Source organism: Anomaloglossus baeobatrachus, chromosome 2 (genome assembly GCF_048569485.1).
Source record: "Anomaloglossus baeobatrachus isolate aAnoBae1 chromosome 2, aAnoBae1.hap1, whole genome shotgun sequence".
In the NCBI taxonomy this organism is placed as follows: domain Eukaryota; kingdom Metazoa; phylum Chordata; class Amphibia; order Anura; family Aromobatidae; genus Anomaloglossus; species Anomaloglossus baeobatrachus.
This window is the reverse complement of record NC_134354.1, coordinates 151,059,807-151,203,985: the sequence shown is the minus strand read 5'-3', so window position 1 is coordinate 151,203,985 and position 144,179 is coordinate 151,059,807. Positions and strand designations below refer to the sequence as shown.

Genomic DNA, 144,179 nt, shown 5'->3' with positions numbered 1-144,179 from the left:
GCTGCGATACAGACGGAGCCACAGGATGACAATGAAGTCGGGTGAAGTTCATCTGAGTTCATTCTCATCGACTGTCTGTGTCTGCTGTCAGTGGGCATGGAGCCGAGCTGAATGGCAGAGCAAGCATCCAGCGTGCATACATTCTGCATCAATTCTGCAGTCACAATACATTCACATGTGCTGCCAAATCGCTGCAGAATTATACGCATGGACACTACGCAATGTGCGCAATGTTAATAATAGTATCCAAATTCAGTGTATAGTGTGCAGGGGGTGGCGGGGTTTTCTGAAATAATGGCAATCTCCATTTTTTTTCCCTCCTAACCGTGCATATGTGTCGCCCTGGGCAAGCCAGGGGACACAGGTCACACACCACCACACCCTACATCCCAGGTAGGAACATCTAAGCTAACCAAAAATCATTGTTGCCTTCCTCCAGAGACTGATGATTCACACCAGGGGGTGGGCCAGGCGGTTGACTCCGCCCACCGAGGAGATCACAGCTCTGGAGGCGGGAGAAACCAGTGAGTCAGCTCAGGGACGAGCTTGAGTAAACAACAGAGTCCAGTGAGGGACATGAAAGAGTGAACAGCAGGAGAGTCCAGACAGGGCTAAAGAAAAGAGCTAAGTGAAAGTGAAGAGAGAAAAGTGGTAAAGGAGGAAAGCAAGAGTGGTGACAGAACAGAAGGAGTGTGCAAAGCCTGAAGAGTCCAGCTAAGTGCAGGGCAGGTCAGCAAGGTCAGCAACGGCGGTGACTGTCTGAAGGGGGACCGTTTGGAAGTTCCTGGAAGGACCCCGTAGGCTGTGTGCCCGGTGGTCTGGAGCAGTGTTCCGAAGGACAGTCAGCACCAGGGCAGAGGCCTCTCGGACCCCGGCAAGGCTTGGAGTCGCCGTAATTTGCCGAATCCGTCAGTGAAGGGGACGTAGATCCCCCAACAACCAAGTCCCGATTGAAGGCAACAGCCCAGCCAGTGTAAGAGAGACACCGCCACCGCCAAGGCACCAGTTTCTTAGGGCCAGCGCCTGCGGGCAAAGAGTAGAGCTCCCCCGGTCCAGCTTGAAGCCGGGGAGCGGGTTACCGGTGGGGACCCATCGCAACCAACAAGTACACAAAGGTGCCAGGAAGAGGGACATCACCGTCACCTACTGGGAGAGCAGGTGCAGCCGTCCGTGGGACCGTCTTACCAGCCGTTTGGTTTACCGTAAAAACTGTGTCAACATCTCAGGCTGAGTGAGTACCACAGTGCCGCAAGGCACAGAGCTGCCTCCGCGTCCCTGCGCCCACCAGGCCCTGCACCTCCCAAGCCATCACCGGGCCCCGGGATCACCTACCCCTACCCACGGAGGGGCAACACAACACCTGGCTGCTCCGCATCACCATCCCCGGGATCCCCGTATAGAGCAGCGGTGGTGCAATCACCACAACCGTGGGTGGCGTCACGGACAATAAACAATCCCCACACCCAACCAACCCCTTTCACTCACGGGCGAGGAGTGCCGCTCGAGAAACCCCCGGGATCCGGCCCACAGCTCGAGCCACCACTGAGCAGCAACCGCCGGACCCGAGCAGAAGGGGTGAGCGTAGTGTGCTGACACCCTCCTCCCCGCCCGCGACAACTTGGCGTCACGAACAGGATCTTACCGCTCTGCCGTCAGGTAGAGGTGCGCCTTGTTACCGCCGGAGGTATCCGGCAGAAAAATTTCAGAAGCCGCCATCTTTGGCGCGAAAAGTTCCCGCTCGAGCGTCTTCTCGAGTAGTAGAGGCGCGAAGGCCAAAACCCCGCCCAGAGAGAGGAGGGGCCGAAAAGAGCTAAGGGGGACGAAATGGCGGCTGGCCGCATGTGAGCGCGGCTGTGGAAGCAGGGACGCCAGGACCCTGCGGCCATTTATTGGTTCCTGGAAGAGGCCGCTGCTAAAGATGCTGAGTCCGACCAACAACACCGTGGTCCCCGCGCCCGGCATGGCGGCGTGGGTGGAAGTTCGGACCGCCCAACTAAGCAGCCGTCTGCAGGTCCGCATGCAGCTCCTCCTGGAGGAGTGGGAGGCCAACATGGTGGAAGTGGTGGCTGCTATGTGGAGATGCAAGGTGGAGGAAGATTTGGAGGAACGGGTAAGAGACCCACGTCCCTGTATTCCCGAGGGATCGGCCGCTGCGGCTGAGGGGCCCGGCCTACACCCGTTCACCCTGCTGCCTCTCCCGCTACCCGCGTTAGCTGCTGCTGCCCCGCCACTAGGCCCGCTACCACCACCACCGGTAGCGGTACCCTGCCAATCCGCCCCGGCGGACCGACCTGCAGCAGAAACTCATGACCACCCTGAACCGTTTCTATGGAAGAAGCCAAAGGCTGAGCCCGTCAGCAAAGATGCACCGGAGGCACGGCGGGGATGCAGCAGCCAGGAGGCAGAGGAGGCCATGTCACAGCGGGGTCCCTCATTACTGAAGGTGCCGGTCGTAGCCGACACGGAGGGACTCTGGCTGGGTCCGTCCCCCGCACACGCTGAACCGGAGCAAACAGAAAGTACTCCCGGCTGGGAGCGGCGGTAACATCAGCTGTGCAGGGAGATCGATGCCCGAGAGGGGTGTAGAGCGGATGTGCATGCCCGCATGAATATGGAAGAAGATCGCCTGCAGCGAGCTACCATTGGGGTCCAGAGCGGTGCACCATGTGAAGGTGGCACTAGAGCCCCATGAGTAAGAATGGACTGTTGAGCCGCAAAAGGCAGCGGAGTGCCGCTGCACAGTCCCCGTTGGGACCACCAGTCAGCATGTTTACAAGTTTGTTTGAAAGTTTAAAGTGATGATAAGAAAAATGATGATTACCGAGTACCTCACCTGATTTGCTTTGTGATTGAACCGGCTGGAGCCGACACCGTTGTCCCCGTAGGGACCGTTTAAAAAGTTTTGCATGGAGAACTATCCATGGACAAGCCCGTGAACTTGCAGGGCACCCACAAACGTTAAGTGGCTTGTAAATATGTTGTTTGCAGTTACCGTTTTCCGCAATGCCGCCTCCGGAGAGGCAGGTTGGAGGGAGGGCCCTCAGCAGAGCAGGCTGGGGCCCAGCCACCAAAGGAACCGGTGGCTACCCTCTGGAGGGAAGGACAGATCCCGCTCGGGTACCGTGTGCTGGACTGTGGGTCAAGGGGTGCTGCCTGGGCTTTAGGGGCAGCATCAGGGCCAGGTTGCTTGGGTGGGAGAGAGCGGAAACCGTAACCGTAAACCGTTTGCAACGTTAAAGAAATGTGCCTCCCGTTTTGGGAAGAGTTATTAAAAATGTACATATGTTATTTCACCATGTTATCTTTTACAGAAAAATAAAACCGGTGTTGGACGGCAGCCCGCGGACAGTCTGCATTTTGCTAAGGGGGAATGTGTCGCCCTGGGCAAGCCAGGGGACACAGGTCACACACCACCACACCCTACATCCCAGGTAGGAACATCTAAGCTAACCAAAAATCCTTGTTGCCTTCCTCCAGAGACTGATGATTCACACCAGGGGGTGGGCCAGGCGGTTGGCTCCGCCCACCGAGGAGATCACAGCTCTGGAGGCGGGAGAAACCAGTGAGTCAGCTCAGGGACGAGCTTGAGTAAACAACAGAGTCCAGTGAGGGACATGAAAGAGTGAACAGCAGGAGAGTCCAGACAGGGCTAAAGAAAAGAGCTAAGTGAAAGTGAAGAGAGAAAAGTGGTAAAGGAGGAAAGCAAGAGTGGTGACAGAACAGAAGGAGTGTGCAAAGCCTGAAGAGTCCAGCTAAGTGCAGGGCAGGTCAGCAAGGTCAGCAACGGCGGTGACTGTCCGAAGGGGGACCGTTTGGAAGTTCCTGGAAGGACCCCGTAGGCTGTGTGCCCGGTGGTCTGGAGCAGTGTTCCTAAGGACAGTCAGCACCAGGGCAGGAGCCTCTCGGACCCCGGCAAGGCTTGGAGTCACCGTAATTTGCTGAATCCATCAGTGAAGGGGACGTAGATCCCCCAACAACCAAGTCCCGATTGAAGGCAACAGCCCAGCCAGTGTAAGAGAGACACCGCCACCGCCAAGGCACCAGTTTCTTAGGGCCAGCGCCTGCGGGCAAAGAGTAGAGCTCCCCCGGTCCAGCTTGAAGCCGGGGAGCGGGTTACCGGTGGGGACCCATCGCAACCAACAAGTACACCAAGGTGCTAGGAAAAGGGACATCACCGTCACCTACCGGGAGAGCAAGTGCAGCCGTCCGTGGGACCGTCTTACCAGCCGTCTGGTTTACCGTAAAAACTGTGTCAACGTCTCAGGCTGAGTGAGTACCACAGTGCCGCAAGGCACAGCGCTGCCCCCGCGTCCCTGCGCCCACCAGGCCCTGCACCCCCCAAGCCATCACCGGGCCCCGGGATCACCAACCCCTACCCACGGAGGGGCAACACAACACCTGGCTGCTCCGCATCACCATCCCCGGGATCCCCGTATAGAGCAGCGGTGGTGCAATCACCACAACCGTGGGTGGCGTCACGGACAATAAACAATCCCCACACCCAACCAATCCCTTTCACTCACGGGTGAGGAGTGCCGCTCGAGAAACCCCCGGGATCCGGCCTACAGCTCGAGCCACCACTGAGCAGCGGCCGCCGGACCCGAGCAGAAGGGGGTGAGCGTAGTGTGCTGACACCCTCCTCCCCGCCCGCGACACATACAGTGGGGCGGTGCAGATTGTCAGCCAATCACACACACACACACACAGCAAAGTGCATTTTTTGCACACAAGCAAGGGCATGTGTCATTGGCTGTGTATGTCACATGTCCTTGCCCTATAAGGACTTCTGAGTAGTTTCACTTTTGGACACCGTAGGAGTTTACTCTATGTATATATGTACTTCATACCAGAACTGGCTCATCTGGATCGATCCGTGCACCTCCTGATTTGTCCTGTGGCTTCTATGCTGGTAAGCTGAACCTTTTTTGTGTGTTTTCTATGTGTTTGTATGTGTTTGTGTTTGCCTGCCATTGTTTTCAATGGGGTTCGAAGGTGTTCCGCCGTTCGACGAACCGAACCAAACTCGAACACTAGGGAGGTAGCTCATCTCCAATGGCTATATTAATAGAAAAATAAAAACATTCTTTGAAGAAGGGGAAGAAAAACAAAAATGAAAAACAGAAAATCACCCGGGGGTGGAAGGGTTAATGGTTGGCCATAAGTTCTTTTCCTGAAATTCTGTGCTCTTTTTTTCTCCACTTATACCTTTGATCATTGTGGCCAAAATGTTCTATTTTAACCTCATCGATCCACAGGACTTGTTTTCAAATTCATCAGGGCTTGTTTAGATGTTCTTTTGCATACTTCCTGAAGGTCTTCTCCAGATCTTTCAGGTTTTGGGGCTGTCGTGTTTCAGCTCCCTCCAAAGGTTTTCTATTGGGTTCAGGTCTGGAGACTGGCTATTCCACTCCAGTACCTAAAATGCTTCTTAGGGAGCCATTCCTTAGTTGCCCTGGCTGTGTGCTTTGGGTGCATTGTTATGTTGGAATACCCAGCCATAACCCATCTTCAGTGCTCTTAATGATAGAAGGAGGTTGTTATCCAAAATCTTGCCTTACATGACCACATCCATTTTCCCTTCAATGCGATGTAGTCATCCTGTCCGCTTTGTAAAAAGCACTCTCAAAGCATGATATTTCTATCCCTATGCTTCACGGTTGGGACGGAGTTCTTGAGTTTGTACTCATCCTTCTTCTTCCTCCAAACACGGCAAGCGGAGTTGATACCAAAAAGATCTATTTTGGTCTCATCTGACCAAGTGACCTCCTCACATGCCTTCTCTGGATCATTCAGATGGTCATTGGTGAACTTCACTTGGGCCTGGACATTTGCTGGCGTAAGCAGGGGCTTGAGTGCCCTGCACTATTTTAATCCAAGACGGCGTAGTGTGTTGTGTTACTAACGGTAATCCTTGAGACTGTTTTCAGCTCTCTTCAGGTAATTGATCAGGTCCTCTTGTGTAGTTCTGGGTTGATTCCTGACCTTTCTCACAATCATCCTTACCCCACAAGGCAAGATTTTCCCTCCTACAAAGAATGGAGAGGTCTGTAATTGTTAATTTTTATTGTAGGTACACTTCATCTATGACAGAAAAAAAATAAAACCAAGAAAATCACATTGTATGACTTTTAAATAATTAATTTGCACTTTATTGCATGAAATAAGTGGCGCCCATCTCGCGTTTCTTCCATTGTCTAATAATTGCTCAAACAATTGTTGCCTTTTGACCAAGCTGTTTGCCTAATGTCCTGCAGCCTATCCCAGCCTTGTGCAGGTCTACAATTTTGTCCCTGATGTCCTTAGACAGCACTTTAGTCTTGGAAATTGTGGAGAGGTTGCATGTGATTGATTGAGTGTGTGGACAGGTGTGTTTTATAGAGGTAACGAGTTCTAACAGGTGCAGTTAATACAGGTAATGAGTGCAGAGGAGGAGGAGGGCTTCTTAAAGGAAAAATGCCAGGTCTGTAAAAGACAGAATTCTGGGTGGCTGGTTGGGAATCAAATATTTATTTCATGCAATAAAGTGCAAATTTATTATTTAAAAGTCATACAATGTGATTTTCTTTGTTTTATTTTTTTACTGTCTGTCACATTTGAAGTGTACTGTACCTACAATTAAAATTACAGACCTCTCCATTCTTTGTAGGAGGGAAAACTTGCAAAATCAACAATGTATCAAATACTTATTTTCCCCACTGTATATATGTAAGATAGATTTTGAGGTAGGCCTCTAAAAATTATGAAGGAGGGCATCATACACACCCATTAAAAATTAAAAACGATGGTCACATGATCACCTTGTTGATATGGTGGAGGAGGAGGAGGACACAAAAAAAGAAGAAATCATGAACCGTATACCCTTGTTTGGGTGGTAATTGGTGCATGGGAATAACCCAGAAAAAAAGGAACATTTTTATTGCCGTTATATTCCGCTGCGGTCATCCAGTGGGGTTAAGTACTTTGGCCCAATTCACCCATTATTAATCTTGAAAAGTCAGCCTGTCAGCATTTTCAGTTGATAGGCAGATGTGCTTATCAATTAATTTGCCCACAATGGCATTGAAAACCTTCTCAGATAAAATGCTAATGGCTTAGACAAGTCAACACCTCCAAGGCTTATTGAGATAGTTCATTCCACCTGTCAAGTTGGATACCCAATAGTTGTATGGCACAGAGAAATCAAGGAGGACGCTGGTACAGGGGCTCCTTCACCATTTTCCACTGTGAAGGTCTAGTGCATAGGCATGTCGCACACCCGTTGGTGAGATGGCACTAGCAAGTGCTGCTGCAGCACTGCCAGACCAGCGGCAGCTGCAGCTTACTTGTTGAAATGAAAGACATATGGTGTACCTTGACAAGTTGCCCAGGCAAATCTGGATAGCTTTTCAACAGATCTGTCTTGCCTGTTATACCCCAACAATTTTCACATATTATTTTTTCGGAACAATGTTCCTTGCAGACATTTTGTCCACAAGTAGTACAGAAATGCTCAGATTTCCTTTCCTTCTTTGCTGATTAATATTTTGTTACATAACGATGCTTTGTTAGTCTCTGTGATACATAAAGTTCCAAATTTGGGGTGTTCTGGGCCTTCTCATCCGTTTTATGCCCGGGTGGGAGGCGCCATCGATGCCCCATAGTTTGTGTACTAGTCCCGGGGGCGGGGTCTTCCAGCCTGTTGCTGGAGGCTTCTCTCACCTCTCTTAGGGTTGCAGCTTTTTGCTGTTCTTGACAAGAGTCATTATAGTTGTATAGGAATCTTTCCTGAAGTACCCTGCAGGTTAGCATTTCTCTTCCTTTATTAACCCCTACTGTACTCATATTCTCTTCTTTCATCCTTCCTACCTTTCTTCTCTACCTTGTCACCTAATATCCCTTTTATCATGGTGTCGCATATAACCTTCTGCACGTATAACGCTAAGGGCTTAAATAAGCCAGAAAAAAAGGAGACAGATCTTATATCGTTTACATAAAAAGAATGTTAAAATTGTTCTGTTACAGAAGACACACTTCGTAGCAGGCGGTGTTCCCAGCTGTAAAATGAAAAACTATCCAACATGGTTCCATTGCCCCCATCCGAGTCGCAAGGCATGCGGGGTCTCGGTGGCTTTACATCTGTCCTTTCAACCTGAAGTAGTTGATACTTGCTTCGGCTCGGATGGACGCTATCTCTTTCTTAAGATATCCTTCTTAGGCAGTATTTATACCATTGCTAACGTTTATTTTCAAAACTAGGGACAGGTGGCGTTTGGAATGGAGGTACTTGGGAAACTCTCAGAATTCACTGGTGGTTCTCGTATCATATTAGGAGGGGACTTCAACATGATTTTGGACCCAGCTGTGGACTCGTCTTCGGGTAAGTCAGCTGTCCCCCACTCTGCGATACGTAGACTAAAAAAAGAGTTGGTATCTCTTAGACTGGTAGACCTCTGGAGGATCTTGCATCCCGCAGTTAGGGACTATAGCTTCCACTCACTAGCAAATAATAGCTACACAAGAATAGACTATTTATGTGTTTCTCACGATCTCCTGGACAACACCCCAAAATGCTCACTTGATACCTTTTTGTGGTCGGCCCATGCGCCAGTATATGGAGAGGTGGGAATGATAGAGGCGGTTCGGAATATACTTGGAGGCTTAATGGTAACCTATTGAATACCGACATGTGTCTAGAGGAGATCCACTCAGCAATTGCAAATTTTAGGGCTGGCCATGCGATGGATCCAACACCTGACCCAATAAAGTGGGAAGCCCTGAAGTGTGTAATTAGAGGCATCTGTATCTCCCACGGATTCCGACTCAAGTGGGAAAGATCGATAGAGCTAAAGGAACTATTACTACAATTGGGTTTCAAAGAAGCAACAAATAAAAACACACCTAATGATGTCCTTGAAGCAGAGACATCTACCTTAAGTCACCAAATTATATCCATTCTGGACCAGAAATCCTTGTGTTCCAGAGATAGAGCTCAGAAGAATTTTTTTTTTAATTTGAAGACAAAAGTGGGAGACTGCTCGCCTGGACCCTACATCCCAGACAGGCACAGCCTCCGATCCTTACACTCAACACAAAGACAGGGACCCAGATCCATTCCACATCTGACATCCTGGAAGAATTTAAGAAATATTATGCATCACTATATAACATATCATTATTATTATTATTATTATTATTTATTTATAGAGCACCATTGATTCCATGGTGCTGTACATGAGAAGGGGGTTACATACAATATACATATACAAGTTACAGTAGACAGACTAGTACAGAGGGAAGAGGGCCCTGCCCTTGCGGGCTTACATTCTATAGGGCGGGCTTACATTCTATATTCTATATTTGTCACGGCCGGGCGGTCGGGCAGACCCAGGAGGTGGATCCACTGGACCGAACTCTCTGAGATGGTGGTAGGGAGTCCGGCAGCTGAAGCACTGATGGGCAGTAGAACAGTCCGTGCAAGTGAAGGCAGCGGAGGAGTCCCAGGGACCACGGAGTCACAGAAGGTGGTCTTGGTGACGTAGCTCAGGTTCGGAGGCCGAGGTGATATCAGGCGGGGTCCGGAACCTCTGGAGCAAGATGACGGGTCACCGCAGGGATCCGGGATGGTACGGACTGTCAGATGGCAGACGGACAGCGTGCGGGGATCAGGACACGGCAGACTGGATGGCGAGGCAGGTACGGCTCTACAAAGACAGATAGGTGAGTACAGGCACATAAACACCAAGAGACCTGACTCCTAGCTCAGGGAACACGAAGATCAGGCCCCGCCCCCTTGGACAATGACCCCCTATATACCCTGTACCTGTGCAACCTCATTTCCTGTTAATGGACGCTGGCCCTTTAAGAAAGGGTCAGTGACCGCGCGCGCGCCCTAATGCGCATGCGCGCCGCCCGGGTGCCAGAAGCCAGGGAAGGAGGCTGCGAGGAGGACGCAGGGGAGCCGGCCAGGTCCAGGGAAGCTGTCGGGCGCCGGGATCGGGGGCCCGGGGCCCTGGGACGGACGGAATCCGGTGACTGGGGAGCGGAGAGCGTGGCAGGTGAGCCGGGGAACGGGGGTGAGGACCCGGGGAGCGTGACAGTACCCCCCCCCACGCCCCCCTCCCCGCAACCGGGACATGAAGGCACGGATAAGAGGAGTGCCCACGTTCTCCCTGGGCTCCCAAGACCTATCCTCAGGACCATACCCTTCCCAGTCCACCAGGAAGAACTGTCGACCTCGTACGGTCTTCATGGCCACGATATCCCTTACCGCATAGATGTCATCATCGGCAATAGGAGGAGGGGCCGGACTGGCAGCAGCGGAGAAGGGACCAAGGACAACCGGCTTGAGCAGAGAGACGTGGAAGGAGTTTGGTATCCTCATCGTGGCCGGGAGCTGTAGCTTGTAGGATACCTCATTGATCTTGCTGAGGACCTTAAACGGCCCGATGTAGCGAGGACCCAGCTTGTAGGAAGGTATCTTCAATCGGATGTACTGGGAAGCAAGCCAGACCAGGTCACCAGGAGAGAAACACGGAGGATCCAGACGTCTCTTGTCAGCGTGTTTCTTCATCCGCTGGGAAGCGCGCCCAAGGGACGCCTTGACAGAGTCCCAAATGGTAGCAAAGTCACGAACTGCAGTATCAGCAGCCGGGACATCCGATGAAGGGGATATAGGCAATGGGACGGCGGGCTGGAGTCCGTAAACAACATGGAAGGGAGATTCGGAGGATGACTCACTGACGTGGTGGTTATGGGAGAATTCAGCCCAAGGCAGAAGCGAGGACCAGTCGTCGTGATGGGCGTTGACATAGTGACGTAGGTATGAGGTCACGATTTGATTGACCCTCTCCACTTGGCCGTTAGACTGAGGATGGTAAGAAGAAGAAAAGTCCAGAGTCACTCCCAGATGTTTGCATAGAGCCCTCCAGAAGCGGGAGGTGAACTGAGTTCCTCTGTCGGACACTATGTGGGATGGAAAGCCATGCAAGCGGAAGATGTGATGTATATAGGCTTCCGCGAGTTCCTGAGCAGAGGGCAGTCCGGCCATAGGAACGAAGTGGGCCATTTTGGAGAATCGATCAACCACGACCCATATGACTGTGTGCCCGGAGGATAATGGCAAGTCCGTAATAAAGTCCATTGCTATGTGTTGCCACGGGACTGAGGGTATCGGTAAAGGCAGAAGACGGCCATGGGGCAAGTGTTTGGGCGTCTTGTTCCTGGCACAGGAGGAGCAGGCAGAGACAAAAGCAGCGACGTCCGTGCGAAGGGATGGCCACCAGTAATGGCGTACAATCGCACCCCATGTTCTCTTCTGACCAGCATGCCCGGCTGTTTTTGAGGCATGACCCCAGTGTAACACTTTTTGCCTGTCGGTATCGGAGACATAGGTCTTCCCGGGCGGTATCTGGGCTAGGGTGACAGGGGCCACCGGAATGATGTTGCTAGGACAGATGATGGGTTGGGTAGTCTCTTCCTCCTGCTCCATGGGCATGAAAGACCTGGACAAGGCATCAGCGCGTACATTCTTGTCCGCGGGTCGGAAGTGAAGCTGAAAGTCGAACCTGGCAAAGAATAAGGACCACCTGGCTTGCCGTGGGTTCAGTCGCTGAGCGGACCGCAGGTATTCTAGGTTCTTGTGGTCCGTGTAGATGATTACGGGATACACTGCACCTTCCAGGAGGTAGCGCCATTCCTCCAGTGCCAGTTTGACTGCCAAGAGCTCTCGGTCCCCGATGGTATAGTTGCGTTCAGGCGCTGAGAAGCCCTTGGAGAAGAATCCGCAAGTCACCATCTTCCCGGAGGAGGACTTCTGCATGAGCACTGCTCCGGCTCCTGAGGAGGAGGCATCCACCTCCAAGGTGAACTGGCGGTTTAACTCCGGACGGTGAAGTACAGGCGAGGAAGCAAAAGCCCGCTTCAAAGAGCCAAACGCGGCGTCGGCCGCAGGCGACCAGTCCTTTGGATTTGCCTCTTTCTTAGTCAAAGCGGAAAGTGGAGCAGTCAGAGCAGAGAAGTGAGGGACGAATTGGCGGTAGTAGTTGGCGAATCCCAGGAAGCGTTGGATTGCCTTCAGTCCAGAAGGGGGAGGCCAGTTGAGAATGGCGGAGACCTTCTTGGGATCCATCTGCAGTCCAGTATCGGAGATGATGTACCCCAGAAAGGGGAGAGAAGACTGCTCAAAGACACACTTCTCATACTTTGCGTACAGACGGTTCTCTCTTAGTCGTCGTAGAACCAGCTGTACGTGCTCTCTGTGGGTTGGGAGGTCCGGAGAGAAGACAAGGATGTCATCTAGATATACTACCACACAGGTGTAGAGGAGGTCTCGGAACACGTCGTTCACCAGTTCTTGGAAGACGGCAGGAGCGTTACACAGGCCGAAGGGCATCACGCAGTACTCATAATGTCCATCGCGCGTATTAAACGCGGTCTTCCATTCGTCACCAGAGCGGATGCGCACCAGATTGTAAGCACCCCGAAGATCCAGCTTGGTGAACAGACGAGCTCCTCTAAGCCGGTCAAACAATTCGGGGATGAGCGGCAGAGGGTACTTGTTCTTAACAGTGATCTGATTCAGACCCCGGTAGTCGATGCAGGGACGTAAATCGCCCTCTTTTTTCTTGACAAAGAAGAAACCTGCTCCAGCAGGAGAGGAGGATCTCCGAATGAATCCCCTAGCCAGGCTCTCTGAGATGTAAGTAGACATAGCCCTTGTTTCGGCTGGAGATAAAGGATATATCCGTCCTCGTGGTGGCGTTGTTCCAGGGAGCAGGTCGATGGCACAATCGTAGGGGCGATGTGGCGGCAGTACCTCGGATTCTTTTTTATCAAAGACATCAGCAAAGGACCAATAAGCCGAGGGCAGCCCCGGTAGGTTCTCAGGAACCGGAGGTCGTCGGATGGGTTGTGTGGATTTTAGGCATCTCTCATGACACGAAGCACCCCAGCGGGTGATTTCGCCAGTGCCCCAGCTGACTGATGGTTCGTGAGTCCGTAACCATGGAAGGCCCAGCAGGATCTGATGGGACATGTGCGGAAGGACGTAGAAGGCGATGGTCTCGGTGTGAAGAGCACCGATGCGCAGTTCAACCGGCCTGGTGGTCCAGGAGATGGTGTCAGAAAGGGGTCTCCCATCCACAGAGGCAATCACCAGGGGCTTGTTGAGTGGGATAACAGGCACCTGGTATTTGTCCACGGTGGCTTGCTGGATGAAATTGCCTGCTGCCCCGGAATCAAGATAGGCCTCAGCCGTGAACCGCGTCTCTCCCGTTGTCACTTGCACGGTCCATGTGACCGGATCAGAGAGAGTCCCAGCACCTAGGGTGGCCTCTCCTACCAACCCTAGGCTTTGGAGTTTCCCGGCCTTTCCGGACAGGAACGGAGGAGGTGTGTGCCCTCACCGCAGTAAAAGCAGAGACCCTTGGCAAGCCGCTCTGCTCTACGTTGTGCAGACTGACGCACTCGGTCAATCTGCATGGGCTCGTGGACGGGACTCCCAGCTGTTGATGACTGAGGTACGGAGGGCTTCTGAGGAGGAGATGAATGCCGTAACGGGCGTCTCTCACGAGATAGCTCTTTGGAGCGCTCCTGAAAACGTATGTCCACACGAGTTGCTAGGGCAATCAGGGCATCTAGGGTGGAGGGCACGTCCCGACCCGCCAACTCATCCTTGATGCGACTCGAGAGTCCCTCCCAGAAGGCGGCTGTTAGGGCCTCATTATTCCACCCGAGTTCTGAAGCCAAAGTGCGAAAACGGATGGCGTATTGGCCCACCGTCAGTGTTCCTTGACGTAGGCGGAGGAGTGATGAAGCAGAGGCAGAAGCGCGTCCCGGCTCGTCAAAGGTGCTGCGGAATGCCTGCAGGAACTGTTGAAGATCCTTGGTCATGGGGTCCTCCTTCTCCCACAAGGGGTTCATCCACGCCAGCGCCTCGCCCTCTAGGTGGGACATTATAAAGGCGACCTTGGCTTGGTCGGAGGCGAACAGATGTGGCAGCTGCGTGAAATGAAGGGAACATTGATTTATGAAGCCCCTGCAGGTCTTGGGATCTCCAGCATAACGAGGAGGTGACGCCAAACGGAGTCGGGAAGCATCTGACGAGGTTGCCACTGGTGCGGGGGCCATGGCTTGCCTGGCGGGGGACCTGGGTGCCGCAGGCGTCATTGATGCTTGTAATGTGTACAGGCGGGTGTCCACGGAGGTCATGAATTGCAGCATGCGGGTCTGGACTTCATGCTGACGCTGGAGTTCCTCTTGCAGGACCGATAGTGCTGCAGCGGGATCCATGGCCTGATCTTACTGTCACGGCCGGGCGGTCGGGCAGACCCAGGAGGTGGATCCACTGGACCGAACTCTCTGAGATGGTGGTAGGGAGTCCGGCAGCTGAAGCACTGATGGGCAGTAGAACAGTCCGTGCAAGTGAAGGCAGCGGAGGAGTCCCAGGGACCACGGAGTCACAGAAGGTGGTCTTGGTGACGTAGCTCAGGTTCGGAGGCCGAGGTGATATCAGGCGGGGTCCGGAACCTCTGGAGCAAGATGACGGGTCACCGCAGGGATCCGGGATGGTACGGACTGTCAGATGGCAGACGGACAGCGTGCGGGGATCAGGACACGGCAGACTGGATGGCGAGGCAGGTACGGCTCTACAAAGACAGATAGGTGAGTACAGGCACATAAACACCAAGAGACCTGACTCCTAGCTCAGGGAACACGAAGATCAGGCCCCGCCCCCTTGGACAATGACCCCCTATATACCCTGTACCTGTGCAACCTCATTTCCTGTTAATGGACGCTGGCCCTTTAAGAAAGGGTCAGTGACCGCGCGCGCGCCCTAATGCGCATGCGCGCCGCCCGGGTGCCAGAAGCCAGGGAAGGAGGCTGCGAGGAGGACGCAGGGGAGCCGGCCAGGTCCAGGGAAGCTGTCGGGCGCCGGGATCGGGGGCCCGGGGCCCTGGGACGGACGGAATCCGGTGACTGGGGAGCGGAGAGCGTGGCAGGTGAGCCGGGGAACGGGGGTGAGGACCCGGGGAGCGTGACAATATTCTACATATCATCACATCATCCACCAGACACCACAACTTCTGACCAAGATATGCAAGGTTACATTCGGGAAAATAATCCGGGGATGTTGGGAGTGGAGGAAGCTGAGGAGTTGGAGGTTGACTTAACTTCTTTAACCCCTTAAGGACGGAGCCAGTTTTGTCCTTAATGCCCAGGCCATTTTTTGCAATTCTGACCAGTGTCACTTTATGAGGTTATAACTCTGGAACGCTTCAACGGATACCGGTGATTCTGACATTGTTTTTTTGTGACATATTGTACTTCATGATAGTTATAAATTTAGAACGATATTTTTTGCTTTTATTTGTGAAAAAATCGGAAATTTGATGAAAATTTTGAAAATTTTGCAATTTTCAAACTTTTAATTTTTATGCCCTTAACCCAGAGAGTTATGTCACACAAAACAGTTAATAAATAACATTTCCCACATGTCTACTTTACATTAGCGCAATTTCTGAAACAAAATGTTTTGGGGTTAGGAAGTTAGAAGGGGTCAAAGTTCATCTGCAATTTCCCATTTTTTCAACAAAATTCACAAAACCATTTTTTTAGGGACCACATCACATTTGAAGTGACTTTGAGAGGCCTAAGTGACAGAAAATACCTAAAAGTGACACCATTCTCAAAACAGCACCCCTCAAAGTACTCAAAACCACATCCAAGAAGTTTATTAACCCTTCAGGTGCTTCACAGGAACTAAAGCAAAGTGGAATGAAAAAAAGCAAAAAATAAAATTTTACCTAAAATGTTGCTCTACCCCAAATTTATTCACTTTTAGAAGAAATAACACAACAAAATGAACCCCAAAACTTGTTACCCACTTTCTTATGAACGCGCCAACACCCCACATGTGGTCAGAAACCTTTGTTTGGACAAATGGGAGGGCTCGGAACAGGAGCAGCAATATTTGAATTTTGGAAAGCAAATTTGGCTGAAATAGATTGCGGGCACCATGTTGCATTTACAGGTCCGCTAAGGTACCTAAACAGAAGAAACCCCTCACAAGTGATGCCATTTTGGAAAGTGGACCCCTCAAGGCTTCTATCTAGGGGTATAGTGAGCATTTTGGATCCACAGGTACTTCACAGATTTTGATAATGTTACATTGTCACATTGAAAATTTTCATTTTTTTCTCAAAAATGTTGCTTTAGCATCAATTTTGTCACTTTTTCAAGAGGTAATTCCAAAAATTTCACCCCAATGTTTGTTACCCACTTTTTTATGAGCGCGGTGATACCTCACTTGTGGTCTGAAACCTTTGTTTGGAGAATTGGGAGGGCTTGGAACGGAAGGAGCAATATTTGAATTTTGGAAAGGAAATATGGCTGAAAAAGATTGCAGGCACCATGTCGCATTTGGAGGACCCCTAAGGTATGTAAACAGCAAAAAACCACCACAAGTGACCCCATATTGGAAACTAGGCCCCTCAAGGAATTTATCTAGATGTTTGGTGAGTACCCTGAACCTCCAGGTGCTTTACAGAAGTTTATAATGTTGAGCCATGAAAATAAAAAAATAAAATTTTACCACAAAATTGTTACTTCAACCAGGTAGTTTTTTTTTTCACAAGGGTAACAGGAAAAAAAATCACCATGAAATTTATTGCGCAATTTCTCCTGAGTTTGGTGATATCTTGTACGTGGTGGAAATCAACTGTTTGGGCACACTGCAGGGCTCGGAAGAGAAGGAGTGCAACTTGACTGCAAAATTGGCTGGAATCAATAGCGGACGCCATGTTGCATTAGGAGAGCCCCTGAGGTGCCTAAGCAGTGGAGGTCCCCCACAAGTGACCCCATTCTGGAAAATAGACCCCACAAGGAATTTATCTAGATGTTTGGCGAGTACCCTGAACCCCCAGGTGCTTCACAGAAGTTTATAATGTTGAGCTGTGAAAATAAAAAAAATATATTTTTACCACAAAATTGTTACTTCAACCAGATAGTTTTCCGTGTACTCTTGTTAAAAAAAAGCTATCAGCATAAAATTTATTGTGCAATTTCTCCTGAGTATGCTGATACCTTATGTGTGGTGGAAATCAACTGTTTGGGTGCACAGCAGGGCTCGGAAGGGAAAAAGTGCCATTTGACTGAACAATTGGCTGGAATAATTAGCGGACGCTATGTCACATTTGGAAAGCCCCTAAGGTGCCTAAACAGTGGAGGTCCCCCACAAGTGACCCCATTCTGGAAACAAGACACCTCAAGGCTTTTATCGAGGTGTATATTGAGCATTTTGAATCCACGAATACTTCACAGAATTTGATAAGCTTAGGTTGCCATATTGAAATTTTCATTTTTTTCACAAAAATGTTGATTTAGCGACACATTTCTCACTTTTTCAAGAGGCAACAACAAAACGTGTACTCCACAGGTTGTTATCTAATTTCTTGTGAGCGCAGGGATACCCCACATGTGGCCAAAAACCTTTGTTTGGATAAATGGGAGGGCTTGGAATGGAAGGAGCACCATTTGAATTTTGGAAAAGTTGAAGTAAATTGCGCGCACCATGTCACATTAGCAGGGTCCCTTGGGTACCTACAGTTAGGTGCAGAAATATTTGGACAGTGACACAAGTTTTGTTATTTTAGCTGTTTACAAAAACATGTTCAGAAATACAATTATATATATAATATGGGCTGAAAGTGCACACTCCCAGCTGCAATATGAGAGTTTTCACATCCAAATTGGAGAAAGGGTTTAGGAATCATAGCTCTGTAATGCATAGCCTCCTCTTTTTCAAGGGACCAAAAGTAATTGGACAAGGGACTCTAAGGGCTGCAATTAACTCTGAAGGCGTCTCCCTCGTTAACCTGTAATCAATGAAGTAGTTAAAAGGTCTGGGGTTGATTACAGGTGTGTGGTTTTGCATTTGGAAGCTGTTGCTGTGACCAGACAACATGCGGTCTAAGGAACTCTCAATTGAGGTGAAGCAGAACATCCTGAGGCTGAAAAAAAAGAAAAAATCCATCAGAGAGATAGCAGACATGCTTGGAGTAGCAAAATCAACAGTCGGGTACATTCTGAGAAAAAAGGAATTGACTGGTGAGCTTGGGAACTCAAAAATGCCTGGGCGTCTACGGATGACAACAGTGGTGGATGATCGCTGCATACTTTCTTTGGTGAAGAAAAACCCGTTCACAACATCAACTGAAGTCCAGAACACTCTCAGTGAAGTAGGTGTATCTGTCTCTAAGTCAACAGTAAAGAGAAGACTCCATGAAAGTAAATACAAAGGGTTCACATCTAGATGCAAACCATTCATCAATTCCAAAAATAGACAGGCCAGAGTTAAATTTGCTGAAAAACACCTCATGAAGCCAGCTCAGTTCTGGAAAAGTATTGTATGGACAGATGATACAAAGATCAACCTGTACCAGAATGATGGGAAGAAAAAAGTTTGGAGAAGAAAGGGAACAGCACATGATCCAAGGCACACCACATCCTCTGTAAAACATGGTGGAGGCAACGTGATGGCATGGGCATGCATGGCTTTCAATGGCACTGGGTCACTTGTGTTTATTGATGACATAACAGCAGACAAGAGTAGCCGGATGAATTCTGAAGTGTACCGGGATATACTTTCAGCCCAGATTCAGCCAAATGCCGCAAAGTTGATCGGACAGCGCTTCATAGTACAGATGGACAATGACCCCAAGCATACAGCCAAAGCTACCCAGGAGTTCATGAGTGCAAAAAAGTGGAACATTCTGCAATGGCCAAGTCAATCACCAGATCTTAACCCAATTGAGCATGCATTTCACTTGCTCAAATCCAGACTTAAGACGGAAAGACCCACATACAAGCAAGACCTGAAGGCTGCGGCTGTAAAGGCCTGGCAAATCATTAAGAAGGAGGAAACCCAGCGTTTGGTGATGTTCATGGGTTCCAGACTTAAGGCAGTGATTGCCTCCAAAGGATTCGCAACAAAATATTGAAAATAAAAATATTTTGTTTGGGTTTGGTTTATTTGTCCAATTACTTTTGACCTCCTAAAATGTGGAGTGTTTGTAAAGAAATGTGTACAATTCCTACAATTTTTATCAGATATTTTTGTTCAAACCTTCAAATTAAACGTTACAATCTGCACTTGAATTCTGTTGTAGAGGTTTCATTTCAAATCCAATGTGGTGGCATGCAGAGCCCAACTCGCGAAAATTGTGTCACTGTCCAAATATTTCTGGACCTAACTGTATACATCAGAAACCCCCCACAAGTGACCTCATTTTGGAAACTAGACCCCTCAAGGATTTTATTCAGGAGTATAGTAAGCATTTTGAATCCACAGGTACTTCACAAAAATGTTGCTAGTACACAGTGTCAGCCTTCCTGCAGAGATGTGAGTGTTGTCCACGGGAGAACGCAGCTGCCCATGCCCACGATTTGGGTTCAGGCTGCTGTGGACTTTGGCTCTATTCTACCTGCAGAAAACACTCATCTCCGCAGCATAAATTGACATGCTGAGGCTCGGGAAGCTGCGCCACAGGTCAGTTTATGCTGCAGAGAAAAGAAACACAGTGGGCACGGGATTTCTAAAAATCCTTCCACTGTGCTTCTACTGCACAACGCAGCGTTATGGACGCAGGGAAAACACTCTGCGCCCAAAACGCTGCAAACCCTGATTGTGGGCACACAGCGTAAAATGCTACAATGGATGAATGGATAGATGTCAAACATATATATAATGTCCACCCCCCTCTGCAGATTCTAAGCTGGCGCCCTTTAGTGCCTTTCATGTGACACTAAAGGGTGCCTAGCCTTGTATTTAGCCCAAAAGAAAAAAAAATAATTAAAATAAATGACGTGGGGTCCCCCCTATTTTTGATAGCCAGCTAGTGTAAAGCAGACAGCTGTAGCCTGCAAACCACAGCTGACAGCTTCATCTTGTCTGGTGATCAATTTGGAGGGCTCCCCAAGCTGTTTTTTTTTTTAAATTATTTATAAATAAATAATTAAAAAAAAACAAAACAAACGTGGGGTCCCCCCAAATTAGATCACCAGCCAAGGTGAAGCTGACAGCTGGGGTCTGGTATTCTCAGGATGGGAAGAGCCATGGTTATTGGACTCTTCCCAGCCTAAAAATAGCAGGCCGCAGCCGCCCCAGAAATGGCGCATCCATTAGATGCGCCAATTCTGGCGCTTCGCCCCAGCTCATCCCGCGCCCTGGTGCGTTGGCAAACGGGGTAATAAATGGGGTTGATACCAGATGTGTAATGTCACCTGGCATCAAGCCCAGCAATTAGTTATGTCACAGCGTCTATCAGATACCCGACATAACTAATTGACAGTAATAAAAAAAAAAATTGACAACAAAAAAAAATTTATTTGAAAAAACACTCCCCAAAACATTCCCTGATTAGCCAATTTATTGAAAAGAAAAAAAAATCCGCTGTAATCCATTTGGACGTCCCACGTCGACTCTGGACCTTCTAGAATATGGGGGGACACGTTCAGGGAACGTATCCCCCATTTTCTAGGTGTGAGGACCCTCCATTTGAGGAGAGTGGGTGCAAAGAATCTGCACCCACCCTCCCTGGGTCACAGCTGCAGTGTGCCGAGCAGCAGCAGCAGCCAGCGTCCTGAACACAGGAAGCTGTCAGCTGCTCGGCACATGTGACCGGCGTCTGCTGGGAAGGAGCCGGAGGAGGGGGCCGCGGGGGATCAGCGCTCCGACAGGTATGTAGGACACCGGGGAACACCGGGGTGGGGATAGGGGGTGACTTGGCAGGGCCTGGGGAGCAGGTTTCTGTCGCATGTGTTATGGCACATACGACAGAAACCATAGGAACAGTGTGAATGTGGCCGGCGCGCTGCTGTGCTCGCCGGTGCGCGCGGCGATCTTGGATTTTCGGGAGAGGGTTGGGGGTCGGGGGGGCACTTTGGGGACACCGGGGGACCGGAGGCAACCGAGAAAGAGATTTATCTCCCATCTGACATGTTTGATCATGCCAGATGGGAGATAAATCATTTTTTACCGGCGCGGTCATTTACTATAACTTGATGATCGGGGATTTTCTGACGCTGGGGGGCGCTATACACTTTTTTCTGCCCGCCGTTTTAAAACGGCAGAAAGGAATAAGTACCCTTTTTTGGTGCCGTTTTAAAACGTAACGCGGTCGTAATGGGGTTAAGTTCCAATTCTGTAATCAGCAACCTTAAAGTAGGAAAAAGCCCTGGCCCAGATGGCTTCACTTCTCGGTTTTATAAAATATGTGGTGAGGCGTGTGGCCCTCTGATGCTGAAAGCTTATAATTCCATATCTAAAACATGTGGTTCCCTAAACAATCTTACCAAGCACGGATTACGGTTATCCCAAAACCAGGGAGGGATCCTACAGACCCATATCGCTTATTAACATTGATGTTAAATTATACTCTAAGGTGATTGCACTACGCCACATTTCAAAACTGAGGATCAGGTGAGATTTGTTCCTGGGAGGGAGGCGCGGGACAACACCATTAGAACCATATCTTTGACCTCTTGGGTCAGACAACAAAAAATCCCTGCTTGCCTTTTGATGGTAGATGCTGAAAAATCATTTGATAGGGTTCATTGGGGTTTCCTTGATGCCTCTCTCCAGGAGATAGAAGTCCGTCCACGGTTGAGAAATTAGATAATGGCGCTATATCAAACTCCAACAGCACAGGTGGGCATAAATGGGCGCCTGTCCAACCCATTTGACATTAGGAACGGCACCAGGCAGGGGTGCCCATTATCCCCCTACTTATACATCATAGTGATGGAGTTTTTAGCAAACGTTATTAGGAGAAACCCTTCAATCAGGGGAATACAGGTGGGTCCCAGTTCCCACAAGATGGCCATGTTTGCGGTCGATTTACTTCTTTACCTTACTCAAACAAGGATAAGTCTGCCGGCCGTCCTGGTGGAATTCGAGAAATTTGGTAAATTTTCAATTTTCAAGGTCAACCTTCAGAAAACGGGGATATTAAATGTTTCACTCTCACCTGAGGAAGAGAGAGCTCTTAAATCTTCCTTCCCATTTAGATGGAGTAGCAGTTTTATTAAATATCTAGGGATTAAACTGCGAGCAAACCCCCAAACCATATACAACTTAAACTTTCCAGACCTCTTGCAATCCATCCAGAAAGATCTCACAAATTGGTACAGTTTTCCAATTTCTTGGTTTGGTAGAACTTATACTATAAAAATGAGTATTTTACCCAGAGTTCTATACTTTTTCCAAACCATCCCATGTAATATAGGAGAGCCCTTTTTTCTTAAATTAAGAAGAATGATATGTCTCATTTTATCTGGCACGATACTAAATCCTGTTTGAAACATTCTCTATTACCACGCTCACTGTGGGAGGGGGGGACGGGGTTACCTGACTTTAAGGCTTATCATGCAGCTGCAGTGGGCAACTGTATTCTAGACTTATTACATAACAAAGAGAATAAATTATGGGTAGAAATGGAACATATTCTGGCTCCAACTGGCGCACTGGGAATTTTTTGGTGAAAACTTAATGAACATAGAGATGACTAAGCTCCTCCATTTATTAATAGGTACATACCTGTCAGGACCGGGAGGACTGGTAGACCCAGGAGGTGGATCCACTGGACCATGCACCCCACCGGAGGGCAGGGTACACAGCAGCTGGAGCACTGGCGTGGCAGGGACAGGTATAAGCAGGTCACCAGAGTCACAAAGTTCTTTAGGACAGTAAAGTAAACAGGCACAGGTACCAGGGAGCAAGGACAATAAGTCAGCAGGACACGGCACCAGGGGACCTGAGCACCTAGCTCATAAGACTATGCTACAAGACACGTTGATCAGGCCCCACCCACATGGAAAGGCAGGTCTTATATACCCAGCACAGCCCTATGTCATTTCCTGCTTCAGGTGTGCTGGGCCTATAAGACCAGGAGAGTGGGCGCGGCCTGGTCCTATACAGAACCATGTGGCTAAGACTCAGAGTCAGACTCCTGAGACCAGGAACAGGACTCAGGGGAGCAAGAGCGGGAGCGGCAGCCATGACTGGCGGACACATGGACTGGATCAGTGGGTAAGGAGTGGTGCTGGGACACGGGGAGCGTGACAATACCGTACCATCAATCGGAGATACGGCTTGACAAAAAAAGTCCTGGACCCCTGACGCCTCTTGTGGGTAATCCCCAGTTCCCTTGTTGGTTACACGAACACCACCCCAGTTTTATTTCGGTATACACAAAGGGAATCCCCCGTGTTAGCGATGTAGTGTCGTCCTCAGTCTGCAGATCCCTGAATTCTTTATTAGGAGACAGAAGAACAGAATCGGGGCACTGTTTCTATATCTCCAGCTCCGAAGTTACGTGGAATCTTTGGTTCTGGGGTCCAGGTCGGATAAGGAAATGACCCATTTTGAAAGGCTATGTATAGCTCAGGAGACACCAATTCATACAGTAAGTACAATTTATAAAATTGTGTTGCTCCAGGGTGGGAGAGGGGGCCTGCCCGGATATGTGGACCATTGGCATAGAGAATGGGGCCGTGTTTTCCCCGAAAAGATGTGGAACAAAACATTCACTTTGACACACAAAACAACAGTAACCAGTAGGATACAAGAACTAAACTATAAAATATTATCTAGGTGGTACAGAACACCCGACAAACTCCACAGGATCTTTCCAGAGGTTGTGGACGAGGGTTGGAGGTGTCAGGGATCCCCGGGGCAATGTTACACGTTTAGTGGTCATGCCCAGTGGTTAAAAAACTTTGGGACGAAATTTTCTCCCTATATAACCATCTTACACACTTGGATGTGATTTCCGCACCAGAAATAGCATTACGCTCTATGTTTACCAGATCGGTTTCCAAAATAAGTAAAGAGCTATTGTCCTACTTCATAGTCTCAATGAGACAGATTATTCCCAGGCACTGGAGAACATCATATGAGTTGAAAAGAGTAGATTGGGTTGAAGCACTAGATATATTACGACGCTTAGAGGAGTTGAGGGCGTCTGACACCAACACAACTCTGGCTTGGTTTACTACTTGGTACCCTTGGATTGACTTTAGAGAGTCACAATAGTTTCATATCTAGCTAGCTCAGGGCGTTCTGGCTTAGGAGGGACCCATGACGGTTGGGTCACGCAACCGGGGTGGGTTGCGGTGCGACATCATTGTACTATTTTCCCCCTTTCTTCCTCTTCTCTTTTCCCCTTCTTGCCTATTCCTTATCTTCTCTCTTTTGGTCTGTCTTTTCTTTCTTCTCCCCCTTAGACTCATGTCTTCTCTCTTTTTATTTAATTTTTTCTCGTATTCTACCTTAGATAAAATCCTGGAATGGGAGTTCCTGGAACCCTTCTTCCATTCCGTTAGCTTAGGATAAGTACATATGTTGCAGTTTATAAATGATAATTTGTAAGAGGGTTTTTGGACAGTAAGTGACGTCCACATAGGTTTCCGGTGATCATTATACCACCAGCTGGATCCCGTCCGGAATCCGGAAACCCCATTCCTTATATACGGAGGATGTCATAAGTGTTGAAAATAAATGTTTCATTGTCTCATTAACCTAAATCTAATCAATTAGAATTGTAACTGTTAGCTGAAAATTGTACCTTTTGTACCCTTGTTTTGATATAATAATAACAATAAAGATATATTAAACAGAAAAAATAATTTTAAACATTTTAAAATGGAATTTTTTTTGTATTTATATTTCTAAATAATGCTCCATTTCAAACTAGTTCATGTAAAGATTAAATTAGAAAAGGAGTGATGCAAATAAAAAACAAAATATGAAAATTCTGCAGCAAAACTGCAATATATGAAGGTGACTATATTTAACAATCATTTAGAATTGCTGTCCTTGTGCTGCTCATTATTAATATATGACATTCGGGGAATGCCTGCGGTCACACTCCACCCCAGACAAGCTCCCTGACTTCCCCTCTTCTCAAGATGCATAAGGAATAAGGATTGATTTCAAACTGGACTGGGATGACACTATCCAACCAAAAAGCAAGATGTAAATGAGGCCAGTGCATTCTGTGCCTGTGCTTTACTGCTGCCTGGTTGTTATAGTGATAAGCCCAAGGCCTGTGCATCACCGCCTCTACTTATAAGATTTAAACAACAGTCTTCTCTTCCTCTCGGGAATAAGGCAAGAAACTCGGAAAAATATCCACTGCACTGAATTCCCCAGAGAAGTTGCACATTGTGGAAGGAGCTGCGGAAAGCCTCATCTGGCCATGCCAGTTCTCAGCATTGATGCTGAGTCAGAAACAGGTATCCCAAAATCCCTTTGTGGTGAGCTTCCCCTAGAAACCATGGAAGAATTGGAGCACACTTGTCCCCAGCCTCGCTCGGTAAGTAATATGCTGCACTACATGTAGGATGTCTGGGAAATAATAGGATTTAGGAGCGAAAGCTTGATGTAAACAACTTGGCTGCAGACGAATCCATCGTGAGCATCTCGTGCAGGGTCTGCAGTAGGGGAAGTTGCATTACAAAGCAACATTTCTGTGCGGTGCTGAGACAAGGATTCTTCTCTGCCTGTGTCATCTTCCCAGGCCGACTCGCTCATCAGTCCTCAGTGGTAACAATTCAGCCCTGAACTGTGGATAGAAGAGTCCTAAATCCCATACAAAATATCGAGTTTGTAATCCGAGCGGCTATTATGATCCCGAAATGTATGAAAATATTACGGAGTTGTTAGATAAAGTAGTGACATCGGGCAGAGATTTTAGTAGGCTTTATAATATAATATAATATTCATTAATTTATATAGAGTCATTAATTCCACAGTGCTTTACATACATCAGCAACACTGTCCCCATTGGGGCTAACAATCTAAAGTCCCTATCAGTACGTCTTTGGAGTGTGGGAGGAAACCGGAGTACCCGGAGGAATCCCACGCAAACACGGGAAGAACATACAAACTCCTTGCAGATGTTGTCCTTGGTGGGATTTCAGCCCAAAACGTGATTGCACCTGTTATTTTTTGAGTTTTGTTATCCCGATTCATCATTTGCGTTTTTGTTTTTTTTTGTTGCATTTGTTTTTTTTCCTCCAAAATATTCAAATCGCGTACATTGTTCAATAATTTTGCACAAAGTTATCATTGTTCTTAAAAGTATGTATTCTTGTCTTGTAACTTTTATTTTTACGACTTTTTAGCACATTTCACAAAATGGTGCAAAAATGGCGAAATGATTTTCTGGTGTGTGTAAAATTACTCCAGGACATTCACAACAAATTATGTGAAAGTTTTCTCAAATGATAACTTAGGCAAAGACATTTGGAAATCCGAAATGCTGACCAAAATGGCGAACCTGAAAAAAAAAAGCTAAATGAACATGTATAAAATAGTGATAAAACAAGATGCAAATGGAATGATGAATGTGGCACAAATGAAAAACCAGTATAAATACCAAAAAACTAGACAACAAAAACAGATGAAAATGCAAGTTATTATTATTATTTATTATTATAGTGCCATTTATTCCATGGCGCTTTGCTTGTGAAAAGGGGTATACATAATATGGTCAAGTATAATAATCATGAACAAATACAAGGCACAGACAGGTACAGGAGGAGAATGGACCCAATAATGACTTAGATCCTTTATATTTTGCAACTTTTTCTTGTTTGCACCATATTCATCTGTTTGCGCCTTTTTATGTTTATTTTCTGTGTTCATTTGTTTATTTTTTTAGATTGTCACTGTGGGAGGAGTTTAGGGTTTCTAGATTTTTTTCACCTTATTCATCATTGCAAACATTTTGAAAAGTCACAAAATTTGTTGCAAATGTACCCCAGTCCTCCCTGGAGTGATTTTATGCACACCAGAATTTTTTGTATCTTTTTTTTACCATCTTGCTAAATGTGTGACTTTTGGCACTAATAAGTTACAAAAATGTGAATGACCAAAAAAAAAGAAAGAAGAAAAGCATACAAAAACCAGGGGATCAATCTTGGGAATCTATTGAATATGAATAAGATGAAAATTAATGGATTTAACACATATGCCAGACACATAACTATATACTGTAAAAACGTTTCAATAGGCCATGATAAACGTACAAACCTAAAGTTAAGGATAAAACTTTAGGCCACCCTGTCAGCCTGAGCAGAGTACCTCTTATGAGTAAATTCATTAGGGAACCTGTCACCAGCTGCAGCCACCACCACTCAGCTCTTATATACAATATTCTAGTATATTGTATATAAGTGCCCAGGCCGCTCTGTATAACGTAAAAACAGCTTTTTATTATACTCACCTGTGGGTTGGTCCGGTCTGATGGGCATTGCAGGTCTTGGTCCGGCGCCTCCTATCTTCTTGCTATCACCGTCCTCCTTCCCTACTCAATGTGCTCCTGCACACCTCTCTCTGCTCTGCTGAAGGCAGATCAAAGTACTGTAGTGCACATGTGCAGGTGGTCTTTGACCTTTCCCGGAGCCTGTGCATTACAGTACTTTACTCTGACCTCAGCAGGGCAAGGGAGGACTTTGTGTGGATGACGTAGGATGCATCATCCACACGAAACAGGGAAGAAGGACGGCTATCACAAGCAGAAAGAAGGCGCTGGACCTAGACTAGTGCTGCCCATCGGACTGGACCGCACCATAGGTGAGTATAGTAAAAGTTCTTTTTTATGTTATACAGATCGGTTTGGGGACTTATATACAGCATTCTAGGGCTTACAGGTGGTAGCTGAAGTTTATAGGAGACAAATCTGGTGACAGACTCCCTTTAAGAACAAAACATAGGCAAGCCTGCAAAAGAAACCCCTCACAGAGACAAACCCCATATAATTGATACATATCATAAGGTACAAATACAGGGTGGGCCATTACTATGGATACACCCTGATAAAACGGAAGTGGTTTTTGATATCACCTTACCGTTTGTGGCATATTAGTAAAAGGGAGGGGCCAAATATTTGAGGCTGGGTGACACCCATGGTGGCCATCTGCAACGCCCCATTTTGAATTCAACTTTACTTTTTTCAATGGGAAAGGGGTTATGTGACACATCAAACACATAGAGAATTGCACAAGAAAAACAATGGTGTGCTCATTTTTAACATCGCTTTCTTCATTATCGAGTTATTGACACGTTTGTGACATGGAACAACGACAGTAAGTAACCCACTAAAGGATGTGCTGCTCAAAGTGCTGCCCATTGTGTTGAACTATCAACGCGATTCCCTTCTCCCACTCTTGACACAATAAGAGCAATACCGGAGATCCAGGATCCAGGATGTGGGGCACCTGAAACAACGGATACAGGAGGCCTGTGGTAGCATTTCTTCTGTGGTATTGCTCTCGGTGTGTCAAGAGTGGGAGTAGAGAATCGCCCCTCCCATGTACTAATATGCCACAAACAGTAAGGTGATATCAGCAACCACTTCGATTTTATCAGGGTGTATCCATACTTATGGCCCACCCTGTAGTATACAAAACAATGTAACAGCAATACTATCAGCCACTAAAAACTCCCCTGTTATGGGCAGAAGCAAAGGCTTATATAATCATAGAACAATGCAAGCAAAGATTATAAAGACCATAGTACCAACACAACAAGATGGTGCGAAAAAATCAGATATGGAGCAAGAGGACACTCATGAAAGCACTAAAACAACCCTTCAATATATTGTATTTGTATTTCGCTTTGTCAAAAAATGTAAAACTGCCAAGTACTTGAAATGCAAGAATTAAACTTTCTACAGTTAAGGCATCAGAAGATTGTTATTGTGTCGCCCAGAGAATGGGGTACTCGATCCCCGGCAGTGTATCACTGGGCAATGTGACTTTGGTGGCCGTTGCCCGGTCCCGTGCCCTGTGTGCTTTTTTAATGGGGAGTATTTACAGGGGAGATTAAAGTAATTTGTGCGGGTTACGGTTAAGATGGTGGAACCGCTGCTGCTGAGTTGATTATCTCTAGGGCTGGTGGTAATGGCAGCTGTAGTGGTAGGCCCTCCGCAGGTAGGGCTGAGCCCAGGAGATGTATGATGGAGTAATAAGGGAGGCCACACTGTGGGTTGTGGTTATCAATCTCTACTCACTCTTGACCCTCCGACGGCTGTTTCAGGTCCCTGTACTTCCAGTGCCAGTTGATGACTCGGTTTCTTTGTCCTCGGCATCCTTAGTGTGGTTGGGTCCCCGTACCATGGAGCAGTTTGGGGCGCGACTGTCCCTTTTTGTGGCAGTCTCCTTGTCCGTACGGCAGGCAGTGTGGACCCTGTAGGGCTGGTCTATGTCCCGAACCCTGATCCTTGCTTTACTGTTGGTGCCCCCAGATCTGTGGGTCAGTGAGGTCTGTGAAGGTCCCCTCACTGTGCAGGTATTTGCCAGTCCGTATGAAACTGACGTCTTACTGCTCCGTTGGTGCTCTGTTCCCAACGGTACTCAGATGTACCTGCCCTGGCGACCACTCTCCTGTGCCCCCGGGTCACCGTTACATGACCCAGCTCTAGGTACGTCTCTCCACTTTCACTTCCTACTCTAAACTGACTGGTGTTCCCTCCCACCAGCCTGTCTAGTCCCTCTGGTCTGGCTCCGCCCTCTAGGTGGTCATCCCCTTGTGTCCGACTAGCCAATTACCCCTGGTGTGGAGTGGTAACTAGCATTTTGGTGTGTCTAGGTGTTGCTGGCACTGGTGTTCCAGGTCCCAGGGGGTAGACCCTGCATTCTGGTGAGGATGCAGTTCCTAGTAGTGCCCTGAGTGGCTCAGGGGTGCTACATTATTACAGCAGTAAGTTTTTCTTTGCACTGTGATGGAAATTGGCACTGAGGGTTGGTTAGGCCATGTTCACACGTTGCAAATTTGGTTGCAGACAATCTGCAACCAAATCTGCATGTTCTGGCAGGAAAAACGCTGCAGGGAAAAAAACTTGCATTTTTGCGGCAATTTGCTGCATTTTTTGCCTTGATTTCCTGCGTTTTTGCTGTGTTTTTTTATTCATCGGTTTCAATGGTGAAAATGCAGGAAAAAACACTGAAATAATTGACATGCTGCAGATTATTTTCTGCAGCAAAATCTGCAGGGAAAAAATTCTAAACATGTGCACAGCACTTCAGAATTTTCTTAGCCTTTGCTGGCATCAGGATATCTTGCAGATTTTTGAAAATCTGCAAGATAAAACGCAGCAAAAATGCACTGAAGTATTCTATGAAAGCATGACTCGATACAATGGGTATAATGATAGTTGGAATCACACTAGTGAACTGCTTTTAACAGGCACTGAAAAATATCTCTATGGCCAAAAAAGTGAAAAATCTGCTGTCTCCAGGACCTCTGCTACCTTTCATCAGTTTCCAGAATCTCTCCTGTCTGCTTGAGGCTTCCAATTAGGCTGCTTTCACACATCCAGTTTTTCCTGTGTGGCACAATCCGGCGCTTTGCAGAAAAACCGCAACCGTTTTTTTTTGCCGCCGGTTGTGTTTTTTTTGCATAGACTTTCATTAGTGCCGGATTGTGCCGCATGGGCTTGCGTTCGGTCCGATTTTTGCCACATGCGGCCGATTTAGCCGATGCAGCGGCCAGATGGAACGTTGCCTGGCACGTTTTCTTGTCCGGCAAAAAAAAATGCATTGCGCTGCATCCGGCCAATGCGGCACGATTTGCAATGCATGCCTATGGACGCCGCATGCGGCATCCTGTGGCAAACACCGCATCCGGCCACCGCATGCGTTTTTTTCCACTGCGCATGCTCAGTAGCGTGCCGCAAGCGACAAAAACCGGACGGGCCGCATGTCAAAACTTATGCAAAGGATGCGGTTTTGTCGTCTCATCCGTTGCATAGGTTTTAGAGCCGGATTTGCCGGCTTTGCTAAAACCGGAGGTGTGAAAGCAGCCTTACCTATTTTCCCTTTTTCCTGTGTGCCTCACCTGGTTGCTGCACTGAAAGGAGTGGCTTGTGGGCCCACCCAGACTTTGAGTATTAAGGCCCAGTCACACTAAACAACTTACCAGCGATCCCAACAATGATACAACCTGATAGGGATCGCTAGTAAGTTGCTAGGAGGTCGCTGGTGAGATGTCACACTAAGCGACGCTCCAGCGATCCCACCAGCAAACCTGACCTGGCAGGGATTGCTGGAGCGTCGCTACACGTGGAAGCATGCTGCGCTTGGTAACTAAGGTAAATATCGGGTAACCAACCCGATATTTACCTTGGTTACCAGCGCACACCGCTTAGCGCTGGCTCCCTACACTCCTAGCCAGAGTACACATCGGGTTAATAACCCGATGTGTACTCTGCTACGTGTGCAAGCAGCAGGGAGCCGGCTTCTGCGGACGCTGGTAACCATGGTAAACATCGGGTAACCAAGAAGCCCTTTCCTTGGTTACCCGATATTTACCTTCGTTACCAGCGTCCGCCGCTCTCACACTACCAGTGCCGGCTCCCTGTTCCCTAAACTCCTAGCCAGAGTACACATCGGGTTAATTACCCGATGTGTACTCCAGCTACGTGTGCAGGGAGCAGGGAGCCGGCACTGACAGCTGAGAGCGGCGGACGCTGGTAACAAAGGTAAATATTGGGTAACCAAGGAAAGGGCTTCTTGGTTACCCGATATTTACATTGGTTACCAGCGTCCGCAGAAGCCGGCTCCTGGTGCCTGCACATTTAGTTGTTGCTCTCTCACTGTCACACACAGCGATCTGTGCTTCACAGCGGGAGAGCAACAACTAAAAAATGGTCCAGGACATTCAGCAACAACCAACGACCTCACAGCAGGGGCCAGGTTGTTTCTGGATGTCAAACACAGCAACATCGCTAGCAAGTTGTGCCTCAGCAGCGATGTTGCTAGCAATGTTGCTTAGTGTGACCGTACCTTTAGGCTCACTTGGTGAATTAGTTCAATTAGAATGTTTACCCTTTTTAAAATAATAACACTTAAAGGGAATTTGTCAGGTGATTTTGTAGTACAATACTAATGTTATCTTTACAAAGGGATTAAGGGTGGCTTTACATGCTGCGATATCCGGCCCGATATCGCTAGCATGAGAACCACCCCCATCGTTTGTGCGTGACGGGCATATCGCTGCCTGTCGCACACAAAATCGCGCACCCCCGTCACACGTACTTACCTGCCCTTTGACATCGCTGTGACCGGCGAACCGCCTCCTTTCTAAGGGGGCGGTCCGTTCTGCATCACAGCAACGTCACAAATCGGCCGCCCAATGAAAGCGGAGGGGCGGAGATGAGTGGGACATAACATCCCGCCCACCTCCTTCCTTCCGCATTGTGGCCGGAGGCAGGTTAGGAGATGATCCTCGTTCCTGCGGCGTCACACGTAGCGATGCGTGCTGCCGCAGGGACGAGGATCAACTTTGCCCCAGCGACAGCAGCGATAACTGGCAGCGGACCCCCATGTCAGCGAGGAGCGATTTTGGACGTTTTTCCAATGATCCAAAATCGCTCCTAGAAATCACATGCTACGACATCGCTACAGCGGCCGGATGTGCGTCACAAAATCCGTGACCCCAACGAGATCGCTGTAGCGAAATCGTAGCGTGTAAAGACGGCTTAAGGAGACCTTTCAAGATTGGTAATGATTATAGCTGTACGTTATCTTGTTATCTTATTTTAAGCTCCCTAGAATTCAGTATGACCTGGTGTAGCTAGTCAAGCATATGTAAATACAAACTGGATATTCACTGCCCTACCTCCCACCTCCCAGTGCTGTCATCAGTGATAGTAAATCTGAACTGAATTTGCACTACTGCCCCATCCATACTCCCTCCCACCTCTCAGCAGTGTTAGTGAATGCACTGAGAGGTGGGAAAAGGAAGCAGTGAATATGCAACTTGTGTTTACATATGCTTGACTAGCTACTCACACTGAATTCTATGCTTAAAATAAGATAACAAGATAATGTACAGCTATAAAAGTTATGGATACTGAAAGGTATAAGGTTAAGCCCTATTTAAAGATACCTAACATTAGTATTGTACTACAAAATCACTTGATAGGTTTCCTTTAAACTCACCTCAGGTGCCGACACCTTTCCAGTTATGTTGGCACTGTCTTTCCCAGAATCAAATAGCAGTGTTATGTCACATGATGCTAGGGGTCAATCAGCAACTGCTTTACTGCTCCCACCTTCGGACGTACTGTATCATATATCACATACTACTTTCAGTAGTTTAGAAATTCTTCTGTAACCAATGCCATCAGTATGTTTTGCAACAATAAAGTGGAAAAGGTCTTGAGACATCTCACTGGTTTAACCCATCATGAGATGTTTCTTGTTTGGCACCTTGGTAATGAGACACTTTTTTTTAGGTCATCAGTTGAATCAGCCGATATCATATTTCACTAAGTGCCAGGGTTGCTTTCTAATTACTGATATATTTCTGCTGGTGTCATGACTTTCCATGGCTTTTTGCACCTCTCTTTCTTTATATGTTCATTACTTTTTTCCTGTTTCATTTCTCATTATTACACATAACTTAATTTATGGACATCTATGGTTTGATTTCCTTTCCTGTGTAGATTGGATGGGTTGTTACTGACATCTAGTGAGAAATTCATGTCAATAGTACCTTTAGAAATATATTTACCTTGAAAATTGGTGACATGTTCAATACATATTTCACTTGATGTACATTAACAGTAAGTGAGGGAACAGCAGCACTCACCTTCTCTAAATGTAAGCAATTTGTCTCAAGGCAAGGAGAGTGAAGTGGCCGCTGGGATCGTGTGACGTAACACTGTTACAAGATCCTGGAAGAGACAGTGCCGACACAACTGGAATCAAAGGCAAAGATAACCTATTATTTAGAAAGGGGAAAATATACGGATTGAGAAGGGATTGACTGAGTAGTGGACTTCCCCTTTAATGTGGCTTTACAGATGACGTCTGCATTTTCAATACATTCTTTTTTTTCTCATTTTTTTTAGAAAGAGTATAAACTGATTGAAAAACTAATTTCAATTTCTTAGAACTGCCAACTATCCTTGATCTTGATAGATTTTGTTGACAAAAATCACAAAACTGATGAAGATTAATCCACTTTAGTGTCTATTTCATTCCAATAAAACAATCTAACAATAACCTAATGTGCTCTCAAATGGCTAGCCGCTATCTGCTTTGTGAGTGTTTGCTGGCAAAGATCCATCAGCAGCCAAACCACTTGCTCAATATATCCAAATGGCTCAGAAGAGTTTTCATACAGTATAAAAGACATGAAGAAACTATAAGACAACACAAGAGCCCACAAATAGTAAGAATAATATGATAATAAATTTGTGATACTATCAGTTATAAAGGAATAAGCATAATCAGCATATCATAATCTCCTACACTCCACTTGTAGGTATAAATGTTATTTTTTTCACACTGACTATGTCTACTCAAGCAAAATGGAAATTGCAACTTTGCATCTAAAGTCTAAACCACACGGCGAGAAAATCTGTGCGAGTGGAGTGTGATAAAACATCGCATTCCACTCGGACCAATATTACTCTGTGTGTCAGTGCACATGAGCGATTATTTTCTCAGCCCTAATCGGACCGAGAAAACAATCGCAGCATGCTGCTATTGTAATGCGAGACTCTTTTCTCTCGCACCCATTCAAGTGTATGGGGCGAGAGAAAAATCGCACTGCACTCGCGGTACACCCGTGTACCGCGCATTCAGAGCGAGAATGGCAATAGCCGGCTACGGAGGAGAGAGGGAAAGAAATCCCTCCCTCCCCTCCACAGCACCGGCCCGCCCCTCCGCAGCACCGGCCCGCCCCCCGTAGCTGAGGTCCGTACGCACAGTCGGACCGCAGTCGTAGGGATACTAGCATGACACTCGGCTCCTGCTGTGCTGCCAGCGCGAGCCGAGTGTCATGCGAGCATCGCACTAGTGTCCGTCTGGCCCGGGCCTAAAGATTGTACACATGGTCACGTTCTGACTCACACCTAACGCAACTACAGCACAAATATTACCAAAAACTGACTAAAATTTTGATTTCAAGTCAATTGTGACATTGCTTCCACAGACTTCAGTATAAGTCACGTCTAACTGCAATTCACACGCTTCAGCCTCAGTAAGTCCCTGTCACATGGGGCTTTACACAAAACTCACCAACTGTCATGGCGGCATCAGACGCTGTTCACATTGCAGATTCTGACACTCTGCCCGATGGTTTCCCTGGTGTTTCTTATCTACACAAGCATACTCGGGCTTCAACAGGAGTGTGCTCAATCATAGACAGGCTAGCAAGAGTTAACCTCTGCTAGCCTTCTTCTTAGACTTCTGGGATCACATGTGGTAAGGAAGTGTGTCGCCTTGGACAAGCCAGGGGACACAGGTAACAACACACACACACCCCCACCCCCAGCAGTTCACAGCAGACATCCCCAAAGTGACCTGTTTTCTGCCTCGGGCTGACACACCAGGTGGGCGGAGGGAGGAGATGGAGACGCCCACCCAGGAGTGAGCTGGCTTGAGGCAGGAAACAAGCCGAGTCTAGTCCTAGGAGAGGAAGAGTGAAGGTCTGTAGAGAGGCAGACGGAGCCAGGGGCCTAGGTTGGAGCCTAGGGCCTCGTAGAGAAAGTCCGGCAGACGCTAAGTGCCGTCTGCAGGAAGCCGGGGAGACAGCTGGTGGAACTGCAGGTAGCCGGGGTTGGGCAGTGGCCCCCCGGTACGGAGTCGGGGAGCCAGCTGGAAGCCGGAGTGCAGGAGAAGGGTGCACGGAAGTAGAAGAAAGGACTTACACCATCAAACTGGGTCAGGGGAGAGACAGCAACCGCAGCCGTCTGGGGGTACCTGTCCATCCACCCGAGTGTTTTGCTGAGAACTGTGTCGGTGTCTCAGGCTGAGTGAGTACCACGGTGCCGCAAGGCACAGCGCTGTCCCCGCGTCCCTGCACCCACCAGGCCCTGCATCTAACCCCATCACCGGGCCCCGGGATCACCAGCCCCTACCCACGGAGGGGCAACCCAACATCTCGCTGCTACATACCATCGTTCCCGGGCCTATAGAGCAGCGGTGGTGAAATCACCACAACCGTGGGTGGCGTCACGGACAATAAACTATTCCCACACCCAACAACCCCCTTTCACTCACGGGCGAGGAGTGCCGCTCGAGAAACCCCCGGGATCCGGCCCACCGCTCGAGCCACCACTGAGCAGCAGCCGCCGGACCCGAGCAGAAGGGGTGAGCGTAGTGTGCCGACACCCTCCTCCCCGCCCGCGACAACTTGGCGTCACGAACAGGATCTTACCGCTCTGCCGTTTGGTAGAGGTGCGCCTGGTTACCGCCGGAGATATCCGGCAGGAAAATTTCAGAAGCCGCCATCTTTGGCGCGAAAAGTTCCCGCTCGAGCGTCTTCCCCGAGCAGGAAAGGCGCGAAAGTGGAGCCCCGCCCCCCCCGAAGAAGGAAGTGCTAAAAAGAAGCTAAGGGGGACGGGATGGCGTCCGGCCGCATGTGAACCGCGGCTGTGGAAGCAGGGACGCCAGGACTCTGCCAACATTCGGTTCCTGGAAGAGGCCGCCGCAGCGATGCACCGAGCCGTTACCCCTGTTACCGGTAGCGGAGCCCGCAGCATCTGTGGGGGAGGACCCAGACCTGGGGTCCCCAGGCCTCACCTTTGTCACCGCCCTGCCACCGGCCCCAGCAGTCCGCCCGGCCGCGACGGAGATGACGACGGCTCCGGCAGTCCGCCCGGCCGCAACGGCAGCGAAGTACCGGTCCCGTTGACCAATTTGGAGCCGTTCCTGGACTGGGGTCAAGGGGTGCTGCCTGGGTTTTAGGGGCAGCATCAAGGCTAGGTTGTTTGGGTGGGTGACTGAAGGACCCGTTACACAGTTATTATTAAAAGTGTTTGACTGTTATTGCAACGTTAAAGTAATGTGCATCCCGTTGTGGGAGGATTAAGAATGCTTGTGTTTGATGTTTTGATTTTTTTGCAGTTTAAAAGAAAAATAAAACCGGTGATGGACGGGCAGCCCGAGGATGGTCTGCATTTTGCTAAGGGGGAATGTGTCGCCTTGGACAAGCCAGGGGACACAGGTAACAACACACACACACCCCCACCCCCAGCAGTTCACAGCAGACATCCCCAAAGTGACCTGTTTTCTGCCTCGGGCTGACACACCAGGTGGGCGGAGGGAGGAGATGGAGACGCCCACCCAGGAGTGAGCTGGCTTGAGGCAGGAAACAAGCCGAGTCTAGTCCTAGGAGAGGAAGAGTGAAGGTCTGCAGAGAGGCAGACGGAGCCAGGGGCCTAGGTTGGAGCCTAGGGCCTCGTAGAGAAATTCCGGCAGACGCTAAGTGCCGTCTGCAGGAAGCCGGGGAGACAGCTGGTGGAACTGCAGGTAGCCGGGGTTGGGCAGTGGCCCCCCGGTACGGAGTCGGGGAGCCAGCTGGAAGCCGGAGTGCAGGAGAAGGGTGCACGGAAGTAGAAGAAAGGACTTACACCATCAAACTGGGTCAGGGGAGAGACAGCAACCGCAGCCGTCTGGGGGTACCCGTCCATCCAGCCGAGTGTTTTGCTGAGAACTGTGTCGGTGTCTCAGGCTGAGTGAGTACCACGGTGCCGCAAGGCACAGCGCTGTCCCCGCGTCCCTGCACCCACCAGGCCCTGCATCTAACCCCATCACCGGGCCCCGGGATCACCAGCCCCTACCCACGGAGGGGCAACCCAACATCTTGCTGCTACATACCATCGTTCCCGGACCTATAGAGCAGCGGTGGTGAAATCACCACAACCGTGGGTGGCGTCACGGACAATAAACTATTCCCACACCCAACAACCCCCTTTCACTCACGGGCGAGGAGTGCCGCTCGAGAAACCCCCGGGATCCGGCCCACCGCTCGAGCCACCACTGAGCAGCAGCCGCCGGACCCGAGCAGAAGGGGTGAGCGTAGTGTGCCGACACCCTCCTCCCCGCCCGCGACAGAAGCCAATCACATCTGCTCCTCTCATAAATAGCTTGAAGGAGATCTTCCACCGACGCTGACTATAGTTTCTGCTGTGTTGGTCTATGTGCTGTGGTGTCCCAGATTTGCTTGTGAAAGAGTTGCTTTATGCTTGATGTTCTTATGGAGTTACCCGTCATGTTGTTGTTTCCATCCTGCTCTTGTTTTCTCTCCTAATCTCTTGATGTCTTATACCTCTGTGTGTGCATGCTGTGTGACAGAGTTTTTGTTTCCCCTGTTTGTCTATTTCTTTGGGTAAATACTTTGGGTATACAGGGTATACTCCTGTCGCAGTCCCCATCTGGGGGAAGGGGTATAAGATCAGGGCTGGTCAGGAGCAGGGTCAGGAAGGAGACTCCGACATCCTCACCATTAAGGGCATCTCTGAGAATTGGGATAGCACAGGACCCTCTAGTCTGAGGGTCGGATTAGGAAATCCAGCTTACTGCTATTCCCATAGTCCCTTGTGACAGTCACAAGTGTCGCGGGCGGAGAAGGGGACGCTGCGCTCACCCACTGCTCGGGTCTGGCTGCTGCTGCTTGGTCGGTGGCTCAAGCGGTGGGCCGGATCCCGGGGACTCGAGCGGCGCTCCTCGCCCGTGAGTGAAAGGGGGTGGTTTGGTTTAGGGATATTGTCCGTGACGCCACCCACGGTTGTTGTGAGATTGGTGACACCACCGGTGCTCTGAACGGGGATCCCGGGAGCGATGACAGGGAGCAGCTTGGATGTTGGTTCTCCCCTCCGTGGGTAGGAGGGTTGGTTATCCCGGGGCCCGATGAGGGTTAGGGAGGACAGGCGGGTTACGGGGCCTGGTGAGGTGCAGGGTCGCGGGGGCAGCGCTGTGCCACACGGCACGGTGGTACTCACTCAGACAGTAATTCACACGGAGTCTCTGGTCAAACAAATGGCTGGATGGATGGGTCCCACAGGCGGCTGCGGTTGTTCTCCTCCCGGTAGGTTGATGGTGACTGCCTTTCCCTGCACCTGTGTTGTGTTACGGTTCCAATGGCTTCCCACCGGTAACCCGCTCCCCAGCTTGGATGGATGCTGAAGGAGCCCCTTTTGCCCGCAGGCTCTGGCCCTGGGAACTGTAGCCTTGGCGGTGACTGTGTTTCCCTCTACGGTGTGAGCTGTTGCCTTCAATCGGGTCTTGACTGCTGGGAAACCCCGGAGGTTCCCTTCGCTAACGGATTTGACCAGTTTTACGGTGACTCCTAGCCTGGTCGGGGTCCATAAGCCCTGCCAGATGGTGCTGGCTTCTCTTTGCTCTCCGATCCGGTACCGTCGGGCCACCACCCGTCCACGGTCCGTATGGTTCGCTCCCTTCCTTTTCCCGCCTCCAGGACTGTGAACTCCTCGGTGGGCGGGGCCAACCGCCTGGCCCACCCCCTGGTGTGGACATCAGCCCCTGGAGGGAGGCAAGAAGGATTTTGTGTTTGGCTTCGGTGTGCCTAGCCGGGGTGTGGGGTGTGTTGGTGTAGTTCTGTGACGACCTGGCTTGTCCAGGGCGCCACACAAGCATGTTGTAGAAATGTTTTGGTTGCACAGCTCGTGAGAGATTTGATTTTGCACAGTATATGTTGGCATGTAGTCCAACTCCAAGCTTTATGGATGTTAGTAAACCAGTCTTCTCATCTGATAAAGTGATTACATAACGCTGATCAGTTATGCTCTGAGTGGTGGAAAGTGCACTAATCCGGTACTGTCTTTACCTGCCCAATGTAGTTTTGGGCAGGGGCGGCAGATATATCATTGCTGCAATCTGTGCGGCCGCACAGGGGCCCAAGAGGTAAGGGGGCCCATTTCTACCACTAATAAAGGTGGAATTGTGCATTATAATGAGCTATGGGACTACAAAGGGCTCAAATATTGCTCTTGCACAGGGGCCCTCTTGTGTCAGTGTGCACCAGTGGTTTTAGGACACCGGCTGTAAATGTGAATTGATTTGTTCTGTAGTTCATTGCCCAGTAACTGGACTGAAACATCATTGTGCAGGGAAAGCTTTCATGAGGACTCAGCACTAAAGTAACATGGATGCGGCTACATTTTCAGACTTGGTGTCAATCTTGGCCATTGGTAGTATGATATCAAAATATGTGATGGAAACTGCCTTTACTGCAAAACTCCTTTCCTTTTTTTTTTTTTAATTAAGATTTTACCCTTAAACAAATCTTGCTAACCAAAGAAAAGATGATGTGACTCATAACTACTAGGGAAACATGGCAATGGGACAGCTACTAGATGTTTGGGATGTGAAGACTGCTAGATGGCTTATGTCCATGGAAAATTACTTTATTGCTCTGCCTACAATCTGGTATAGAATTATCTTTTTGTACTAAATGCTGTTGTAACAGTATGTGAATGGGATTTAAATCACACTACTGCGCTTAGAGCTAGAAACCTTAAAAACTAACATGAGGTGTGCACGAGCTAAAAGCGATGACAAGCGCTGACATGACATGATGTCACAGCTGTAGTCAAAACACCAGGACCGGAGCAGGCGGCAGGGAGACGACACTGGAACAAGGGAGGGCGAGTACCTTCAGAGATTTTTATTTTATGTAATTTACTTTTTTGGAGCCAACTTTACTGAACGTGAATTACACCTTTAAAAGTTCTTTTCATCTGCTGCTCTGCAGGAATCTGAACACTGTAGTCCAACAGTCTGTTTTCAGGACTATTCTTGCCTGAGCCCTTGTGCTCCCAACTTCCATACTCAGATATGGAATTTCCTATACACAGGCTGCACATAGCTTACAAATTATTTCTGTAAAGCAGTTGAAAAGAGCTTCTAAAGACACTTCAAATTGGCAATAAAATAGTACTAAAGCATAGTGTTTGAGAGGGAAGGAAAATATAATTAATGAAGTATGTTACAATAAAAACCATAACTTTGCAATGTCTGGCAAAATCATAAAGGGGTTGTTGTCACCTTTCACAAAAGTTTTTCCAATAAGCTCCGTTAGTAGTAAAATAAAACCTGTGCTTTACTTGCTCTACCCGGGTTCAGTGCTGAGTCTCCACCACTGCTTCCAGTGTTTGTTATTATCTGCAGTGCTGATATCATGTCAACAGTTCTGCAGACAATCACAGAGCCAGGGCAGTGGCGCAGGCTTAGACAATGTAGATGACACGAGCAGGCAGAGGCACTGAGATTAGTTATTGGATGCAGCACTGTCAACATGACATTAGCGCTGCAGACAATAACAGAGCCATAGCAGCAGTGACACTCAGTGATGGACCTGGGAAGGATGAGTAAAACACAGCTTGGTTTTATACAGCTAAGGCCCATTTCACATGTCAGTGAAAAACACTGACGTTCTTCACTGACATGTAAAACACGCACATGTCCCTCCGTGTTCCGTGATTCACGGCACACGTGGGTTGTCCATGTGCAATCCGTGATCCGTGATCCATGATTGCATATGGACATTACTCACCTGCCTTCACTGCTGCTGTCCATGGTGCTGAAGTCTCTAGCTCTGCAGCGTCATCCCACCGCTCTCTGCACCTACTTCCTGTTCGGGTTTTCCTGCTCTCATGAATATTCATGAGCCAGGCAGGAGCTGCCGAAAGCAGAGGCTGCACAGCGAAACGCAAGCAAGTTAAGTTGAAAATTTTTAATATTTAATATGTCCGTGATTTTCTTGTACGTGTTTCACTGATCACACACGGATCACACCATAGTGTGGTCCGTGGGTCATCAGTGATGCCAGAAAAAAACTGACTTGTCTCCGTGCAGAAACATGGCCACAGGTGTACGCTGCACGGAGAAACGTTCAGTGAAAAATCACTGATGTGTGAGCAGACCCATTAATTATAATGGGTCTGCGTATGTCAGTGATTCTGGTATGTATAAAAAAAAGCACAAACGTACCAGAATCACTGACGTGTGAAAGGGGCCTAACTGAACATATAGGAAAAACCTTTCTGGAAAGGACAATCCTCTAAGTAAATAGAAGAATGTTTAGTTACTTTAATTATAAGCAACTGAGGGCAATGAGCAAGTGTCCAGTCATCTAAGAAGATACAGGCATTGATGGCCTGGACCCTTCAAACAATTGTTTTATACATTTTTATCAGGCAGATCACATTGGTTGATGCCAACTTATGACCCACCTGTTGCAAGGCAAGTTCCTGACAACCCTGCAACAATAATATTGGTTAGCAGCGAGATGCCATCACTGGTTGTTTCTTATGTTTCTAAGACCCCTTTCACACATCTGTTTTTTGCCATCAGTCACAATCCGTCGAATTTTGAAAAAAAGCGGATCCGGCGACTGATGCCGCTGGATCAGTTTTTTTCCTCATAGACTTGTATTAACAACGGATTGCGACGGATGGCCTCACGTTTCATCCGTCGAAAATTGTTTGTCCGTCGGACGGAGACAACGGACAAAGTAACGTTTTTTGTCTACGTTTAAAAAACGGACGTCGACTGATCCGTCGCCGTCCGTTTTTTATTAGAATGGAAGCCTATGGGCGCAGGATCCATCGTAATCCGTCAAATGATGGAATCCGTCACCGGATTCCATTTTTTTAACTGAGCATGCTCAGATGGGATGTAAAAACACTGTGTATATGATGCGACGGATCCGTTTTTTCAACGGATCCGTCGCATCAGTTTTTCCACAATCTGCGACGGATCCATCGATCCGTCAAACCAACAGATTCTGACTGATTGCAAAAAACTGATGTGCCATAGGGGCCTAAGCTGATTCAATTTAAATAGGAAACATCAATATTTTACTTGGAGAATTCCTGCCTAAAAATGATGAGGATCCCTACTTTTACTTTTTATTTATGATCCCTTCTAGGATGTCAAGTATCTATGAGGCCGATTGAAGTAGCATTTCTGGCACAGTACACGGAGGCGCACGTCACAGAGGAGATGTGCTGACATCCTAATGTGGTGTGTGCCTCTTAATGAATTTGACACTATGATTCCAGCAAGACTGGTATAGTATGAGCATGTTGGAGCATGATGTACCTTTCTAGAACAAGTAACACCACCTTAACTAAATTTCTTATGTTGAATTTGATGGGTGGGCGTGAATCAAAGATATGACTAACAGGGTTAAACCAGATACTAAAATCCCCCAGTCATTACACATAGGGTACAAAGGGGTCACGATACAACGGAGGTCCCTGACATTAGGGAGAGAGGAGCAGGGTCACCACCTGCACTCACCTGCGGCTGAACCTCACACTGCCTGACGTCCCTATACTCGTTCTTTCCCCCCCGTCACCGCCACGTTCCTAAGCCCTCGTTTGCCCTAAACTTACCCTTGCTAGTGAGCAGGCCAACAAGACCACTAGTCTCACCTTTACAATGCAGAAATACAAGAGTAGCAAAACAGACAGGGGAAATGGACATGAAAGGGGAAAACACTCCAGGCAGCTTTAGTGCAACAAACACCTCCGCTGCAGACAATGCAACAAACTTCTTCCAGAGCAGGCTCCTTCCAAAGTTGACCACATAGAAATGAGGAAACAGTTTCTATCACTGGCTTTGGGTGAAGAAACCAGAGGACATAGAGTTAATGCTGAATCAAGAAGTGTTTATTGAAAATTGCAATCGTGCCTGAGAAGTCAGAACAAGAGGAGGGATATGGCATTAACAGAAAAGGTCCTAAATCCCCCTGCAGAGTGCATGTACAAATGTATAAATACAAGGGAGAGTGATATAATGATATATGCAGGACAATGAGAAACACTACACGGAAAGACTCTGGGCAAGACACAAAATCGTTTTAGACTGAGCTGCATGTATGAAGAGATCAAAGTATTTACTGTACCTAAGTAGGAGTGAGGCCCAGGTTCTAGAGTGGTGTACCCCATGACCTTAAATAGTGAAGGGGAGTGAGCTCAAAGAGTTGCACCTGAGATTGAAAACTACAGCCAGCAGCCAGGCAGGAAAGGGTGCTTAACCCTTACAGCACTACTTGGAAAAAGATGTTATCCAAGTAACAGCAGTGGATCTGCCAGCAGCAAGGCACTGTGACCTTCTGATACCAGACTCACCTGAGATCTCCCCCAGGCGGAACACACTCATGACAGTGTGACTATGCACCGCCATGCTCATGCGCTGCTCATGCTATGTCAGATATTGGCATAGCTGGCTGGGTCTGGTGTGTAAATGTTAACGGGAACCTGTCACCACTTTTTTTTGGCTATAAGGTGCGGCCACCACCACAGGGCTCTTATATACTGCATTCTAATATGCTGTATATAAGAGCCCAGGCCGCTGTGAGAACATAAAAAACACTTTATAATACTTACCTAACGGTCGCACTGCGGTGGAATTGGGTCACGGAGGCGTCTCCCGTCTTCGGTGCCGGCGCCGCCTCTTTCGGCCATCTTCATCCTCTTTGTGAAGCCTGTGTGCATGACGCGTCTACGTCACACACACTCACCGGTCCTGCGCAGGCGCACTACAGTACTTTGATCTGCAGTGCTCAGGACCTGAATGCTGGTGAGTGTGGATGACGTCGGACGCATCATGCACCGCGGCTTCAGAAGAAGGAGGACGAAGATGGCCAAAAGAGGCGGCGCCGCCACCGGACAACAGAGACGCCTCTGTGACCCAATTCCACCGCAGCGCGACCGTTAGGTAAGTATTATAAAGTGTTTTTTATGTTGTCACAGCGGCCTGGGCTCTTATATACAGCATGTTAGAATGCAGTATATAAGAGCCCAGTGGTGGTGGCTGCAGCTTACAGCCAAAAAAGTGGTGACAGGTTCCCTTTAAAAATTGCAATATTTTTGCGTAACTTTAGAGTTGGACAAAAATATAGTGAAATCGTGTTTACTCCAGATTTATGGCTTGTACAACTTAATGAATCACCTCCTTAGTCTTTAAAATCAATACTTCAAACTCATCTCACCTTTGCAACTGTAAAAACAAAAGCAACTTGTCAGCAAATTTTCTAAACTACAGTATGTCCCATTGCTGTATGGACTACTGTGTCAAACTGTGCAGAAACATGGTCTGATCATAGCACATCTCCTGGAGAAGAGAGGAAGATAAAGAGAGAATACAGAGAAGACAGGACAGGATCGCAGTTGCTACTTATTGTGAGGTAAAATATTTAAAAACAGGCAGGAAAATGTTTTACCTTGCAGAGTAGTCAGCTGCGATGCCATACTGCCCTGTCTGTCTATACTCTTATGTTCTCCTCAACCCAGGAGCTGTGGTATGATCAGACCATTTCTCTATATGGTCAATGATTGATTGCTCTCAGTGAGAGAAACAAAATTAAAATTTTGTAGTTGTGATACCTTTTAATGGCTAACTAAAATAAAATATGATGTTATAAAGCAAGCTTTCGAGACATCTCAGGTCTCTTCCTCAGGCATGGTATGACAAAATATCTGAAGAAACACAAATATATACACAAAACAGGGCAGAGCGATGGATAGTAAAAGGACATTTAAATAAACAAACACTGAGCTTGGAAAGTGAATCCTTAATTAGCTTTGATTAGTGGTGTGAGTTTTATTGTCCCAATATCCATGTGGGATCAGAGGTCTGGTGAGTCTCTGGAGCTGACCTCTCAGATTTTATAATGAGTCATAAATCTTTCTGAGAGATTTAAGGTCCAGTCAGACTAAGCAACTTACCAGCGATCCCAACAACGATAGGGATCGCTGGTAAGTTGCTAGGAGGTTGCTGGTGAGATGTCACACTGCGACGCTCCAGCGATCCCACCAGCAACCTGACCTGGCAGGGATCGCTGGAGCGTCGCTACACAAGCTGCTGGTGAGCTCACAAGCAACCAGTGACAAGCCCCCAGCGCAGCGTGGAAGATGCTGCGCTTGGTAACTAAGGTAAATATCGGGTAACCAACCCGATATTTACCTTGGTTACCACCGCACGGAGCTACACGTGCAGAGAGCAGGGAGCAGCGCACACTGAGCGCTGGCTCCGTGCTCTCCTAGTTACAGCACACATCGGGTTAATTACCCGATGTGTGCTGCAGCTAAATGTGCACAGAGCAGGGAGCAGCGCACAATGCTTAGCGCTGGCTCCTTGTTCTCCTAGTTACACCACACATCGGGTTAATTAACCCGATGTGTGCTGCAGCTACATGTGCACAGAGCAGGAGCCGGCACTGACAGTGAGAGCGGTGGAGGCTGGTAACAAAGGTAAATATCGGGTAACCAAGGACAGGGCTTCTTGGTTACCCGATGTTTACATTGGTTACCAGCCTCCGCAGAAGCCGGCTCCTGCTGCCTGCACATTTAGTTGTTGCTGTCTCACTGTCACACACAGCGATCTGTGCTTCACAGCGGGACAGCAACAACTAAAAAATGGCCCAGGACATTCAGCAACAACCAACGACCTCACAGCAGGGGCCAGGTTGTTGCTGGCTGTCACACACAGCAACATCGCTAGCAACGTCACAAAAGTTGTTCGTTAGCAGCGATGTTGCTAGCGATGTTGCTTAGTGTGACGGGGCCTTTAGTCCTGTGTCCACAGAGTTAAACATTGTGATGAATTTGTATTCCCAGACCCTGCGATGGCTCTGTGATCTGAAGTTGCCTTTTAATATGACAACTTTCATGTGGTTTATGTTGTGTCCTGGAGCACAGAAATGTTTGGCCACAGGTAAATGGATTTTTTTGTCCGTAATTGTGTGGCGGTGAGATCTCATCCTTGCTCTTAGTCTCTGTCCTGTCCAGATCACAGAGCCATCGCAGGGTCACAGGACAGAGACTAAGAGCAAGGATGAGATCTCACCGCCACACAATTACGGACAAAAAAATCCATTTACCTGTGGCCAAACATTTCTGTGCTCCAGGACACAACATAAACCACATGAAAGTTGTCATATTAAAAGGCAACTTCAGATCACAGAGCCATCGCAGGGTCTGGGAATACAAATTCATCACAATGTTTAACTCTGTGGACACAGGACTAAATCTCTCAGAAGGATTTATGACTCATTATAAAATCTGAGAGGTCAGCTCCAGAGACTCACCAGACCTCTGATCCCACATGGATATTGGGACAATAAAACTCACACCACTAATCAAAGCTAATTAAGGATTCACTTTCCAAGCTCAGTGTTTGTTTATTTAAATGTCCTTTTGCTATGCATCGCTCTGCCCTGTTTTGTGTATATATTTGCGTTTCTTCAGATATTTTGTCATACCATGCCTGAGGAAGAGACCTGAGATGTCTCGAAAGCTTGCTTTATAACATTATATTTTATTCTAGTTAGCCATTAAAAGGTATCACAACTACAAAATTTTAATTTTGTTTCTCTCACTGAGAGCAAGCAATCATTTTTCAACTGGCTAACACGGTACTAAAACCTTTTTCTTTTATCTATATGGTCAGACACGGCTATTACACAGTACATAGCAGAGACACATATACACCGTGTGCAAAATTATTAGGCAAATGAGTATTTTGATCACATGATACTTTTTATGTTTAATCTTTCTTTATTAGGCTATGTGCCCACGCTGCGGATTTACCTCGGATTTTGCCGCGGATTTGCCGCGGATTTGCCGCGGATTTCCCGAAAATCTGCAGCAGCGGCACTTCCAAGCCATTTCAATGGCATTTTGGAAATGCTGTGTCCATGCTGCGGATTTTTCCGCTGCGGATTTGCCGCGGATTTTGATCCGGAAAAATCTGCAGCATGTCAATTGTTTGGTGCAGATTTGGTGCGGATTTTTGGTTTTGAATGGGGAAAAAAAAAAAAAATCCGCATCAAAATCCGCGGTAAATCCGCGGGTGCGGATTTGCCGCGAAAGTCGCGGATTTTCAGGCAGAAAAATCCGCAGGTACATTCTACTGTGGACACATAGCCTAAAAGTAAACAAGAGAATTTACAGGAAGAAAAAAAAGATTCAAATACGTGATTACTTCATGTCAACTCACAGAGAAGAGTATAAGCCACATCCTAACTAACACCCCTTCTTTTACTAACTATCATAAGGCACGCGTATGACATGTAACCACCTTTTATAATACAGACAATCTCCTTCCATAGAAGAACTACGCCTCAAACAAAGCGAGGCTACTGCCAAAAAAAAAGGAAAAGAAAAGGAAAAAATTTGAAGATTTAACGAGAACCAGAGAGAAAGGAAAGTAACAAGGGGGAAAGATAAGGAAAAGAAGAGAAGGAAAAGGGGGAGAGAAGAGCAACAGAAAGAGAGGGAGGGAAGGCATGGTAGAGGTTACTTCCCCAGTACTCGGGCCGCTACATGGACTAACGTAACACACGACATGATACTTTTTATACATGTCCTACTCCAAGTTGTATAGGCTTGAGAGCCAACTACCAATTAAGTAAATCAGGTGATGTGCATCTCTGTAATGAGGAGGATTGTGGTGTAATGACATCAACACCCTATATAAGGTGTGCTTACTTATTAGGCAACTTCCTTTCCTTTGGCAAAATGGGTCAGAAGAGAGATTTGACGGGCTCTGAAAAGTCCAAAATTGTGAGATGTCTTGCAGAGGGATGCCGCAGTCTTGAAATTGCCAAACTTTTGAAGCGTGATCACCGAACAATCAAGTGTTTCATAGCAAATAGCCAACAGGGTAGCAAGAGGCGTGTTGGCAAAAAAGGCACAAAGTAACTGCCCATGAATTGAGTAAAATCAAGCGTGAAGCTGCCAAGATGCCATTTGCCACCAGTTTGGCCATATTTCAGAGCTGCAACGTTACTAGAGTATCAAAAAGCACAAGGTGTGCCACACCCAGGGACATGGCCAAGTTAAGAAAGGCTGAAAAACGACCACCTTTGAACAAGAAACATAAGATAAAACGTCAAGACTGGGCCATGAAATATCTTAAAAGCCTGAAAAAAGTGAAAACAGGGAGCGCATGTGAAGAGTCTCAGGACAGGAGTAACGGTGAGACCGGTAATTAAACCGCTCACCTGGAGTGGTTGTGCAGCCCTCGCACAACCACGGTAATAGACGGGAGTGTAATGTTCCGCTGTCAGGAGAATTATCCGGATTCCTGTATGCCTGATCCAGCCGCGGGTTAGTGGAGGGAATAGGCGTCCAAAAGGTCCTGGTTTTGATGAAGCCTCCGTTTAAGCAGCTCTTGCCATGGACCCCCGAAGGGAGAAATAGGTATCAATAAAAGTGAATCATGGTCTAATAGAGCGCTATGGAGGCCACAAAATCGTTTAGTAAGTTTTATTTGTTTTATCAAAGCCACAACGCGTTTCGATATACACAATATCTTCGCCATATATCCACCTGACGAAGATATTGTGTATATTAAAACGCATTGTGGCTTTGATAAAACAAATAAAACTTACTAAACGATTTTGTGGCCTCCATAGCGCTCTATCAGACCATGATTCACTTTTATTGATGAAATATCTTAAGACTGATTTTTCAAAGGTTTTATGGACTGATGAAATGAGAGTGACTTGATGGGCCAGATGGATGGGCCAGAGGCTGGATCAGTAAAGGGCAGAGAGCTCCACTCCGACTCAGACGCCAGCAAGGTGGAGGTGGGGTACTGGTATGGGCTGGTATCATCAAAGATTAACTTGTGGGAGCTTTTCGGGTTGAGGATGGAGAGAAGCTCAACTCCCAGACCTACTGCCAGTTTCTGGAAGACAACTTTTTCAAGCAGTGGTACAGGAAGAAGTCGGTATCGTTCGAGAAAAACATGATTTTCATGCAGGACAATGCTCCATCACATGCATCCAACTACTCCACAGCATGGCTGGCCAAAAAAGGTCTAAAAGATGAAAAAATAATGACATGGCCCCCTTGTTCACCTGATCTGAACCCCATAGAGAACCTGTGGTCCCTCATAAAATGTGAGATTTACAGGGAGGGAAAACAGTACACCTCTCAGAACAGTGTCTGGAGCCTGTGGTGGCTGCTGCACGCAATGTTGATCGTAAACAGATCAAGCAACTGACAGAATCTATGGATGGTAGGCTGTTGAGTGTCATCATAAAGAAAGGTGGCTATATTGGTCACTAATTTTTTGGGGTTTTGTTTTTGCATAGCAGAAATGTTTATTTCTAAATTTTGTGCAGTTATATTGGTTTACCTGTGAAAATAAACAAGTGAGATGGGAATATATTTGGTTTTTATTAAGTTGCCTAATAATTCTGCACTGTAATAGTTACCTGCACAAACAGAAATCCTCCTAAGGCCCGTTTCACACGTCCGTGAAAAACACTGACGTTTTTCACTGGCATGTAAAACACGCACATGTCCCTGCGTGTGCCGTGAATCACGGCACACGTGGGTTGTCTAAGTGCAATCCGGGCTCCGTTCTCCGTGGCCCGTGATTGCACTTAGTAATCAACTCACCTGCGCCCACTCCCGCTCTCCATGGTGCTGATCGCTCCCGCGGTGCAGCATCCGGCCGGCGCTGACCCCCGCAGCAGCTGCTTCCGGGTCGGCTGTGTCGCGCATCATGAATATGCGCGACAATAATGAGCCGGCTCTGAAGCAGCAAGCTGCACGGGCTGCAGAGGACATCGCTGGACGCCGGGTGAGTTAAAATGTTTTTTATTTTAAAAGCACGTTTTTTTCTGGCACATGTTTCACGGACCACACCACTGCGTGGTCCGTGGAACATCAGTGATGCCAGAAAAAAATGGACATGTCTCCATGCGGCAATCACGCACACGCGGGTACGCTGCACGGAGACACGTGCAGTGAAAAATCACTGACGCGTGAGCAGACCCATTCATTATAATGGGTCTGCGTATGTCAGTGATTCTGGTACGTTTAAAAAACAGCACAAACGTACCAGAATCACTGACGTGTGAAAGAGGCCTAAGATAGCCAAATCTAAAAAAACCCACTCCAACTTCCAAACATATTAAGCTTTGATATTTATGAGTCTTTTGGGCTGATTGAGAACATAGTTGTTAATCAATAATAAAAAAAATCCTCTAAAATACAACTTGCCTAATAATTCTGCACACGGTATATAAGATTATCTCAGCACAGGGACATTTTTTTTAATCACATTCAATTGTGGAACTAATTTATATTCCAAGATCTATTGATTAAAATGTATTTTATTCATGGGACAATCCCTTTAAAGATTTACCATTTTTTATGTTAGAAATCAATAGTACACATTAAAAAAGCAATCTCATATTATGTTGCATCAAACAAATCTGCTTCTTTCTCAGCAAGGACTGATCTTTCAGTAAAATGTGTTCATGGTAAAATCTGTGAAGGCAGATTTTTTCATTACTGAGATAGGAGATGACAGTTGGTGCTTTTCAAATTCTATGGGGGTAGGAGGAAGGAAAAGCTATAGGCAGACGCAGAGAAACCAGTTCTGAAGCAACAGCTACAATTCTCCATAGAACTTTATGAGCACCAACTGTCAGTAATGTGAAAATCTGTCTTAATTAACAAGATTAAGAAATTTGAGAATGAATGATCAGTCAAGGAGAAACAGAATTTCTCTAATAAGACATATTATAAAGCTTCTTATTTCCATCTATACTTTTAATTTTGGAAAGAGGAAAAGAAAACAATGGTTACTTCTTTGCATTTGTATATTCTTATGCAATTGCTATCTCCCTACTCACTTTTTAACAAAAAAACAATAAAAACTGCAGGAAAATACAATGGGACCTAGTCAGGCAGAAAATAAAAGCTACATTTAAGAAAAAAATGTATGCACCTTGACATTCTGTTTTTCCCAAATGGTAAACCTGCAAACATTTGCCAGACCGCCCGTTTACACATTGAGCTGCATTGTTGTTGCAATCATTTTTTTTTTACAATGGTTTTACAAAATTGCAGCAAAACGCAGCACTTTCAATGAATTATATATATATAAAAAAAAAATTAAATAGTTTGTAATTTTCTGTAACTGCTGCAAAAACACTTTATTTTTCCAAAATTCTCACCAATATGGCCTCAAAGTGTGAACACATACTGGCTGATTGGTATTGTATGTTTTTTTATAAATAGGAGGCGCAAACTATAGTGACCAGAAAAAAAAATTAGATGAAACAGCAACTACATATAAAAATGTAAACTTTTATGTAATTTTAAACTTAAATTGCTAGGGCTTACCTTAAAGAGAACCTGTCAGGGGCAGTATCCACCCAGAACCACGAGCAGTTCTGGGTGCATATGTCTAATCCCTGCCTAACTGTCCCTGTATCTAGTAGCGTAGATAAAGAGATCTTTAGAAAAAGTATTTCTAAAGATCCTTTATGATATGCTAATGAGCTCAGGGACTAGTTGCAAGGGTGTTAGTTCCTGCACTCATACTGCCCTCTTAGCACGCCCACAGGGGGACTAGCCAAGGGAAGTAAAGTCTTTGCAACTAGTCCCTGTGCTCATTAGCATATCATGAAGGATCTTTAGATATTCTTTTTCTAAAGATCCCTTTATCTATGCCACTATAGGCTGGGACTGCCAGGCAGGGATTAAAAATATGCACGCAGAAGCGCTCTGGGTTCAGGGTGTATAGAGGATCTGACAGGTTCACTTTAATGAGACACGCCAGGTTTTTTTTAAAAAATCTTTGTTATAATTAATATAATATATCGGGGTGAAAAAAGTAGTATAGGTAATTTTCATACTGCGCACTTTATTGGTGAAATAGTCCTGTTCCGCACATGGACTATCCAAGTTTTACAGCATCTTCTTCTGTGTAGACCGTAAGTCAACTTGTCTATATATGGAAAAAGAAGAGAAAGAGAAGAAAAATTTGAAACACACCAATAGATTGTGGAAGGAATTATGAAAGTTAAAATAGAATATGATATGAGCAGGTGAATGACCCACCACCTGCTGTGCAATGTGATATACTGTCTAATGATCGGCACATCGCAGCGCTTGTCACATGAAAACACCACACTGTAAAGCAGGCAGAGAGGAGAGTGAAATGTGATCTGGGCATGCGTGCCCACACTGCTGTCACTCACTGAGAGGCAGCCCCACCTGTGACGTTCCCTGCTCAGTTTGTCCAATTACGATCTCCAGATCGGAAAGATCAAATCCAGAACATCAACATAGGAAAATAAGCACCGCAGAGAGATCAGCTTACAGGAGCAAGATAGGTAGCAGAAGTACATTAGGAAAGTGTTAGTTAGGAATAGTTAGGACAAATAACAGGGCTCACATTAGTAGTCGAAAACTCCTTTAATCGCCTCTTCTGATTGGACAGAATAATATGTTATCCATCTCTGGAATCTGTGTTGTTGTACTTAGTGGAGAGCAGCATTCTCTCTCAACAGTTACCAAACCCAGTGACCACCGACAAAATGTCCAAATTAGCAAGAAAAAAACAAGGGGTGGGGGGTGCTCAGATGGAAAATATATAAACATGGGGTGTCATTTTGACAGTAAAATAATGGAAATATCTCACAAGGTTCCTAGGGAAAGGGAACTCCAATAACGCGGCAATGCAGGTCCAGGACAATTTACACAAATGTTGAAAGGCATTGAGTATATTAAATTTCTAATTATTTATTTTGATACATACTATTTTTCATGTGTATACAGTGGAACCTTTGATTACGAGCATAATTGGTTCCGGGAGTGAGCTCTTAAACCAAGTTACTCTTATATCAAAGTTAATGTTCCCGTAGGAAATAATTGAAATGCAGACAATTCGTTCCACAACCCAAAAATATTTACTGTATTTATACAAATGTGACGCCCCAGGGCTGTGGGGAACTCTGTCCCTGGCGCACGGTGCGCAGGGGGCATAAGTCGTGGTCGCGACCGATGCCCGGTTCCATGACCCTGGGGGTCGGTCCGATAAAAATGGGATGAAAAATGGGAGAAAAATGAAAGAAAATAAAATAAGAGTTTTTCGACAATGCAACTTGCGGTGTGCGGCCAGGTTATTGAAGCCGCCGCTACAGGGTCCTGCTGGGGTTGGTGGAGTAGTGCAGCTTAGGTGTTTTGGGCCCTCCTCAAGCAGGGCTAGGCCCCAGCAGTGTATGATGGGGGTTGTAGTGGGGAACCATCTGTGTATGTGTACAGAGGCGATAAGGAATCAGTCCACACCAGTATTGCAGTTTTAACTTGCCTTGCTTTACTTAGTGGCAGTGCTGGTCCCACGGGTGCCGGTCTCAGGTGTTTCTGCTCCCCTTGTTCTCCGTGCCAGTTGTGACCTGGGGTAGCTGTCCTCCATGCACTCTCGTTTGTGGTGGGCTCCTTTGGCCTAGAGCTTTTTGGGAACCCATCCGTTTCTGTCTGGGTCCTATTGCAGGCAGCCTGGACTATTTAAGGGGGTCAATCCCCGGTCCCCTCTTTGCTGCTGATGCTTCAGACTCTTTGGTTGGCGATGGAACTTGGAGATCTTCTCGCCTGGCAGATTTAACAGTTAACCATAAGGTGTCCCGCTGTCCTAGGGTCTGCACCCCACCTCGTGCTGAGTAGAGATGAGCGATGTTCGAGGTTCAAGGTTCGCCAATTTCATGTTCGAGTGATTTTGGGGGGTGTTCGAGCTCGAACTCGAGCTTTTTGCTAAAAGCTCGACAGTTCGAGGTAGGTTCGAGAATGGTTCGATCAACAAAAATGTGGCTTTTCACAGAAAGGCTATGTGCACACGTTGCTATCTGCATGCGTCCTTCGTCCCCAGCACAATCCCTCTCTCTTTCCTACTCACCGATCATGGGTGTCTCGCTGCACGGCTGTCAGAAATCTGCCGGGTCTTTTCCTCTTTAGATAATGGCTGCCGCTTCATTATTCAATCAGGTATTCCGTGTTTTCCCCGCCCACCGGCGCCCATGATTGGTTGCAGTCAGACACACCCCCACGATGAGTGACAGCTGTCTCACTGCAACCAATCACAGCCGCCGGCAGGCAGGTCTATATCGTGCAGTAAAATAAATTATAAAAAAAAAAAAATGCGGTTCCCCCATATTTGATACCAGCCAGGATAAAGCCACACGGCTGGAGGCTGGTATTGTCAGGATGGGGAGCGCCACATTATGGGGAGCCCACCACCCTAACAATATCACCCAGCAGCTGCCCGGAATTGCCGCATCCATTAGATACGACAGTCCCGGGACTCCACCCAGCTCATCCCGAATTGCCCTGGTGCGGTGGCAATCGGGGTAATTATGAGTTTAATCATGCCAGGCGTGTCCCTGAGATACCTTCCATGATTAAACTGGATGTAGAAGTAAAGAAACCTCCACAGCGAAAAATCCTTTATTTGGAATAAAAGACAAAAAAACACCCTGTTTCACCATTTTATTAAAACCCCCAAATACACATCCAGGTCCGACGTAATCCACATGACACTGTCAGCTCTGCTACAGAACATGAGTGCTGTGTATCAGCTCCACGTAGCAATGAAGTGAATCGCGCGGTCAGCAGAGACTTCAGCAATGCAGACTGCAAGATTACCAAATCTGCATATCCTTATCATTACAGGCAGTAGCTCAGTGGATAGTGTGCTCACCTAAGAAGCATAACTTCACGAGTTCTAGTCCTGGTAAAGAATTTAATTTATTTTTTTTTATTTTTAATTTTAAATTATAATTATTATATATTTATAATTATAATTTAATTTAATTATGCACTGAGGGGAGGAGCCGGACATCAGCTGTGAGCCGCGGGACACACCTCTAAAATCGGAGCAGGATGAGGCTGCATTGATCTCTCCTCTCTCTCTTCTCTCTCTCTCTTATCTCTCTCTCTCTCTCTTTTTCTCTCTCTTTCTCTCTCTTTCTCTCTCTTTCTGTCTCTCTCTTTTTCTCTCTTTCTCTCTCTCTCTCTCCCTCTCTCCCTTCTCTCTTTCTCTCTCTCTCTTTTTCTCTCTCTCTTTCTCTCTCTCCTCTCTCTTTTTCTCTCTTTCTCTCTCTCTCTTTTTCTCTTTTTCCCTCTTTCTCCTCTTTCCTCTCTCTCTTCTCTCTCTCTTGTCCCTCTCTCTTTTTCTCTCTCGCTCTCCCTTCCTCTCTCTGCTCTCTCTCTTTTTCTCACTCTTTTTCTCAGTCTCTCTTTTTCTCTTTTTCCCTCTCTCTCGCTCTCTCTCCTCTCTTCTCTCTCTTCTCTCTCTCTCTCTTCTCGCTCTCTCTTCTCTCTCTCTCCTCTCTCTCTCTTGTCTCGGAAGCAGAAAATTGGAGCAGTTCACGGAATGAGGCTGCATTGATCTCTCTTCTCTCTCTTCTCTCTCTCTCTTCTCTCTCTCTCCCTCTCTCTTTTTCTCTCTCGCTCTCCCTTCCTCTCTCTGCTCTCTCTCTTTTTCTCTCTTTTTCTCTCTTTTTCTCAGTCTCTCTTTTTCTCTTTTTCCCTCTCTCTCTCGCTCTCTCTCCTCTCTTCTCTCTCTTCTCTCTCTCTCTTCTCTCCTCTTCTGTCTCTCTTCTCTCTCTTCTCACTCTCTCTTCTCTATCTCTCTCTCCCTCTCTCTTCTTTTTCCTCTCTCTTCTCTCTCTCTTCTCTCTCTCCTCTCTCTTCTCTCTCTTCTCTCCTCTTCTCGCTCTCTTCTCTCTCCTCTCTCCCTCTTCTCTCCTCTCTCTTCTCTTCTCTCTCTCTCTTCTCTCTCTCCTCTCTCTCCTCTCTCTCTTTTCTCTATCTTCTCTCTCTCTTCTTTCTCTCTCTCTCTTTCTAAGACCTGGCGATTATCAGCTGATGCAGTCACATGACGGAATCAGCTGACACTATAAGTCGAGTGGTGTGGCCGGCTCTTTACCGCCCGGCCGGCTAAACTATCAGCTGATGCTGTCGGACAGGAGTCTGCACTGAAGTGTGTAGTTTGTTTTTTTTTGCACTGATGCATCAGCTGATTGTATAAAAGCCGTTTATACAATCAACTGCTGTGTCATGTGATTCAGGCCCTTGAACCTGACACATCATCTGATCGCATTGCCTTCCAGCAAACCGATCAGATGATATTGGATCCGGATTGGACGGCACGGACCCTTGACCCAGGATTACTGCGGGGGGTGGGGTTTCTTTATTTCAATAAAGATGGAGTCACTAATTATGTTGTGTTTTATTTGCCCGGCTGGACACAAAAAATGGGCGAAGCCCACGTCATTTTTTTTAATTATTTCATGAAATTCATGACATAATTAAAAAAAGGGGGCTTCCCTATATTTTTGGTTCCCAGCTGGGTACAAATAGGCAGCTGGGGGTTGGGGGCAGCCCGAAGCTGCCTGCTGTACCTGGCTAGCATACAAAAACATGGCAAAGCCCACATAATTTTTTTGGGGGGCAAAATACTCCTGCATACAGTCCTGGATGGAGTATGCTGAGCCTTGTAGTTCTGCAGCTGCTGTCTGTCTGTATGGAGGAGAGCAGACAGCAGCTGCAGAACGACAAAGCTCAGCATGCTCCATTCACTAGTGTATGCAGGAGAGCAGACAGCAGCTGCAGAACTACAAGGCTCAGCATACTCCATCCAGGACTGTATGCAGGAGTTTTTTGCCCACCAAAAAATGACGTGGGCTTCGCCATACTAACTAAAAAAAATAGGGAAGCCCTTTTTTTAATTATTTTATGAAATAATTAAAAAAAAGTCGACATGAGCTTCGCTCCATTTTTATGTCCAGCCAGGTACATCTAGGCAGCTGGGGATTGGAATCCACAGCACAGGTTAGCCCAAGCTTTCTGGGCCCCTCTGCTGCGAATTGCAGTCAGCAGCCGCCCCAGAAAATGGCGCTTTCATAGAAGCACCATCTTCTGGCGCTGTATCCAACTCTTCCAGCTGCCCTGAAGCCGGGTGGCTCGCTGGGCAATAATGAGTTAATACTAGCTTTATTTTACTAGCTAGTATTAAGTCAGATTCTTAATGTCAGGCAAGTTTGACCCGGCCATTAAGAATCTCCAATAAAGGGTTAAAAAAAAAGACACCACACAGAAAAAATACTTTAATAGAAATAAATACACAGACACACTTAGAGACTCCATGTTTATTACTCCCTCGCATCCCTCCACGATCCTGCTCTTCTGTCTTCTTTCTCCTTCAACCCATGCAGCTCTGCTACATCAGCCAGCACTGCATGGGAGGAAGACACTGCTTCCCGTGTAGTCTATATCACTCAGTGAGTAGCAGAGGCAGCAGGCTGTAAGCGGTGACGTCACTGTTGACAGGCGCGTTGCTATAGCAATGGTGATCTCCGTTATTGCCCGGCTGTGGCAGCCGGTGAATAATGGAATGGGGAAGCAGAACGGGAAGCCGACCATGTGCCAGAGCATCTCGCCGGTACACGGGGATGCACAAATGAGCACCGCGTACCGGAGAGATGCACTGACAGGACCTAGCAATGACGTCTAGCCATGTGACCAGTCTATAGCCAATGAGATAATAGACACGTGACTGGTCACATGGCTATTTTGATGTCACGATAGGTCCTATCATCAGTGCTGGTTACCGGGAGGACGCAGCGATTATCGGAAGGAAAAGCGGTGGGAGACAGAGTGCAGGACGCATTGCAGGTACCTGTAATTGTTATGGCAATGTTTATTAACTGTATGTGTACATTTATAATGTGTTTTTATGTGTTTGTGTTTGCCTCCCTTTGTTCTCCATGGGGTTCGAGAGGTTCGTCGAGCCGAACTCGAACGCGGCCTCCGTTCGACAAACCGAACCAAACTCAAGCCTCTAGAGGCTTGCTCATCTCTAGTGCTGAGTCCTGTGAGCCTAGGTTCCAGACTTCCACAGGTGCCCCGCAGTCCCTGGAGTACTCCACTTCCATAGGTAACTCACAGTCCCTGGAGTCCTGGTTCCTTACTCCCCTCACTGGGTCTCTCCCTACAGGTTGAGTGGTACTATCCAATCAGTGCCCATTCCCTTTTTGCTGTTACTAGGCAGTCTCCCAGTGTGGTTTTGGGGTATGTGTGTGTAGCCTGAAGGTGCTGGTGTTTTAACTAGCATGGATATTCTGGGGTTTGGGTTTCCACCTACATTTTGTGGCACCTGATACCGCAGGGGTGCTACACAAACATATTACAGTAATACAAAATAATGTACTGTATTCATATAAAATTATTACAGTACATTAATACAAGATACTGTACAGTACAGTAAAAACATATAAAGCAAATTAAACTGCACTTTAGCTTACAATAAAATTGTTGGTGTGCGAGAGGTACAGTATAAGCAATGTGATGTACTGGTTAGCAGAAAGAAAGTACAATACTGTATCCACAAATGTAAATTGATAGACATGCTATATAGTATATACTGTACTGTACAATGCGGGGTGGGTTGAGGTCTGCCATGACCCTCGCCCACAACTTCCCCTTTCCGGCACCTTACATATGTACATTGAGTTACCTCCAGAGCGGATCACAGCGTAGTGAAAGGACAGAACCAAAAGTGTGCACAGTGAATATTTGCTCTTCTTGCAAAGGATTGCTCTTAAACCAAGTTACAAATTTTTAAAAAGCTTTGCTTGTCTTGCAAAATGCTCCTCAAACCATGCTACTCTTAATCCAAGGTTCCACTGTATTTAGTTTTACTAAGTACTATTAAGTATTAACTATTAACTACTAAGTTCTATCAATCATTATGAGCAACAAGGTACAAAATAATCCTGTGTTGTGGTAGGTACTGGTGTTCCCTACCCTGGCGGACTATATCAGTTATTTCCATAATTTTACTGTGACTAATGCCATTTGTCTATCTTTATTATCCATACAAGAGTCCTCCAGCCTTTGTTTTATTTTCTCTGCCCGCTGTACAGTCCCTGACAGTTCTGTCGCTTATCCATGTTATGTAAATAAAAGCTTATAATCTGACTTTAAATTCATCCATTGATTTCATAAATTACTCTTCTTTTGAAAGCTGAAACCCTCCCAAATTTGGTTTAGGTTAGGTAAATAAAGTTCCAGCAAAGCTGAAATATTGCTCATTTAATGCACATAGAAAGGTTAGATTTTGGCAAGACAAAAGTTGTGTCACCTTGTCATATAATTCACCCAATCCTAGTTTACATCCTCATCTGTGCTCAGTAAATGATCGGTTAATTAGTGGGTGTCTATAAAAAGAAACCCAGCACCCCAGAATTCAGTTGAACTGCAACTTGACCTTTGACAACATGCCAAAAATCTACCCTGCGACCAAAGCCTTGATTATCAAGAGGCTGAAGACCAGATCCACTGCTGAGGTGGCTGGCCCCTTTAATGTGTCTCAGCGTCAAGTACAAAGAATTAAAAAAAGATTTGAAAAGACTGGAGATATTTTTGACAAGCCCAGGTCCGGCAGACCCCGCAAGACAACTGCTCAGGAGGAACGTTTGTTGGTTAGAAAATCCAAAGCCAGCCCCTCTTACACTGCAGCAGAGCTCCAAAAGGCCTGGTCACCTCAGGTCCCTTTGTCAACTAGAACAGTTTGTAGGATTCTGTCTCGAAATGACCTCCATGGTCGAATCTGTGCCCAGAAGCCAACACTAAACAAAAGGCAATTAAAAACCAATGTGACATTTGCCAAGTCCCACAGCCTGCTAAAAAGATGGACACTGGAAAAGTTGCAGAAGGTGGATTTCTCTTGTGAGTCTTCAGTTGAATTACACCACAGCCACCGCAAATACTGCAGGAGACCTACTGGGGCCCATATGGATCCAGAAAACAGTTAAGTTTGGTGGTGGAAAGATCATGGTCTGGGGTTACATTTAGTATGGGGATGTTCGAAACATTTGCAAGGTGGAAGGTAATATCAATAGCCTAAAATATCAAGAAGTATTAGCTACCTCTTACATTCCCAATCATAAAAGGGGTCAAATTCTGCAGTAGGATGGTGCTCCATCTCATACATCCATCTCTACAACAAAGTTCCTCCTGGCAAAGGAGATCAAGGTGCTCAAGGACTGGCCAGCCCAGTCACCAGACATGAACATCATTGAGCATGTTTGGGGTAGGATAAAAGAGGAAGCTTGGAAGACAAAACCATAGAATCTGGATGAACTCTGGGAGGCATGTAAGACTGCATTCTTTGCTATTCCTGATGATTTCATCAATAAATTGTATGAATCATTGTTGAACTGCATGGATGCAGTCCTTCAAGCTCATGGAAGTCACACAAAATATTAAATATGGCTCTAATAGCACCACAACTGCATTCACCAATGTTATGCAACATATCTTTGTATTAGAAGTTAATTATTTGTTTAAATTTCACATTAGTTTCTGTGGGCGACAAAACTTTTGTCTTGCCAAAATCTGACCTTTCTGTGTTCATTAAATGATCAATATTTCAGCTTTGCAGCAACTTTATTTTCATAACCTAAACCAAATTTGGGAGGGTTTCAGCTTTCAAAAGAGTAATTTATGAAACCAATGGATGAATTTAAAGTCAGAATATAAGCTTTTATTTACATAACATGGATAAGCAACAGAACTTCTGTCAGGGACTGTATATTAGGCTCCCAAAACACTGCATAGAGAGGCAGAGGAGGTTGTAGGATACGTAGCTTACTTGGAATTTTCTTTGATGCTATTAGGAAGTGTGACTACCACAGTCGAGCATACGCAAAAGACCCCTTATAAGCTGCAGTAACCAATAATAAAAATATAACTAAACAGAAACACATTAGTAAATATTGTTGGGACACTAGAATACACATGTGATATATCTATGTCTAGAATGTTCTGATCTGTCTAAGTATAAATTTAATTACCCCAAGTGGTAATTGCCATAATGGAAAAAAAGATCAAGTCAAGAGACAAATCAGTTTGCATGAAACATAAAGGTGCAATAATTAAAGCTGCACACTTTTTCAATTTGCAACATTTTTATGATTCTTTTATGCAAGATTTTTGTCAGAGCAGGAAGAATTAAAAGAAAAAAAACACACTACTTAAACTAAACTTGTTTTGCTACCCAAAAAAATAGCAACTAGAATTTTTGGATCAGTAAACTCATTTCAGTATGGATGAAAGTAACGGGTCTGCATACATGCGGTCATGTGCTGACTAGACATGTGTGGCATCTCTCAATTCAAGTCAAGTCCGTTTCATCAGAATGTGTCAGGAGCTATAAACTGTATATCACATGACCATTCAATCTCATCGCCAGCACCAGAGAATCCTGATAGCGCTCCTTGTGCGTGCTGTGAGGATTGACAAGTCTACAGTCACATAGAATGACTGCAGACTTGAACCATAAGCCCTGAAAACCACTTTAAAGGAGTTGTCCGGTATAAATAGATATGGCTGTAGTCACTCTATGTGACAACTACTTTAAAGAGGTTGTCCAATTTAAATTGAATCCTCACATCGCACACACTGTACACTGAGGATTCTTCGGTGTCAGAGCCAGAAATAGCTGTCACATAGACACGAGTACAGATTCCCAGTCAAAATCCGTCGAGAAGGCAGCATCCTTGCTCAGTACATTTGCATTGGTTGACTGCAGACTTATCGATTAGACTGGGCAACCCATTTTAGGCCACACTAGAAGCCAGTTTAAATGTTTTAATCACTTATTCCTAAGTAGTTTCATAAAAGTCAAACTAAGGTGAAAAAAAAGTAAGGATATGTTCATAACTGAGTTTTTATTGCTGTTTCATTATGAGAATGGAAATCTGTTATGGCAATGCTGGTCGTCTGCATGACTGTGACAGGCGGGTATCATTACTATAATAGGATCTGTTTAGCTTCCATTCTGGTTTCTGACGTCTTACTGGATGAAATAGCTAAGCTTGCTGCACTTTTATGGATGGCATTTCACATGTTTTGAAGGTTCGAATGCAGAAGTGGACAGTCTTTAAACTCCAGTAGCAAATTTTTAAGTACCGTATATTATCTATATTATCCACCTATTAACCTGCTCCTGTGATTTACTGTGATTAATTATGCTTCACATTGTTCTGTTTTCATAATTGTTCTGCATTTTTAGAGCAAACTAAGGCCTCATTTAGACTTCTGTAAGTCACTCACATATTCCGTGTATCGATCACGTAGCTAATTCAGTCATGACGGCTGTTCACATGTCTGTGTTTTTTGCAGATCAATTGGTCTGCAAATAATTAATGCAGACGTAATTTTTTATAATAATGAACCAAAATGATCTATACTGATCTATGAGTGTGTGAAAATCAGGGACCGCACGTGGACGGCATCGATGTCCTTACTGTGATTAACATTGTGAATGATAGAAGATGGTTGGCTTTTTTCGTTTATTATAATATGTGAAAAACATTGATGAAACACTGATGGTAAAAACTGACCAAACACTGAAGAAAATCTTATACAAACCGCTGATGAACAATGGTTCATGTTTTGTGTATGAGAAAAATGATGTCTCTCTGAATGAGGCCATATTAGATTGTGTTTTTGTAATTATGTCCATTTTAAGCATTCCCCTATGTGTCGGAGCCATAGAAATGTCTTCTACTATTGATAATAATGGAACGTGATAAAGCTTATACTTATAAATGGGCCAACAGCTATAAGAGATCGGGTCGTCAGCAAGGAAGTCTCCTTAGCATGCCGCCCCACCTAGGAAATGTTACTGGGTGGACAGTTGGCAAATTATTTATACTTAGCTCCACAGATAAATCTTCTGTTAGAATAGTAAAATGGTCGAAAATAATGCTGTGACAATTTGCTCTGTTTGAAAACAAACGGTGGAACCCAGGCCTATTTTCTTTCAATAATCCCCTAGGGCGCATCCTCCGCCTGTCTACAAACTGATTACCAGCTGCAGGCCCCCAAACCATACTTATTATTAGTTTAAGTTTCCAACCTTCTTCTTTATCCCAGCATGAACTGGAAGTGGACTACATGATACATAGCACAACTTGACCTTGCTTGGAGATAAAGACACGGTGTGAGGTCTATTCAAAAGGAATACAGTCATTATGTAATAAAACAATTGTAGCCACAACATCATGCGTTCCGGTAAAGGCTCTAGATAACAGACCTCCGAAGAGTACAATTCAGACTGGATGTCCTGTATGGTTTTATTTGTTGCTTCCACCTTATATTGTTGCTTATTGTGCGTAATATAAAAGACTTGTATTATCTGCTTACTCTTCGTTCTCCAGTTACTGGAAAGTAACATTGCGGAAACTCAATCTTACGGATATCTCAGTCCACCACTGCATTACAGAGATGACTAATTCTGCTGCACTTATAACAGAATATACCATATATTTCGTTTTATAAGATGCACTGGATTATAAGACGCACCCCAGATTTTGAGATAAAAAGAGGTAAAAAAAAATGGAGTCCATCTTATACTCCGGTGTTGTCTTTCCAGAGGGGGGGCGGCAGCAGTGGTGGAGTGGAGACGCAGGATCTGTGCTGTCAGTGGTGGGATCTGTGCTGTCAATGGTGGGCTCTGTTCTGTCAGAAGGGTCTGTGCTGGCAGCGGTGGGTCTGTGCTGGCAGCGAAAGCTGTGCTGGCAGCAGAAGCTGTGGTGGCTGTGTGGAGCAGGCTGGTGTGGCAGGTGTCCCAGATGCTCTGTCAGCAGTCCAGGCTTCAAATAAATGGCTCCCTGCACAGAGAGGCAGCCAACCTGCTACCCCACACAGAGAGACAGCCATCCTGCCATCCGACACAGAGAGGCAGCCAGCCTGCTGCCTGCACAGAGAGGCAGGAAGCCTGCCGCCCCGCACAGTGAGGCAACCAACCCGCCACCCGCACAGAGAGGCAGCCTCCCGCACAGATAGCCCCCCCATGTCATTTCTCCACCTCCCGGTCAGCTATATTCAGATTTTAAGACACACCCCTCATTTTTCTCAGAAAACTCTTGGGAGGAAAAGTGCATCTTATAATCCGAAAAATACAGTATATAATTATTATGATCTGGATATTACATTTATACATTGCTAAATGTGAGTACTACTAAGATAATTTGAATATACACACTAGTATAGATATATAATAGCCAAAAAATACTTTATTAAATTACATTTAAAATACATCAAGCAAAAATCTCATAAGTCATAACACATATTTAACCCTAGAACGCATACCTGGGGCCTCGCAGGTCTGCTAGGTTACTTGTTTTCCATTGTAGATTTCTATGGTTGCACGTTCTAGGGTTAAAAAACAGTGCACTGCTGACAATTGCAGGGATCTAGAAACCACATAATAGTATGATACTGTTATGGTAAATATTTTATGTCTGGTATTGATTATCATTTAGACAAATTATATATCTTTGATAGAGTTGATCGAACTCGCCATTATCTGGGACCAGCAGATCACTGCTGGATTGAAAAAAAAGTCCGGATCCGCTCTGGATTCCAGTGCCCATATAAGTCTATGGGGACCAGAATCCGGAGATTACAAACGTTTGTGGAGGGGATAGGGGGGTAGGAAATCGGTATACTCACCCGAGGCTGTGTCATGGCAGCAAACTCCTTCCAGGTCACGCTTTTCCTTTCCGGAGCCGACAATTCAATATTCATTGTTTTGCTCGCCCGCGTGTAGTTGGTTGCAGTTAGACGCGCCCCCACCCTGAGTGGCAGCGTCAGCTAACTGCAACCAATCACAGGCAGCAGGACGGCCGGGAAAAGCAGTGCAAGTGTCTGCGGGTCAGTATGGTGACCGTGCATGTGTTTCAGAAACACATGCACGTTCCTGTCAGATGTGTGCGGCTGTGTCGGTGATGCGATGTCAGACTCGTGCAAGTCTGACATCACAGCACCCGGCACGGTTTGCTGCTCTCTGAACATGAGCGTGCATGTACCTAGAAACACATTCACACTCATGTCAGAAGTGTGCCTGGCTGTGCTGCGATGTCAGACTCACGGGAGTCCCTCACATGTGTGACTCCGGCCTAAAAGAAATCACATGCGGCTTTTTTTTTTATTATTTAAATAAATAATTAAAAAAAAAAAGACTTGCGGGGTCCCCCCTAATTTTGATACCCAGCCAAGATAAAGCCGGCTGGGGGCTGGTATTGTCAGCCCGCAGCCGCCTGGTATTGCCACATCTATGTGACAATTCCGGTGCAATACCAGCTCTTCCCGTTGCCCTGGTGCGGTCGCAATCGGGGTAATAACAGGGGTTAATAACAGCGCACAGCTGCTACTAAGCCCTAGGTTAATGATGGCCAAGGTGTCTATGAGACACCCCCATTATTAACCTGTACATGAAAGTAAATATGCGCAGACACAGAGAAAAATCCTTTATTTGGAATAAAATACAAACACACACCTTCCTTCACTACTTTATTAACCCGCAATACCCTGCAGGTCCGGCGTAATCCACACGAGGTCCCATGCCGCATCCAGCTCTGCTACATCTGAATATCACAGCGTGTGGCCGTGAAGCACGACCACTCGCTGAGAGCTCCAGAGAATGAATGAGCTGTGCAATGAGCGGTGACCTCACTCAGGTCATTTGCGGTCACAGCTGGAGGTTCCCACTGTCCTTCACCTGTGATCGCAGGTAACCTGACCTCAGATCTAGGTCACTGAGTTGATCGACCTGCATCTCCTAGCAGAAAATCATATTTTTTTTGGCCAAGAGATGCAGATTTGGTGCTGAAATTTTTACACCATATTCCTGCATGCAAGCTACACCTCCTGGCAAAAAAACCACGGGGTTTTTACGCATTTTTTTTGCAGTGGTTTTTGCTGCAGTTTTTTTTGCCAGGAGGTGCACATTTGGTGCTGAAATCGTCTGCACCAGATTTCAGCACCAAATTTTGCCCTCCTGGCAAAAAAAATAAATAAAAAAATTGCATTTTTGGGCCAAGGGATGCAAATTTGATGCTGAAAGTTTTACACCATATTCCTGCATCCAATCTACACCTCCTGGCAAAAAAAAAACAACTAGTTTTTTTTACCCTTTTTTTGCTGCGGTTTTTGCCACTTTTTTTGCCAGGAGGTGCACATTTGTTGCTGAAATTGTCTGCACCAGATTTCAGAACCAAATTTCCACCTCCTGGCAAAAAAAAATAAATATTTTTTTTTTTCATTTTTGAGCCAAGGGATGCAAATTTGATGCTGAAATTTTTACATCTTATTTCTGTATCCACTTTACACCTCCTAGCAAAAAAACCCCCGTTTTCCTTTTACGCATTTTTTGCCGCAATTTTTGCCGCGTTGTTTTGCCAGGAGGTACACATTTTGTGCTGAAATCGTCTGCACCAGATTTCAGCACCAAATTTCCACCTCATAGCAAAAAAAGGCCCCCCCCCCCAGTATTCTGACACCCAGCACAGATAAGCAGGCTGCAGCCCCAGCCCTGTGCTTATTTTGACTGTGTAGCAAAAGAAAAGGAACCGCATGCGGCTTTTCTTTTGTTAAATGATTTAAAAAAAAAACAAACGACGTGCGGTCCCCCCCAATTTTCATACCCATCCAAGATAAAGCAGGCTGGGGGCTGGTATTCTCAGCCCGCAGCTGCCAGGTATTGCCATATCTATTAGATGTGACAATCCCAGTGCTTTACCGGGTCTTCCCATTGGACTGGAGCGGTGCCAATCACTGTAATAAGGGGTTAATAGCAGCACACAGCTGCTACTAAACACTAAGTTAGTGATAGCACAGGCATCTATGAGATACCTGCATCACACTAACCTGTAAATGAAAGTAAATAAACACAGACCTAGAGAAAAATCCTTTATTTGAAATAAAGTACAAAACATACACCCTCCTTCACCATTTTATTAACCCCCAACATCCTACAGGTCCGGCGTAATCCACATGTGGTCCCACGCCACTTCAGGTCTGCTACATAACACACCCAGTGGCCATAGAACACGACCGCTGGCTGTGCAGACAATGACTGAGCCGCGATGACTGCACAGCAGGTAGATACTGTCACAGGCTGGGGTCCGTCTGCCTGCAACCAATCACAGATGAGAGGACGGCTGGTGGGCGGGGAAAACATGGCCAGCTGTGTGTATACGATGCACATTACAGGGAGTGAATGCGCGACCCGGAAGCATTGTGCCGCCATGACACCGAGTCTCGGTAAGTATGAAACGCTGTTTTATTTCTGTTTTTCTTTATTTTTCAATTATTTTCCCCAGTGCCGGATCTGGATCGTGCCCCCCGAATCCCGGATCTGGGTCCAGCACCCGGGCATCTTTGAAACTGTGCGGATCCAGACTTTTACAGTCCGGATCCGCTCCGCCATAATCTTTGATAATTTTGTGTCTTGCATATGGTTTTGTAAGTGTTATTCAGAAACCTCTTTTACACAGTGTATTATTTTTACCTATTTGTATTGCTTCATGTTACGGCTTCTCAGGCAGACTTAATCCTTGTTTAAACCTTTTCCAGGAGAGACTATGGTTCATGGACTTTGTGTTGTCAAACCTGTATGCTTTTGGATTAGCTCAGAGCCATCCCATTCTTCTGTGGTTGTAATAAATATGTGTCCTTTGCCAAGTAAAGTTAGATAAGGCTGCTGATACACTGCCACATACTGGCTGTCTATGTTCTTGTCTTTGATGCATCGCTATTAATTGGACCAACATTGGCAGATATGGAGATCCCTTGTATTTCACTCCAAATTAGCTCTCCCAGGAAAGGGGTTTCCATGACAGAACATAATAGAGTGAAATAGGGTAAAGGATTTATCTTATTATATCAGGTAAACTCCTTATCCCCATATTAAATATCCAATCCAATAACATGAGTTCATAATACAACACTTACATGTTTGGTATAAGGCTTCCCTGCCTCCTCAAAACATTTCGCTAAACTTCCTTAGGGGTTCATTTATGTATCATACTATTATGTGGTGTTTAGGTCCCTGCAATAGCCAGCAGGCCATGACTTTTTTAAACATGTGTTATGAGATTTTGTTCTTGATGTATTTTAAATGTAATTTAGTAAAGTATTTTTTTGCTGTTATATACTCTTATCTGGACTAGTGTTTATGTCCAAATTCTCTTAGTGTTGCTTTATAGTTGAGTTATAGCTCAGTATATTTTTTTCTAATGTGCATCTGTGTTGGGCTTTATAGCGAACCCTAGGAAATTCTGTTTGCAGGGCACATTCGAACCTTAGATAAAGATTGGATTATTACCCCAACTTGACCTGAACCTCAATGAAAGTCAGTAATTCGGCAGTTTGTGTCTCCGCAGCCATCCATAAGCAGATCACTTCCAGGGGAGGGTGGGCAGAGTTTTTCAATTTTTTTTTTCTTGTGTGCACACTGCATCTGATCACACTAATTTTACCTCCAGTACAAGCCGATCAAACACCGCATGCGGCTCGCACTCGGCTGAGCATCCCTCATACCCAAGCACAGCACTGTTCCCTTGAGTGGTTTGCACTCGTAACTCACTCGAACTTCAAACTCTGTTTTTTTTTAAGTCGGTTTTCGAACCCGAACTCCAAACCTTGAACATCAGATTCACTCATCTCTAATTGTGAGCAGAAGTAGGAAACACTAACAAGCGACAGATCCATTGAAGTTATTGTGAATTTTACATGAATGAGGCTTGCAGAAGAGTCATTCCCAGATGAGGAAATCCCAATCAGAAGAGTTAAAACTTTGGAGTAACAGAAATTTCTGCAACAAATCTGACGTTTGTGGTTTAACCTAAATGATTCTCTTTATATATGAACTAGGATTTGTGTTGGTTTATGGCAGGATGTAAGAGGTTATGTTCTCACAGAGCGTATTTGCTGTTGGCTATTGGCTAAGAAGGTCTCACAGTGATACTTGCAGTGGTATATATCATTGTGAAAAAGGAGCAGGATTTCTGTAAACTTTTCTAGCACTGGTAGGCTATGTGCGCACGTTGCGTTTTTTCATGCATTTATGCAGCGTTTTAAACTGCAGTGTAAACGCATACGTTCTGCGTCCCCAGCAAAGTCTATGAGAATTTAGCAAATACTATGCGCACATTGCGTTTTTTAAGCAGCGGTTTGCATGCCAAATTTTTTACAAAATCGATGTGTTCAAAAAAGCAACATGTCACTTCTTTTGTGCATTTTGGATGCTTTTCCCACTCTGTCTATGGCATCTTTTTGGCTGCGTTTTGAAACACACATGCAGTGACAAAATGCTGCAGAATATTTGTCACGGCAGAATGAAATGTGCGCACATACCCTTAAACGTTTTTAAGCTTGCGAATTTGCAATAATAAGCTTAAAATAAAAATGCATCTGATAAAATCATAGTACAGTGGAACCTCGCTTAACGAGTAACCCAGTTAACGAGAATTTCGCTTAACAAGCAAAGCTTTCTGTAAATTTGTAACTCTGTTTACGAGAAAGCTTTGCTGTACGAGCAAAATCCTCACCGCACACACTTCCGGTTCCGTACATCCACCGTGCTCTGACCCGCACTTGCAGTCCACACAAGCACACACAAGCATGCACAAACACACACAAACACGCACGCATACACATACAGTATTATGCTCACCTTACCTTCCGTTCCACCGCCGGCCTCATGGTTCTTGTAGTTCCCAGGTACATCGCAACGTCCTCACGGTGAACTACAAGACCCAGGAGGCTGGCGATGGAACGGAAGGTAAGGTAAGCATAATATGTGTACCTTCAGTTCCATCGCCGGCCTCCTGGGTCCTGCAGTTCGCCGCTCCACTCCAGGCTGTGCCTTGGCAACCATAGCGACGAAGCAGGAACTTCCTGTCACCGCTACTCAAAGGCAGCGCGCTGGCCAATCAGAGGCAAGCGTCTCCTGCCTTTGACGTCAGCGCTCTGGCAGCGGAAGTTCCTCCATCGTCATTCTGGTAACCCGATACACAGCCCATACCGGAGAACAGCAAGTCCCAGGAGACTGACGATGGAACGGAAGGTAAGGTGAGCATAATATGTGTACCTTCCGTTCCGTCGCTGGCTTCCTGTGTCCTGTAGTTTGCCGCTCCAGGATGTGTATCGGTAATCATTGGCGACGAGGCAGGAACTTCTGCTGTCAGGCGCTACGTAAAGGCAGCGCGCTGACCAATCAGAGGCTCCTGCCTTTGACGTCAGCGCTCTGGGTGCAGAAGTTCCTCCCTCGTCGTCATGGTTACCCGATACACAGCCCGTGCTACTGAACAGCAAGTCCTAGCAGGACGGCGATAGAACGGAAGGTAAGGTGAGCATAATATGTGTGTGTGAGTTTGTCTGTGTTTGTACTTGTTTGTGCATGTTTGTGTGAGTTTGTGTGAGTTTGTACGTGTGTGGAATGGCACAACATGGGACAAGGATGGGACATTTAACAAGTTGTGGAACGAATTGTTTGCATTGCAATGATTTCCTATGGGAAATCTTGCTTTGCCTAACGAGTAACTTGGTTTACAAGCACACTCCCAGAACGGATTGTTCTCGTTAACCAAGGTTCCACTGTATTTATTAGATGTGGCTTAAAAGGGACCACTTTAATATGGTTCAACCATATGAAAAGGAGTAAAAAAGACCAGGATAAGTATCATAGACATATCACAAGTTCCTTACAATAGGGATCAGAAGGAGGTTAGGAACATAATGGGGTGTCTTATGGCATCGTCAGAGCTTATTAAACATACAGTATATGCAATTATCAGCATTCCCTGAGTCGAAATGTGCCAGTATCAGAAATGTCACATGGGGCGTCAAAGACTCTAAAAGGCTAAAAAGAGTCATCATCAATCTGCATCTATCTTGGCCTTTTTCCTTTTAAGTCATATCTAATACTATGATTTTCTAAGTTAGGTTTTTGCTTAATTTTTATATATATTTCTGTAGATACCTCTGTCAAATATGTTTAATTGTAATTGATTTACATATTACATTTAAGTTAATCTTATACATACCAGTTTAAGATATATACTGGGCTGCCAACTGTCTGTAAAAAAAAAAAAAAGTTAAGTGTGATTCTTTTGAAGATAAAGAAACGTACAGATAATTTTGACTGTAATTATCATCATTTTACAATTTACAGTGAATGCAGCTGATGTCTTCATATCAGAATTATAGGCTATAGACATGGATCACTTAGAATCATAATGATTTATTATGGTTTTCCAATGTGTCCGTAAAAAACAGTGTCTGTCCATGATTTTTTGATAAGCTGTCCAGAAAAAATAAAAAGTCAAGTTGGCAACCCTGAATATATATTGTTTGTGCCATATAATAACTACTGATTTCAATGTGGAAATGCTGAGTTTTTGTTGCAGATTTGGTGCCCAAATCTGCATGTCTATCCTTATGCCAGCAAAGTCAATGAGAATTCAGAAGTGCTGTGTGCATGTTGCTTCTTATTTCCTTCCGATTTAGGTGCAAAAAAAAATAATGAAACATCTGAATTGTTGGTGAATTTTTTTCCTGCGTTTGCAGCCCTTCCATGCATTGATTTCACACAAAAATGGCAAAAAACACACCAATAAACAGACCAAAAACACATGCGGTTTTTAGTGTGTTTTTCTGCCACAAGATGCATTTTTTGGTGCAGAAAATGTCCGCACCCAATCTGCAGTGTGCGCACATAACCTCAATGGTATGTTAGTTTGGTACAACGTATGTTAGTTTGGACCCTGAGTCAGATCAAACTTGGACATGTCCCCATTTATTTCCAATTGAGCCCATGGAATTTAACGGCTATATGTTCTATTTGTGAAAAACATAGGTAGAACATGTATGTGAAACATGGGTATTTGAATGGAGCCTTACTGACAGCTGTGTTGAACTGCTGGAGGCCTACAAATGTAAGCTAGAAATGCTATACGATTATACACACAGTTAATGCTTTGACAAGTGCTGATCTGGAAACTGTATTTAATAATTGACAATTCTATGACCATTAACTCCCATTAACTAAAGGGAACCATAAGGAACGTAATACAGAGAATGCCGGAAGGATGTGTGTGTTATTTCTCTATCACAGATAGATTCACATTTAACCAATGACACTAAAATTAAATACATGAGACTGAGAGATAACAATTAATATAGCTTTAAAGTTCTATTGTAGGATGAGTACATCAAAGATAGCGGCTTGCGATGTATGCAAAGTTAATCAGCTGCTTCTAAGGTCAGCCAAATATTGTCATAGACTAAAAGTGGTGTGGACTCGTGTGACAAGTATTTTGCAAATATCTTTTTTTTTCCGTAACCGGTTCATTTAAAAAAAAAAAAAAAAGAAAATGACCATAACAGCTGGGGGAGAGGAGAAAGAAAGAGGGCTGAGCTGACCATAAGAGCAGGGGGAGAGGAGAGAAAGAGAGGACTCAGCTGACAATATCATCTGGGGGAGAGGAGAGAGAGAAAGGGCTGAGCTGACCATAAGAACTGGGGGAGAGGAGAAAGAGAGAGGTCTCAGCTGACCATAACAGCTGGGGGAGAAGAGAGAGAGAAAGGGCTCAGCTGACCATAAGAGCTGGGGGAGAAGAGAGAGAGAAAGGGCTCAGCTGACCATAAGAGCTGGGGGAGAGGAGAGAGAGAGAGAGGTCTCAGCTGACCATAAGAGCTGGGGGAGAAGAGAGAGAGAAAGGGCTCAGCTGACCATAAGAGCTTGGGGAGAAGAGAGAGAGAAAGGGCTGAGCTGACCATAACAGCTGGGGGAGAAGAGAGAGAGAAAGGGCTCAGCTGACCATAAGAGCTGGGGGAGAGGAGAGAGAGAGAGGTCTCAGCTGACCATAAGAGCTGGCGGAGAAGAGAGAGAGAAAGGGCTCAGCTGACCATAAGAGCTGGGGGAGAGGAGAAAGAGAGAGGTCTCAGCTGACCATAACAGCTGGGGGAGAGGAGAGAGAAAGGGCTCAGCTGACCATAAGAGCTGGGGGAGAGGAGAGAGAGAGAGAGGTCTCAGCTGACCATAAGAGCTGGGGGAGAAGAGAGAGAGAAAGGGCTCAGCTGACCATAAGAGCTTGGGGAGAAGAGAGAGAGAAAGGGCTGAGCTGACCATAACAGCTGGGGGAGAAGAGAGAGAGAAAGGGATCAGCTGACCATAAGAGCTGGGGGAGAGGAGAGAGAGAGAAAGGGCTCAGCTGACCATAAGAGCTGGCGGAGAAGAGAGAGAGAAAGGGCTCAGCTGACCATAAGAGCTGGGGGAGAAGAGAGAGAGAAAGGGCTCAGCTGACCATAAGAGCTGGGGGAGAGGAGAAAGAGAGAGGACTGAGCTGACCATAACAGCTTAGACTTTATAGGTAAAAGAGAGGACCACACTCATCATAAGAGCTTACACTCTACAGGAGAGAGCCTTTCCCAGTGACTCTGGGGATGGATATCGACTCCAAACTGACTACTGACCACCACTGTACAATTTATGATAATCTGTAATATGTCATAGCTGTAGGGCATTATGGAGGCCTGCACAGCATCACAAAATGAAGTTAGCCTGTTACCCCTGGAAATAGGGCCAGACAAGTTTTTTATTACAAACCACGAATCAAATCTCAAAATGTATGAATTTGCGTGAAACCATGAATTTCAGCAAACCTGACTCTAACTTGCTCCTCCATAGATCAATACGCTCATCTCTAGACACAAGAAGTCATTTTTGATATTTGCAAAATGAAAAAAACTTAAAAAACAAACCCCCAAAAATATGAATTGCACTTCCTCTGGTCTTTGTTCTTTTAACATAAGCCATATCAACAATATGTCAACTCAGTCTCTCACATAGACCCTTCTCTGCTTTATAATCCCAGACCCTGTTCTAAATCTTCCTATCCCTGTTCCCTGCACCTCATTGACTTCCGCTCTCATGTACTTTCTTAGCTATCTCCAGGAGGTAGTCTCACTATAAGGGTACGCTCACATGAGCGTATGACTCGGACGAGTGCAATGTGAGAACATCTCGCATTGCACTCGGACTAGTGTTAGTCAATGAGGCAGAGCAGATGGTCAGCTTTTTTCTCATCCAGATTCTGGATGAGCGAAAAGTTGCAGCATGCTACATTTGTTAGCAAGAGCCGTGTCACTCGTACCCATACAAGTCTATGGGTGCGAGTGAAACATCGGACTGCACTCAGATGACATCTGAGTGCAGTGTGATATACGTACAGGCTGACAATGGAGGAGATAGGGAGATTAATTGCTCCCTCTCCTCCGTAGCGGGGATCCGATCGCAGGATCAGATCACCGTTGCAGGACACTAGGCTCTCGCTGGCAGCACAGTGGGAGCCAATGGTGATTAGCATATCGCATCCAATGCACTCGCATTGGATGCCATATCATCATGTAGATCCAGCCTAAGACACACAGATTGTGTTTTCAATCCTCTTCACACTCACTTTCTTTGGCAGTAGGGAAGTCATCCACTTTTATCTAGAGTCTGCTGGGCTCCCACCAACTGTCCTTCTCTATGTTTTATTATCTTCAGCTCTACACAAGCCTCCCTGTTACTTCTCTTGAACTTTAATTCCCTATGTATTGATGTGGCTAGCTGGTTCGTACTCAGCAGTCTGGCATGCCCCCTATGTTCGGCATGCCCCCTGCTGTGAGTGACACCGCACAGCTAATATACAATCTCTATAGAGAGCCTGGTGTTGACGGGACAGCTCTCTCAGCTCTACTACATGAGTAAGGCTAAAAATGCACATGTCAATGTAATAAACAGAAACGGTTCCACACTAAACCATGCAATACCTTACACCGAAGACCTTAGAACAGCCTCAGTCCTCCTTTTAGAAGAAATGGTAATGGGTGCACGTGGACGAAAAGAGGAGATATCCAGAACAGAAGTCCATAAAGTAGAAAACCACGGCATACACCATCCAAGATCCAATTGGACCCGTAGAAGCACACAAGGTGCGAAACGGCCATCGTCCTTGGGGGGCCTGCACGCGGCTCTCTCTTCCTTGCTATTTTACCTGCACGCTATATGAAATAAAAGCACTTTCTGGATCTTGGATGGTGTATGTCGTGGTTTTTTACTTTATGGATTTTCCTCTCTAAAAATGCACATGTGCTGTTGCATGTGTGTATATGTATCTGATCAACATGATAGCACAAGGCCCACACATAAATAAATAATTAGGCAAGACAAATCGGTTAAAATGAAATAGCAGTAAATGGCCGTAATATTTATTAAAAATTACATAAAATAATTTAATATCAATAAATATAGTAAATAACGCAAACCATTCTCATAAATTACTCGTATAAAAATCAGACCATTGACCAATTCTTACGGACCTTGTTGCCCCTCCCACCACAACAAACATCATAACCATTTCGCCACACATTTCTGTAAGCCCAAGTTAAAAATGTCAAGGTAGATATCGGAAAGATAGACTAAATCATTTCTATACAGACCATCCACAAAACCTTCTGAATCAAAATGTCTGTAGGATGACCCATTCCAAATCGGTAAAACTTTCTCCATGGCTCGAATAATTCTTTTACGGATTTTATCCTTAAATCTCAATTGTTCACACTTCCACAACAACTAAGGAATAATTTCAGAAAAGATCAAGGCTAAGGGGTGCTTCACACATAGCGAGCTCACTGCCGAGATCGCTGCTGAGTCACGCTTTTTGTGACGCAGCAGTGACCTCATTAGCGATCTCGCTGTGTGTGACACTGAGCAGCGATCTAGCCCCTGCTGCGAGATCGCTGCTCGTTACACACAGCCCTGGTTCGTTTTCTTCAAAGCCGCTCTCCTGCTGTGACACACAGATCGCTGTGTGTGACAGCAAGAGAGCGACAAATGAAGCGAGCAGGGAGCAGGAGCCGGCGTCTGGCAGCTGAGGTAAGCTGTATCCAAGATAAACATCGGGTAACCAAGGTGGTTACCCGATATTTACCTTAGTTACCAGCCTCTGCAGCTCTCACGCTGCCTGTGCTGCCGGCTCCGGCTCTCTGCACATGTAGCTGCTGTACACATCGGGTTAATTAACCCGATGTGTACAGCAGCTAGGAGAGCAAGGAGCCAGCGCTAAGCAGTGTGCGCGGCTCCCTGCTCTCTGCACATGTAGCTGCATTACACATCGGGTTAATTAACCCGATGTGTACTGTAGCTAGGAGAGCAAGGAGCCAGCGCTCAGTGTGCGCGGCTCCCTGCTCACACTGGTAACTAATGTAAACATCGGGTAACCATACCCGATGTTTACCTTAGTTACCAGTCTCCGCAGCTTCCAGACGGCGGCTCCGTGCAAGCGCAGCGTCGCTTGCACGTCGCTGCTGGCTGGGGGCTGTTCACTGGTCGCTGGTGAGATCTGCCTGTTTGACAGCTCACCAGCGACCATGTAGCGATGCAGCAGCGATCCTGACCAGGTCAGATCGCTGGTCGGATCGCTGCTGCATCGCTAAGTGTGAAGGTACCCTAAGTCTGGAAACCAAGATCTTATTAATGATAAGTCCCGGCGCATAGCTGAGATCAAATCTTTTTACTTTGCCTATATCATTACCTCCCAGGTGTAATATAATCAAATTGGGAGAGGGCCATAATGACTTAAGACAACTGATTTCTTTGAGGAGCCCATCCCATTTTAAACCTCTATTGTTGTACCACAGAATGTTAAAATGTTCGATGTTAATAGATACATTTTCACCATAAATCCATCCAAAAGCTCTTCTCTTAGCCCAATAAATACAGTATATGAATGGCCAAATAGTTATTGGACCTGAAACAAAAAATGTTGAAAATTCAAATTAAAAGATCAGGTTGGAAATAGATCTAAAGGCCCTGTCACACTCAGAGATAAATCTGCGGCAGATCTGTGGTTGCAGTGAAATTGTGGACAATCAGTGCCAGGTTTGTGGCTGTGTACAAATGCAACAATATGTCCATGATTTCACTGCAACCACAAATCTGCCAAAGATTTATCTCTGTGTGTGACACGGCCTTTATAGCGGCTGGATATAAATCCCCATAATTTTATTCGATGTTAAACTCCTCCTAGCCATTTCCGCAGCTGCCCCTTTACGAAATGAGATTGATGATAATCTTAAATGACCTAAATTATAGTTTATTTAAACATTTTTTAAAAATTGTATTAAACTGAAAAATCGTTACCAGATCACCATTCTGATGGAGGTGAAAAGCCCCATTCTGTCGGGGTCTTATTTGCAGCCAAGCTCTAACATTATTAATCAGGCAGATAACCGAATCTTTCATCCTAAATAATCTAATCTAAGATCCCACTGTATTACATTGAAAGCAGTCAAAACTAAATAAGCTACAACATTTCGCCCATTCTAATCGAATAGCTGGCCTATGTTTCATCATCTGAAGAATTCCTAATATATGATGGGATTAATCCATTACCATAGTCCATAAACTGCTCGGGCACAGGTATTAAAGCAAATTTGTTTTCGGGGCTAGCTGGCGAAGCTCGTTCTGATCCTGCCGTGAAAAAATGTTAGGTAACTCATTACTTATACCCATCTCATACCATGTTTTAAGCAGGTTAAGAATAACTGTCTCAAAATTCTGATGCCCCAACTGCATTTAGATAACATCATATTAATTGAAAACAAATACATTTTTATTGCGTGATAGCAATAAAATTCTATTATTAATCATTTTTTCTCCCCAAATGTTCATTAATACTAAAATTGGAAATATTGAGAGCACAGTAAAACTACCTGTAATCCCATTAACCCTCCATAAATCATGCCATTTTTCAATTAAACAGTCTCCTTAAACAAATACACCGAAACCAACTTGATTATTTCCAAGAAATATCCATAAAACATCGGACAATCTGAATTCCTGTTGCCAAACGGCTCTACCATTAAAATTCTCACAAAAATTGAGCCACATTATTAAGTCCTCTTTTAGATGTTGGTTCAGACAGATATGAGCACCTGGTAGAGTTAGCCCTCTGTTAGCTTCATATAATCTTCTAGAAAAAACTCTTCCCATTGGGAAAATACGCAAACTAAAGTGTTTAAAGCATAGGTTTCTTCCTGCCAATCATAGATAATAACTCAAATTCCAATTTAGCTACTTTATCTTGAGGAAACCTATACTCCATTCTCTCAGGATCAATAGTAATTCCCAAAAATTCCAAGCAATGACAAGGCAAGGTTGTTTTTTCTTCTGCTATTGGAACCCCTAAAAATTCCATTATCTCTCGGAATTTATTGAACAACCGTAAAGAAGCCCTTGACTCTGCTTCATCTAAATAGTGTAACAACTTGCCTTCTTTAAACTCTACCTCAACCACCCAATGTAAAAATGATGCAAATGATTGGAAATAAAACACGAAAGCACCTGTCAAAAAAATGATTGATCTTTGAATTGAAATCCTAGTGAACCGCTAAGGGTGACAGGCAGCAATCTAAATGTGGATTCAATGTCTGATTTAGCCATTAAAGCTCCTTTACCAGACTTGCTTAATAAATCCACTGCCTGATCAAAAGATGAATACTTAATATAAACTTTATCTGAATCAATATCATCGTTTAATGAAAATAATTTGGGAAATTATAAATGGTGAATCAGCCTAAAACTACCAGGTTCTTTTTTTGGGACTAAACCAAGTGGAGAAAACCTAAAATTAATGAATGGAGGGGTGAAAAAAGGCCCAGCTATTCTATCCAACTGACTTTCTATGACTATTTTTTCTGCAATAATGCTTTCAAAATCTGACACAGAAGGTAAATAATCTACCCAAACACATCTTGAACCTACTCGGGTACATAAAAACCATATAAAAAACCTAAATTAGCTCAGCCTTCTGTCTGCTTGGATACCGCTCTAGCCAACCCAACATGTTTTGCAGAATCACCGGTGTCGTTGCTCTTGAAAAGCAAATCTTTGGAGCTGGGATACTGCTGATTATTCTGAATTTGTTTTTTAAAGCATTTGACCATGGCATGAGAGCCCCCGCAAAAGGAGCACTCATGCCGAAATCTGCAATTTGTTGCCCATTTACGTGTAGACATGTTAAAGGCAAAACATAGACCTCTTTTAACATTGGAACTATTCAATGGTAATTTACTAAAGGTGCTCCTCTGAGGGAGCATAACATTTAACCAAATGCCTATGTCTTTCTGACCCTAGTGCATGTTAGAGAGTATAGCTAACTTCTGTTGGAAACCTTCATCATAACTTAGCCATTCCAGACCTCCAAAGTTATGGTAGGCCTCCAATATACTATCCAAATGTTGAAATAACCCTGAGAAATCTGAAGAATTCTTCTCTCGTACAACAGCGGAGAAAATACAAAGGCCTAAAGCCAATTGTGAAACGATTTAGGAATGTTCTTTCTCCTATCGTCCATATCAGATTTCTCAATGCTTTCAATATTCTTTTTATTGAAAGGCAAAAGAAAAAATAAATCAATAAACTCCCCTTTGCAAATTTTTTCCTTAACTGAATGTGACAAATGAAATCCCAGGGGGGATAATTCACATGATAGTGCCTCCTTATACCGGCGACCAGGTAAAGGAAGGGATCCTTGTTTTAAATGAACTGTCCCAGCACTATTTTTCTTCTCAACCGACTCCCCTGCTAACATATTTCCCAAAACTCTCTTCACTGTCAACTCAATATTGCTGGACAGAGGGCTGGCACAGGAAATAGACAACGGCACATTTAACATCTCACCCCTTCCTTTGCTCTGTGATTTGATGCCTTTATCCGGTTTTCTTGTTTCTTCAGCTGGTGCATGTATGTGCCACAGATCTGTTTCCCGGGTTCCACCCAGCACCTCTTCATCTTCAGACAGTGACTCAGACCAAGGAGTCACCATCGCTCTGCTATCAGCTACTTTGTCCACTCTCCTTAGCGATTCCCTGCTCCTGCCAGGCCTCATGGTTTCCTAGGTTGGCGCTGTGCTTTTATGGCAACACCGACTAGATGATGATCCCTTCCTCTTCCTGGTCACATCACTGGTCGCTGAACACGACCTCCGACCTCATAGTGAGTGGTGATTCTTCGGCATAGGCACTTGCTCTCGTTGCTCACGATGATTCCGGGCGGAAGCTGCGTCGCTGGGACCTCCTTCTTCTCTGCATCTCCACCGCTGACGATTCCACTTCCTCTGGTGAGATGCACAGTAATTCATCAACGTCTTCATCTGCCATTCTTCCTTCTTCTGCCAACAGCCTGGGCACCACCAAGCATTGCCAGAGCCAGTCTTCTCCTCTGCTTTCTTCCGCCTTCTTTAGGATATCCTTGAGCAAACTCTCCATCAGCTGTTCTTCCTTGATCTTCTGAAGAATTTGACAGCCAGCTAATGGAGAGCCGTTTCTTATATATACAAACTTCCCGCACTTTTTTGACAGCAGGCAGAAACAAAACCACACAAAAAAAAGATACAAACCAGTATTAACCGGCTGATGTATCACCACAAAAACAAACCTATTAACTCTTTATTGCCTGCACTCGGAAAATTCCAATCTATCAAAATATAAAAATACTTAACCCAATTGTTAAACACTGTAAACCAAAAAAATCAGGTATGCTAAAACTTCCTTTTTTTAGCTACTGTAATACCACAAAAAATGTTGTAACAAGCGATCAAAATGTCTTATTTATTTCAACACAGAAACAATAAAAATGTTGATTCACTCCCCAAAAATTAAGCCACACATGGCTCCATCGACTGAAAAATGAGAATGTTACCGATCTTGCAAAATGGCAACACAACCCCTCATCACAATGACCTCATCACGCTGCTGCACTTTGGGCCAAGGATGATGCATACTGCTCTGCCCCACTGCTGGTAGTCATGTATTTAAATATGTTCTAATCTCAAACATGTGAATACATTTTGGATACAAGATGAAGAGAACTGCAGTGTCCTGGCCGCAAGGGAAGCTTTGGCGTCTGCATTCAAGGTGCAGTTCCGCTCCTCCGTCGGCACTGAACAGCTGCCTGGGAACCAGCCCAGCCTGCCCCTGGTGCAACCGCATGCCATTAGCTATGTGGTGGCGCATAGTCATTCCACATTAATTGGTCAAAGCAACAGAGGGCGGGCCTGCAGCATCTGACATCACTGGTGATATCAGACACGGCCAACTCCCTCTGCTGTGGCTATATTTTTAAATATCTGAAGGCTGCGGCTGTGACTGAGGACCTGATGGCAGCCCTTCCTCCCACACTCCAATGGCATACTAATAGGGAATTTAGATTGTGAACCCCAATTGGGACAGTGATGATCATGTCTGTAAAGCGCTGTGGAATTAATAGCACTATTTAAGTGAGAAAAATAAATATTGATGATCGTACTTGTTTAATGGTCTGAGCGCAACGTAACCTAAATGTTTGAGTGTTGATGGTGCAGTATGTGAGCATTTAGGTCCCCACTTTAATCTGTTGCCCAGGGCCCCACTTTGTCTAAAACCATCCCTGCAAATAGACTTAAGCGGGCTTTACACGCTACGAGATCGCTACAGCGATCTCATTGGGGTCATGGATTTTGTGACGCACATCTGGCCGCTGTAGCGATCTCGTTGTGTGTGACTCCTAGGAGCGATTTTGGATCATTGCAAAAACGTCCAAAATCGCTCCTTGTTGACATGGGGGTCCGCTCCCAATTATCGCTTCTGTTGGTTGGGCGAAGTTGTTCCTCATCCCTGCGGCAGCACACATCGCTACGTGTGACGCCGCAGGAGCGAGGAACCTCTCCTTACCTGCCACACGCCAGCAATGAGGAAGGAAGAAGGTGGGCGGGATGTTTGTTCCGCTCATCTCCGCCCCTCCGCTTTGATTGGCCGGCCGCTTAGTGACGTCGCGGTGACGTCGCTGTGATGCCAAACGTCCCTCCCCCTTGAGGGAGGGATTGTTCGGCAGTAACAGCGACGCCGCCGACCAGGTAAGTGTGTGTGACGCTGCTGTAGCGATAATGTTCGCTGCGGCAGCGATCACCAAATATCGGCATAACGATAGGGGCGGGTGCTATCACGCTCGCCATCGCTAGCTGGCGATGTCGCAGCGTGTAAAGCCACCCTTAGGATGGGTTGATCCAACTGACAGATTCCCTTTAACATTTTACTCAATAAGGTTATTTATAAATATGCTTAAAAGTACAGGGCCTACTATTGAGCCATGTTGGTACTATATTACTTGGAAAATATATAGTTTGATTAACCAAATAATGATAGGGATCTATAACATAAGGTAAAATATGACTACAGTATCCGCAGTATAAATATTATGTTTTTGTAATATTTTGTGGGGAACATGGAGTCGCGTTGGTATATAGGACACACTTCATTTCTCACCCCCTACAGTCCAGCATTTAAAGGGGCGTTCAAGTCTGTAGACTAAATGTACAAAAACCTCAGCAGTTATATCTGTAGTGAGTTTTCTTTCTTTTCTTCTTACTTTCCTCCTGATTGCTAGTATGACCTTCAAAAGACAATAATTCCCTGCTGTGAGCCTGTTCCAGGAACTCCAGTTACTCAGATTTTTTTTCAGAGTTTCTGTTTTCAAGTGATCGATTTTACCATGGCCTCTGATTGAGCTATAGTGTGTCTGCTTCCAAGTTAAATGCCCTGAGTCATGATGTAAAGAACACATGAGCAATTTCTTTAGGTCATCAAAAGAAATAAAACAAATCTTTATATTGTATGAGTCAGAAGTGGAATAGTAGTAAAGATAGAGAAATAGAAATTTAACTGATGGAGGCTATTTTGCTTGCCTGGCTTTAGTAAAGATCATGGACGGTCTGTGAATGTTACAAAGTCAAAGATGATATTCTGAAAAATAAAGAAAAATGTGTACATTGCTTTTTATGTATCTTTTATCTAATTTCTTCTACTATCATGGCATTAAAATTTGTTATGTATTATGTTATTTATTTATAAGAACAAATTGTACTACACATTAGAAATCACTAGTACTTTATGATGAGAAGGTAAAAATCCAGCTCCAAAAATGTAATAAAATTGTTTAATCTTTATTAGAAATTTTACAATCCATCTCCATGATAAATTGACATGCTGACCGCAAATTGTCTTGAGTCGCACAAAACTTATGACCACATAGGCAAAAACTACACATTTAAGGCACTCAAATGCATCCTTTGTCCAAGCTAATATGCCCCTAAATCAAATATCTGTATAAGTGAGTGAAGGGCAAATATGGTGTGTGTGAAGATTCGTATGATCTTCAAATATCCCATACACTGAATGACATACAAATTTAAAATCAAAGGATATTAATGACAAAAGAAGTAAACCAATACAGGGGCATACAAAAGTTTGGACACCAGAGACGTAATGACAGCGGCCGCAGGTATCGCAACTGGGCCTGGAGGTACAAAGGGCCCTTTGACCCCAGCACCTGTTTCAGCTGGCTATTCGTCGGAGGGGGCGCATCTAGCTGAAATGCATTGCAGCACAGAGACCCATCAGGTCCCTGCACTGCAATGTGTTGGCCGCTGTTTAAGAATATGAATATTCAATGCTCCCTACACCCATAATCCCGCCTACTTCTTTGCAGTGAAGCTGATGCTTAGAGGTGGGCGGGATTATGGGCCTGGCAAGCAGTGAATATTCATGTTCTTTAATAGCAGCACACGTGACCGCCCAGCAGCCGGCTTCCTGCAGCTGGCTGGGCAGTCACTTATGCCGCTATGAAAGAATGTGGATATTTATTGCTCCCCACACCCATAATCTTGGGCATATAGAGCAGGGAATATGCCGGAAGGTGACGGCGATATAAGTATATGAACCAAAAAATAGGGTGCAAACAATTCTTGAAAATGTAAAAGGAGGGGGTGCTCCTAATGCAGAGAGGGAACATGTAGCCCAAGAAAAGAAACTGCATATACAAAAAAAGCATGACAATAAATAGTGAAAACATTTGTTAATGAAACACAACACAATTAAAAACATTAAATTGCCTGAAAATCATGGCAATTGATAATCCCTAGAATAGGCCTGCACACTCCAAAATACAGGTAAGAAAGCATGTGGGAAGACCACATGGGATCATATCTTTTTGTATAGAATGTTGTAAAGTAGTGTGGTCCCACCAGATTTTCATTTCTTGAGTCATATGATTTTCAAGGTTCCTCATGCTGTAATATTGAACTGTGAATGTCCCAGGTCTGTAAATCATGAAAAATCTCTTTTTTTTGTGATCTATCTTTTGGGAAATCAGACATATAAGGGCTGGGACACACGGCAAGTAAAACGGTCCGAGTGGAATGTGATAAAAAAATCGCATTCTACCTGCGCCAATGTTACTCTATAGCAGGGGTGGGGAACCTTTTTTCTGTCGGGGGCCATTTGGAAATTTCTACCAACCTTCGGGGGCCGCAAAAAATTATCAGCTTGAAAATTACCCTAATATATTTGGTCAAACAATTAATTAATTCACCCTTACTGTGGTGACTGGAGTTTCTCTCTGGTGCAGCTGTGATGTTCGATGATATTGATCATGTGGCTTCTCACAACTGCTTTTCCAGGTTTGTCTTGGTTTGGAGCACAGCCAACTGATTGGTAAATCATACACATCCCGTAGGACACGCTGGAGGCACATACATCACAGGAGGGGCTGTGGACATATATATATATATATATATATATATATATATATATATATATATATATATATATTTATATATATATATATATATATATATATATAAATATATATATATACATCACAGGAGGGGCTGGGGACATACAGTACAGACCAAAAGTTTGGACACACCTTCACATTCAAAGAGTTTTCTTTATTTTCATGACTCTGAAAATTGTAGATTCACATTGAAGGCATCAAAACTATGAATTAACACATGTGGAATGAAATAGTTAACAAAAAAGTGTGAAACAACTGAAAATATGTCTTATATTCTAGGTTCTTCAAAGTAGCCACCTTTTGCTTTGATTACTGCTTTATACACTCTTGCCATTCTCTTGATGAGCTTCAAGAGGAAGTCACTGGAAATGGTGTTCCAACAGTCTTGAAGGAGTTCCCAGAGATGCTTAGCACTTGTTGGCCCTTTTGCCTTCACTCTGCGGTCCAGCTCACCCCCAAACCATCTCGATTAGGTTCAGGTCTGGTGACTGTGGAGTCCAGGTCATCTGGCGTAGCACCCCATCACTCTCCTTCTTAGTCAAATAGCCCTTACGCAGCCTGGAGGTGTGTTTGGGGTCATTGTCCTGTTGAAAAATAAATGATGGTCCAACTAAACGCAAACCGGATGGAATAGCATGCCGCTGCAAGATACTGTGGTAGCCATGCTGGTTCAGTATGCCTTCAGTTTTGAATAAATCCCCAACAGTGTCACCAGCAAAGCACCCCCACACCATCACACCTCCTCATCCATGCTTCACGGTGAGAACCAGGCATGTAGAGTCCATCCGTTCACCTTTTCTGCGTCGCACAAAGACATGGTGGTTGGATCCAAAGATCTCAAATTTGGACTCATCAGACCAAAGCACAGATTTCCACTGGTCTAATGTCCATTCCTTGTGTTCTTTAGCCCAAACAAGTCTCTTCTACTTGTTACCTGTCCTTAGCAGTGGTTTCCTAGCAGCTATTTTACCATGAAGGCCTGCATGCTTAAAGTCTCTTCTTAACAGTTGTTCTAGAGATGTGACTGCTGCTAGAACTCTGTGGGGCATTGACCTAGTCTCTAATCTGAGCTGCTGTTAACATGCAATTTCTGAGGCTGGTGGCTCGGATACACGTATCCTCTGCAGCAAAGGTGACTCTTGGTCTTCCTTTCCTGGGGTGGTCCTCATGTGAGCCAGTTTCTTTGAGCGTTTGATGGTTTTTGCCACTGCACTTGGGGACATTTTCAAAGTTTTCCCAATTTTTCGGACTGACTGACCTTAATTTCTTAAAGTAATGATGGCCACTCGTTTTCTTTACTTAGCTGCTTTTTTCTTGCCATAATACAAATTCTAACAGTCTATTCAGTAGGACTATCAGCTGTGTATCCACCAGACTTCTGCACAACACAACTGATGGTCCCAACCCCATTTATAAGGCAAGAAATCCCACTTATTAAACCTGACAGGGCACACCTGTGAAGTGAAAACCATTTCCAGTGACTACCTCTTGAAGCTCATCAAGAGAATGCCAAGAGTGTGCAAAGCAGTAATCAAAGCAAAAGGTGGCTACTTTGAAGAACCTAGAATATAAGACATATTTTCAGCTGTTTCACACTGTTTTGTTAGGTATTTCATTCCACATGTGTTAATTCATAGTTTTGATGCCTTCAATGTGAATCTACAAGTCATGAAAATAAAGAAAACTCTTTGAATGAGAAGGTGTCTCCAAACTTTTGGTCTGTACTGTATATACTGCATATATGTACATCACAGGAGGGGCTGGGGACGTGTGTGTATATATATATATATATATATATATATATATATACACATCAAAGGAGGGGCTGCGCACATATATACATCACAGAAGGGGCTGGGGGCATATACATCAAAGGAGGGACTGGGGTTCGGACATCACTGGAGGGGCACGAACAGTACTGCTGGGCAGGGACAGCGCTGGCGGTGGCATGGACAGCACTGGCAGTGGCATGGTCAACACTAGAAGGGCACGAACAGCACTGGGGGACATAAACAGGACTGAGGGAGCACAGACAGCACGGGGGGGGGGTGGCACACAGCATGGGGGGTGGCACACAGCATTGGGCGTGTGACACACAGCACTGGGGGGTGGCACACAGCAGGGGGGGTGACACACAGCACTGGGGGTGGCACACAGTATTGGTGGTTGGCACACAGCACTGGGGCAGTGGCACACAGCAATGGGTGGGAGGCACACAGCACTGAGAGGGAGGCATACACAGCACTGGGAGGCATACAGAGCAATGAAAGGCAGGAGGCTCACAGCAGCAGGAGGCAGGAGGCACTCAGAAGCGGGAGGCAGGAGGCTAACAGCAGCGGGAGGCAGGAAGCTCATAGCAGGGAGGCAGGAGGCTCGTAGCAGCGGGGGGCAGGTACAGCAGGATGCTCACAGCAGGGAGGCAAGAGGCTCACAGCAGGGAGGCAGGAGGCTCACAGCAGGGAGGCAGGAGGCTCACAGCAAGGAGGCTCACAGCAGTGAGGCAGGAGGCTTACAGCAGAGAGGCAGGAGGCTCATAGCAGGGAGTCAGGAGTCATGCACAGCAGGGAGGCAGGAGGCATGCACAGCGAGGAGGCATGCACAGCAGGGAGGCAGGAGGCATGCACAGCAGGGATGCAAAAGGCATGCACAGCAGGGTGGCAGGAGGCATGCACAGCAGGGAGGCAGGAGGCATGCACAGCGAGGAGGCATGCACAGCAGGGAGGCAGGAGGCATGCACAGCAGGGAGGCAGAAGGCATGCACAGCAGGGTGGCAGGAGGCATGCACAGCAGGGAGGCAGGAGGCTCACAGCAGGGAGGCAGGAGGCATGCACAGCAGGGAGGCAGAAGGCATGCACAGCAGGGTGGCAGGAGGCATGCACAGCAGGGAGGCAGGAGGCTCACAGCAGGGAGGCAGGAGGCATGCACAGCAGGGAGGCAGGACGCATGCACATCAGAGAGGCAGGAGGCATGCACAGCAGGAGGCATACACAGCAGGGAGGCAGAACACTCACAGCAAGGAGGCAGAACGCTCACAGCAGGGAGGCAGGATGCTCACAGCAGGGAGGCAGGATGCTCACAGCAGGGAGGCAGGATGCACACAGCAGGGAGGCAGGAGTCACACAGCACGTATAGCTGGGAGGCCAGTAGACGTGCCATTCCTCTTCTTCTGTGGGATGGGAATGCAGCACATATCATGCGCCCCCCTCCCACAAAGTAGGTCCTCAGCATGCTGGCATAGGCCGCACATTGTGATTTAAAGGGCCGGCAGCCGACAATCACAGCTACCGACGCAGTACTGCGGTTTCCAGGAATGTGCCCAGGGGCCACATAAAAAGTCTCTGAGGGCCGCATATGGCCCGCAGGCCGGAGGTTCCCCACCCCTGCTCTATGGGGTCGTTCCCTCTGTGATTATTTTCTCAGCCCTAATCGGACTGAGAAAACAGTCACAGCATGCTGCGGGTGGAATCAAATTCGTTTTCATTTGCACCAATACAAGTCTATGGGACACCGGAGTGCAGTGCGATTATTGCATCAGCTGGCAATGGAGGAGATAGGGAGTTTAATCCCTGCCTCTCCTTCACAGCACCCGCCTTCTCCTCTGTAGCTATCATCCAATCGCAGGATCACAGTGGCATGACACTCGGCTTACACTCGCAGCACAGCGGGAGCCGAGAGTCACATCCGATGCACTCACATCGGATGCCATATGCTCGCTTGGACCCAGCCTAAGTGGTACTTTGCACATTGCGACATTGCTACTGCGATATCGTCGGGGTCAAATCGAAAGTGACGCACATCCGGCGCCGGTAATGACGTTGCAACATGTAAAGCCTACATGCGGCGATAAACGATCGCAAAAGCGTAGTAAATCGGTGATCTGTGTAGCGTCGGTCATTTTCATAATGTCGCACCAATAGGAGATACGATGTTGTTCCTCGTTCCTGTGGGACCACACATCGCTGTGTGTGAAGCCGCAGGAGCGAGGAACATCTCCTTACCTGTCTCCACCGCCAATGTGGGAGGAAGGAGGTGGGCGGGATGTTAACGTCCCGCTCATCTCCGCCCCTCTGCTTCTATTGGCCGCCTGCCGTGTGACATCGCTGTGACGCCACACGACCCGCCCCCTTAGGAAGGAGGCGGGTCGCGGGCCAGAGCGACATCGCACAGCAGATATGTGCGTGTGACGCTGCTGTAGCGATAATGTTCGCTACCGCAGCTATGACAAGATATCGCATGTGCGACGGGGGCGGGTACTATCGCGCTCGGCATCGCAAGCATCGGCTAGCGATGTCGCAGCGTGCAAAGTACCCCTTAGACAAATAATCCAATATATGTAATCTGTGCAATTGCTTGATTGCTTAAGTTTGGCAGTTAATGAAAATATATAAATTCAGCATGAGGATAAATGGAAAAAGTCTACTGCTTTATATCAGCACTTGTATCCTCTGCTAGAGGTCAACAGGATATACCTTAGAAATTTAACATCCTGCATTGTAGAAATCCATGAGCTCCCCTGATTCTGCAATTCTCTTCCATTTTGTGTTACAGCACTCAATTCCAGCGATATTCACATTTGTTTCTCGTGCACAACAAAATATTAAGTATCTGCTTTGCAATCCAACTGGGCATTTCTTCATAGTCTTCTAAGGGAGTGTGCACTTTCACCCCTTCCTTCCAGATGCTGCCAATCACAGCTCAGCAATTGATCTAGCAGTCACTCTCAGACATTGCTGAGCTGTGATTGGGAGTGTGTGGGAGGGAGTGGTGAAAGCACACACCCCCAGAGAAGAATTTGAAGAAAAGCCTAGTTGGACTGCAATCAGAAATTTCACATATTGTACTCCAGAAGAAGCAAATGTGAATATCTCTGCAATGAGGTTACACAGCACAAAACAGAAAAGAGTGGCAGAATTAGGGGAGCTCATGAATTTTTTGCAAGGTATTAAAATAAATTTTTTAAGCAAGTGACAGGTCCTTTTTAAGAGTTAGTACACAGAATCAATCAATGAACATAAAAAGTGGTTTAAAGATCTTTTTACACTGGCAACATGATTTCTTTTTGTTTAGTAGTCATGATGAACATGTTTTTCTTTATTGACTTCTAATGCATCAATCAGGTTTCCATCAGGTATCACTCTTTTTTGCTGGATACAATATTGCAGAGTTCTAAGCTATACTAACCATCAAAAAACATTTGACACCTCATGAAATACAACTAAGCATAACGGCGATTTTAGACAACATTGATTTCAGTCTTTATGCATAATGGACTGTAAATACAAAGCACATGGACCAATGTAAATTAAAAGGTCAGTTCATATAATCATTTTTCGATGAAGACCATGGGGCGAAGTGCACTAGGCTTGATAATCTTGTGGACGAGAGGGTATTAATTTCAGTTTAGCCAACTGACATGTGAAGATAGGTACACGGCCCTGCACATGGGATCAGTCTGGAATTTGTGGACTTGATTGGCTCAAGAATGCTTTTGTTTCTGTGAACTTAAGGCCCAGTCACACACAACGACTTACCAGCGATACCGACAATGATACGACCTGATAAGGATCACTGGTAAGTCGCTGGGAGGTCGCTTGTGAGATGTCATATAGTCAGACCTTACCAACGACGCAGTAACGATCAGCGACCTGTATAACAATCTCGGTGTGCGTTGGGACCCTGTTAGGAGTTCGTTGGTAGGTGTCAAACACAGCGATGTGTCCTTCCCAGTGGGACATCGCCTTTGAAGAAAATGGTCTGGACCATTCGGCAATGAATAGTGATCTCACAGCAGGGGCCTGATCGCTGGTAGGTGTCACACATAACGAAATCGCTGGCGAGATCGTTGCTACATCACAGAAACTGTGACTCAGCAACGATCTCGTTAGCGATCTCGTTCTGTGTGATGGGGCCTTTAGTCAGAAAGCTTATCTATATGTCAGATTGTACAGCTTTGTACATGATGGAAAAAATCAGAGGCCAAGAAAAAAATCAGACCCCATCCTGTGAGATCCGGAAAGCCTAGTAAGTTCATAAAAGGTTTTCCTGATTTACAGGGCAGGGTTCAAGCCTCGTCCTATGCTTGTCTCTAAATATATAGTTCATGTATGGAGTTGTCTTATGGGTATATGCAAACAATGATCATACTAATGTTGTGAGTAGAAAGCTATCCTAGACCCTGAAGAATAATTAAATTAACAATCCTCTATTTCTTCAGTTGGGTTTCCTATATCCATTCTTCTTAGATCTATGATGTTCCCCCCGTTATTTCTTTGTCTGCAGGTGGAAATTTTCATCAAATAAGTTATAGAATATTTAGAAAAAAAACTGAAACAAAACCTAGATATGTAAAACAGAAAAATCTTTCTCAGGTACAGTGTTCCGTGTGGAGACACAAGGGTCAGTGGTAGCTCTAGTTTGCTGGCCTGGCTGTCTTCAGAAAGACTGCACGGACCAGGGCTCATCCCACTGACCACCTGCACTACTTCCCCGTGAGCAGAACACTACTCAGATAACACAATGTAAGGGAACCACACATTGGTAAGACTTTATTGCTTCGCCAATAGGCAAAAACATATTGTACATTCCAAGCAAGAACACAAGATGGTACAAGTGACAGAGTCTCATCCTTCTGCTAGTTTGCCAGGGATTAGAATCTTCGTGACTTCTGGGCTTCAAGGGTCAACTATCACAGCCTGCATCCTCAGGCTGGAACCGTGGATCCAAGGCTGAAGACTTGTATGAACTGAAATATATTTTTTTCTGGTTTTTAAAAAATATTTTTTTAAATTTTTCAACTTTTTTTTCTTATTATTCTGTGTAGCCCCTATCTCTCTCTCTCTCTTTCTCTCTCTCTCTCTACACAGTATATATACACACACACATACATATTTTATTACTCTGATTGCTGGTGTAATGTATTGCAATGTAATAAATCATTACATATTACATATTATATTACATATTAAGTAATATATCAATAAAGTTTTGTCGAGGCCAAATATAAGGTAATATTAAAAACAATGCAGCTTTGTTAAAGAATCACATACCAAAATGAGACAAAAACGTAGATTCAAAAAGAAATAAAAACGCATGAAAAAAAAAATGCAAATAATCTAAATTTACATAATAAGTGCAGAAATTCTGCAACATCTAAAAATGACCAAAAGCTCATCGTAGGAATCTAGCCCATGACATATCAAGCGTTTCAATTTAGATATTTTTCAAATTTTCCCTTAAGCCTGCTTTACACGCTACAATATATCTTACAATGTGTCGGCGGGGTCACGTCGTAAGTGACGCACATCCGGCATCGTAAGGTACATTGTAGTGTGTGACAGGTACGTGCGATTGCGATTGAACGTTAAAACGTTCATCGCATACACGTCGTTGAATCCTGACGAATTGCACGTCGGGTTGTTCAATGTTCCCGAGGCAGCACACATCGTAGTGTGTGACACCCCGGGAACATTGAACAGATCTTACCTGCGTCCCGCGGCTCCAGCCGGCAATGTGGAAGGAAAGAGGTGGGCGGGATGTTTACGCCCTGTTCATCTCCGCCCCTCCGCTTCTATTGGCCAGCTGCCGGGTGACGTCAATGTGACGCCAAACGTCCCTCCCACTCCAGGAAGTGGACGTTCGCCGCCCACATCGAGGTCGTATGGACGGGTAAGTATGTGTGACGGGGGTTAATCGTTTGTGCGGCACGTTCAACAAATTGAACGTGCCACACATACGATGGGGGCGTTGCAAATCACCTATGATATCGTATGCGAAATTGCAATGTGTAAAGCAGACTTAAGGAATCCAAGAACGTTAATACCATCAACTGCGATAACCTGGAGTGTGGATGAGATAGCAGGATGCGCCAAACAACTTGTATATAGTCTCTAAATCATATATTGAGAATATTCAGTATTTTATTGAAGGTACATCGGCTGCATTCTCCCCACATTCAGGTATTCCATTTATCAGATCCTTTTTAGCTGATGAATAAAATTGAACCTATAGAGTTTCATTTATTTGCGATTGATTCCCACTAAAAAGTTTGCTAAGTGGTATATGTTTCTGCATACAGTTGACTACACTTCTGCACTAGGAGCTTTGAGATTAATTGTTATAATGCATTTTTTTATGCACTTAAATTTTTTATGGCATTAAAGTAATCAATCATGAAGAATGATAACATGTAAAAGCAAAATCATTATTCTAAGTAGCAAGAAGTGTATTCTGTACTAAATCAATATCATCTAGCTCGCCAGGAATATTTTCTTAGGACAATTGCTAGAAGACCTTAAAAAGGATGGCCTGGTTTCACAGTAAGGGTATGCTTACACGAGCGTATGAATCGAACGAGTGAAATGCGAAAAAATCTCTCATTCCACTCTGACCAATGTTTTTCAATGAGGGAGAGCAGATGGTCAGCTTTTTTCTCATTCAAATTCTGGATGAGAGAAAAGTTGCAGCATGCTGCGATTGTCAGCGAGAGCAGTGTCACTCGCACCCATACAAGTCTATGGGTGAGAGTGAAACATCGGACTGCACTCAGATGATATCCGAGTGCAGTGCGATAATTGCATCAGCTGACAATGAAGGAGATGGAGAGATTAATCCATCCCTCTCCTCCGCAGCTGCAGGACCGTGTCGTGACACTCGCGCACAGCAGGAGATGAGGGACATTAGCATATCCCATCCGATGGACTCGCATTGGATGCCATAGCATTGTGTGAATCCAGCCTAATACCACATTCACACATTAAATATTTGGTGTTTTTTACCTCAGCATTTGACCGCATGCACACGTTGAGTATTTGGTGTGTTTTTTACCTCAGTATTTGGCCACATGCACATGTTGAGTATTTGGTGAGTGTTTTTACCTCCGTATTTGTAAGCCAAATCCAAGAGTGGAACAATCAGAGGAGCAGTATGGCTGGACTCAGACAAGCGTATGGCATCGGATGTGATATGCTAATGACTCTCGGCTCAGGCTCTGCTGCAAGAGTAAGCCGAGTATCATGCAACTGTGACCTGATCCTGCAATCAGGTCACAGCTGGGAAGCTGAGGGCGAGTGCTGCGGAGGAGAGGGAGGGGTTAATCCCCCCATCTCCTCCATTGTCAGCCTGTGCGTATATCGCACTGCACTGGGATAACATCCGAGTGCAGTCCGATGTATCTCTCGCACCCATTCACTTGAATGGGTGCAAGGGATACGGCTGTAGCAGAAAATCGCAGCATGCTGCTGCTTTTCCCGCATCCAGAATCTGGATGCGAGAAAAGCTGACTACCTGCTCTCCCTCATTGACTAACATAGGTCCGAGTGCAATGCGATATTTTCTCGCATTGCACTCGTTCGATTTTCATGCTCGTGTGAGCGTACCCTAATAGAAACACGAGCACCACTTCTGAATTTTGTACCCACTCCTAGTTTTGGCTTACAAATTCTGAAGTAAAAGCTCTGACCAATGAGTTGCCCAATGATTAGCTGCACCAGTCACATGTTGTAGACCAGATGCCAATGTGAAATTGGACAACTCCTTTAACTCCTTCTCCTTGACCGGACGACTTTCTGTTTTTGTGCGTTCAAATTTTCTTCCTCTTCACTGTGAGAGGGGAACTTCAATTGCAGATGTGTTTGTAATGAGACAAAGTTCAGCTTTGCTGTATTGTGATAGTTAAAATCACATACAGCTCAGTAGTGAGATCAGATTAGGATCTATAGGCAAAACAAATTTCCATGAGAATCTACCTCCAGAGCTTATTTTAACACTAGAAGTCCCAGGAATTTCGAGCTCCATAGGGTTTCAATGGTAGAAATGTTAAATGACCCCTCTCTGGGACTTCTAGTGTTAAATGAAAGAGGGTGTTACCAGTATGAGATACTGTATGTCAGTCATTAAGAGTAAAATATCAGTCATTACATATCTCACATTGTTAATACATTTAAAATGAGCTCTGGAGCTGATTCTCAGGAAGATCTGTGTCTGGCCCAGAGATCTTAACATCTAATTTACATATCAAGAATAATTTGGATTTCTTTGGAATAAGACATCGGTACACAAACATAAAGGTATCAGTTTATTCAACCTTCTATCACCTGCATGTCCATATAGACAGCTTATGAGAGTTGATCCGATTCCTACTGACAGATTCCCTGTTGGAGATTTTGTTCTGCACTTCATCAATGAGAAAGAAATCCAAGCTTCCAATTTCAGATCTAACAATATATATGTTTTTCAATCAAAAGAAATAATGCAATCAGGTTATTGTAATTCAAAGGCTTTCAGAAGCATATTCTGATCTTACGAAACCCAGCAGGAGCAGGAGAGTAGAAAACGTGCCTGTGAATAGTGACGTCGTTAGCATATTTATAGCAATCTGCACAAGCAATAATGGCTTCTTTTCTGTGTTATTCCATAGACTCTTGCCACACCTGCTCCATTTGCTGTTGATACAAGCTGCCAATGCAAAGCTCCACATGAGAAATTAACCATTGCTCAGGCTCATTTAGGAACACCGGGTGAGTTACAATGTATTATGCTTTTAAAACAAGGTCTTACTAGAACAGATATTCAATGGGTCCTCAGACTCCTCATATTTCAGACCCAATGTGGTGTAAAAGTAAAAAGTAGTAGAAAATCTGAATTCTTCAAAAGCAGATTATCACTCTTTATATTTTTTTTGATCTGTGGCCATTAAAGGGAACATGTCATCAAGTGTCACGCTTTTAAACATGGCACACACGTGCACACCAACAGATGTCTGACACACAACAAAAACTCTCCACAACAACACCACAAACAATGGGGACACCAGGAATACAATAACCTAGTGGTAGTTTGAGGGTAGATGGGACACCTCTTGTCCGTACCTGCCACAGTACCCTGCACTCCTAGCCAGACTCTATACAGGTTCCTCACCTGCCGTTGGGCAGGAACCTGAAGCCCTGAAAAGTCCCTACTATAGTCCTGGCTAGTGAGTGGGAATGTAAGGTTCACTAGACCCTGCCCTAATATAACACAAGGGTAGGTGAGACAAACAGAGGAAAAACAACCAAAATGGAGAAGATACGACTTCAGGACAAATCCACAGCAGCTCTTTCCACCAAGGTAGCCAGAATACAAATGGTTTTGTATAATCAGCAAACATTGCTGGGAACCTTGCTAATTAAACACAAAGGGGCATGGCTACAGAGTAGCTGCAACTGACCTGCACTGCTACGAAGCTGCTAGCAGCAAAACTGACATTAACTCATTAACTGTTAGAGCACCAAGAGAAACGAAACAACATTTAAATGTAGAGTTGCAGATGGAGATGAGAGGCTCTAGTCTTAAAGCTGTCCCTGATCTCTAAAAAAACAGCAAAACGATGGTGATACCAGGTTTATCCCTTATGAGCTGCGCCCACCACCAGTGAGCTCCTATATACAGCATTCCAGAATGCTGTATAGCACACTGACAGCATAATACAGTATGGAGGACTAGGTAGGGCACATACTACTATGTGGGTCCCATTATGTGTATGGATTACTATGTAGGGCCCAAAATACTATATGGAAGACTATGTGGGGCCCATTATTCTGTATGGAGGACTGTGTCGGGTCCATAATAGTATATGGAAGACTATATGGGGCCCATAATAGTATATGGAAGACTATATGGGGCCCATAATAGTATATGGAAGACTATATGGGGCCCATAATATATATATATGGAGGACTATGATTTTAATTTTGTCCCTCTGTGTATTTAAGTTTGACATCCGTGACATAGAGGAGGCCTCCTTTATGATGGCTGCAAGCATAATTAAATCATTAAACAAATCTTTGTAATGCCACTTTGTAAATAGTGATTAGATCTCCAATAAATCAGGTTTTTTTTTCAAGCTGACCCCATTTTTTTTTTATTCTGCAATACACCCAAATGTTTATGTACGATGATCGCAGGTTTCTGAACTCTCCATTTATCTATGGCTTAAATTTTATTCACCAGTGCATATATGTTACATGTGCATGAAATGGAGCATTTTTCATTCATGTCTTATTCGTTTTTTTATCCTTTTGTGTACCCTGTCTGTTTTGACCATTCATTTGTCATCTATTTTTCATGTATGTTAAATATATCTAGTTTTTTTTTGCTTTCCAACAAATCTTCACTAATTAGAAATAAAAACTAATGGCAAATTGTCAGCCAATCTGTCACCCACCACGTCAATTATAGGAAAAAAATGATCATGACAAAAAAAATCTAAATATTATAGTAATAATGTAAAATAATACAGTGTAGAATAGTAATGAACAGGATCTGTTAACTCCTCCATTACTGTAAGGGTAGTTTTAACAAAAGCCATACGGTAAACAACACGTGTATGGATGCACTCCTGGCTGTTTATGACATTTGCATTGTCTTCAAGTCTCATAATATAGTCTTAAATTACAGTGAGCTTTGTTTATGGTCTGAATAGTTTAGAAAACATATTATTTTTATAGGGTTTGTTCATTTTCTCTTTCATCCTATAATTAAATGTCCTAAACCTGTAGAAGGCAGGTTAATCCGGTAGTAGAAGAAGCTTGTTGCTGTCGGATGAGTTGACCCACAATGGCCTCAGATCAGGCATCACAGTAGCACATTTGGCCGTTAGTTTGAGCCTTTAGAGCAACCCCCAAAAACATAAATATAAAAAAATGTACTTTATTGCACGGCTGTTTTTCACGGTGTTTGTGGTATTCTGATATGATGAGCTGTGTAAGTAATTTAGCTTGAGTAAATCCCTTTCTATTAGATGTATCTGGGTTTGCATCGCCTGTATAGCATATGGTGATGGAAGGAATACTTTAATGCTTTGAAGAAGATTAGTTGGAAGTACAGAAATCAGGCGTTACTCACTGATGTGTTCGGGCTGAGAACACAGATGGCAGGAAGAGCCGAGAATAGAAGGCTTAAATGTTACAAGAGTTCTCATTTGGAATGGAATTTCTTTGTTAGGTGACAAACAAATTACAGGCACATAAAAGAAGAATAGCCTAGCCTTGTGATAATACAAATTGTATTGTGCCATGAAAATTTCTTTTCTTTACAGCAGCACAGTTGATCCTACAATTTTCTTTTCAATGATTATACCTCAATGGACCACTGCATTATATCAAATCAAAGCAGTATACACAAACTGTTCATCTTTTATTCTGAGGACTGGCTATAGAAAGAAAATGGGGTGTGCCCCCTCAAAATCCCCTCGCTGCCGCCATACTTCCTCGAGAAAATGTTTATTAATAATAATAGCGAGAAGCATTATCTGTCTGAGTGGCAGGAGATTATGTAACAAGACTATGACAGTGCCAGGTAATGGGTGGGTTGTGTAAACCTCGGGAAGCATGTCGGAGCCACAAAATACAACTCATTTTTACCGCGGATGATTTCCTGAAGATGGTATTGAATTGAATCATTGCCAGTCAATTAAGCAGCTCTTATGTCATCTTCTACACCACAGACAGTACCTTACTCCTGCACTTTTCCATAATCTGAATATCTGTGAGGCTTGTAATGTTGATCCACAATCATTGTCGCCTAAACAAAGTATACAAAAGTGGACTAAAGATTAGAAATGGCAGAGCTAAGTACAATATGCTCCCAAAAATGCATGAACTCATAGCATGAATTCCAGTGTAATTTTGAACTGCGGTGTACAAGCACTGCCCACACTTTTGAGTGACATCTTTTTTTTACCCACATGTTTATTAGATTCAATAAGATAATAATTTGAATGTAGTTGTACTGATGAAAGAGTGTCCACTTTCCAGGATCCTGCATTCATCTTCCTTCAACAGCAGCACAGTTTTGAACTCTAAAGGCCGCTTTACACGCAACAACATCGCTAACGAGATATTGCTGGGGTCACGGAATTCGTGACGCACATCCGGCCTCATTAGCGACGTTGTTGCATGTGACACTTACGAGCAACCGCTAACGATCCCAAATACTCACCAAATCGTTACGTCATTCATTTTCAAAAAATCGTTGCTCGTTTGGGACGCAGGTTGTTCGTCGTTCCTGAGGCAGCACACATCGCTACGTGTTACACCCCGGGAACGACGAAGAACAGCGTTCCTGCATCCTCCGGCAATGAGGTGGGAGTGACGTTCATGCGGCTGCTCTCCGCCCCTCCGCTTCGATTGGAGGCCTGCTGTGTGACGTCGCTGTGACGCCGCACGAACCGCCCCCTTAAAAAAGAGGTTGTTCGCCGGCCACAGCGACGTCGTTAGGAAGGTAAGTTGGAGTGACGCGTACCGATGATATTGTTCGCCACGGGCAGCGATTTGCCCGTGATGCACAAACAACGAGGGCGGGTGCTATCGCTAGCGACATTGCTAGTGATGTCGCTGCGTGTAAAGCAGCCTTTACTCTCCATTGTCTGCTCGCTACTAAATACTGGCTGGGGTTGAATAAGGGTGGGTTTGATGTCACTTTAATATATGGATTTCTTAACTGATCAGTCATCTGGTATTATTTACCTACTATCAAAATCTTCCTAGTCCTACTGCTTACATATGTTCCAGGTGACTTAGCTGGCACAATGTTTAAAAGTGAATTTTATTGGCTTGAATAGAAAAGACAAGATGTAGAGAATAGCTCTCTCGAGCATCCTTCACATGTCCGTTCAAAACATGAACGTATTGCAAGGTCCAGTGTGAAGTTACGTGAGCTGTCTGTGTGTCACTGTGTATGGCATCAGTGTGTTGTCCATGTGCTATCCGTGTGATATTCAGATAGCACATGGACAGCATGAGCTGGTGGACTTACCTGTTTCCGGGGCTGCTGTCTCCCACGCTGCTGTTACTTCTGGGTCTGCGGTAACTGCAGTGAATATTCATGAGCATAATGAGCGGGACCCGAAGGCAACACCAGCGCTGAAGGCAGGTAAGTATAAAAATTATTTTTTCTGAAGTGACATGTGTTTCCTGCGGTACATGTCACTCTGATTTCACATGGATGACTTCATTGTGTGGTCCATGTGACACCCATGCTACCGGCAGAAAACAGACATGTCACCGTGTGGAGTACACGGATGCACACAGATGTGTGGGGCACACGGATGCACACAGATGTGTGCGCAAACCCCCTTGATTTTAATAGGTTTATGTGTGTCCGTGTCTCCAGTACGTGTGAAAACAGACGTCATACATACCGAAGACACGGATGTGTGAAGGAGGACTTAGTAATAGTCTTAAGTGTGCTTTGTGCATAAACTTGCAACCAGTATGCAGACGTTCTAAAGAGAAAGTCACACAATTCCTGAGAGACATGGCAACATCTTTTCTTTGTCTTTTCCAGTTGACCGACCTGTCAGGGTGTATGCAGATGGAATATTTGATCTTTTTCACTCGGGTCATGCAAGAGCACTTATGCAAGCCAAGAACCTGTTCCCAAACAGCTACCTTCTAGTTGGAGGTAAATGAATGACTGACAAAAATATTGTGTTACTAATCAATGTAGATTAAATAGATTTTATTTTCATTAGTTTTTCAGTTTGTTTATTTTATCTCTATTTTCCATTTACTGATGTTTAACCCCTCTTTTTTTGCGCTCTCAGTTGTCCCTCCCTTCTTCCAGGAGTTGTAACTTTTTTTTTTTATTTTCCCACTGACAAAGCCATATGAGGGCTTATTTTCCTGTGGGATTAGTTATACTTTTAAATGACAGCATCCATTTGACCCTATGGTTTAATGGAAAATGGAAAAAAAAATCCAAGTGAAGTAATACAATTTTTTTTTTGGGGGGGTGTTTTTTTGCCATTCATTCTGCAGTAAAAAGTATCTGAAAATATGATTAACCAGCTCAATGTTGGCACTACCTAACTAGCATATTTATTTTTTTATTTAAGTGGTGAAAAAAATTCAGAATTTCATAACCTCCAAAAATTAACTTGTTGCCATTTTCCAAAATCTTTAACATCTTTATTTATTGGTCATTGGAGCTGTGTTAGGGTTTATTTTTTGTGTGGTGACCTGATGTTTCTATTGACCTGCTCAGTTTGTGTGATTCCGGTCTCCAGACCCGAAGGATCAAAGCTTAAACACCAACATGAACATAGGAATCAACTTACAAGAATAGGTTAGGTAGCAGAAGTATATTAGGAAAGTGTTAGTTAGGAATAGTTAGGACAAATGTAAGGGAAACATATTAGTAGTAGAAAACCTCATTAAGGTTTTTGGGTGTAACATGAAAAAATATACCGCAGAGAAAGGATTTACAGATACTCTGCAACAGCAAAATGATTAAAATCTTTCAGAGAAGACATATTAGAAAGTTGCTTACTTTTGCATTTAGGAAACAAACAGTAAAAAAACAATTATGTGTTAAGGAGTATATAATCTGTAATATAAAATAAATAGTAGTTTACAGGATATTTAACCAGTTGTGTTGACATCTGTGTTTCCTTATATCAGCACAAGCAGACATTGTGATTTGTATTAGTAATTAATAATTATATATAATTATTATACCATATTTCCCTGAAAATAAGCCCTAGCAGGAATTTTCAGCCTTTTAAGAGCAAGGCTTAAATATAAGTCCTACCCTGAAAATAAGGCCTAGTCTCGGTTCAATAATGAAGCGTCCATGCAGATAAAAAGGTTACAGAATACTACAGTACACTTCATAATACATTAGAAAGCAGACACCCCCCAATAGAGAGAAGACAGAAGACGCCGCAATCGTAGAGGATGTTTTTATTGAACTGTATATTTATTTTATTATGTATTAATATTTATTGTATTAAGTATAAGTAACTACAGAAATAGTTTTCTAATAGTGTTTGTCAGTTTGCAGTGATGAGTTAACTCACAAGTACAAAGGTTTCACGGTCATGAATGAGAATGAACGCTACGAGGCTCTGCGCCATTGTAGATATGTGGATGAGGTGATCACTGATGCTCCTTGGACGCTCACTCCAGAATTTTTAGAGAAACATAAGGTAATATATCCTTAAAATCTTTCTTAATTGTTAAACGGAACCTGGCAGTAGAACCCCATTCAGCATGACACTGTCTGTGTTATTGCAGAAGTGTATGCTGAAAGGGGTTGTCCAGGCTTATCATAAAAGTCTGCAGTCATAATATGTGACTGCAGACTTGTGAATCCTCCCATCGCGCTGAGCATGCTCTGAATATTCTCTGGTCATGTGACTTGTGGTTATGTGGCCACAATTATGCAATATACATGACCCCAGCCATATTTCAACAAGACATGTGCCACCTTTCTCAATTCACTAATATTGAGTGAGACTGTGCACATCAAGTGGTGATATGGCCGGGAGAATGCATATCGCATATCTGCAGTCACATGACTTCAGTCTTGTCGCCAGCACTGCAGAATCCTCACAGTGTGTGTTAACCGTGATATGAGTCTTCACAAGTGTGCAGTTACATAGAGTAATACAGGCTTTTTTGATAAGCCTCGATAACACATTCAATACTGAAATGCTGGATTTCAGAAAAAAATATACTTTGAGGAGCCAGCTGGTGACTATACATTTTTCAGATGACTAGTCTGAAACCAGTCTGGCAGGTTCTCCCTTTGACTCTCCAAGACTGGCAGGTTTCTCCCTTTTTGTGTACATAGATAGGTAAAGACCAGTTGCAGCAAATTCTGGAGAAGCTGTAGGATCTACCTCAGACTTGGCATCTAAGATACATGGTCCCCAGCTGTTTTATTTTACAGTATGTATGCTGCAGCATAATACATTAATCTACTGTAAGGTTCCCATTAATATAAACAAATTATGTGATCTATATATCTACAGTGGGGAAAATAAATATTTGATACACTGCCAATTTTGCAAGTTTTCCTACCTACAAAGAATGGAGAGGTCTGTAATTTTTATCGTAGGTAGACTTTAACTGTGACAGACAGAATATAAAAAAAAGGAAAAGAAAACCACATTGTTTGTTTTCTAAATAATCAATTTGTATTTTATTGCATGAAATATGTGTTTGATACAATAGAAAAACAGACCTAAATATTTCAGGTTTCAGGTCTGTTGCTAGGCAACATTGAGTTTCATCTCCCTCCGAAAATTTTCTATTGGGTTTAGGTCTGGAGACTGGCTATGCCACTCCAGCACCTTGAAATTCTTCTTATAGAGCCACTCCTTAGTTGCCCTGGCTGTGTGTTTTTTTGTCTTTATCATGTTAGAAGACCGAGCCACAACCCATCTTCAATGCTGTTACTGTGTTACTGAGGGAAGGAAATTGTTGGCCAAAATCTTCTGGTACATGACCCCATCCATCCTCCCTTCAATATGGTGCAGTCGTCCTGTCTCCTTTGCAGAAAATGCATCCCCAAAATATGCTGTTTGCACACCCATGCTTCACGGTTGGGACGGTGTTCTTGGGGTTTGTACTCATGCTTCTTCTTCGTCAAACATGGTGAATGGAGTTGATACCAAAAAGTTCTAGTTTGGTCTCATCTGACCACATGACCTTTTCCCATGCCTCCTCTGGATTATCCAGATGGTCATTGTCGAACTTCAAATGGGCCTGGACATGTGCTGGTGTGAGCTTGCGTACCCTGCAGGATTTTAATCCATGATGGCATAGTGCGTTACTAACGGTAATCTTTGAGACTGTGGTTCCAGCTCTCTTCAGGTCATTAACCAGGTTCTCCAATGTAGTTCTGGGCCAATTCCTGACCTTTCACAGATCATACTTGCCCCTCGAGGTGACATCTTGCATGGAGCCATAGACCGAATAAGATTGACAGTCATCTCGTGTTTCTTCCATTTTCTAATAAATACACCAACAGTTGTTGCCTTCTCACCAAGCTGCTTGCCTATTGTCCTGTAAGCCATCCCAACCTTGTGCAGATCTACAATTTTGTCCTTAGTGTTCTTAGACAGCTCTTTGGTCTTGGTGAAGAAGTTGGAGTGTGATTGATTCAGTGTGTGGACAGATAACAAGTTCAAACAGGTGAAATTAATCAATTAATACAGGTAATGAGTGCAGAGTAGGGCTTCATAAAATAAATTACAGGTCTGTGAGAGCCAGAATTCTTGCTCTTTTGTAGGTGATCAAATAAAATGCAAATTAACTATTTAAAAATCATACAATGTGATTTTTTTTTTGTTTGAATTCTGTCTGTCACAATTGTAGTCTACTTACAATAAAAAAAAGTACATATCTCTCCATTCTTTGTAGGTGGGAAAACTTTCAAAATTGGCTGTGTATCAAATACTTATTTTCCTCTATCTATCTATCTATCTATCTATCTGTCTGTCTATATATCTTTTTTGTCACTTCATATTACAGCTTTTCTATGGATGATACAGTGCTTGAAAAAGTAATCATACCTCGCTAGTTTTTTTACTTTACACTCACAAACTTAAATTTGTGTCCTGCTTGAATTTAGCCTGCTAAATTTGTATCGTTGTCCTGCTAGAAAGTGAACCCTTGCCCCAGTCTCTATGGCAGTCTCTAATACGTTTTCCTCCAGGATTGCCATGTGTTTTGCTCCATCCATCTTCCCATCAACTCTCAGGAGTTTCCCTGTACCTTTTTTCAGGGTGATGTGCAGTGTAGGTTTTCCACAACATGTCTTTTCGCATTTAGCCCAAAAAGTTCTACTTTGGTCTCATCTGACCACAACACCTTCTCTTACAGGCTAGCTGTGTCTCCTACATGGCTTTTGCAAGCAGCAAACGGGACTTCTTTTGGCTTGATTTTAAAAAAATGGCTTCCATAAAGGCCAGATTTGTGGAGTATACAACTAATAATTGTTCTGTAGACAGATTCTCCAACCTGTGCTGTGGATGTCTGTGACCATGGACTTCTTGTCTGCTTCTCTAATTAGTGATCAACTTCCTTGGGTAAACAGTTTAGGTGGGCAGCCATGTCTTGGTAGGTTTTCCTTCCATTTTTGGATGATCGATTGAACAATGCACAATGTCATATTAAGAGCTTAGGTTATTATCTTTACAACCTAACCCGGCTTTATTCTTATCCAAAACTTTATCCCTGACCTGTCTGATATGGTTTTTGGTTTTCATGAGGCTGTTTGATCTCTAATGATTTCGAACAAACCTCTGAGGCTTTCACAGAACAGCTGTAGTTACACTGAGAATAAATTAAACACAGGTGGACTCAGTTACTCAATGTGCAAATGAGGTGACTTCCGAAGGAAATTGATCGCTCAGTTTTTCTGGGGGTATCAAACTACAGTGGGTTGAATACAAATGTACATCACAATTTTCAGCTTTATACTTTTAAATTATTAAGAAAAGCATCTATTATTTGCTTTACACTTCACAAATACTTTATACTTAATGTTGGTATATCACATAAAATCCCAATAAAATATATTTACGTTTATGGTTGTAATTTGAAAAAGTGTAGAAAATTTAATGGGGTATAATTACTTTTTCAAGGCACTGTACATTTATATCTAGGGGAATAATAAGCATAGGATCTATACAGTACATGAAATATTTTTAAAGCACCTCTTCTGCGTTTATTTTATTGCACCACTGGAGTGGTGCTTAAATCGTAAGTCCCCTGACTCCTGTATTATATTCATCTTCCAGTGGCTTCATCTTCTATCGCTGCCACTCCGGTCCATCTCTGGTTATTTGTGACCTGCCAGCAGCTCCAGTGTTTCATGGAGCACGTCGGAGGTCACAACTCAATACTGGTCTATGAGAGTCTCGTTCTGGCTCTCATAGAATTGCATTGGGAGCTTGTGACGTAACCTCTGACTTCCAGACAGTCAGAAGTAACAAGCAGGGTACAAGATGACACCATGGGACCAGAGTGGCTCTACTCAGCCGACATGTACGTCTTACAGCCGTGGGTGAAGCGGTGCCCTGCCCATGGCTGTTAACGCATGCTTGCAGGGTGGCAAGCTGTTCTGACCCCTCATCGGTGCTCCCGCAAGATCGTGAGACATTGATGTGTTGTCATGACAGCTAGAGATCAGATGATGATGCTTTTGTCTGTCATCTCAGTACTCTAGTAAAAAACAGCCAGTGGCTGGCATTCATAGGAGACTGTGATTTCTTCTACAGTTGAAACCAGAAGTTCACATACACTATCTAAAAAGACACATATGCATGTTTTTCCTCACTATCTGACATGAAATAAGAATGTATGCACACCTGAACACACTGCTTCTCTATGTAGCATCATGGGAAAGTCAAAAGAAATCAGCTAAGATCTCACGAAGAGAATTGTGAACTTGTGCAAGTCTGGTTCATCCTTGGGTGCAATTTCCAGATACCTGAAGGTGCCTCATTCATCTGTACATACAATTATATGCAAGTACAAACATGATGGGAAAGTCCAGCCATCATACCGCTCAGGAAGGAGAAGCATTCTGTGTACCAGAAATGAATGTGCTTTAGTCAAACATGTGCATATAAACTCAAGAACGAAAGCAAAACACTTGTGAAGATGCCAGTGGAAGCTGGTAAGATTGTGTCATTATCCACATTGAAACGAGTATTGTTTCAACATGGGATGAAAGGCCACTCTGCCAAGAAGAAGCCATTACTCCAAAAGAAACATACAAAGTCAGATTAATGTTTGCAAATGCACACAGGAACAAAGACCTTAATTTTTGGAGACATGTCCTGTGGTCTGATGAAACTAAAATTTAACTGTATGGCCATAATGACCATCGTTATGTTTGGAAGAAAAAGGGAGAAGCTTTGAAGCCTAAGAACACCATCCCACCTGTGAAATACGAGGTGGCAGCATCATGTTGTGGGGTTCTTTTGCTGCAGGAGGGACTGGTGCACTTCACAAAATAGATGGCATCATGAGGAAAGAATATTATTTGGCAATACTGAAGCAACATTTCAAGACATCAGCCAGGAACTTAAAGCTTGTGTGGGAATGTTGTCTTCTAAATGGACAATGACTAAAAGCATACTGCCAAACTGGTTAAAAAGTGACTTAAGGATAACAACATCAATATTTTGGAGTGGCCATCACAACCCTGATCTCAATCCTATTGAAAATTAATGGGCAAAGCTTAAAAGGCAGGTGCGAGCTAGGCGACCTACAAACATGGCTCAGTTACACCAGATCTGTCAGGAGGAATGGACCCAAATTCCTACCAAGTATTGTGAGAAGCTTGTGGAAGGATATCAAAAATGTTTGATCCATGCCATACAGTTTAAGGGCAAAGCCAATTACTAATGAAATGTATGTAAACTTTTGACTTTGCCGAAAGTAATAAAAATGCCTTAAAATATTCTCTCTCTCATTATTCTGGCATTTGGCAAATATCAATAATTTTGATTCCTAATTGACCTAAAATGGGAAATATGTATTCTGATTTCATGTTAGATAGTGAGAAAAACATGCAGATGTGTCTTTTTAGCTAGTGTATGTAGACTTCTGGTTTCAACTGTATATACAGAAATAAAACAATTGATCAAACTATTGAAATAGAACAATTGATCAGACTATTTTAGGTTTAAGTCCCCTAAGGGGACTATTGAATAAAGTACAAAGTAGAAAACAAAATATTTTAAAAATATGAAAAAACTAAAATTAATAGAAAGGTTCAAATCACCCCCTTTTGACCACAGTAAAATTTAAGAAATAAAAAAATATTATATTGCATTTCTAAAAGTCAGATCTACCAAAATATAGAATAAATTACTCTGATTGGTAAACAGCATAACAAGAAAAAAATCAAAATGTCAGAATTGGAGTTTTTCGCCCGCCGCAACAACAGAAAAAAATGTAATAACAGGGGATCAAAACATCATGTATACCCTAAAATAATATCAATAAAACATCAGCTTGGGGAGCAAAAAACAAGCCTTCACACAGCTGCATATCTCCAAAATTTAAAACATTACGACACTTGGAAAGTCGCGACACAAGCAAAATTTTTTTTTCAAAAAAGTTTTTTTCACCACTTAAATAAAACAAAAAAATATACATGTTTGGTGTCTACATAATTGTACTCACCTGGGGAATAATACTGACAGGTCAATGTTATGGTATGTTATGGTAAAATTAACTCTGGAAATTAAAAAACAAAAAACAATTGCAGAATCTCACTTTATTTTTACTAGTTTGCCACACTTGGAATTTGTTTCCCATTTACCATTACATCATATGATAAATTGCATGGTGTCATTCAAAGGTAAAATTTACATCGACAGGGAAATAAAAACGTTATGGCACTTAGAATAAAGGGAGGAAAAAACGAAAGCGCAAAAGCGAAAAATCTCCCAATCCTCAAGTGGTTTTAAGGAAAGGTTTCTCTCCACACACTCATGGCATAACCCACTCATGTTCTTGCCACGATATATATACATCAATACTATGTTACATGACCAATTACTTAATTGAGATATATAAAGCAAATATAGGGAAAGCACCATGAACATGAATGACATTGCAGCCCACTTCACGATGGGGTTTTGAGTTTAGATTTGACACAAATTAGGAAGAAATGTATCACATTTTCCCTTGATCTCTAAGTAGTGATGTAAACCATGAATATATGATGTGGAGAGTTTCTATAGCTTTGATCAAATGTAACCTGAGTTGTTAATTTTTTATAAATTCCAGGGAACCCTCCAGCCAGAGCTATATACATAGGAGATTTGATGAAGTTTCTTTTACAGATGAGTTTATAACTTGATTTACGAGTATGAGGTCTACAAGGTCTACAGCAGCGTCATCTCAGGAGCCATATATTACATTGAGCGCTGTGTGCTGCTATTAATCACTGCTGATTTTTACTGTCCTCGTGTCTAATAACTTGATTAAAAATGTAAAGTTCAATAATGTTGTGTCCTTTATTTCTAGATTGATTTTGTGGCTCATGATGACATTCCATATTCATCAGCAGGTTCTGATGATGTCTACAAACACATAAAGGAGGCAGGTAATCTGCTTTATTTTGCAATCTGTGCAAAAATATTTAATTCCCCATTGAGTATATGTTTGTATGTGTGGAAAGGGAGGTTTACCAACTAAAATCTCTAAAATAGGGTAGTATAGCAATTAGGAAAGACACAGTGGGTCTCCTTTATGAAAAGTGGCTAAAAGAGAAACTCTTTGTTGCCTGCAGCTTAACTTTTAGTCAATTTCGATAAATCCACTCCAATTTGCCCCTGCCTAACACCAATAGCCACAGCTGTTTTTACAAATCCGTCATTATTAATCTGTTTAAAATGGTGGAATAACAATAGAGTACAATGTGAGAACTCATTATGTTCCAATTTGTCCAAATTTTCAGGCAAATAAATTACAAAATGAAAATATATTGATTCTAGTTTGGTTTCATATACACTCATCTTTTCCTTCTATGTATTACCAGGTGTGACTGTAGACGCATGATATGAACGTCTACATTACCGTCTCATGTTATTGCTAATGCTGTCATAATGGCATTCAATGCTTCATTGTAGCATCTTTATACACGATAGGCTGGGTTCACACGGCCGTATTTCTCCATCTAGCCAAAACAGTCCATTTATGCTAATAAGACTCTGATCAGATTGTGATCAGATTATGATCAGAGTATGATCAGAGTGGGATCTGCTTTCCTTCAAGGTGGAGAATTTAAAGAAAGTCTTTCCTTCTCCATTGTTTCAGTCCGTGAAAATCGGATGTCATCCAAGCGCAGTCCAGTTTTAAAATGGACTCATAGACTTGAATGGCCAAGTGCCAGGAAAAATGGACTTGTGCACTTCCTCATTGAATATTTTTGGTCCACATGTGATCCAATTTTTTGACGGATATAAGGAGGACCAAAAATATGGTCGTCTGCATGAGCCGTTAAAAGTGAAGTGTTTGTGTACTAAGATATATCTTCATGATTAAATTTCCATGATATGTCTTTGTACCTCAGCTTTCCAAGTGTTACTTTTAAAGCCCTCATACAGGTAAAATATATCTTTGTACCGTGTTAGCCAGTAGAGATAAAAAATTATTTAAAAGAACCGAAGTCCTCAATGGTCGATACCTTTTAATGGCTAACTGAAAAGATGGTAATAATAGCTAGCTTTCGAGACTCTCAGGTCTCTTCTTCAGGCTCAGTTACTGCCATTAACCCCTTCAGCCCCCGGGCACTTTCCGTTTTTGCGTTTTTGTTTTTTGCTCCTTTTCTTCCAAGAGCTGTAACTTTTTTATTATTCCGTCAATCTTGCCATATGAGGGCTTGTTTTTTGCGGGACGAGTTGTACTTTTAAATGAAATCATAAGTTTTACCATATAGTGTACTGGAAAACGGCAAAAAAATTCCAAGTGCGGAAAAATTGCAAAAAAAGTGGGATCGTACAATAGTTTTTGGGATATTTTATTCACGGTGTTCACTATATGGTAAAACTGATGTCTGGGTGTGATGCCTCAGGTCGGTGCGAGTTTGTAGACACCAAACATGGATAGGTTTACTTGTATCTAAGGGGTTAAAAAAAATTCACAAGTTTGTCCAATAAAAGTGGCGCACGTTTTGCGCCATTTTCCGAAACACGTAGAGTTCTTATTTTTTGGGATCAATGGCTCAGTGATGGCTTATTTTTTGCGTCTCGAGCTGACGTTTATAATGGTACCATTTTTGCGCAGATGCTACGTTTTGATCGCCTGTTATTGCATTTTGCGCAAAACTTGCGGCGACCAAAAAACGTAATTTTGGCGTTTGGAATTTTTTTGCCACTACGCCGTTTACCAATCAGAATAATTGATTTTATATTTTGATAGATCGGGCATTTCTGAACGCGGCGATACCAAATATGTGTATATTTATTTATTTTTTAACCCTTTAATTTTCAATGGGGGGAAAGGGGGGTGATTTGAACTTTTAGGTTTTTTGTTTTTTTTTTTATTTTTTAAAACTTTTTTTTTTACTTTTTTTTTTTATTTTACTAGTCCCCCTAGGGGGCTATAGCAATCAGCAATCCGATCGCTGATCGCTATCTGCTGATCACAGCAATACCGCTGTAATCAGCAGATTCACTCACTTTGGTTTTCCCTCTGCTCTCGGCCGAGGGAAAATGAAAGTGAAAGATCATAGCAGCAGGCGTCATCACATGACCCTGTGCTACGATGGCAACCACCGATAGTCACGTGATAACACACGTGACTTCCGGTGGGGGCGGCGGTGAGTAACAAACATGGCCGCGCGCATTTAAATCTTGCTGCCAGACTTTGGCAGCAAGATTTAAGGGGTTAATGGCCGCGGGTGGAAGCGATTCCACCCGCGGCTAGCAGGCACACATGTCAGCTGTTGAAAACAGCTGATATGTGTGCCGATCCACGCCGCCTGCCCGCGGCAGGGGGCGGGGCTTAACGGGACACGATCTATGACGGATAGATCCGTCCAAGGTCGTGAAGGGGTTAAAAGATATCAACCACTGAGGACTTCAGTTCTTTTAAATAATTTTTTAAAGCCCTCATACGCATTAACAAAAAGTCGTCTGAACCCGCTGATTTCAGTGCAACCAGTCAACTATATTATGTGTATAGGAGCAGTAGCATAACTTTAAGCTCGTGTGCCATGATGCAAAATCTCAAACAGGGCCCCTAACTATTACAAGTTCTTTAAAATATCAGTCTTCTCATATGGGCCAAAAGAACCTTTTGAGGCTCATTGGACTTCAGGGCCTAGGTGTGACTGCAACCCCATCATCCACTATAATTCCCCACCAGTAGATAATGTCATGGAAATAAGGACTGAGCATGATGAATTTTAATGTCTCGTCCTCTTATTCTCCGGGTAGATAGGTCACTGCAAGAGGTGTCTGGCAGTGGCTTACTCATCTATCCCCACTGAAAAATATATGTAACCTCAGCCAAACCAAGGCTCCTTGTGTATGTGAGTGAGGGGGAGGGTTAGAGAAGAATAGCTATCAGCAGAAATGAGCTAATCACTTCGCGCAATGCAAGTCCACAGCCCTGGAGCTGGGAGAATTTCCTAATCTTCCGATTTCCCTGACACGGCATGATATCATTGGTGTGGCACACAAGTGATGTCTCACCAGCCGGGCTAATCATAAGCCAAACCTGAGATCCCGGAGGGTAAAAAAAAAAAAATTTGTACAGCTACTGTTCACGACTACAGAATACTGACCTGGAGGTTGGACTTGGGTTTAGGAAAGTGATCTGATAATATCTAGCTATTAGCTGACAATTATCAGGCCTAAAGGCTTGTTTTGTCAATTCATCAACCTCAATCTCAATACTTTGTCGCCAGTGTCAATTATTTTAATAGCTATGCTGATTAGTACAGTTCTCCATTGCTATTCCATATCCCATGCAATAATCAGTAGTTGCAAATAATGATATGCTGACCCTATCATACAGGTATATGCTTCCTTACCTTTTCTCTGGGCTCAACATATTCAGAGATGAGTGATATAGGACAACCAGCATTAAAAAATATTGACAATTCCCCATTTTACGCCACTCATCCTGTACTTTTAAACATATACTGTATGTAAAGGAAAAGACAAATGCAATGTATACCCTGTTTCCTCTAAAGTAAGACCTACCCCAAACATAAGCCCTAGCATGATTTTACAGGATTTTTGGATTATGAAAAATAAGCCCTAGCCTATCTTTCTGAGAAAAAAATAATATAAGACCCTGTTTTATTTTTAGGGAAACACGGGTATTTGCAAAAAGAGCTGACGATGTTCTACAGTTACCAAATTCATATTCACTCCTTATATCTTTTTGATAAATCATTTAATGCAATACTTGCTCTGAAAAATTAATGATAGAAGTTGTGTGAGTTACATGTGATATCCATTAGATCGATAGATGATCATGATTTAACTACATTCACATAAAATCCTATCATCCAGTGCACCTTTCCTCTCTGTGACAGGCATGTTTGTACCAACACAGAGGACAGAAGGTATCTCAACGTCAGACATAATCACTAGAATCGTCCGTGATTACGATGTTTATGCCAGGCGCAATCTCCAGAGGGGATACACTGCAAAAGAGCTAAATGTTAGTTATATAAACGTAAGTATAAGGACTGCTGACAACGCTGGTTCCCATAGCGAGTGATTTTTTTTTCCCCTTTGTTAAACACGGTGTTTAAAACCAGTTCTCCCATTTCATTTGCTGTGTCTATACAATGTGGAGTGTGCTGTGTTATACACAACATTGGATAGAAATCTCAATTTTCATTTGAAATCATAAATTATTACAACAGTTTGATGGATTATAGGGGGATTAAACCTATAATCCCCTCTTGAACATAAATGAATTTCACGTGTAATACCAGGATTCATTTCTTATTCCTGATAATAAGGTTTTAGTGTAAGAAATCCGTGTGAAAACAGTAATGTTACAGTTTCTAATCTAATAACCTGGCGTCATCTGATTATAACCATGGTCCATAGTCCACTATTCACATGCTTTCTTCACATAGCTGATATAGCAATTCTGCACATACAAGTGCATCTCAATAAATTAGAATATCATCAAAAGTTAATTTATTTCAGTAATTCAATACAAAAAGGGAAACACATATATTATATAGAGTCATTACACACAGAGGGATCTGTTTCCAGTGTTTATTTCTGTTAATGATGATTATGGCTTACAGCCAATGAAAACCCAAAAGTCATTATCTCAGAAAATTAGAATATTATATAAGACCAACTGAAAAAATTATTTTAAACTCAGAAATGTTGGCGCCTACTGAAAAGTCTGTACAGTAAATGCCTCAATACTTTGACGGGGCTCCTTTCGCATGAATCACTGCATCAATGTGGCGTGGCATGGAGGCGATCAGCCTGTGGCACTGCTCAGGTGTTATGGAAGCCCACGAGCAGTTTTGGGTGCATATTGCTAATCCCTGCCTAACTGTCCCTGTATCTAACAGCAAAGATAAAGAGATCTTTAGAAAAAGTATTTCTAAAGATCTTTTATCATATGCTAATGAGCGCAGGGACTAGTCGCAAGGGCGCTATATCCCCCGACTAGTCCGCCCTTGCGACTAGTCCCTGCGCTCATTAGCATATGATAAAAGATCTTTAGAAATACTTTTTCTAAAGATCTCTTTATCTATGCTACTAGATACAGGGACAGTTAGGCAGAGATTAGCAATATGTACCCAGAACTGCTCATGGTTCTGGGTGCATATTGGACCTGACAGGTTCCCTTTAAAAAGAATCGGTTGTAGCACAGATTCCTGCGATACCCCACTGCTGACTATAGCTCGATTAGAGAATGTACTACATTTATGACTACTCTGTGTTTCCTATCTTTTCGGTAATTCTTTACCCATATGCATATAGTTATCCCCAGTTACCATGACATGGTCCCAGTCCACATGATTAAGCACTTCTCTTAATTTGCTGAAATCAGCTTTCCTAAAGTTCTGGGCTTTTGCATTTCTTATTTGAAATGTTCTATTGAATTTTACATTGAAACTTACCATATAATGGTCACTGCTGCCCAAGTGATCTGTAGATCTGAAATTATAGCTGGTCTATTTGACATAACCAGATCTAGCAAATTATCTCCCCTCATTGGTTCATCTACCATCTCAGAGAGGTAATTGTCTTGAATTGTAGATAAGAGCTTGCATCTTTTTGCACAACGAGAAGATTCTATGTCCCACTAAAGGTCCAGTCACACTAAGCAACTTACCAGCGATCCCAACAACGATAGGGATCGCTGGTAAGTTGCTAGGAGGTTGCTGGTGAGCTGTCACACTGCGACGCTCCAGCGATCCCACCAGCAACCTGACCTGGCAGGGATCGCTGGAGCGTGGCTACACGAGTTGCTGGTGAGCTCACCAGCAACCAGTGACCAGCCCCCAGTCTCCTAGTTACAGCACACATCAGATTAATTAACCCGATGTGTGCTGCAGCTAAATGTGCACAGAGCAGGGAGCAGCGCACACTGAGCGCTGGCTCCTTGCTCTCCTACTTACAGCACACATCAGGTTAATTGCCTGATGTGTGCTGCAGCTAAATGTGCACAGAGCAGGGAGCAGCGCACACTGCTTAGTGCTGGCTCCTTGCTCTCCTAGTTACAGCACACATCGGGTTAATTACCTGATGTGTCCTGCAGCTACATGTGCACAGAGCAGGAGCCGGCACTGACAGTGAGAGCGGCGGAGGCTGGTATCAAAGGTAAATATCGGGTAACCAAGGACAGGGCTTCTTGGTTACCCGATGTTTACATTAGTTACCAGCCTCAGCAGAAGCCGGCTCCCTGCTCACTGCACATTAGTTGTTGCTGTCTCGCTGTCACACACAGCGATCTGTGCTTCACAGCAGGACAGCAACAACTAAAAAATGGCCCAGGACATTCAGCAACAACCAACGACCTCACAGCAGGGGCCAGGTTGTTGCTGGATGTCACACACAGCAACATCGCTAGCAACGTCACAAAAGTTGTTCGTTACCAGCGATGTTGCTAGCGATGTTGCTTAGTGTGACGGGGCCTTAAATGTCTGGATAGTTGAAATCCTCCATAAAAAGGACCTGATTATTATTATTATTTGCTGCCCTCCTAATTTACTGCAGAATTTCATCCTCTACCTGTTCAGCTATGATAGGAGGCTTATAGCAAACTCCAATGAATAGCTCTGTTTGCTTTTGTAGGCCTCTGTAACCTTGTAATGCAGAGACATTTTAAGGTACAACCCCTTTTAGGCTTCTTTCACACGTCCGTGTCTCCGGTACGTGTTTGGTCCTTTTCCTCACATACCGGAGACACGGGCACACGTAGACCCATTAAAATCAATGCTCACGTGCGTGTTCTGCCATAGACCGTGTGTACGTGTGGAGCATACGCGTGTCCCTGTGCTCCACATGTCAACATGTCCGTTTTTCTCCGGCATCACGGGTGTCACACGGAATGCAAACGGACCACACGGAGGTGTTCAGTGTGACACGCGCCGGAGAAAACACACGTGTCTGAGAAAAAAACTTTACTCACCTTCTCCAGCCCTGCAGTCTCTGCCGTTGCTGTCACTTGCTTCCGACCACCGCTCATTATGCTCATTGCATATTCACTTCACTGCGGCCGGAAGCTGCAGCAGCGGGGAGTCGGCAGGACCGGAGACCGAAGATCAGCACCACGGACAGTGAAACCAGGGACAGGGGACCAGCAAAGTTCTCGTTCTCCGTGTTTTATCACAGATAACACACGGAGAACACACGTAGGCCATAAACACGGCTCACGGAGGGCAAAACGCACCTTTGACACGTCCGTGAAAAACGTGCATGGTTTTTCACGGACGTGTGAAAGAATCCTTAAAGGAGATCTACTAGCTGCTCCTGCTGATGATGTGTTGGTTATATTGCAAATAGGAATCTACTTTACAAGTGGTATGCAAATGAGTTTGCAAGTGCTCTGGCTAGGATAGAGCACTTCCACTGCTTCAGTGCTGGGCTCCATTCTCTGCCCACACTAAGTGATTAACAATTACATGTAAATATTACATCTCAGTTACATGAGTGCTTTGTGTTATATTCTCTTGAAAATATGGAGCTTATTTATTGCTTAGGTTTGATATTTGTGACCTATACTGTAAATTTATATTTGTATGTTTTTAGATGACATCATTATTGTACGAAGACACATTCTTTTTAGCGTTCATTGGCAGTGTACTTTACACCACTCCATCCTACACCTGGCATTGTGCTTTGTGATGTAAGGCTTACATGCAATTAGTTGCTCAACTATGGTGAACCATGTCATGAAGCTTCCAGCGTGAAGCTTTTCTGCTGATTTTAATAACAGAGGAGCATGGGTGGACATATCTTTGATGTAACCTTTGCAACTGCAGAGGGAACCAATAGGTAAATTGGATGCGTTATTGGACTGCAAAGTGGCTAAAATACTGTTGTTGAACAGGATCCCTCTTCTGTCTGTGTCCACCATGGCATACGAGGTTTGGAACTCTGCAGTCATTGAGTCAACAAAGCGTTGGCGAATTTTATGCATTATGCATTTTAGAACTGAACAACTCTGCTGAATTGTTGTGGTGCTCATTGCTCACACTTCTCAATAATATCGCTCACAATTGATTGTGGAATACTTAGGAGGGAAAAGCTTTTACAAATTGACTTGCTACACTGGTGACACTCTTTTATTGTACCACGCTGGTATCAGTGAGTTCTTTAGAGCAAACCATTCTTAAAGGGTATATCCAGGACTTTAACAAAAATAAACGCTTAAGCACTAACAGGCAGGTAATTGCTACCTACCTGCCTGTTGTGCCTGGCACCGTTTTTTGCCAGCAGAGAGCAGTCACAGACTGCTCCTGCTGGCGATAGAATGGCGTCATCAACAGAGCGGCGGCTTCTTTTCCATTCTGCTATGTAGACTGGCAGGACAGCAGATGTCATGCTTTTTGACAGCTGGCTCACCGCTACCTAACTGGGGAGTCGGCTGAGCGGATGAAAAGTCGCTGCTTTGTTGACCGCTCTGTTCCGGTAAAGAACAGCGGCAGGCATCAAGGCAGGTAGGTAGCAACTACCTGCCCGTTAGTGCTTATGCACATATTTTTATAAGAAAGACGTAAATTCAACAATAAAGAGGTGTCCTCAATACTTTTGTCCATATATTGTAAGTTGGATTCGTTGTGAAAAAACCAACAAATCCCAAATAGAGCTTATTGACTTATCACTTCCTAACTTTAGCCAGTACTCGGCACTTTTATTAAAATACTGTAAATACTGAAAGCTTCCATCTGTTTTACGTAATTCTCACCTCTTGAACCCCATAACAGGCACATGTAAATGAACTACAATAATTTGGCAGCTGTTCTTGTATACATTCTCTATATACTGAATAATATTATGTCCAAAAGAATTTGAACTGTTATTGTTTTTACATCAGGAGAAAAAATACAGATTTCAAAACCAAGTAGATAAAATGAAAGAAAAGGTGAAAAATGTGGAAGAAAAATCCAAAGAATTTGTCTACAAGGTGGAAGAAAAGAGTCACGATTTAATACAGAAGTGGGAGGAAAAATCAAGGGAGTTTATAGGGAATTTCTTGGAGTTGTTTGGTCCTGATGGTGCCTGGGTATGTCCACAATTTGCTTGCTTTAATTGTTATCATAATGTTTAAAATGTTTGTACAAAGAAAGATTTTCCTTATGTAGAGGAATAAAACAAAATTAAGGCCACGTCACACTAAGCAACATCGCTAGCAACATCGCTGCTAAGGAACAACTTTTGTGACGTAGCAGCGATGTTGCGAGCGATGTTGCTGTGTGTGACATCCAGCAACAACCTGGCCCCTGCTGTGAGGTCGTTGGTTGTTGCTGAATGTCCTGGGCCATTTTTTAGTTGTTGCTCTCCCGCTGTGAAGCACACATCGCTGTGTGTGACAGCGACAGAGCAACAACTAAATGTGCAGTGAGCAGGGAGCCGGCTTCTGCGGACACTGGTAACCACGGTAAACATTGGGTAACCAAGAAGCCCTTACCTTGGTTACCCGATATTTACCTTCGTTACCAGCGTCCACCGCTCTCAGCTGTCAGTGCCGGCTCCCTGCTCTCTGCACACGTAGCCGGAGTACACATCGGGTAATTAACCCGATGTGTACTGTGGCTAGGAGTGAAGAGAGCAGGGAGCCGGCACTGGCAGTGTGAGAGAGGCGGACGCTGGTAACAAAGGTAAATATCGGGTAACCAAGGTAAGGACTTCTTGGTTACCCAATGTTTACCGTGGTTACCAGCGTCCACAGAAGCCGGCTCCCTGCTGCCTGCACACGTAGCAGAGTACACATCGGGTAATTAACCCGATGTGTACTGTGGCTAGGTGTGCAGGGAGCTAGCGCTAAGCGGTGTGCGCTGGTTACCAAGGTAAATATCGGGTTGGTTACCCGATATTTACCTTAGTTACCAAGCGCAGCATCGCTTCCACGCGGCGCTGGGGGCTGGTCACTGGTTGCTGGTGAGATCTGCCTGTATGACAGCTCACCAGCAACCCGTGTATTGATGCTCCAGCGATCCCTGCCAGGTCAGGTTGCTGGTGGGATCTCTGGAGCGTCGCTTAGTGTGACATCTCACCAGTGACCTCCTAGCAACTTACCAGCGATCCCTATCAGGTTGTATCGTTGTTGGGATCGGTGGTAAGTTGTTTAGTATGACTGGGCCTTTAGACTATTTCACAAACTCAGCATAATCCCATTAACCACTTAAAGACTGAATGATGTTTTGTTTGTGCGGTTTTGTTTTTTCCTCCCTTTTTTCCAAACACCATGACTTTCTTACTTATCTGGCAACGTATCCATACCTTGTTTATTGAGCTGAAGTTTTGAATGACACCATTCATATTTAAAATAGTGTGCTGAAAAATGGGGAAAAAAATCCAAATCTAAGGAAATTGGGATAAAATGCTATTCCGACATGGTTTTTTTTAAATATAATAGGAAGAAATTCTTTATATAAAAAAAATAAATTAAAATTCACTTACCGTATTTTTCGGATTATAAGACGCACTTTTCCTCCCATACATTTGGGAGGAAAATGAGGGGTGCGTCTTATAAGCCGAATGTAGCTTACTGTGGGGGGGGGGTGGAGAAAAGTCACAGGAGTCAGGGGCACTGCTGTGGGCTGTGCGCTATGCTGCAGGCAGTGCTAGTGCTTGCTGCGGGTGATGAAGCAGGGGCCATTCTGAAAATGTTGGTAGTGCGGGTTTCAAATAATGGTGCCCGTAGTCGGCACATGCGCAGATTGAGCTCTTGTCTCAAGATCTCATTTGCGCACGCGCTGCCTCCGGCCCATTGATCTCCCAGCAGCGGGATTAAATAAAATGGCGCCCGGTCATGGCGTGTGCGCAGATGAGCTCTCGGCTCGTCATTGAGCCAATAGCTCAATCTGCGCATCCGCCGCATTCGGACACCAATTCTTTCAAACCTGCACTGCCGACAGTTTCTGGACGTTCTTGACTCACAGCGCCCGCAGCAGCATCCGGAACACCTGCAGCACCGGCCACAGCATCGCCCTACTTCACCATCGCCCCTACCTCCTGTGACCTCGCTCAACCACCACTGTTGCCCTACCTTCCCCCGGTAAGACACCACCGGATTATAAGATGGACCCCATATTTTTTCTTTACTTTTTTTTTCTTTAAATTTGGGGTGCGTCTTATAATTCGGGTCATCTTATAAAACTACAAATACAGTAATCATATAATATACAGTACTAATAGGGTTCATTTTCTTCCAGAAGCAGATGTTTCAGGAGAGGAGCGGGAGGATGCTTCAAGCACTATCTCCAAGGCAAAGTCCTACAAGTAGCCCTACTCGAGAACGTTCTCCATCTCGTTCTCCTTCACCTACCTTGCCATGGATGCTTAATAAGACCTCGCCACCATTATCACCCAAAGGCGCAGCTTCTGCCTCTATCAGCAGCATGAGTGAAGGAGATGAAGATGAAAAGTAATCAGTGCATATGTCTTCTTTTAAAATAAAAGCAGTTATGGTTTTTCCCACCACAGGGTCTACACCCTTTATCACTTAGGTGATTTCTAAAGGGTCAAAACAGATTTTCTGTTAAGTAAAGTTTAATTTGAGGATTCAAACTGAGAGCAGCATTTTGGGACAAATATAAATATATATTATATATTCTTTGGTACCTTGTTAAAAATATAGGCAGTTCTGGACAAATTTGTATTGAAGGTTCAGTGCTCCATAAAGGAATAACTATTTTGTCCAAATTGGTCAGAATCTACAATGCCAAAGCTGTTTGATAATAAACCTATTAAAGTGGAGAATAAATTACAAGGACAGGAAAAGTGAAATGTAAAAACGGTTATTTAGTGTAATATGGGCATGTGGTTCCTGGTATACTTGAACCTTGTGTATGGCTCAAACCATGCACAGATTATGGAACAGTAATAATTCGTTTTCGATACTTATGTATAAAATGTTTAAAGATGAAGCAGAAATAAAACATGGTGCATCTTCTGCATGCGACACTGTGTTAACTCTCGGAAACCTAGGGTGCATAGACTCCAGTTCACTTTATGAATTTCATTTGCACTAATTGTATAAGCCCCTGACCCACTGCTGCTGGGGGAGAAGAATAACCTGGGTAAATGCTAATGCCGATATAACACTGTATGGTGTTGCAGTATACCATTTACATAGAATTCGGCACAGATTTTCTCTCAAAACTCAGCTTTTCTCATTTATTTTGACACAAGCATTTTTTTTTACTTTATTCCATGTGTCAAAAACTGTTATTCAAACCAATAAGATTATGTCCTGCATATACACTTAAAGGGGTATTCCCATCTCCAAGATCTTATCACAATATGTAGTGGGTGTAATAATATTTGTAATTATAATAATATTGGCAAATACCTTCAATTAGAAATGTAGTATACCATATTTTTCATTTTATAAGACGCTCTGGATTATAAAACGCACCCCAAATTTAGAGAAGGTAAATAGGCAAAACAAAAAAATTTTAATGTTAAAATGAGGATCCGTCTTATAATCCTAGTGCGTCTTATTATAGCTCACCAGGGGGGAGCGGCGGTGGTGGAGTGGCAGTGGTGGAGCGGCTCAGGGGGGGTCACACCAGGTATGGTTGTCGAAGCTGCAGGCTTGAAGGAGGGAGTGTCGTGGCTCAGGAGGGTCAGTGCTCGGAAGGTTGGCGATACTGCTCAGAGGAGGGCCGGTCTGGGCTCAGGAGGGTCAGTGATACTGCGGGCTCGAGGGCATCGCGGCGGCGGGCGGCATTGATCTGCCGGCGTGCTGCGCGCTCCATTGAGCTGTTGGCGGTTGACGCGATGGACTTCAAGAAAGTGGCCGCGGAGGCAGCAGTTGCGCAGATTGGCCTCCTCTGCCATTTTCATGAAGACCATTGCGTCAAGTGCCGGCAGTTCAATGGAGCGCCTGCAGTTCCCCCGACCCTCTGTCCTGTGACCCTCCTTATTCACTACACTGCAGTGACGCTCCCCCTCCTCAGAGCCCTCAGTATCGTCAACCCTGCGTCACCACCACCGCCCCAGTAAGGCATATCCGGAATATGAGATGCACCCCTATTTTTCCCTCAGTTTTGGGGAAAAAAAGTGCATCTTATAATCTTAAAATACGGTACTTCTTCTGATTCACTGTGTTGCTTACATCATGTGCAGGGCATTGCAGGACCTTAAATATCCATGGTTAGGACCACTAGCAACTAACTGTGACTATATATGTGGTCGTGGTCGTAGCTATGGATACCTAAGATGCAATGCCCTGCACATGAGATAAGTGACATAGTGAATCAGAAGAACTATACTACCTTTCTAATTAGAGGTATTTGAAAATATTATTATTATTATTACACTAAAGGGGGCTTTACATGCTACGATATCGTTAATGTTTTATCGCCGGGGTAACGCCGTTAGTGACGCTCATCCGGCGTCATTAACGATATCGCAGCGTGTGACACTTTTGTGCGACCTAAAACGATCGCAAAAGCGGCCAAAATCATTTGCCGTGGAGAGGTCGTCCTAAAACCAAAAATCGTTTAACGCTCATTAGCGATGTTGTTCCTCGTTCCTGCGGCAGCACACATCGCTGTGTGTGACACCGCAGGAGCGAGGAACATCTCCTTACCTGCGTCCACCGGCTATGCGGAAGGACGAAGGTGGGCGGGATGTTTACGTCCCTCTCATCTCCGCCCCTCCGCTTCTATTGGACGCCTGTCGTGTGACATCGCTGTGATGCCGCACGACACGCCCCCTTAGAAAGGAGGCGGATCGTCGGGCAGAGCGACGTTGCAGAGCAAGTAAGTCTGTGTGACGGGGGAGCGCGATTTTGTGCGCGACGGGCAGCAATATGCCCGTGTCGCACAAAACATGGGGGCGGATATGCACGCTAGCGATATCGGCAATGATATCATAGCGTGTAAAGCCCCCTTTACTACATATTAGGATAGGATCTTGGAGATGGGAATAACCCGGTAATTTCATAAAGTACGGATTATGATTTAGTACAACCATTATTTTTATGTTCAAAATATCTCAGTAGTACAGTATACAGGCATTATAGGAGTGCCAACATGACCATAGTAGTGAGCCATAAGAACTTTGTCTGCCACTCTACTGACGGTGGAACTATCATAAGAAGAAGGTTACATGTCTGTCTCTTTCTTTGACTATTGAATGTGACTATATGACATGTTAGAATGTAGATATATCATATTATTTGAGCTTTTGAAAAGTACAAAGATGTGAAAGCTCGAAAGTGCATATTTCTTCATACTAAAATCTGCTCTGTTAGATCCTTTTATACAAACAAGTCAAAGGAACTACTTATAAATAATCCTCAAACATTCAGGATATTATTTGAACTAAAACTTCTTGTTCATTAACACATTAGTTTTTGTCGGTGTTGAGATTTTAGTTATTCTTATTGTCTGTAGCTTTGATCATGTATGGTGCTTTATATGTGTTTAGGCCTACGCAGAGCATCCAATGACAAAAACGTTCTTGTCAATTTTTATCAAAACTGTTGTAACGATAACGATGTACCCTCAGACTCATCAGTCCCATTTTCCTTTTGTTTCACTATTTTGTATTTTCCAGTCCCTTTCACTTGACAGATTGTCATATATTCAATCAAGTGATTTGTGTGGTTTTCAGGAGCCTATTATTAAAGTTCTAGCCAACCCTTCTAATATTATGTTAAAGGTAACTCTAATAGGAGCATGCCATACTAGTTTATTCACGCAATATAAAACAGCCATATTGAATAGACTTTTATGATGTACTGTATATATTATAATAAGACATTTTTAATTATAATGCAGGATAATTTATTAAGCAATTATGATTATTCCCTTAAAAATGTACACCATTTATCAAAATTGTCCTGTCCATCCTCTATAATAGGGGATTTTACATTGTACAGACAACATGGAGGGTGACTTAAGAGATCCCAACTCTTTTAATGAGATGATGTAGCCATTTTATTACCTAAACTTTACAGCCAAAAGTGTGGAGACCCAAGCATCACATCAGCTTGTTGGAAACCCTTTCCAATACAGAAGTAATATAAAGTGGGGCACATTTGTGCTCATTACAGCCACAAACTTTCCTCTGGAAATGCTGTCAAACTATTTTTTTAAACATGTCTATGGGAATTTTTTTTCATTCAACATAAAGACATCTGTGAGGTAAGACAATGATGTTGTAACAAATAAATAGCTGCACTATGAAATGTTAAAGTATGCAAACAATGAAAATAGGAATTCGGATACAGTTCATAAAAAAGGCCTATTTTATGTGACCCTAGCAGCCAGCATCAAGGCATATCTCTTATGCAGGTTCCCTACCTTAATGCTTCTACACAGGCTGGAAAATCCTACAATTTTATGGGCAGGCAGGAACCTGCTAATAGGAAATTAAAAATCACCTTAAGCCGGTGGGAAGGGGTGCTCAGTCAAGAGGCATGACCCAATAATCTAAAATAAGAAAACTGATGGTGCTTCCTAACAGACAAATGTAAATAGGTGCAAACTGAACATGAAATATACTCTAACAAATAAACAACTGCACTCTGAGACGCTAATGTATACAAACAATGAATATAGGAATTTGGATATGCATTACTGCTAAGGAAATAAATTAAAAAATTGAGACACTTAGTACATAAGAAAGTACAGTTGTATGTGAGCCCAGCAGCCAGCGTCCAGGTGTATCTCTTACACTGGGTCCCTACCTAAATGCCTCTACCCAGGCTGAAAAAGCCTACAATTGTATTATGGGTGGGCAGGAACCTGCTAATAGGGAATTAAAAATCACCTTAAGCTGGTAAAGAGTGCTCAGACAAAAGGCATGATCCTATCATCTAAAATCAGAAAATTGATGGCACTTCCTAAAAGACAAACGTGAACAGGTGCAAACTGAAAATAAAATATACTCTAAGGGGTACTTTGCACACTACGACATCGCAAGCCGATGCTGCGCTGCCGAGCGCGATAGTCCCTGCCCCCGTCGCAGCAGCGATATCTTGTGATTGCTGCCGTAGCGAACATTATCGCTACGGCAGCTTCATATGCACTTACCTGCCCTGCGATGTCGCTCTGGCCGGCGAACAGCCTCCGTCCTAAGGGGGCGGGTCGTGCGGCATCACAGTGATGTCACGCAGCAGGCGGCCAATAGGAGCGAAGGGGCGGAGATGAACGGGACGTAAACATCCCGCCCACCTCCTTCTTTCCGCACCGCATAGCAGCCGGGACGCAGGTAAGGTGATGTTCCTCGCTCCTACGGCTTCATACACAGCGATGTGTGCTGCCTGCTGGAACGAGGAACAACATCGTACCATCGCTGCTGCGAAATTATGGAAATGTCAGACCCTACACCGATCATACGATAACGACGCTTTTGCGCTCGTTAGTCGTATGTAAAAGGATTCACATACTGCGATGTTGACAGCGACGCCCAATGTGTGTCACTTTCGATTTGACCCCACCGACATCGCACCTGCGATGTCGTAGTGTGCAAAGTACCCCTAACAAATAAAGAGATGGACTCTGAAATGCTAAGGTATGGAAACATTGAATATAGAAATTTGGTGATGCACTACTGCCAGGGAAATACATTTTAAAATTTAGACATTTGGTATATAAAAATAGACATTACCACGTCACAATAATGGCACTTATAGGAACCATACTATCGGCACTGCTATGTAGATGGTGCATGGTTGTTTGCTTAAATTCAGTAATCTGTTAGCAATGTGTGGCTGAACTTAATATTTAGAAGGAATGTCCCCATACTTTTAATCCATCTTCCTGTGAACATTGGATATAATTGTAAAAGTAATTGACCAGTATATTTTTCTGTAAAAAAACAACATTTATTTAGGTTGAAAATCGGCTACCTCTTTTTTTGTAAATTCACTTGAATGAATAGTAATAGAAGATTACAGGTTTTAGTAAGCTCTTACATTCCATAGTTTCCCACCTCAAAACTTCTGAAAGGGTGAAGGGCAAGGTCTGGATAGAAGGTACTCATGGCTGAAGAGATAAGTGCACAACATTGTCAACACGTTCATACTCATTTGAAAATGATGAGAGTTTTGTGCCTGATACCTGGAAAATGGAAGCTTTACTCTTATGCATTGAAACATTTTAATAACTGTAGAAGCGCATGATTTTGTATAAAATATCGATAATAAATATCTGATTAAACCTATGATTTTATGTGTTTATCTCTTAATACCTTTGTACTCTACAATTTCACGTAATTGAAAGTTACAAACATGAACTTGGATAGAAAGACAATAGATGAGAAGACCTAAAATCCACACAGATGGTACCATGCGATCAGAAGAAAGTTTTATTTTTATTTAGATACAATGGTTGGCTTACATACGGTGCCTTAAAAAAGTATTCATACCCTGTGAACTTTTCCACATATTTTCACATTACACTCACAAACTTAAATGTATTTTATTTTGGATTTTATTTGTATTCGAGAAGTATAAAATAAATGTTGCATGGTTTTCTAAATTTTTTGTTTGAAATATATAAGTTTGAAAATTGTGACGTGCATTTGTATTAAGCCCACCTACAATACTTTGTAAGACAACATTTTGCTGCAATTACTACAGCAAGTCTTTTAGGGCTATGCCTTTACAAGCATATCTGGAGGCTGAATTGTTTGCCATTTTTCTTTGCAAAATAGTTCTAGCTTGGTGAGCTCAGATGGAGATCATCTGTGAGCAGCAATTTTCAAATCTTGCGCAGATTCTCAATGGGATTAAGGTCTGGACTTTAACTGGGCCATTCAAACCCATGAATATGCTTTGATCTAAACCATTTCATTGTAGCTTTGGCAGTATGTTTAGAGTCACTGTCCTGCTGAAAAGTATGCCTATGCCTGGGTTTGAAGTCCTTTACAACCTCTAACAGGTTTTCTTTCAGGATTGCCTTCTATATAGCTCTATCCATCTTCCCATCATCTCTGATCAGCTTCCCTGTCCCTGCTGTAGAAAAGTACCCACAAATCATGATGCTGCCACTACCATGTTTAATGGTGGGGATACTGTTTTCAGGGTGATCACAGTGTTCATTTTCCACCACACATTGCTTTTTGCATTTAGCCCAAAAAGTTCTACTTTGATATCATCTGACCAGACCATCTTCTTCCACATGCTCTCTCTGTCCCCTGCATGGCTCTTTGCAAACAACAAACGGTACTTCTTATGGCTTGTTTTAAAAAAATGGCTTTCTTCTTGCCACTCTTCCATCAAGGCCAGATTTGTTGAGTATTCCACTAATAATTATCCTGTGCACAGATTCTCTCACCTGACCTGTGGATCTCTGAAGTTTCTCCAGAGTGACAGTAGGCCTCTTGGCTGCTTCTCTAATTAGTGGTCTCCATTCTTGGGATGTCAGTTTATGTGGACAGCCAACTTCATCACTTGCCTGTCTGGTGTGCTCTGGTGTGTTCATTGGTTTTCATGGTGCTTTTTCATCCTTAATGTTCTCAAACAAACGTCTGAGGTATTTTTTCATTTTCACAGCTCAACGTTATAAAATTCTGTGAAGCACTTGGATGTTCAAGGTGCTCAAAAAACATCTAAATTCTAGAGGGTGTCTAGTTTCCAAAATAGCGTCACTTCTGGGGGTTTTCCACTGTTTAGGCACATCAGGAGTACTACAAACGCAGAATGGTGTCTGCTAATGATTACAGCCAACTTTGAGTTCAAAAAGTCAAATAACGTTCCTTCCTTTACCAGCTCTGCTGTGCGCCTAAACAGTTAATTTCCGCTACACATGGGGTATCATTTATTTAGGAGAAATTGCATAACACATTTTATGGTGCATTTTCTCTTGTTACACTTGTGCTGCTAAAGTAACGTGTGAGAAAAAGTAACATTTTCATTTTTTCCTTACACATTACTTTGGTTCCTGTGAAGCACCTAAAGGATTAATAAACCTCTTGGATATGGTTTCGCGCAGTCACTTAGGCCTCTTAAAGTCACTTCAAATGTGCTGCGGTCCCTTAAAAAAATGTTGTTGGTTTTTAAATATTTTGTTGGAAAATATTAAGAAATTGCTGATAAACTTTGACCCCTTTTAACTTCCTAACAAAAAATAAATGATGTATGAAAAATTGTACTGCTGTAAAGTAGAAATTTGGGAATAGTTATTTATTAACTATTTTGTGTGTCGTAAGTCTCTGGTTCAAGGACATAAAAATTACAATTTTGAAAAATGGAAAATTTTATTTTTTTTGCTAAATTTCTGATATTTTCACAAATAATTGCAAAAAATATTGTCCTAAATTTACCACTATCGTGAAGTACAATATGCCATGAAAAAACATTCTCAGAATCACTGTCATCCGTTGAAGCATTCTAGAGTAATTACATCATAAAATGACAAGGTCAAAATTGAAAACTGTCATGAAGGTGAAAACAGGCTTGTGGGTGAAGGGATTAAGACTTTCAGTGTTCATGAGTCAGAAGATTTTAAGATAGACTATAAAAGTTCAACATAATCTACAGAGTGTTTGTGAGGTCACTTGTGCCAAAACAGTGGAAACCCCCCACAAGTGACCTCATTTTGAAAATTAGTCCCATTAAGGAATTTATCTAGATGTGTTGTGAGCACCTTAAAGCCACAGGTGCTTCACAGAATTTTATACCGTTGAGCCTTAAAAATGGGAAGTACCTTTTTCAAACAAAAATGATGCTTTAGCCCCGGAAATGATCATTTTCACAAGGCTAATAGGAGAAAATGGACCATACAATTTAATGTGAAATTTCTCCTAAGTACACTAATATCCCAAATGTGATGTAAAATTACTTTTGAATGCAGGGCAGGGCTTTGAGAGGGAAAAAGCACCATTTGATTTTTGGAGCACAAACTTGGCTGGAATAGATAGCAGACACCATGTCGCTTTTGCAGAGGCCCTGATGTGCCTTAACAGTGGAAACCCCACACATGTGACCCCATTTTAGAAACTAGACTCCTCAAAGAATTTACCTGGATGTATGGTTAGCGCCTTGACCCCCAGGTGCCTCACCGAATTTTGTAACGTTGAGCTAAGAGAATAAAAAAATCATATTTTTCACACAAAAGTGTAGTTGTAGCCCTAAATTTGGCATTTTAGCAAAAGTAACAGGAGAAAATGCACCATAAAATTGTTTGTGCAATTTGAGAAATGAGGCTCAGTCATTAATGTAAAACTGGCTTGGTCCTTAAGGAGTTAACCCAATGGTCCGCAACCTTTCAAGCCACATTCATCTCTGAAAATGTGTTGCGAGCCACATCCAGATCCTGCTCCCCTTACAGTAGTGAACATATAACCCCCACTACGGTACTATAAGAGCCAATCTTTTTCCATAGAAATCACACCGAGGCAGTATACCAAGATCCAGCAGTTCCCACAATACCCCATTTAGTATAATCCCATCAAGCACTCCCACCACACTGTGGCATGCAGCTTCAAGCCCCACCTTTAAGTGGTAGAATCATCTATCTCCAGTTTACCATATTTAACCCCAAGGCCAGTATATGGTCATTCAGATCTGCTCTTCTGTGCAGGGATACTCTCAAAAGTCACCATCTGGAAACTTGCTTTTAATAGCTATTTGCTAGACCAGGTGCCAATGAAACAAGCTAGCAGAAAGCCGAAAGCCACACATCATGGGCCTATGAGCAACTACTTGGGGACCCCTGGGTTAACCAGTAGAAAGGCAAAATGAGCAGTTGAAAGTACAGACTGCTACATAATATGATGATTGCAATATATTAGACTATATACATTTTGATGGGAGTGCTTCTTTAACTTACACATTAACCCCATATCTGCACTTCATAGCATTAACTGACCTGACAGGTTCCTTTTAAATAAAAATATAATAACCTGAAGGTATCCCCCTATCTGCCCTTAATCCAAGACACATTTTGACAAAGTTCTGACATGACTTCATCTGAGGAATACTGAGGAACACTAAAGAGACTGCCTGAGGGCAGAGAGGAAAGCAGAAGAGTCTTGGACAACAGTCTTGGAAGACAGAGTGGGTAGCGAGAAATGTTAAGGAGACAGCCGAAGAGAAGAAAGGAATGCTGAGGAGACAGCCTGAGAGCAGAGAGGAATACAGAGGAGATAGCCTGATAGCAGAAAGGAGTACCAAGGAGGTGGCCTGAGGTCAAGAAGTGCCAAGGAGACAGCCTGGGGACAGAGAGGGAGCACCAACGAGACAGTCTGAGGGCAGAGAGGAACACCGGGGAGACAGCCTGATGGCACAGAGGATCACGGAGGAGAAAGCCTGAGGGCAGAGAGGAGGGCTGAAAAAGCCTGAGGGCAGAGAAGATTGCCGAGGAGATGTGCCAGCCTATGCTGTTAGGCAGGGACAAATCACGGACAAGTAGTAGCTTGTTTTTTAAATTGTGGATTTCTGGTTTTACATCTCCCCTGGTTTGTCCATCATATCATTATAGCCAACCCATTTGTGTGTTCTTGGAGCTTCCTTATGAATCTGGTTTGGTCCTTGGCCGCACTTCTATAGACATTGTGACTAGAGGTCACTGAAATTAGGGACCAACAACAGCATGCACGCTCGACCGTTACTAGTGATGGAGGTCAACAATGTATTCTGTTGAAATCTAAGGGGTACTTTGCACGTTGCGACATCGCTATTGCGATCTCGTCGGGGTCAAATCGAAAGTGACGCACATCCGGTAACGACGTCGCAACGTGTAAAGCCTAGAAGCACCGATAAACGATAGCAAAAGCGTCGTAAATCAGTGATCTGTGTAGTGTCGGTCATTTCCATAATTTCGCTGCAGCGACTGGTACGATGTTGTTCCTCATTCCTGCGGTAGCACACTCATCGCTGTGTTTGAAGCCGCAGGAGCGAGGAGTATCTCCTTATCTGCGTCCCGCCTGCAATGAGGAAGGAAGGAGGTGGGCGGGATGTTTACGTCCCGCTCATCTCCGCCCCTCCGCTTCTATTGGCCGCCTGCTGTGTGACGTCGCTGTGATGCCGCATGACCCGCCCCCTTAGGAAGGAGGCGGGTTGCAGGCCAGAGCGACGTCGCAGAGCAGGTAAGTGCACGTGAAGCTGCCGTAGCGATAATGTTCGCTACGGCAGCTATCACAAGATATCGCATCTGCGACGGGGGTGGGACTATCATGCTCGGCATCGCTACCATCGGCTAGTGATGTTGCAGCGTGCAAAGTACCCCTTAGTCAAAGATGCCGGATTGCTTCGACATTGACTGAAGTAAGTTCTGTTTTTGTGGCTTCAATTAAATTATACTTTCATTTACATCCGATATCATTCGGGTCTGAGAATCAGCAAGCTGACATTAGTTTGTTGTTGCTTCGTTGTGATCCCTAGGCTTGGGCTTTTTCCTTGCCTGAGGATTCTCCAGAGTTGGTCTCTATGAAGGGATTTCTCTCGGCTGTCGTTCTCATTTATGACGCGCCTGATAAGATCACCGTTGCTTAATCCAAGATTTGTGGATTGGTTCAGGTAGAAAGCAGAGGGAAGGACTACTTCTCAGAATTTAGACGATGAGCTGTTGAGTAGTGATGCGCAGATCCGGACTGTAAAAGTACGGATCCGAGTGGTTTCAAAGGTGCCCGGGTACCAGACCCGGGCCCAGGATTACAGATATTGATCTGGATCAGAAAGTTTTTAAAAAATGAAGGAAAAATAAAGAAAATAAGAATGAATGAAGCGCATCATACTTCAAAAGGCTCCGGCCCAGCTGTACGCAGCGGCCTCTCATTCACTTCCTGGGCCAATCATTATTGCTCTTCCATATGCACTACTTTCCTCACCCACCGGCCATCCTGACATCTGTGATGGGTTGCAGTCAGGTGTGCCCACAGCCTGTGTGACAGCATCTGACTGCAGCCAATCACAGGCGCCAAGATGGCCGGTGGGCAGGTAAAGCAGTGCAACTGTCTGTAGGTCAGTATCGTGGTATAAAAATAAATAAATATAACAATTGGTGTAGGGCCCCCCCAATATTATGATACCCAGCACAGATAAAGCCCACACTACAGGCTATAGCCCCCAGCCGTGCGCCTAACTTGGCTGTGTATCAAAGTAAGAGGAACTGCATGCGGCTTTTTTTTTAATTATTTAAATAAATAGTTTAACAAAATGGCGTGTGATCCCCCCAATTTTGATACCTAGCCAAGATAAATCTGGGAAGAGCGACAATATCGGGCGGCTGTAAGCTGCAATTCTTAGCCGGTCCCCAATTATCATGGGACTCCCCAGGCTGAGAATACCAGCCCCCAGCTGTTGGACTTTATCATGGCTGGGTATCAAAATTGGGGAGGGGGGGACTAAACACTGTTTTTTAAAATGATTTATTTAAATAATTACATTTAAAAGAAAGCTGCATGTGGTTCCTCTTATTTTGACGCACAGCCAAGATAGGCACATGGCTGGACGCTGCAGTCTGTAGCCACGGTAAGTACAGAGTGCTTGCTCCCATCTATCTTTCCCTTTTACCACCATTTTTAAACACCAGATTCTCGTCCCCATAGATTTATATGGGGAACTGAATCTGGCCCAGAACTGGATTAAAGAAACCGGATCACCGGGATTATCATCCAGTCCTAGTTATCTGCGAATAAAGAAATAATGTTTGGAACACCATTCTAAAGCCTGCTTTACACGCTGCAATTAATCGTGCGATCGCATTTTCAATCGCACCCGCCCCCATCGTGTGTGCAGCACAGGCAATTTGTTGCCCATGTCGCAAAATGCTGTAACCCCCCGTCACACGTACTTACCTTCCAAACGACCTCGCTGTGGGCGGCAAACATCCACTTCCTGAAGTGGGAGGGACCTTCAGGGTCACAGCGATGTCACACGGTGGCCGGCCAATAGAAGCGGAGGGGCGGAGATGAGCGGGACGTAAACATCCCGCCCACCTCCTTCCTTCCGCATTGCCAGCAGGACGCAGGTAAGCTGTGTTCATCGTTCCCAGGGTGTCACACGGAGCGATGTGTGCTGCCTCGGGAACGATGAACAACCGGACGTTCGATTTTTAGAAAATGAGCGATGTGTCAACGATGAACGAGAAGGTGAGTATTTCTGCTCGTTCACCGTCACACGTAGCTGTCACATGCTACAATATCACTAACGATGCCGGATGTGCGTCACTTACGACGTGACCCCGCCAACATTAGATATATCGTAGCGTGTAAAGCCCGCAAGTCTGAACTGGGTGCAAAAACCTAAAAAAAAATCACTATATGGAGAGAAGGTATGCACACCAGTGACTATGCAAGGGGAATACATGTAATAGCAGAAACTGCTGTGTGAATACTGGCCTGAAAAATACAATAGCTACATGCAAAAATGAAAAAATGAGAGTGGAATCTGCATTACTGCCATGAAATATGAATAAAGAAAAATTTAGCTATTGAATTGATCAATGCAAAAGAGCCCCAAAACCTCTTCACTGTATTCTCTTATTTTTGGGGTCCCTAGCTAATGTGTGTCTTCTCATGCAGTTAAAAAACTTACCAAGTATGGGAAGCTGAGACCCAGGCACCTTTTTGGTGATTATGCCCTCATCTATTGCCCGTTGTAGGATAAGTGATAGTGCAGCCAAGAAACGAGGGAGAGGATTATAATTCAATTTTTGGTATGTGTCCCTGTTTCTTAGCTTCCTAAAAGCCTCCCTCTCATATTTGTCACTGGGCCAAATGACAATGTTACCCCCCTTGTCCGAAGGTTTAATCACTACATCAGTCAAAGACTGCAATTGTCTGAGTGCAAAGCGGTGGTTACGACCCAGATTATCACCTCGTCTTTGAGTAGTAATTTTCATAAAATCTTTGGTCACTACTTTAGTAAAAATATCCACCGCTGCACATAGGGACAAGGGGGGAAACTTTGATGACTTAGGATAGACATTGGGAGGGAATGTACCTTGAGTTTGGGCATCTTGTTTCTCTAACAGGTCATTGAGTGCTTGCAGGGCCTCCCTTTCCTGAGTGCTGTCCAGTCCGTCCTCCCCACGGTTTCAATGGTGTAGTTTCTTTAGAATCCGTTTCCTCGCAAAGAGGTGTAAGTCCTTCACTGCAGTGAATAGGTTAAAACAATTAGTAGGGACGAAGCTCAAACCCCTAGAAAGCAAGTCAATTTGATGTTGTGTCAATATATGATTAGAAAAGTTGATTACCTCTAGTGCATTTGGTTTCTTAGCGGCTTTTCCTTTTGCCTGGTACTTTGGGGGGGGGGGGGTTATTAGATCGATTCCTACCCCTTGTGTTAATTACATTAATTTCCGAGATACCAGCAGTGCTGGGTGCTTCCCCAGTAGACTCATTATCAGAAATTACAGACTGCAGAGAGGTTGAACGAGAACGGGATGCAGATCCAGACCTAAATATAGGTCTGGATCTGCCGCCCGTTGACCTCCATCGGTACATCTTATTATTGTTAAAGTCGCTCAAGTCCCTCTACAATTTCTTGAATTTGAAATCTCTAACTTCTTTGTCCCATTTCTCAACCAATTGCTTCAATTCCTCCTCAAGTGCAGTGAAGGACTCGTGAGGTATATCTCGGGAGATAGAGGCTTGCAATTCGTCCATCTCGTGTTCAAAATCTTTTAATGATTGGGTATTTGACTTGATGAGAAGTTTCATATAACCACAGGAGCATGTACTGGACAGCAGCTCCCACGCATTTTTAAAATCTTTATCCTCAACTCCATAGGAAGGGAAGACCTGGATTCTTAGGCCTCTAGGGATAAGATCCCTTTCTAAATATTTTTCCAGGAAGGACTTATTCCACCACATGCGGGTCCTTTTCCTAAGGATAGCCTTATATTTAAAAATCCTCTCTTTTACTCCATCCTCTGAGGTGGTTTTATTCCTGTCCTTAAATGCTTTGTCAAGTTCTAGGAGCCACGTCTGGTCACGTGTCCTAAAGTCCATGATGAACCATGGCCAAACTGTGAAAAACACAGGGATAATCAATGTCCAAACAAAGAGCCACATGGTCATAGCTTGGAGTCTCATATGGGTCACACCGGATAGGGCATGATTAGAACCTCCCAGTGTGGCCCCGAGACGGCACACTCCAACAAGCATGTAATAAACAAGAGCACTAGGAGTACTGGTGCAAATAGTATAAATTTTATTTTGTATTTATAAATAACAAGTAGAAAAATAGAAGGACGTTTACAAGCATGTTAAGGGAATTTCCTTGCCCTTTCCTCCCCCCAATCCTTTTCCCCTTCCCCCACCCCTTCCCTTTCTTCTCCCTCCCCCCCATCCCCCAATCCTCCCCTTTCCTCTTTCCCTTCCCTTTCTCCTTTTCTGTCTAGTGTCTCTATAATTTCCCTTTAGGAGTTTTCCAGGAATTTTGACAGAATTGCATATTGACCTTTTTGAAATGATATATACTGTACAATCTTATGTCTCAATGTATATAAATTCATATATCTCTGCAAGTTTGATCACATGTATGTGATCAAAATACTCATTTGCCTAATGTACCGTCCCGTGCTCGGCAGCCGAGCCGCTCGGATCCGGACCTTCAGTGGGTGGCTCGAGGGTCTCCGGACCCGGGGGTCTCGCGGTCACTTCGACTAAAAGGGGGGTTGTGGTTTGGGGACATAGATGTACAGCCGGAGCCGTGTTAAGTTTGTGACGCCACCCACGGGATGTGGTGAAGGTGGACACCGCCGCTGCAGTCACGGGGCACCAGGGGAGATGTTGCGCAGAAAGTTGTTAACCCCTCCGTGGGCAGGGATGGTGACCCCGGGACCCATTGGGGGTGTTTGGCGGTGCAGGGAGATGGGTGACCGGAGGGTGCTGATGTACTCACTATTAGTAAACACACGAGTCTCTGGTAAACCAAGGTGATGGTGGCCGGTGCCCACAGCCAGCTGCAGTCTGGTCCCCCACCCGGCTGGTGGTCTCTGTCTTTCTCCTGCACCTGTGTAAGATGGTGGACTGCCTGTGCTTGCAACTTCAGGAGTCAGGCTTGTGGTCACCTAAGGAGCCCTTTTTTTCCGCAAACGCTGGCCCGTGGGATCTCTGAGCCATGGTGGTGGCCTTTTATCCCCCTCGTTGGGCTTTTGCCTTCAGTCGGGACTTAAGGCCCCGTCACACACAGAGATAAATCTTTGGCAGATCTGTGGTTGCAGTGAAATCATGGACATATTGTTCCATTTGTACACAGCCACAAACCTGGCACTGATTATCCACAATTTCACTGCAACCACAGATCTGCCGCAGATTTATCTCTGTGTGTGACAGGGCCTTTAGGATGGGACAGGACCTCTAGTCCTGGCCTCAATCAGTTAATTAGCTAACCCCCAGTCACTTCTGGACCCAGCTTCAGGGTCTGAGAACCCTCCTTTGTGCTCCGGTTTCCGAGTCGGTTCCCCGGGTCGGCACCGGCGGGCTACAACCCTGTCCTGATCCACCTCGGTTCCACCGAGCCGTCTTTCCGGCTCCTGCAGATGGAGACCGCCGTCTGTCTCCTAGCCAAAGGTACCAGGGCTCCTACCCCGGCACCTGCTCAAATTGGTTTCTCTCCTCTGCTGGAGCTGCACACAGCGCCAGCCCACACACCTCTCCAACTTGAACTCTCAAACTGTTCTCTACTTTGCCGCCCCAGGCTGTCTGAGACTCCTAGGTGGGCATCTTCCAACCGCTTGGTTCCGCCCCCTGGTGTGTCCATCAAGCCCTGAGGGGGTGACTAGGGTTTTAAAAGTTTGGCTGTGTGTTACCTATGAGGGACAGGTGTAACGCAGGGTCTTATTTGTGACTACCTGGCCCGGCCAGGGCGTCACACCTAATAATTCTGCACACAGTGTAGATGCTTCTGCTGTAGGAATGGGGCCATTCTTTCATAGAAAAAAATGGTTACCTTCATCCCTGTGGTTTTTATTCTCAGAAATTCTCTCAAGCTGAATCTAACTATGATGGTGACAAAAAGCTTTTGGAAGTTAAGAAAGCATTTGAGGAATGAAGACACAGGTTGGAAGGGGCTAGCCATAAACTAATAGTCTTGACCACACATGTATTTATACACAAATGAGATCTCCTCTGAGATTTCTTTTCTCCAAGCTAAACAAATCCAACTTTTTCAACCTGTTATCATATGGAAGGCCTACTATTCTTTGTAATAATCTAGTTGCCCGCCTTTGAACTAACTCTAACTTCTGAATATCCTTTTTAAAATGTGGTGAACAAAACTGGATCCTGACTCGCCCACCCCAGGGCTTTGGGTGACCCGGTGTCAGGCCGGACTAGTCCCGGGTAGTCAGCGGTGGCGGGGCCCGACTCCGTGACCCTGGCGGGGTCAATTATTATGGCGGCCGTGGGGGTGATCAATAATAAAGTTTGTGGAAATATATATTCGTGACGCCACCTGTGGATTGCGGCTATGGAGCCGCCGCTGCTGGATGGGGTCTCCGGGGCTGATGTAATGGCAGCTATGGTGGTTCTGCTCCCCACAGGTGAAGCGGTACCCCGGGGCAACCGTTGGTGCTTGTAAGAGTCTATGATGGTTTTGTGAATGCTGCGGTGCAGACGGAATAAAGGAAGTGACACCAGAGATTGCAGTTCAGATGTCTTTTACTCACTGTTGCCAGGGCTGCAGCAGACTGGTTGCCGTTTGAGTGCTGGAATCCGCCATCCGGTGCCTCTGCCGATCCCAGGTAATTCTTAGGGTTAATACTGGTGCACCACTTTTGGGTCTCTTTCCTTGGCTGGCTTCACAGCCTTGACTTTGATAGATGAACTTGTCTTGGCCTCTACCATAGAATCTGGTCAAGAGGGCTTGCCTGACTGGAATCTTGCCCTCTTCCCAGGGGATCTACGGCAGGATGTGGCCCTGGGCACTTGCAACCACCTGGGGCCTTCGGTGTAACTTTATGAGGAAATGTCTTTCTTTCCTCTGTCTGGGGACCGTCCCCGAATGCAGCCAGATCCCTCCACCCGATCTTCCTGTGGAGCAGGCCACGAGCTAATATGCCCTTCCGTGGCCCTGGGATCCTCTTTTCTCTGTCTCTGGTGTCACCTGGGCCTAGCTTGGCACCAGGATCTCCACCAGGAACCTTCTCTCTTCACTGTCTCAGCTCACTCTCCCCCGACTACCACTCTCATCCTCTGCCTCACGCAGACTCCACTTCACTTGAACCTCCTGTTTCTACTCTCACTTTCTAGTTGGCTCCTCCCACTTTCCTCATTGCTAGGCCCCCACTCCATGGGAGGAGAGATGGGTCTTACGGCCCCTCTGACTATAGCACAGGGGTAGCTGCCACTATCTCTGGTCCCTGTATGTGCCTAGCAATGAGTGTTTGTGCAGATTTGCCTGTGAACCGGTATGTACCCTTGTCCTTACCTAGGATGGGACATCACACCTCTGGCTGAGATGCAATGTCTCTGTGGCGACTGAAGCCTCAAGGGCGCCACAATCCCATATTGTAGATGTGGCCTTCCAAGTGATTTATAGAGGGGTAACAATACGTTGGGATCCCGGGAACTAATGTCTCTTTTTATACATCCTAAAATCTTGCTTGCTTAAGCAGCTGCTGCCTGACATTGAGTGCTGCTGCTCAGCTTACCTGTAACCAGAATTTCCAAATCTTTCTCCTGTTCTGTAGTCCTGAGCTTACTTCCATTTAATGTATATGCAGCAATTACTCCATCCTAGTTGCATTACTCTACATTTATGAACCATTAAATCTTATTTGCCAAGTGAGCCAGCTAATGTCTACTAATTTGAACAGCAGACATGTGCGGCTATCAGGCGCAGGTGGATCTGCTATCCATCTATGCCTGTTAACTCCTTAAATCATGCTGTCAAAATGTGACAGCACAACTTAAATCGCCAAAGCGGGGAATGCTCTTTTCCCACCACGATCACGAGGAGCCGATGGTTGCCATTCTAGCAACAGGTCATGTGATGACTCCTGTCGCTATCATGACGTAGTTCCTGTTACAGCCGGCAGAGCAATGGCTGTAACAAGAATGTAGCATTTCTCCTGATCAGAGCTGTGTAACTCTGATCAGCAGAAATGAAGAAAAAACAAAAAGCCAGCACTAAATGTGCACTTCAGCACTAAAATTCCAAACTGTACTTATAAAAATTTTGAGATTTTTGGCAAAAAATTGCAATTTCTTGAGCTACCCCGCCACGTCACGGCAAATCTCATTTGGGGCAGTCCTACACTAAAATATTTTTATAAAATGTGCCATACGGCCTCACATATGAATAGTAGAACTGCTCTTTGCAGCATTCACCTGGTCTATTTCAATCCTGTACCCATGACTGAGTCATGGTTGTGGGCGGGACAGGTCCAAGCAAATGCTGCATGAAGTAAATAGCCTGTGGACAGGGCCTGATGACTGAATGTGAACAGTCACCACCCGCAAAAATCTAGACAGGTAGAATACATCCCAAATTGGGGTGCATAGCAAGTTGGGGATCAGCCACCGACCAGTTCAATAAAGAAAAAACAAAAAGCCAGCACTAAATGTGCACTTCAGCACTAAAATTCCAAACTGTACTTATAAAGATACGGCAGAGCAATGGCTGTAACAAGAACGTAGCATTTCTCCTGATCAGAGCTGTGTAACTCTGATCAGCAGAAATGAATCAGCGTTCAGACTGCTGATTCTTATAGCCCCCTAGGGGGGCTAGTAAAATAAAAAAGAAATTAAAAGAAAAAGTTTAAAAAAGTAAAAAACCCTAAAAGTTCAAATCACACCCATTTGCCCCATTGAAAATTAAAGGGTTAAAAAAGAAACATATTACACATATTTGGTATCGCCGCATTGAGAAATGCCCGATCTATGAACATATAAAATCAATTAATCTGATTAGTAAGCAGTGTAGCAGCAAAAAAATTCAAATTGCCAAAATTACATTTTTTTGGTCATCACAAATTTTGCGCAAAATGCAATAACAGGTGATCAAAACCAAGCATCTGCCAAAAAAGGGTACCATTAACCATTAACCCCTTAATGACCGCGGGCCGTAAAATTACGTCCTAGCGGTCATAACGTTACTGCCCGCGGTCTGCCGGCGGCAGCATGCCGCGATCGGCGCACATCTCAGCTGATTTTCACAGCTGAGATATGTGCCTGCTAGGCACAAGCAGAATCGTTATCTGCTCGTGCCGTTTAACCCCTGTAATGGCGCTGTCAATATGTGACAGCGCCATTATAAACGCGATCGCGGTAAAGTTTTACTTACCGCCTGATACCGGAAGTCACGTGACATGATCACGTGACTTCCGATGGTTGTCATGGTAGCACAGCTATGTGATGACTCCTGTGCTAGACATGAACTACTTTCACTTTCGCTTTCCACGGAGGCCAGGGAAGCAGAAAGTGCACGTATCTGCTGTTTCCAGCTGTGTAGCTGTGATCAGCAGATAGTGCAGAGCGATCGGATTGCTGATCGCAATAGCCCCCTAGGGGGACTAGTAAAATAAAAAAAAAAAGGAAAAAAAAAAGTTTTAAAAAATTAAAGTAAAACAAAAAAACATAAAAGTTCAAATCACCCCCCTTTCGCCCCATTGAAAATTAAAGGGTTAAAAAAATAAAAAATACACACACATTTGGTATCACCGCGTTCAGAAACGCCCGATCTATCAAAATATAAAATCAATTAATCTGATCAGTAAACGGCGTAGCGGCAAAAAAATTCCAAACGCCAAAATGACTTTTTTTGTCGCCATAACTTTTGCGCAAAATGCAATAACAGGCGATCAAAACGTAGCATCTGTGCAAAAATGGTACCGTTAAAAACGTCAGCTCGAGTCGCAAAAAATAAGCCATCACTGAGCCATAGATCTCAAAAAATGAGAACGCTACGGGTCACGGAATATGGCGAAAAACGTGTGACACTTTTTTCAGACAAACTTCCAAATTGTTTTTTAACCCCTTATATAAAAGTAAACCTATACATGTTTGGTGTCTACGAACTCGCACTGACCTGAGGCATCACACCCACACATCAGTTTTACCATACAGTGAACACAGTGAATAAAATATCTCAAAAACTATCGCACTTTTTTTGCAATTGTTCTGCATTTGGAATTTTTTTGCCATTTTCCAGTTGACTATATGGTAAAACCTATGGTTTCATTGAAAAGTACAGCTCGTTCCGCAAAAAATGAGCCCTCACATGACCATATTGACTGAAAAATAAAAAAAGTTACGTCTCTTAGAAAAAGAATGGCGAAAAAAAAAAACGGAAACCGAAAAATCGGCCTGTCGTGAAGGGGTTAAAAATGCCAGCTAGTGATGCAAAAAGTAAGTCATCTCTGAGCCACATTTCCCAAAAAGTGAGAACGCTACAGGTCGCGGAATGCGGAGCAAAATGTGCGTCACTTTTTTTGACAAGCTTCTTAATTTTTTTTTAACTCCTTAGATAAAAGTAAACCTATACATGTTTGGTATCTACAAACGCATACTGACCTGAGGCATCACACTGACACATCAGTTTTACCATATGGTGTATACAGTGAATAAAATACCCCCCAAACCATCGTGCAACTCCATACTTGCATTTTTTTATGTTTTCTAGTACACTATATGGTACAACTTATGGTTTAATTTAAACATACAACTCGTCCCGCAAAAACCAAGACCTCATATGGCAAGATTGACAGAAAAATTAAAAAATTACTGCTCTCGAAATAAGGGGAGTAAAACACAAAAACGAAAATCGGAAAAATGCACGGGGTCAAGTGACTAAATATTGATACCATGTTAATCATTCTCCAATCTTGAGGCACCAACCCTGTTACAAGAGAGTCTACGAAAATAAGATACAGCAGTGTGTCAATTACTGAGCGCAATTCCCTTAATATCCGTGGATGAATTCCATCTGGCCCAAGGGATTTGTCAATGTTTCATTTATTCAGACGCATGTGTACTTCTTCTGTTTGTGTTAGTTATATCAGGGGGACTTAGAATTTATATAGAGGTGTGGTGAGCATCTTGCACACAGGTACTTCACAGTATTTTATAGTATTCAGATGTGAAAATAAAAATAAAATGTATTTTTCCCATAAAATTTTGCTTTAACTACAATTTTTTCAGTTTCCCAAGGGTAACAGGAGAAAGTGGACCATACAATTTTTTGTACAGTTTCTCCTGAGTATAACTATACCCCACTTGGGTTGGAAAAATACTGTATGTGTGCATGACAGGGTTTGGATGGGGAGGAGCGCCATTTGCCTTTTAGAGCACAAAATTGTCTGGAAAAGATAGCGGACACCATGTCGTGTTTACAGAGCCCCTGATGTGCCTAAACAGTAGAATTCTCCCGCAAGTGACCCTATTTTGGAAACTACACCTCTCGAGGAATTTATCTAGAGGTGTATTGTGCACTTAACACCCAGAGCTTCTTCACAGAATTTAAAAACGTTGAGCTGTGAAAATGAAAAAATATATTTTTCCCACGCAAATGCTGCTTTAACTGCAATTTTTTAATTTTTTACAAGGGTAGCAGAAGAAAATGGACCATAGAATTTGTTGTATATATACCTCATATGCGTTAAAAAACTACTGTTTGAACACACGGTGGGGCTTGTAAGGGAGGGGAACGCCCGGGTACTACAGCCAGTTATTAAATAAAATTACCCGATTTGTCTCCTTCGCAACTATATATTGTTTTGTTTTGGGACTAGGCCTTTCTTTACATTTTGCTAGTTTTTTTTTTTACTTCTGAACTTCGTAAAAAAATATTTTTCATGTTGACAGTTTGTTGACAACCATAGCTCTTTAATCATTTTGTCAATGGACCAGTAAGACGGCTGGTGTTCAATGTTCCCATTTTGGGATACATATAACATTTTAATGTGTCCGGAAAACAGCAATTCTGCAGTTTTAATTTTTGTGCTTGCGACACTTACCATAAGGTTGAATAATTTTATATTTTGATAGATCAGCTTTGACGTATGCATCAGCACAATATTTGTTTATTTTTTAATATTCAGAATTGCAAAATGGGTGATTTAAAATTTAAATTTGATTATTTTGTTAAAAATTTGTAAAAAAAATAAATAAATATGTTTTAGCATTTATTTTGCATATTGTTTTGTCCTTTTAGAGAAACCTGCATTTGTTTGATTGCTTGCACAATATACTGAAATGCTTTAGTATTGCAGAATATGGTGAAATTAACGATCTCCTATGAAGCATCTAAGCAGTTAAACAGCAGTGGTTCCAACTAGCTCACAGTGCTTGCACTCATTAAATAGAAACCTTTAGTTTACTTCCAGTGGATAGAAATCTATTCACTAGAAGCTCTGATAACAGAACTGTAACTAATGAGCTGTGTACCTGTGTGTTTGCACTTGACTAGGACAGATTTTTATACCCTACGAGCAAATAAAGAAGGCTACCATTGAATGACTGCAAGCAAAGATTGTGAAAACCATCAGAAAAATGTTTTGGTACACAAACAATTACATATTTTCTGAAACTTGAATTGGCCTATAAATCAGATTTCTATAACTAATAAAAAAAAAAGATTTTTTTCAATTTTCCATCTATCTATCCATCTATCTATTTTCCAATCTATGCTAGGTTATACTAGACACGTAATTGCTGGTCTGTAAAAATGTCTTTTCAGTAGTCTCATTATCATCAAAGACATGATTTCAATGGCAGGTGGCCATTCTACGGATGGTAACACTGGAGATTTACCAATATATGGTCGTCCACCTACACTGACATCCCAAGAAAGGAGCACAGTAATTAGGGAAGCAGAGAGGTCCATGGTCTCTCTGGAGGAGCTGCAGAGATCCACAGCTCAGTTGGGAGAATCTGTCCACAAGACAACTATTAGGCCATGTGCACACGTTGCGTTTGTTCTTACATTTTGGTTGCGTTTTAAACTGCACTGTGTCATTGACAAAATGCATGTGTTTTGCTTCCCCAGCAAAGTCTATGATAAATCATAATTTCCATCCGCATGTTGCTTTTTTCAGTAGTGTTTTGTTTGACAAATATTTGTCAAAAGCGTTGCCTAAAAAAATCAGCATGTCACTTGTTCATTGCGTTTTGTGAACATTTTCCACCCATTGAAATGAATCAGGTGTGTCAAAACGCAACCAAAATGTTTAGCTATCTGTTT

General features: G+C 44.3%; 1 protein-coding gene across 2 annotated transcripts; it reads left to right on the top strand.

Moving 5' to 3' along the window:
- The first annotated feature begins 24,974 nt into the window (after positions 1-24,974).
- Positions 24,975-121,037, top strand: PCYT1B (phosphate cytidylyltransferase 1B, choline). Of its 2 annotated transcripts, none has more exons than XM_075335452.1 (8): positions 24,975-25,352; positions 95,546-95,645; positions 100,453-100,569; positions 101,943-102,094; positions 108,945-109,023; positions 112,969-113,111; positions 117,957-118,145; positions 120,301-121,037. In XM_075335452.1, the coding sequence occupies exons 1-8, from the start codon at positions 25,236-25,238 to the stop codon at positions 120,511-120,513; spliced, it is 1,110 nt and encodes a 369-aa protein (XP_075191567.1). In that variant the 5' UTR covers positions 24,975-25,235; the 3' UTR covers positions 120,514-121,037. The 2 variants fall into 2 exon arrangements, with proteins under 2 accessions (XP_075191567.1, XP_075191566.1); XM_075335451.1 differs by having other exon boundaries at positions 120,298-121,037.
- Positions 121,038-144,179: the final 23,142 nt, after the last annotated feature.

Coding starts and splice junctions, on each gene's coding strand:
- PCYT1B (XM_075335451.1), top strand. CDS start 25,236: ATGCCAGTTCTCAGCATTGATGCTGAGTCAGAAACAGGTATCCCAAAA. Junction 95,646..100,452: donor GGCTCATTTAGGAACACCGG/GTGAGTTACAAT, acceptor TGTCTTTTCCAG/TTGACCGACCTGTCAGGGTG. Junction 109,024..112,968: donor CAAACACATAAAGGAGGCAG/GTAATCTGCTTT, acceptor TCTCTGTGACAG/GCATGTTTGTACCAACACAG.